This window comes from Malania oleifera, chromosome 1, assembly GCF_029873635.1.
Source record: "Malania oleifera isolate guangnan ecotype guangnan chromosome 1, ASM2987363v1, whole genome shotgun sequence".
In the NCBI taxonomy this organism is placed as follows: Eukaryota; Viridiplantae; Streptophyta; class Magnoliopsida; order Santalales; family Ximeniaceae; genus Malania; species Malania oleifera.
In genome coordinates this window covers 131534850-131679028 of record NC_080417.1, presented here as the reverse complement: position 1 = coordinate 131679028, position 144179 = coordinate 131534850, and the positions used below count along the sequence as shown (strand labels likewise).

Sequence of the window (144179 nt, the reverse complement as noted above, 5' to 3'; positions counted from 1 at the left end):
GACGGGGCCAAAATCGAAGAGAGATGGAGGTGGAGCCGTAGGAGAGAGAGAGGGAGTGAATTTCTATGAATTTTTTGTGTAAAAGTCCAACTTTCAGCTATTTATAGAGTCGAATTCGTCAACGAGACACGTCACCTCGTCGATGAGTCTTGTAAAAAGTTCTTCAACGAACCTGCACCCTCGTCAACGAATTTCAAACTTCCAAAAATCCTCTCTCGGTATCTTCTCGTCGACAAAACTTGTCTTCGTCGACGAGGCCGTCTTGTACCCTCGCTGACGAATCCCCTATGTTCATCGACGAGGACCTAATAAATTCTCTTGGCTCATTACATCCCAAAGTGCAACGTCGTCAACGAACGCGAAGGCTGCCTCTTTATGTTACTATTTCCATTTCTATCCCTCTTGATTATTTAAATACCTTTTTTCTTCGGGTCGTTACATAATGATTTTGGAAATGGAATCAAAAGCTTTTTAAAAGCTTATTTTGCATATCTATATGATAGTAAATGTGGAATGGAATATTTTCTCAGAAAATACTAACACAGGTATGCTTATATGTTATGATATAATGAATCTCATATTGCCACACACTGTAGATATTATTCTGTCTTACTGAGATGTGTCTCACCAAATCATTTAAATATTTTAGGAAACCGAGATAGACCTAGTGATAAAGCTCCGAGATTGAGGGGAGCAGATACCTTGAGTAGCTAGGGTGAGTATTTTAAGTGAGGGAGGTTTGGTTTCCTTAGAGGTTTTGTATTAGACTTGTATTTATGGATGGTTTTGTACTCTAGTATGTGTATTTGCTGTGGGATGTATATATGAATATGAAATGACTTCTACTGTTAGGATCATGTATGTGTGCAAGATGTATACCCGGTGCCCACTTGTGGGTCGGGTTATGTACTTTGATATCAGTGTTTGACGTGGCTGATGTGTGGATATATGTAATGTAAAAGAAAAAAAATGGTATGAAAATCAGGGCGTCACAGCTCTTAAGTGTTGGGAAGGCCAAAATTGAAAACAACACATATTTAGATATTAGATATTAAAATTTTAAAATAATTCAATGTTTATAATGACTGGTTCAAGTTCAACTTACAACTACTTCACAAAATCAACTTTAAATCAGTAGTGTTCAACACTTAATACATAAGTTTACCAAATGCGCCTCAGTAAATAAGAGGCTTTAGGGGATTGCGGCATTTCACCAAAGAAGAGGACGCTTGTGCAGTGTTTAATGACCTTAATCCAATCACAATCTCTCTTCTTCTAACAATGTTCACAATATCCTCTTGATGTTGTTATTGCATATTTTATCGTGCCCTAACATCTCAATGCTTCGTCAAACATGTTGCACCATGCAACCTTGTACACCTACCATTTATTTATTTAGAACTCTTAGACCTCATTTGGAACTTGAAAAGAAGCCAAAAAAGGGAATATCAGTGAATTTACTTTTTTATTAGTAGCTATCATTGTAACCGAGAAAGAAAATAAAATATGCAATAAATCAATAAAAAAAAAAAGAATAATGTCACATGTCAGTAACCTTACTTTTTTAAACAAATTAAGAATGTTAAAAATAATTTTATTTTAAATATAATTTGATATAGTGAGAAAAGGTGAGTCTCTTTCTTATTGTCCTTCCCCTTTTATATTCTTAAAAAAAAAAATTATCTAAATATAACATCAGTCTTTATAGATTTTGGTTCTAAGATGACGCAACAATGTTGACTATTGTTTGAAGAACGATACTTCAACATCTTCTGATCTTTAAACTAGGAACAAAGAAAACAACTTCTAGATTTTATCTAAAATGACAGAAGAAAATATGGGAGAATAATTGATGACAAGATCATGCAAAAAATGGTGTTAGATTTGAGTGTCATGTGATGCCCCATTTTCTACCTTTTTTTTAATAAACAAACAACGATCAATCATTTGTCATATCAAAAACTCTACTACCATATATCAAGATAACCCGACCCGAAGTGGGGTACCAGGTAATCAGTCCATTCCATTTAAATATACCTACTAGCGGAAGTCATTACATACACCATCCCAAATACAAATACCAGAGTACTAACCATCCCTTTATACACATGTCTATACACATCTCCAAAATCAACCAAAATACTCTAGGGGATTACACAAAACACATCCCCAACACAAAACACTTACCTTAACTACCAGGGTACTAGCTCTCCTCTATTTGGTGCTCTCTTTGCTTGACGGTCCTGATCCTTGAAATATTTAAATTATGGGTCAAACATCGCTCGGTAAGACGGAATAAATTATACACAGTGTGTGACAATATGAGTTCTATTATATATTTACACATTCATTCAAATAATTACATCAAGTGGGAAAATATTTACATATATAGATATGTACTCATAATCATACATATATGTAAAAACATATTTTCATAAGCTTCCATTTCTCATATTCATAATTCAATAGCTTTCATAAGCTTTTCATTTCACGTAATCATATATCAATGTCTTTTTATAAATTTCCATTTTCCATAGTGTTGACTTTTTGAATCCGATCCCTATTTTGATGCTAACAAAGCACCAGTATCTTATGTGTGCATTTAGTATGTGAACAAGTTTTCATTTCAACACGAACGTAAGATACCGAAAAATGGATGCTAGAAATAATATAAAGCTCGGTCTCCTGGCATTTTCCATGAAGATTTAAGAGTAAAGAAAAAAGAAGACATTTGTTTTTACTTGTATATGCATTTATTCTTATATTTGGTCTACAATAATGCATACATCTTGTATGATATGTTTTAAATGCTCATATAACCGTAGAATGACCATAGGGACCGAATGACCTTAGGGCACCCTTCGGTTGATCGACGCCAAATTTTTAGGGTATATGCTCAAAGGCCTTAAATCGACCATAGAGCCCACAACATTGCATGAAAATGACCCTTATAATCTTAGTGTTGATTATTATGTGAATAGGGTTAACTTTATAAGAAGAAAAAGACCGAAATGCAAAAAAAGGGCATGTTCAGTCAACCGAACTTCTATATGCAGAACTCTTCGATCGACCAAACCTCCACCGAGTCAACAGGTTGACCCTTCAGTCGACTGACTAAAAATGTTCTCCAATGCCCTAGTCGACCGAACCTCCCTAGGGTCAACAATTGACACTTCGGTCGACCGACCAGAAAATGAACTCTGATACATTGGTCGACCGAACATCCTCGGGAGAAGCCCCAACCACCCGATCAACCAAACTACCTAGTTCAAAATCACCAGGTCGACCGAACCGTGTGGATTTGGAAAATCGCCCTAAACCCTCATGTACGGTCGACCATCATTCTAGTTCAAATTTCTACCAGTTGATCAAACCCAGCCACTTGGTCAACTGAACCTTAAGTTCGGTCGATCGAGCCTCTCAGGTTTTTGAATTTTTTACCGCGGTAAACAAGGTTATTTTTAATTAAGCATCATTAATCTTTTTCTAAAATGACCTCTGTGTCCCCAACGGTTATAATTTTCACAAACTCTATAAATACCCCCTCATTACTCTAGATTAGCAACTTTGATTAACCCAAATTTTCTCTCTAATCCATTGTTAATCAAAGTTCCCTCAAAATGTTTTTTTTATTGTTTAAATCATTCTTTTGGGGCAAAATATTTTATACAAATCTCTCCAACTCTCTTTCATGCATTTATTTCAAAATCATCTTTAAGGAGAGTATTTTATTTAGGGCATATTATTCACACATATTCTCTTTAGGCACCTAATCTTTGAAAAAATATTTTTGAAAGTATTGTTTAGGTTTTCTCCTGGTTATTTCTTTGATAAATATTTTTGGGAGAAAATTGTTTATTGCACAAATATTTTTTTGAGCTTAACTCCTAGATTTTCCAAGTATTTCTCATTTGCAAATATCTTTGATTGAAGAACATAATAATCATTTCATATATTCATATGCTTTATTTGTGCATTAATTATTTAGATAAACACCATTTACTCTACTGAGCTCAAATCATATCATAAGAGAGTGTATACATCTTATAGTTTTAATGTGTACATTTATGCTTGTATTTAGAAGCATTGTATTATGTACAAAAATTGTTTTTCATGTACTGGTTGGGTTCAACCCGTTAATTGAATTGGAGAGTTTCAGCCCCGTAAATGAGATTGGTTCGGTCTAACCCGAAAATTGAACTGAGGAGTCTCTGCCTCGTAAGTGAGACTAGTTTGGCTCAGCCTGGTAATTGAGCTGGGATTTTTCTCACCCCGTAAGGAGAGGATGTAAAAGGTTTCTACTCCGCCCGGTTAAGTGAACAGGTATAGTGGAATCCTTGGGGGGTATGCCCAAGGCGGGGACGTAGGCTAGTTTGACCGAACCTCAATAACAAATTTGGTATCGCTCTCTCTATCTTATTTAAATTCTTGCACTTTAATTTCAACATGTGTATGAATGTTCATTTAATGTCAAAATTATTTTCATACACACATTTGATTTAAATAAGATACTGCACACGTGTATGTTTGCTTTCATTGTTAAACTCATTTTACATACACGCATATATGTTGAATGGGATATGAACTGTGGTGAATCGGTGAAATGTTTTAAATTAGCTGAAAAGTCTTATATGTCCAATTCACCCCCCTCTTGGGATCACACCAATTCTAGCACATAGTCATATCCTAGCTCAAGAGTATCCACCTGCATATAGCACCACGTGTCTGTAACTCATGGTCGTTCATCACATCTGAGATATACAATTATCTTTCATTTCACTTTCCATAAACAAGTTCTAACTCATGAGCATCCACCAGTATACAACACGACATGTCTGTAGCTCATGACTGTTTATCATATCTGTATTACAATTATCGTGTCTATAATGAGTAACCATCTTGAGGATATTCCAATCTCATCATCATGTATTCACCCCACATGGCTAGGTTGTGCGGCTTGAAAGTTGGACCTAACTGCAACTGGTGTAGTAACCTGAAAAAAAAAATATTAATAAATTATTTAATTAAAAATTAATTAAAATTATTAATTAATTAAACATTATTAAATTGAATTAATTAAATTAAGTAATATGATAAATATATATACACACATAAATATATAATGATATTACTTATATATATATATATATATAAGTAATATCATATTAAAATAATATAATATAGGTTATATTGGATGGATTGAAATGCAATCCATCTATAGACTGCAATATATATATATATATATATAAGTAATATCATATTAAAATAATATAGTATAGGTTATATTGGATGGATTGAAATGCAATCCATCTATAGATTGTAGGTTATATTGGATGGATTGAAATGCAATCCATCTATAGATTGCATTTCAATCTATTTTTTTCTTCTGGAAACCGCCCCCTCTCTCTCTCTCTCTCTCTCTCTCTCTCTCTCTCTCTCTCTCTCCTCGTCTCCTCTCCCACTCTCCTTAATTTTTTAGTAAATATTTGGCCTATTGAAAATCGAAAAATATCACTAGGCTCCACTCTCCGCCATCGACATTTCTACCGGAGCGGATTTGTCGTACGAGCGACATAGGTACCACTCCTGAGGTAAGGTAACATCTCCCTCTTTCTTCAAATTTTCCTTAAATCTTCAACTAAATCGACAATCGAGCACCACCACAGGATCCTAGTCTCGATCGTCGACATTTTGGTCGGAGCAAATTTTCGATTTGGGGGTCCTAGACACCACTCCAAAGCGAGAGTGGATTTAGGAAATTAAGAAAATTAGTTATTTTTGGGAGTTTAATTGTTTACTTGGAGTTTATGGACCTAATAAATTTTAAAATAGTATTTTATTTGAGATTAAATTGATTGAACTAGGGTTATTGAATTTAGGATTCAGGTGAGCATTGCGGGTATAATTTTGGGATCCCTGCAGGCGTAGTTCAAGAAACCAGGAAAGGGAATAGATTAAGTCAGCTATTTTTAGAATTTTTTTTATTGAATAAACAGTATTTAATTTCAACAAATTTATTTATGAATTAATTAGTTTGGGAAAATACTAGTATTGAATTAAGTAAAACATTGTTGACTCTACGAGTCCAATATGGTTTTGATCATGACAAATCACTTGGTATTTAATTTTTCCATTGAGTTTGTGAATAGAAACTATATTAAGCATGCACGGAAGGATAACGAGTCATGGAAGTCACAAAGTAAAACTAACATATCTTGGCAAGATCCATGGAACTCAAAGAGTACGAGAATCAAGATGCAAGCGGCAAAGTTCAAGAACATCTTGAGAATGGGTATTTAGAACTCATGTACTTACATTTTCATATGATTTAATTTGAGGCTCAATGTAACTTAGAATGATTTTAGGATTCATGCATTTCATGTACATCATTAGGGTACTTTCATGGACTTAGAAATATTCTTAAAACCTTGGAAAGTACCTTTATAAAAGAGCCAAGAAAGAAAGCAAAATAGATTTTTAAATTTAAAAAAAAAAGAAAGGAAAATTGAGAAAAAATGGATTTAAGTAGCCTAAACTCACCCTCAGTAGCCTGAAGAATTTTTTTAGGAGCCTGAAGATTAAGTTCGGTAGCCTGAAGAATTAATGGTAAAACACAGCAAGTTGGCCGAGGCACCTCGGTCGCCTGACTCTGGAACCTCAGGCGTCTGAACCACTTCAAGAGCCTGATCCTATCCTTAGGTGCCTGACCCTGCATCCTAAGTTAAATTTTCAAAGGGTTAAGGAACTTTGGTCACCTGGACGTTCACCCTCAGGCGCCTGAACCTGCGGGAAACTTAAAATTGTCATTTTTATTAAACGAACTCGCGAGCCATTTCCAACGGTTGAGATTAATCCTAAGGGTAAGACACTATATATACTGAATATCTAAACCCTAGAATGAAGTTAAGACACACAAGAAAGAGAAGAACACAACTTGTTGAAAGAATATTGGAAAACTTGCTCCTATTGCTATACGATTGCCTACACTTCAATCTCTAATCATCAAGCTCGGGCAAATCAACTCAGATGCTTAAAGGGGACTTGTTTACCCATCTGAATTCTCATTCTAGTATTGAGGTTTGATCATTCAAGTTATTATCCTCAAAAACTTCTCATCTCATTACTTGTTCTTGATTATCTTTAGAGAAGTTTGATCTTGTGTGTGTTCATACATATAAAAAATTGTTTTTGAAAAGATCATTACTTGAGAAAGTTGTTTAGCTATTAATTGATTGCTTTTGATTCAAGAGTATATATATAGTTTTCATAAAGCATATTATTGAAAAATTTATTTTTGATTAGGTATTAAAAGGTTGATCTTGAAATTGCTTATACATATACATATTTATTTTAAACAAAATCGTTACTTAATTAAGGTTATGTTATTGATTTAATGGTTTGATTCAAGTGTGCATTCAGTTATGGGGTTCATATTTTATATATATTAAAACACTTGAAAATATATCCTTGGTATTCATAAATATCTATTTTATTAAGGGATATCTTGTTTGGAAAATCTTATACTCAGGATTTTGATCTTTGAATTACATATCATATATCTATTTACAGATTACAAAGATCGGGTTGTGATTAAATATTTTGAAAGAAAGCTTTTTGATATATATTGATAAAATATTCAAGATAAGGCTTTTAACAAGTTCACAATAGACATATTTGTGCATCTTTATAAAGTGAACTAGAACCCTAATATACTCCAAAACATTTTAAATATATCATTACGTGGGAGTTTTGGTTAAAGAGGGTTTGTGTGTTGGAGCATATCATACATAAAATGATTGTATCGTTTTCATACATTCATGAGTTTCAAGTTTAATCATATGTTAATGTGTTAGGAATTTGATTTGTACTCACACGCTTTTGTTAGAAGCATTTTTTAGTGTTATTTTTTAGATTCTATTATATACATGGTTCAGTGTGTGAACCGGTGTGTGAGGAGAGAGTTGTATCTCTTGTAAGCATCAGAGTAGGAGGGAGTTGTGCCTCTTGTAAGCAGCGGATTGTAAGGGAAGCTCCGTCCCAATTTAAGGAGCATGGATTTAGTAAAATCCTTGAGTGGTTGCTAAAGGCGAGGATGTAGGTCAAGTCGGCTGAACCTCGTAAAAACCATGTTTGTCTTCTCTCTTCCCTTTACTCTTTATTTTCAGCACTGCATTTAAATTGTATATATTACATGTATAGGTTGGATAGCCTTACACATAAGTAATTGAGCAACAAGAATTCATTGGTAAATATATAAGAAGGGTTTAAGCGGTAAATAGGTGTTAAGAATTTTTTTAAATACCCAATTCACCCCCCCTCTTGGGATTACACCTGATTCAACAAACATGATTTCATATTTAATATTATTTCGTCGGTATAATATGTGATTTTCAGGACAGATAATACGATATAGTAATACTCACTTGTGTGGCGTGAGTATAAATGATTTTACAGCAGAATTGTAATATGTCAGAATGTTTTATATTTTTACAGAATATGCATAATGTGACAATAATTTTAAAGTTAATGATCAGTATAGAAATTAAGATATTTTCCAGCATATTATGATATGATAACTGCCGCAGATGCTAATATATGTTAGCTGGCGCAAATGCTGAGATATGACAACCGGCGTAGATGCCGACATTAGTTTTATTATGATGATATGATTTAGAAATTATGAAATAACGGTTTTATTAAGAGTTACATAAAAGCCAGATTTTATTTCAAGAATATGAAAGTGTTATTTATGAACAGAAATATATATTAGGTGAAATGTATTATATAGCATCAGAACCTGGATGGTTACTTACATTAAGAGCACAGTACCGTAGCTAGCTAGTTAGATCGGTGTAGTAGGTATACCCACTGAGTGCCGACCCCAGTGGTTTTGACGGTGTAGTAGGTTGGGCATATTAGATTGGGTATAGCCGACAGTGCAACCAAACTATTCAAGAAGTGTGGGTCGTTGGCCAATTAGCCTAGAAGTGTAGGCGGTGTAGTAAGATACCCACTATGTTACTGACCCGTGAAGTGTACGGTGTAGTAGGATGGGTAGGCCAAGTTGGGTGGGCAATCGTGCATAGTATGTTATGTTTGACCTAACCTCGTAGGCTAGCCAGGTTAGGTTCAGCCTTCGGGTCGTACAACCTAGATCATGGGGGGTGGAGTCATAATACACAAACATCTACAATATAATTTTAGTAATATACAGATTTAGCAGAGGATTTCAATGTTATGTAAATTCATTATGATTATGTTTATAAACACAGATTTTGCGTGTATTATCAGTTATAGCATAAGTTATACTACAATTAAATTATTTGCAGTGTATGTGTATAATATGACAAACTCATGTTGCCACATACTGGTATTAGTCTATTTCCCTTACTGAGAGGCATCTCACCCTAGCATTACAAATATTTCAGGAAATCCCGACGGACGAGTGGAGAGAGCTCCGAGACTGAGGAGTTCGTTGGTTTTACCTAGTAGTAGGGTAAGTAGATGAGTCGGGAACATGATGTATTTTGGGGTTTATATGTTTATATGTAGAAATAGTGAAACTTTGGTTATTGTATATATGTAAAGTGTATTTTGGTTCCGTTGCTTAGGTGATATGTATGTATAAACAGATAAATCCCCGGTACCTATGGGCCTGAGTTGACTTTAACTTTGACTATATACTATGGTATCAGAGTATTATCAAAGTAATAATATTTTATGTAAAAATAAAAAAAATGGTTCTAAAATTAGGGCGTTACAACTGGTTTACCCGATTAGATCAAAACAGGAAACGTGTCTATAGTACGAATGACCTACCCAATCCTAGTCCAGACCCCAGGGGGTAACACAACCCTTCACAGGCCCAATCGTTTATCTCGCCACACTCTGAACTAGACGTGTGGTTGCACTCAATATCATGCTAGCAACGGTACCATGTTCTCTATACAGATATGTCCATCAGGGTTCTCATTTTCACCTCTCTGTTTTCATATTTCATTATGTCTGTATATCTCATCATATCAGTATTATTCTCGTCATATCTATGTTCATTTCATCTCATATCTGTATGTATCTCAATTCAACATTTCTGTATAAAACATCTCTGTGCATATTACATATATCATCATTTAAATGAAACATATTTGTATTTCACATTTTATCATATCTTTGTAAAAACATATATGTGTATCATAATATATCATCATTTCTCAGTAAGACATATCTGTATAACACATTACATCATTTCTCTATAAAACATATCTTTATATCACAATTCATAATTTCTTTGTAAACATATTAAGTATTTCACATATACCATCATTTATCTATATATATATATATATATATATATATATATATATATATATCAAATTCTCATTTTCACATACTTTGATCAACTAGTAAATTTGCCAAAATATCTACTATAATTTATTCCCCTTACCTGTTTACTGAAAGGTCTGCTAAAAATCTTTACACCCTCACCCACGGCATACAGAGTTTAAAACCCTGAAATTCATATTTTCCCCAGTTCAATCAACTCAATCCCAAAAAAATAATCTCATTCACATTTCCAAGGCTCATATACTTCAAATAACCAATTAAACCAACATTTAACACCCTTACCTCAGTTTTAGAGTGGTGCCTAGAAACCCCAAACTAAGAATCTGCTCCGATTAACTTGCAAAGAATCGCCCATAGAATCTCGTGGTAACTTCTGATCGTCAAATTGGGCTATAATCTGAGAGAAATTGAAGAGAGAAAGGAGGAAGGCTGAAGCCCTAGAGAGAGAGTGTGAGAGGAGAGAAATTTGCTGGAAAAAAAATGACTCACAACATATTTATAAGATGCAAGTCCACGTGTACTTGCCGACGAGATCAGAAGACTTGTCGACGAGTCAAAGAAGGACACTCGTTGATGAGAACAATGGGTTGGTCGACGAGCCTTTAAGTATGAAATTTCCTTGACTCTCGGGATCTCCTCGTCGACGAGCACAGGGCATTCATCGACGAGTCCCTGCTGTGTTACCCTTTCAAATTCTCTTCTTTTTTCTTTTCTTTTTTTTCTCTTTTCTCTTTTTTTCCTTTTCCTTTATCATTTTCATTGTTATTAAATTTTTCAAGGTCTTTACAAGTCACATATATATATATATACATATATATATGTATGTATATATTTATATATGTGAGTGTGGCTTGGTAGAAAAAGAACTCTAAGGTGGTGTAAGTTAACTTCATCTCACTTTCTTTGATCATACATAATACTCAAATGAAAAGGTGACATAGCAATACAATTTCTATTTGAATGATTCAATTTCAACAAATCAAAGTTAGATAAATAAAATACAACTAAGACTAAGTTTAAAATTCAACAATTAAGAGTGCAATTTATATGTTGTTTACACTAAAACAGTTATGTAGAAAGCCCCAATATCTTTCTAATTACTTATTATTCATCTTTTTTTTAAAATAAATTTTTTCAAAGAAATTGCAGAAGCTTACAAAGAATGATTAGAAAAACTATTAGCATTAGGAATATTAGTTGTCATTCCACCATTTGCAACATATTAACATGTTAGTTCATGTGCAAAAAATGATATAATATGTTCAATTTAAAGAAAGGCTAATCATTCTCATTGTCTCTTCGCGTGATTGGCCCACTCCAACTATCCCCTCCCAACACCTTTGTATTGTATTTATATAGATTAAAATTATAAAGTTAATCCAAATTATTAGCCCCACTTTTTACATCCTTGTGTCTCAAAGAAGAGTCCGAAATGATGAGAAATAATAATATTATAAATTCGATGTAATCGCCACTAACCTGTTATTTTCCTACGTGTGGTTAGTTCACCCAGTTACTATTTGTTAATTGGTTTCTAAACTAATCATAAATCAATATACCAGTAGTTTCGGTCTACATTTACCAAAATTTAGATCGAAAGTTAAGTTATGTAAGGGGAAAGTACTAGCACCCCCTGCACACATATTCTGTGAACTGTATATAATTAATTATGAATTATCTATAAATTGGATATAATGGTCTTCATTGAACTCTTTAAAATAAATAAACAAATGAAATAAATAAATAAATAAAAATATAAAGGAAAAAAATGAAAAATAAAGTATGATTTATGAATGTCTAATAAGACCTCCAAATGAGAAGATTTTGTTAGATAAACCCCTATCAGGACTAATATAGGTGAAGTCTAAAATGTTTTTTTACCCTTTATTTAATCATTAGAACGTATATACACAAAAATAGAATATATACAAAGAACTATAAAATAAAATCATCAAATTAGAGTAAAAAAGAGTATTTAAAACATTACCATATATTTTTCAATTTTTTTTTAGAATTTTCGAAAACAATTTCATCATTTTTCTAAAAAAATTCTAGGATTTTTAAAGTTTTTTTCTTCATTTTTCATATTTTTATTTTATTTATCTAAGTCAAAATAACTCAAATAATTTTTATTTATTTTTTAACTTTTTAAAATATTTTTTTTTTATTTTTATTTGATTTTTTCCTATGTTTTATAAATTAAAAATCAATTAAAAATAAAATTAAAAATCCTAGAGTTCAAAATCAGTCCGGTTCAATCGGCTAGTGGCTCAAAACAAAAATGCTATTTTTTTTATTTGAATCAAATAGCAATTAAAAATAATATTAAAATAATAAAAATACAAAAGAATACAAGCATGGAATATTATAACAAAAATAGAAATTATCATAGCTATTTTAGTTAATTATTACATTTTAATATTCACATAAATAGAACAATTTTTATGGGGCATGACAATAGAAAAATAGTAGATATATTTTCTAAATGGAATTTATTATTGTTTTTATTTTTTTAGAAAACTATAAAAATTATTTTTTTTTATTTTAATTGTATTTTAAATTCATGTGGTTATGCTATCTATATTTTAATTAAAAATTATATATAAATAAATGATTTAATTTACAAAGTTAATTTTGGATATTAAAGTATTGTTAAAAATCATATTCAACTTTTCAATCTTACCCGTTCAACTAGAATCAATTATTAAAGGATTCTAATTAGCATCTCAAAATCGGATTTGACATGAATTAATATTAACTCAGCTATTCGATGAAAACTAGTGAATCGTCTGAACCGAAGTAAAAGATGGGTCAATTAAGTCCCTTAAAAAACACCTAACACGATTGATATTCTTTTATCGACTTTGATTTTGAAATGAATGTCATTTCTCTATGGTAGATTTTTACATACCTTTTCGAATTTCCTCCATCATGAATGTATTTGATGCTTTGAGGCTTTGGGAGTTGAAAGAACTAATTCTGTGGCCTTGAGAAAATGAAAAAGTATATTTTTAACTTCTAGGGAGAGGGATGTTGGGGGAAGAGAGGGCTTGTGTTTAATTTAGAAATGAGATTGATTTAATAAGAGAAGACCCAATCTGCCATTTATAGTCAATAAAACCATTCATATTTCCTAAATTTTATTTTCTCATTTCTATGTAATGTAAAATATCTTATAAAACTATTTTATATAGATTAATTTTAATTATTTGTAAAAGAGATAAATGGAAATATTTTAATTATGTTTTGGTCTAAAATATAGCATTTTAAAAATTTTAAAATATTCAAGAAAAATTTAAAAAATAGTTAAAATATTATTGGTTCTTTGTTAGTAATTGCTTTTGACTTTAATGCTAATATATGTAATTTAAAACAATATTTTTCTAATATTTATGTACAAATATGGCTAGTACTATTTTTTGTAATGGAGATGTTGAATAATATATATTATTATGCATATTAATATTATGGTTCGATCAATTCAACTCCTTGGTTGAATCTTTTCGACCAGCCCACTAGCTTTGCCAAATTTGACTTATATATACTTTCACTAGCCATAGTGTGTGCTTTTTATAAAATTTTATAATTATTATGAAAAATAATTTTTAAAAAAATAATTAGAAGTTGATCGAAATGTTTTAACACTGTGTCTAGGGGTATAGATTTCGAACCTCAGATTTGATTTTGAAAATATTTAAACAAATTTCAATACAATTTATATATTACATGTTATCCAAATCCAAAGGTTTGAATCACTATGGGTTGTCAGAGGGGTATTTTAGGTATAGAATTGTAATTTAAGTTACGCCCAATTTAAAGGTTGGGTTTTTTTCTTTTCTATGTGCATATCCCCAATTATTAATTTTTTTTTGAAAAATAAATAATATTTATATAAAAATAAATTTGATATTCGTAAAAAATGATATCAAAAGGAATTTCCTTTATCTATAATATTAAATATCAAATTATTAGAAACAAAATTAAATCCCATGGGACGACGTAACGTAAGTTACGTAACCATGATCTTGAGTAGATCTTCTGCCCCCTCTGTCTGCCAAACTCACTTCTGGGTTCTTTGCGTGTGCCTCTCTCTCTCTCTCTCTCTCTCTCTCTCTCTAGCCAGCAATCCCTTCCTTAAAACATGTCCACAAAAACTGCAAGAGAGAGAGAGAGAGAGAGTATGGGAAGAAGTTAAGTTACACGATGGGATTAAGCAAAAGTAAGAGTTGGAGAAGGAAGATACGTTGACGGTGAGCCTTTGTCATGGTGAAGCTGCCAAGCTAAGTTAACATTAGCTATAAATGATATGTAGTATATGTATATGCATGCACCAGAGTATACATCTGCACGTATTCCATTTGGCTGCTTACCTTTCTTCAATTCTCCTTTTTTGACTCCGCGGTTTTCCTTAATTATGCCGTATGCCGTAGGCTCCGACCCTGCCAACTGGGCTCCCAAGAAGAAGAAAGTATGGCGCACGCGTTAATTGCCAAGTAGCTTCCGTCGCATGTGGTCAAATTTATATATAATAATAATAATAATATATAATTTTTTGGATGCCCGATGATGATTTGTGGAATATAATGAAAAATAATAAAATAAAATAAAGTGCTCAGCCGGGTTGGCTCAAGTGGTAAGGGTAACTTGTCATTTTAGTGACACCAATGTCACAAGTTTGATTCCTCATTAAGTATTTATTTCGGTGAATTATCAGAAGTGTGTCAATGGACGGACGACTTTCATTGCTGAATTTGGTGTCGCACCATTGTATGCAAAGTGACGCAATGGTGACTGGAGTTCTCGAATTATCAGAAAAAAAATGAAATAAAGTTTTGGATAAAGAAAGTTTAAAAAAAATCAAAAATTATTTGACATCATTCGTTAGATTCCTTTTTCGTTTCAATTTTATTGCTCACCATATATATAAAATTCTATAGAATAATGGACCATCTCTTTCTTCCTCTCCTACCAATGTTTAATTTCATTTGAAAAGTTGTATTAACCCCCAAAATTCGAAACCCAAAACATTTAAGTAGAAAAGTTTTGAGTTTACTAATTGCCGACTAAACAAAATTTAAGAGCCAACTTGAATAATATTATTATTTCCATGATTCCATAAATAATCTTAGGAACTAGAGTAATTTGTTAAGTAGGGAATATGTCTTTATAGAACAAATCTTTTACAAGAAATTGAATGATAATAGGTTGAATTATATCACAATAAATGGAATTTAAATCATGCACAAGATAAACAATAAAGAGTAGGGAGAGAGAGAAGCTTAACACCAGGATTTAATGTGGTTCGGCACCCAACCTACGTCTACGCCCTAGTACCAAGTTAAGGATTCCACAATCCACTATACACGATCTCCTTCACCGGTGGAAAAGTTTTACAACTTGTGAACAAATCCCTACAACGCTCACCAAGAGTCTTCACTTCGGTTCACTAAGAACCTTCACTCAATGGTTCACAAGGAACCTATCACAACAAAAATGGTTTACAAAGAAATGCTCCTTAAATGAGCTAATATGAAATACAATCAAATTCTCACTCTTATCTCTCAAGAAATGATTCACACAAGATCAATTAGCACGAGAGGATTGAGCACTTTTCTATGAAAGACTAATATGCAAGGTGCAAAGTGTTAGGTTTTGCAAATCAAAGATATAATTGACTAATTAAGATGATAAAAAACCCTCAAAATCATGTTAATACAAGTCTAATAGCTTGTATTTATAGCTCAAGAGTCAAAGGAACCGTTAACTAGCTGTTGGGCGAAAGAAAATATATTTTATTTGGTAAACTAGCCTTTTTCCGCTCGTTGGACTCCTCGACCAGTCCCCTGCACTTGTTGACTAGTCACACACTATCACTCCATGACGAATCCCCTATGTTCGTTAATGAGTGTCTTGAATAAAAAAAAAGTCATCAACATGAAAGTTGTGAAATTTTGTCTTAACTTTTCAGGGACACCAAGATCGTCCTTTTGGACATTTCTAGCAAAAATTATGCCCTAAATACCGAAAGGTGTTCAGGAAAGGTGATCAGTGCATAACTAAGGTTTTAAACCCAACCAAAAAGTCTTTTGAACACTTAAAACATTCTTGGGCAAAAGTACTTGAAACATATTGATTCCAATGAAGTTAAAAACTTGTCCAAGTGAGTTTCCCCTTGAATATAAGATATATTGTTTATGAAAACACGTTAGAAAGCTCATTTGATATCTTATATACTATAATGACCTTTTACAAAAATATGCTTGACTTTCTTTGAACCTTATGACATTAACCATGCTTTGACAAAATAAGGACCAAGGATTTAAAAGATTGTAAAACCAAGATGATGAAAACTTGTCCCTTTGAAAACCACATTTAAGTTTAAGATTGTTTTAACAAACTCTTTGATTTTAAGTTTGAAAACTATGAATTGAGTTTGTGACTTTTAGTGTAATCCTATAAACTCATGTGTCCTAATATGCATGTGCATTGCTAAACTCTTGCTCGGAGATCATGCAGAAACAGAACGCAAAAGTTACAAAAAGTTCCTACTACACATACAACCCTTATTACAAATAATTCTACAATTAAGCTTCCGGTTGTGCATGGGTCCTTCTGAGTATGTGTCCATTTGATCTTTCCTTCTTCATGTCTACTCGGTTCGATCTTTGCTTTCGATCCAGTACTTCATGTACGAGTACCTGTGCCAAACATGATCTGCAAAGATAGGAAAACACTATGAACAATATATAGGTTAATATTATCAAAACACTTTAAATAATGATGCATGGTGAAGCCACCAAGGCTAACAATTAGAAATATAAGCACTATTAATGTTATCTTTCAAACAGATTATCTAAATATAACGACCTCCAAAAAAATGCATGGAAGTGTAAAATAATAATAATAATAAGTAAATTAAATTAAATAATTAAATAATGAATTAATTAATTAGAATTATTAATTATATATATATATATATATATATATGTAAGATACTTCAGGAAGTATCGTGAAGGAGATTTCCAATTGAAGTTTGGAAATCAAATTCCATCTCCAGAGGCGCTCCCCCAGACACTTCTCTCTCTCTCTCTCTCTCTCTCTCTCTCTCTCTCTCTCTCTCTCTCTCTCCATTTCTCTCTCATCATGCTCTCTTTCTCTCTTCAATATCTTGACTATTTTTCGGCCAAAACGAAAAACGAATATCATATCCGGGTCCTAACTTCACTCTTGAATGTTTTAAAAGGAATGGATTCGTCATTTAGATGTCGTAGGTACCACTCCAGGGCTAAGGTAAAGGGACTAAATTATGTCAAGTTTATTTTAAATCATTCCCGATTAAATTTGAGTACATGAATTTAATTAGATTTGTGTTAATTAAAATATACTTGATTTAAGTTAAACTGCAGGGATTTTATTAAATCAATTTTTTTGGGAATAATTTGGAATTAAATTAAACTGCAAGGATTTGAATATATTGGGTTTTCTCGGAATATAATGTAATTAAATTAAATAGGTGAAATTAATCATACCCTTGTTTTCAGCAAAATATATTTTTCCCTGAGCAGTTTATTATATTATGATTTATCAGTCAAGTCGTATGGCATGAGAATAGTTATTATTGTATGATTAAACATGATGGTTTCTATATAGTTATGAAATGATAGTTTAGACAACTTTATGCCAAGTTCAACCGACTTTATGCCGAATTCAGTATGAAATGACAGTTCAACTGGCTTTATGCCGAGTTCATATGACTTTATGTTAAGTTATAAAATGACAGATTTATACATAATTGTGAACATGTTATATTTTATACAGACTTACAAAAATGAGATCATGTTATAGTTTTATTATATGAATTATATTATATGGTATCAGAACCCTGATGGACTAGTTATGATTTGGAGCATGGTATCGTAACTAGTATAACATGTAGTGCAGCCACACTATTAGGAAAGTGTAGGCGGATGACAGTCGATTGACCCTTGGAGTATCAGTATTGCAAAAGTAGGTTACCCATTGGGTTCGGATCAGGTTGGGTGGACAATTGTACTACAAATATAATAGTTTTAACTTAGCCTGGTAGACCAATCATGGTTAAGTCCAGCCTTCGTGTAAGAACCCAACCCGAGATATGTGGATTGACTAAATAGCGAAAGGGTAAAAAAGGTAAATTTTGCAGGCTTCGTCGACGAAGGCCTTTGTACTCTTCGTCGCCAAAATTCAGAGTCTCGTCGATGAAGAAATACTAAACGTGTTGCAAAATATCGAAATAGGGTTTGTCGCCGAAGGAGCCGGTTTGTCGATGAAATGTATGGATGATTTGTGAACGAAAGCGCCGTGTCGTTGACGAGGTTGGTCGGGTCAAAAGGGCTATAAATATCCATTTCTCTTACTTAGTTGCTAAGAAACCTCAAACTCTCTCTCTCTCTCTCTCTCTCTAAAACTAGCGGGATCACTCTCTCTCTCTCTCTCTCCGATTCTTCGCTGTTCGTCGCCTGATTCGACGATCCAACGTTACCGCATAGATCAAGAGGAGAAGCTCTACATTTTTAGCGGATCAGAAAGTTGTTTCGAGGGCTTTTGGGTTTTGACCCAAAATCGAGGTAAGGGTCCAATTTCAGTTTCATTTTGGAATATATGTAGTAGTACGAATTGTAGTGAAGTATAGTTACTGGATGTTTAGGTTTTAGTGTCTCAATTCATAGTTTTGGAGCCGTTGAGTTTGTATCTTGGTATTCAGGAAAGGTAAGGGGATTCTGTTTATATTAGTTTATTTTTGAAATCGGGATTGGTAAACCTATAGTTTACGATCGTATATATGTTTTGATTACTTATTTGGAAAAATCTATCAAGTGAAAATGCGGGATTTTCAGGTTACAATTTTTGGGAAAATTTGGGGGTTTCAGGTATCGTCTCTATTTTGTTGGAGAAACCATATGTTGTATTAAAGCTATAGTATTGAGATGACCGTACTCATATTTGTATTAAACTGTATTCTTGAACTGAAAACGATAGGATTTGTTGTATACTAAATAAGTGTGGAATAAACTGTTGTATGTAAAATGTTCCAGGGTTTTGTAAAAATAGCAAGGGGCGGCTAATTACCGTACGATGATGAGTATAAGGACATGAGTTCCAAAATTGTTTTAGGTTTTGTAAATCAGCTAAGGACGGCTAATTACCGTACGCTGACGCCATGTCTCGGCTAATTACCGTGGGTGAGAGTGTCCGACTTTATATCTGAGGGTGTGAAATATCACCTGTTCTTTCCGGCTAGTCACCGAAGGGTGTGAGCTACACCGTATTGGCAACGGTATCATTGTGAGGCTTTGGTTATCGTAGGGTATCGGGTGCTTGAGTGTGACGACACTGACCATATGTTTGGTATCGTATGTACTGGAATGGATTTGTGGAAAATACTGGAACTGTATTGAACTATTTTGTACTATATTGTATTGTGTTATGTTTTACGCTGAAGTAACACTCGTATGCCACACACTGATATAACCTGCCTTCTTCCTTATTGAGAGGTGTCTCACCCCGAATATACAAATGTTTTTCAGGTCCTTCAGGCAGCCGAAACTAGTATCCTAGCGTTCGGAAGCGGGCTACGTTTAGTACCTGTATAAGTATGAGTTTTTTAATCGGGTTGTCAGTGTTGGGTTTTGTAGACACTCGAAGTATGTATTGTATTTTGGGATGTATATGTCCAGTTATGTATAGACTCTGGTATGATATGATGTATGTATAGAAAGAACATGTTCGCTGCGTATTTGATGAGTATGGATATGTATGTGAATGTGTATAGGGTGTATGTGTACCCCATGGGGTCGGACCCTCATTAAGTGTAGTACCATGTATGTTTTAATTGATACAAAGACAAGTTAAGTTACTATATTCACACCTGGGACCCTTCCGCGGGTTTGGAGCGTGACACTTCGGGCCGCATAACCCAATAATGGAGGATTATACATGATAATATATGATAGTCCAATAAGGAGAAATTCTTCTATGTATATATGTAGATTTATGAAAATAGAATTATTTATTTAACTAAAAGTATGTTTGAGTAGAAAATGTGTATTTTAAATTGTATAGGTGTGAGTTATGATATACATCGATGCCTTTTCAGTTAAAGTTAAATTAATGGCTATGTTTTGCTTATGTAAAAACTCATCTGCCACACACTGATAATAATTTATTACGTCTTATTGAGAAGTGTTTCACCCCATCATTATCTAATACTTTTCAGATTCCATGAGGGAGCAAGTAATCAGAGTAGCGCAGACGAAGTATGGGTGGGATAGAAGGTCTTGTTTAGATTTGTTAATATTTTATTTGTGTTGTGATAAGTTTAGAGTTTTATTGTGATATCCATTATTTGATAAGTTTAGATCTTTAATGTGATGTTGGGATAGTTTAGTACTCTGGTAATTAGCATTTGAGGACTTTTGCTGTCTTTATCAGTGATTATTATAATATGAAATATTCAGGTTATTACAGGTGGTATTAGAAAAATTGAACGAAAATTTTTGAGTCTGTTACACTAAATGTTCTTCACATATGTAAAGTTAATATTGTTGTTGCAATGTAAGTGCTTAAGGGTCAGTTTTATGATAGTCTCATTTAGATATAGTTTATGCATTGAAAAGAAAAAAAAAAGGATCATCCAATTATAGTAAATCATAAATTACTTAATTACTCATTAAGCACCGTATAAAAATAATGAAAATAAAAGAAAAATTCTAGATCCCTCTTTAGTTAAAATTTTATCTTATATTTAAAAGGAATATTCTTAATAACTATCTATTAATAGTTGCTTCTTTTATTAAGAACACAAAGAAGTCTCATTATATTTATTTAAAAGAGATGATGTCAATTTGTATATTAAACATGCAACACCATTTCCTTTTTCTTTTCTTCCTTGTAGTCTTAAGTTCATCTCATGTTTTTGCATTGTTACATGTTATAGTCTCACATCAGATGTGTACTAGAGAGATTTTGGACTTGTAAAGCAGGTTTTGGCTCTAACTAAGTGAAACGTCATTTATAGGACAAACCCATGAGACTAGTGGGTCAAAGCGGACAATACCTTACCGGAGTTGGGCCTAAGACCGCTACATTTGGTATCAAAGCCTCCTTGAAGGTACTATCATGTGAGTGGATTTGCACTCATGCCCTGTGGGCACTATCACGTGAGTGGATCCTACACACATGTGTAAACCACCTTGATGAGGACGTCAGAGATCGAATGAGAGGGTCTATCGTGGTCTCATATAAAATGTGTACTAGGGAGATCGTTAGAAATCAGATGGGAGAGTCTGCCATGGACTCACATTGGATGTGTAATAGGGAAATCATGTTGACGAGGATGTGAGAGAATGGACAGGAGAGCTTGTTACGGCCCCATATTGGATGTGTACTAGATAGATCTTATGCTTATAAAGAGGGTTTCGATTCCAACTAAGTAATACCTCTTTTATAAGACAGACCTGTGAGGCTAGTGGACCAAAACAAGCAATATCTCACCAGAGTTGGGCTTAACACCATTACATTTGGTTTCAAATTGAGCTTCCTTGGGGGTACTATCATGTGAGTGGGTTCACCTTGGGGTACTATCATGTAAGTGGATCCTACACAAAGGTGTAATCCCCTTTATCAAGAACGCTAGAGATCAGATGAGAGGGCTTGTTGCGGTCTCACATCGGATGTGTACTGGGGAGATCACGATGACAAAGATGTTAGAAATTGGATGGGAGAACTTGTCACGAATATACATTGGATGTGTAATAGGGAAATTGACGAGGATGTCAGAAATTGGACGGGAGAGTTTGTCACGGTTTTCACATTGGATGTGTACTAGGGAGATCTTAGGCTTATAAGGAGGGTTTGGGCTCCAACTAAGTGAGACGTCTTTTATAAGATAAACTTGTGAGGGTAGTAGATCAAAGTGGGTGGGCAATACCTCACCAGAATTGGATCCAAGACCATTACATTATGTCTTATAATTCATGATAAAAAGGGCGGTTTGGGGTTACAATACTCCTTACTTTGCGAAGATATGGAGAGGGTTATTAGAACATTATATGCAACATTACATCTACTTTTATGCAGAAAGACTGTTTCCTTGAGGTCGAATCCCTGATCAACCAATCATAAAGAAACTACTTTACCATTGATTCAAGGTCTGCTCTCGTAATCTTGGCCACACTATCCTATCTTAATTAATTAATTAATTAATTATTTTATTGATTTGATTGCAAGTAAGATATAAAAGTTAATTTAAACTTTTATTATTCACATGTTATTTTATACATACAATTTAACATTTTTAGAATAGACAAAATTATTATTATTATTATTATTATTTGATAGCTACTAAAATCTCTATTTTTAATCATGCAATTTGAAATATGTTTGCATTTGGGATATACAGAAAATTCAATATATGCATAAGGGCAAACTTGAGACAAACTTGAGAAGAACGAAAAACAATACACCAACCATTAAAATGAATCGATAGTAATATAAAGTATTGTTTGAAAATATAGATTTCGAGTATTAAATTTGAATTTGTATGAAATTAGATGAAATTCAATACAATTTTACACTACGTTTTATCAAAAACTATAAAAATTCAAATATAAGACCTGAAAAACTTTGAAATGTTGGGTAAGGGTTTTATTCAAGCCTTACATGTGCATTTATACGTGTTTTTTAAAATTGATTGAATATAGTTATGTATATGGATAAAAATAATGACAATTTAGTCATTATAATAATTAGTATAAAATACATTTACTTCTCTTGATATTTGATAAAAAGACATTTACTTTCTTTAATTTTAAAATATTTTATGAACCACTTTTCTGGTTTAAAAAATTCGCAAACCTCATTCGAAATTTGTCAAAAAGACATAAATCTCTGCTTATATTTATAAAAGAGAGAAGAGTATAAGTGTCCAAAAAATCAAATGATAAACGATATATATGAAATATTTGAAACTTGGGATTTTTAAAATCTCAATGTAGGTCTATCTTTCTAGTCAAACTCAAGAAAATCAATATCTTTACTCTATTAAATATAAATATAAATTTGTTTTCTTAAAAAATAAACACAACCATATATATTTCAAAATGTACTTATAATTGTTTTCTTTTTCTATTTTAGAAAATCAACCGCCGTACATAAAAACAATAGAACAATTGTGTTTTGTCGTATTCAATTTACCCCCAGGGTGTGGTTCAGGTGGTAGTGCAGGCTGTGAAAGTGTCTTTCATGAGGTTAGATGTTCAAATCCTCCCAAATTCGTTTCCGCCCATGGACTCCTGAATTTACCCTTTCTTTGGAGTTGTGGGGTCAACTTCAAGGGGCGCAGGATTAGTCACGTGGACCGTAAAACGGACACGTGGATATCCGGTGTGTAAAAAAAAAAAAAAAGAAGAACAATTGTGCTAAAAAAATGGAATATTAATTTTTTAAAATATTTTTTTGGAACTCTTATGTTTTAAGAAGAAGGAGCATGGCGCGGTGGAAAGACATCAATACGTAAGAAGGAGTATCGGAGGTTCAATTCCAGGTAGATACATTCACGGAGCCAGCGGTACTTGTGGATGGTGAGAATTACTCTTTGAGCCAGCAGAGACCGTGGATGGTGAGAGTTCGCTCTGTAAACCAGCGATGACCGTGGATGGTGAGAGTTCTCTGTGAGCCAGTGGGGACTTTGAATGGTAATGAAGATGCGTCCCGAGGGTTGAGTTGGCCGAACGTCCAACTGATGAATGAAAGTCGTGTCTGTATTCTGAACTTTACCTGATTAGCGAGATCTAGGGGGGAGGACGCTGATCCGTATATTTGGTGTTGCATCAAGAGGTTTGAAGGGTTTGTTGGTGATTGGAGTTTCCATGTAATAATAATAATAAAAAAAAATAGAGAAAAAACCAAAATTAAAAAATGGGGAGCCGTGGCGGTGCAGCGTGCGTGTCCCGGACGCCCCGGGCTCTGGTCAGTGACAATACAAAAACAAACGGTCATGAATCGGGTTAACGGTAATTTAGTTAATATAATGATGTTCAAGGGGCAAACATGACAATTCACAATTTTCGGGAACACCGCTTCTATATACGGTGCAGATTATAAGCATTCGGAAAAGGAAACTGAATTTTTTGCGAGAATTCTGAAGTCTAGGGATTCTGACAATAAATCGGGATATCGTCTTTTTATCTGTATCTCTTCAAGTGATTGCAAGAAAGTCCTCAGAAAAATTAAGATTGTCTTGTTGATGATACTCAAAAGCTCTTGATTTGTTCATGTTAGAAAGGTACCCTTTTTTTTGTCCTTTTCTTTCCTTTATGTTTGGACAATTTTGATGTTTTTATTGCATTTTGATTGTTTCCCGAGAAACCCGACGAAAAGAAAGAGATAAAATAATGCATTTCGGAACTTTGATTTACAAGAAGCACGTGAAATTTACGTTGCAGTGAGTTTATTGCGAAGATACAATATATTTGCTGCCGCTTTGTTGGGTATTTTGTTGATGGTTCTTGAATTAGTAATTTTTGATTTGTTTGGAAGGATCAGAGTGAGAAAACGATTTCCCTGCGATGTCTATTTAGTTTTCTTATGCTTTTTGGCGATATGGTTTTTGACGTTTCCTTTGGGAATATGATTTTACGTTGTCCTATTTTGTATATAGTTGTATGTATGACTTCATGATAAAATCTAAGAGCCATGATCGAGGTCTAGGTCCTGAATTTGTCATCAGGCATTTACGTCTCTTCCTAGTTTCTGTTTTTGAAGGTCATGGTAAGATCAGATTAGATTAGAGTTCGGCAAAATTTAATCTTCTTCCATTAATGAAGACGATGTTGTCAGCGTTGATATAAACATCTGTCGCATTGATCAAATAGTTCTTAGTAATGTTTTCACTACTTCAGAGTCAAATCAACCCATCTGTTAGGGTCAACTTGGGGCCTCTTTTTGAGTGCTCTTTGCAGTTCCCCAGCCTACATTTGTGGTGATACAAAGTTTTTTGTGTTGCTGTTGTGAAATCCTGCAACCTGGTTATTTGTTCTGCTCGAAGTAATTGAAAATATCTGGCAATTACTAACTGTGATTATTCAGAATAATAGGAGTGAAAAGCAGCTGTTTCTTGTTTATTTTGGACAGATTCACAAAAGGAGTATACTTGGTGTTTATGTTCACAAGGAGAATCTACTTATCATTTTGATTGAATTTTTGTTGGCATGCTTTTTGGTGGTGGGCTACTTGTCAGTTGTTGGAGATGTTGGATGAAAACCGTGTGAGCAGTTATGCCTTCATCCTCCTAGCTCTTCTTCATGGATTTGTTGCAAGTTTTTTTTTTTTAGTAGGTAGATTGCTTGTGCAATGAAAACTTTGCTATTTGCAAATATATTATCTTGCTTTGGGCATTGAATTGTGATTTGCTGAGAGTTTAGGTGGGGCACCCATGCTGCTATGTCTGCCAATTTTTTTTTTGAATTTGTCATGGACAGGTGGAATGTGCGTGCTTTTTGGTTTCGGCTACTTGAATATCAAAAATTGTAAGCATACAAAAATTAAGGAGAGCCATGGGTGGTTATTTGTAATCATGAGTTGCTTTTTAGTCATGGGAGATGATAATTTTTATGTGGAATGAAGATGAAAGGCAAATTGGGAACTCAAAATAGGCTCACTGGGTAATTTCTTCTTATTCAAATGTTGTAAGAAGGTTGCATGGGAGGAAAGGTTGCATTACAACTTTGAGGATTACTGTCCCCTTCGAAAAACAGTTGGGACGCACCTTGGTGCATGGGTGGGGATTTTATAATGAAACCTTCTATTAGTAAAAAAGATTCTCGTGGAAAGCTCTCTGTTTTGCAGCATATTTGATGGATTCATTTATTTTTGTGCTCTAATAGGCTTTCTACTTCTTGGTAGCAAGTACACTTTGTCCAGTAGAGGGGATAAACTGGTTTTTATAAAGATTGGACTGGCTCCTTATTTCTTTTGGATTGGGAGGAGCATCTATTCAAGACCATTATTAAACTATTGTTCGATGAATCTTGAGGTTAGGGGCTTGATAAAATGAAAGGATATGGTCAAAGGCTGATGGTGCTGGGCATTTGGTGAGAAATTGGTTGAATAGCTTTGGGGTTGTGTTGTACACAAGCTTTGTGATGTAGAACCAACACCCAACAACTATTGTTGGATGAATCTCGAGGTTAGGGGCTTGATAAAAGGAAAGGATACGGTCAAAGGCTGATGGTGCTGGGCATTTGGCGAGAAATTGGTTGATAGCTTTGGGGTTGTGTTGTACACAAGCTTTGTGATGTAGAACCAATACCCAACAACTTTAATATTCTCAATTCCAATCTTTGTGCAAACTATATAGAGGGGGCCTTGCTTTCAATGCTTGGACAATAATGAAACTAAATTAATAAAATTATTCCTAAATGATAAAAAAATACGATAAATAAAAAAAAAACAAAAATAAAATCCTCCTTACTGGCTGCATCAATCTCCCATAGTGGCAAAAAGAACTCGACCTTGAGTTAGACCAAACACATGCTCAAAGCTAGCACTATTGTCCTCGTCTTCATTCCCAAAATATTTTTGTGCATTTAGTGGAGTTCTCGACTTTTCGCTAGTCACAAGCTTATGTATAGGGGCCTTGCTTTCAATGCTTGGAGGATAAGGAAACTAAATTAATAAACTTAATTAAGCCAAATACCAGTTTCCTAATTGATAAAAAAAAAAAAAAAAAAAACGAATAGAAATAAAGTCCTTCTTACTGGCTGCATCAATCGCCCATGGTCACAAAAGGAGCTCGACCTCAAGTTAGACTAAACACATGCTCAAGCTAAGAGTACCGTTCTCATCTTCATTCCCAGAATATTTAAGTGCATTTAGTGGAGTTCTCGACCTTTCGCTAGTCACAAGTGCACATCCAAATACTGCAGCAACATTTTTATTTGTAGGACAATGGCAATAACAATGCCCCTTCTGCCCACAATTATAGAGATCAATTGGGAATCTTTCGAAACATTAGAATCAAGCACCTTGGTTGGGACAGGAGAAGTGGTTCATCTCAAGTGGAAACTTGTACAAGTATCTTTCTAATATTTTATTTTTTTCTAGATTTTGAGCAAAGGCAATAACTTGATCAACAGAATGAACTTTGTAGAGTTATAGCTTGAGTATTTGTAACAATGTATTACATCAATGGAATGATGTATTGGTGTTCATCTTCATCGAAAGGAAATCTAGCAACTAATTTGTGAAACTCAAGCATGTATGCATAAGTTCTTTATCATGTCGGGCAAGGTGCACAACTTGAAATACATCTCTCACTCATAATTGACTGGAATAAATTTGTATGCTATGTAATGTGGATCCTTTGTACGTTAACATGTTCCAATTGGTCATTGGGGCTTGCCTTCAAAGTCTGTTTTGATGAATGAGGCTATGCCACCAAGCGAGGCCCTTGAGACAAAGAGTGGCCATATCAGTGTTTTTTTATTGGCACACACTATTGTAAGTGCATATGTTTTTAATTTGTGAAACTCAAGCATGTGTGCATAACTTCTTTATCATGTCAGGCAAGGTGCCCAACTTGAAATGCATCTCTCACTCATAATTGACTGGAATAAATTTGTATGCTATGTAATGTGGATCCTTTGTACATTAACATGTTCCAATTGGTCATTGGGGCTTGCCTTCAAAGTCTGTGTTGATGAATAAGGCTATGCCACCAAGCGAGGCCCTTGAGACAAAGAGTGGCCATATCAGTGTTTTTTTCTTGGCACACACTATTGTAAGTGCATATGTTTTTAATTTCGAATTGACAAGAAAATAGAATCATGACTCAAGAGCAAACTTCTACACAACTTTGGAGACAATTTGATTTTTCGAAAGCAACAACTTGAGCATAGAGGGGAGCTACCTTTTTTAGATGGTCAATTCTTGGATTTTCTTTTCTGTTCATTCTTTTCACTCATGCATTTGAGTTACTTTTTGAGTGAGATTAAATTGATATGTCACAATCATTTTTTTAGGTGGTTTAGTTTGATTTGATTTGATCCCAATGAACATGTTCCATTTGGGTTTGCATGTACCATTTCTCATTGACTTGAATGAATGGATCCTTTTAGAAGTTCTTTGTTGAAAAAGACTATTCTTTAAATTTCCCTAAGTTGACGGTGAAGCTGATGATCGAGGAGAAGTGATGTAATCTCATTGTTTTAATGAATAGTGACAAAAATGGCAATAGTTCTTTGAGCAAGGCTTGTTGACAGTGATAAATCATTTTTGAGAATCTTGGTGTTGACAATTTAGGGTGGCAAGTGTATGTTATGGGATGAACTCAATGACAATGGCACCAATAGGGCTTTGATTTAGTCAAGATACTTTGGTGACAATGGTGTGGCGTGATGGTGGCATATGTGTTGTGGATGAAGCTTGATTGCTCAGCAAAGCTTCATTCTAGCAAGTGAGGCTCTATGGCAGCAAAGATAGATGTTGACTATTGGCGTGGTTCGACACTGGTGACTCAAAAATTTTTGTAAAGTTATCAAAGATGATTACAAAGCTCTTTGTGCTTGATCTAATGTCGGCAGCAGCAATTTATTGATGAAGAAGATGGAAGGTCATTGATTTGGAAAGGCTGAATAGATTCTAGTGAGCGTTCAATTTGGGGAAGGGATCCCTTGCAAATACACATATTAAAATCATGAAATCAGATCTGATTTGGACTGCAAGATTTCTCTAAGTGTGATTCTTGGTGTTGTAAAAGATGAATTGAGTGGAGATGGTGTAGCATTAAGTAACAACCCACTCACAATCCTCTTAACAGCGACAACCCTGGTGATTTGAGTTGAAATTGCGAACCCTGTCAAGGCAGTTAAATTAGAGTCTTTTTTGAATTCTAATACCATATGTATGACCAACATGCAAAAAGTTTAATATTCTCAACTACGATCTCTCAGAAACTAATAATCTTTAGGCTTAAATTTCTTGGAAGATAAGGAAACTAAATTGAGAAACTTAATATCAGTTTCCTAAATGATAATGAATTAATGACCTAGAATCTTGAATATATAATCTTAATGAAAATACTATAAATAGAAAAATGAAAATATACGGCTGCATCACTTTGTTATTGCCCTACTAAGCTACAATTCTTGTTTGTAGAATGGAGGTTAAGAAAGTGGAATGAGGAAGTGTTTGGTGAGGTCTGCTTAAAAAGCGGGAGATATCAAGCTCATGATGAGAAAAAAATGTATTTTGGAGTTGGAAATGAAAGAGGGAAAAAGCTAGTGTCAAATTCTCAAAGGTGATTGTGATGCAAGAAACTTCTTGGAGGTAGAAATAACATGCTTTGGCTCAAAGAGGCAGATAAGACTCATAACACTCTTTTGACAAATTAGTGAATGCTTATGGTTGGTACACTTAGAAGAAAGAAGTAGAGATTTGTATTGTAGTGTTGGAAGGAGCGATGGAAGATAAGGAAACTAAATTGAGAAACTTAATACCAGTTTCCTAAATGATAATGAATTAATGACCTAGAATCTTGAATATATAATCTTAAATGAAAATACTATAAATAAAAAAATGAAAATATACGGCTGCATCACTTTGTTATTGCCCTACTAAGCTACAATTCTTGTTTGTAGAATGGAGGTTAAGAAAGTGGAATAGGGAAGTGTTTGGTGAGGTCTGCTTAAAAAGCAGGAGATATCAAGCTCATGGGAAAAAAATGTATTTTGGAGTTGGAAATGAAAGAGGGAAAAAGCTAGTGTCAAAATCTCAAAGGTGATTGTGATGCAAGAAACTTCTTGGAGGTAGAAATAACATGCTTTGGCTCAAAGAGGCAGATAAGACTCTTAACTCTCTTTTCACAAATTATTGAATGCTTATGGTTGGTACACTTAGAAGAAAGAAGTAGAGATTTGTATTGTAGTGTTGGAAGGAGCGATGCTAGTATCAAGGATTGGTAGTTTTTATTGAAGCCTTCTTACGGAATTGTGCGGATGGTGGTCTTGCTTATAGGCTTGTACTTTCCTTGTAGTATTAGGGATAGGAAGTCTTTATGGATCTATGTGGATGGAAATCTTCCCTTAAAGTGTTGTACTTTCCTAGTATAGGAAAAGACTCTGCTTTTAAGAGTAGGAGACTATGAAAGGCTGTCCATGACCTTAATGGGGGACATAACTAAGGGATTGAATGGGATGGTAATTTTTTTAAACAAATTTTTTTGAGTAAATTGGGGGATGGTAAAGGAAGAGATTTCTTTAGTGTTTTTGGACTTTGTCAATAATAGGCAATTGTTTATCTCAAAAGTTGAAGTTTGTTACTTTCATTTCCAAGAAAGGTGGTGCTCGCAACATCGAAGATTTTGAGCAAACAAGCCTTATATGGTATTTTTACAAGTTGATCTTTGAAGTACTTGTCAAGTAGTTGAAAAAAATGTGTTGAGATGGCTTACTTCTCATTCCCAAAATGCTTTGGTGGAGAGGAGGCAAATTCTTGATGTGTTTGCTGATGAATATGTGGATTCTAGATGTGAAAATGGTGGCATGAGGGGTCATTGACATTGAGAAAACCTATGGCCATGTATGTGTGTTTGTGTGTTTTTGCTTGTTTGTGTTATGCATTTTTTGCGGAGGTTTGGGGAATTGAGTTTTTCATTTTATTTCTGCTCCGAGAGATGCTCCATCCTTTTAAGTGGTTGCCCAAGAAACTTTCCTTCTTCTAAAGGTCTTGTACAAGGATGCTATTGCGTGTTTTTCCTCTCCTTTTTTGTTTTCTTGGTCATGGGAGCATTTGGTAAGGTGTTGGGTAGGTTTATAGAGGAGGGTGTTATCAAGTTTCCAAAGTTGGGGATGTGGGAGGTATGGAAATGTCCAACTATTTGCTAATTATGATGGTTGATCGTGAATTTGTGATCAAATCCTTGCTTTCTCTTTTGTTATGAGGCATCTTAGGCAGGTAATTTGGGTGAGAGGGAACTTATTCCCATTGGAGCATCTTCTATCGGGAGTTTCAGGATGCAAAATGGAACAAATTGCAATCACCTACTTAAGCTTCTATTTGGGTGATGGAAATTGGGACTGATATTAGTGGTTATTTTCTTTTGAGAATTATGGGATGGAAGTTGGGATGAATTACAATAACCTATTTCAGCATTCTTTAAGTTCGAAGATATGGAAGTTCGGCACATACATAAAACTAATAGGGAAATGTCCAACTATCCACGACTCCACGTCACTTGTCCTTTTTGAAATTTACCATGGTTGATTGTGATTAAATCCTTACTTTTTTGTTTTGTTCTGAAGCATCTTAGGCAGGTAATTTGGGTAAGAGGGAACTTATTCCCTATGGAGCATCTCCTTTCTAGAGTTTTGGGATGCAAATTGGAACAAATTACAATCACCTATTCAAGCTTCCATTTTGGAGCGATGGAAATTGGGACTGATGTTAGTGGTCATTTTCTTTCTAGAATTATGAGAGGGAAGTTGGGATGACTTACAATCACCTCTTTTAGCATTCTTGAAGTTTGAAGATTCGGGTGTTTGGGGTCCCACATACATACAATTGATAGTAAGTTAGCCCAGTTGATAGCACATTGTATTTCTAGGGAGAGGCAGATTACCCTCAGTAAAGTATTATTCTCTGTAGCCTTCCCATCTGTTCTGTCCCTTTTTTCCTGACCCAAAGTTGGTTTTGGGCAAATTGGAGAGTATTCAGTAAATTATTTACAACTGCAAGTACCATCTTGTCAATTATGGAATGTGCATTGCTATTCAATGAGGTGCTTGGGCATTATAGATCATGTTTCGTTGAACCAGTGTCTTTTGGGAATTTTTTTTGAAATTTTTGATGAGGAGGGATGGTTTTGGAGGGAGGTTATTTGTAGCCAAGTAATGTGTGGACAGGAATTGTTGGGTTTCCAAAGCCACAGAGGAAGTCTACTGTCAAAGTTTTTTAGAGGTTTATCTTTTAATTAATTGTTCTATTATGGTGTTGACATCCTAATTTGCCACCATGCTTGGTGTGGGGCTCATTGGGACTGGCAAAAGTTTGATCTTTTGTTCCAAAACTATTATGAGTTTGGGGTGAAGGAAGGAGATGATGGTCAAGCCTTAACAGATTTTGGCTTCTAACCAATTCTGCTCTATTTTATTCTTCTATGACAATGATGCTATTCTCAATGGGAATATTGGTGTAGGTCATTATGAGTATCCTTTGAAAGGCTATTTGAAAATTTAAAGTCCCTCAAGTATTGTCCTTTTTGCTCGAAAAACCACTTGAGATTGTATTATTTTGGATAAAAAGAAACAAAAGAAACAAAAAACTAAATTTAACTAGGAAAACCCTCTTTAAAGCCTTAGCCTTTCCCATCATAATTTTCTTAACACTTCAAATTAGCTAATCCCCTCAGATTCTTCTTAACCTTAGATTTATCACCATCAAGCTGAACTTCATTTCCTCCACAATCAGACATTCGAAGGCCCAAATTATCCTATAAAATCTGAGCTTGAATGTCTTTCCTGAAAATCTTCTGAACTGAGTTGGGCAGTATTCCATCACTAACCTTTCACCCTTTAACTAAACCATCATCTTCAAAAATACGAATCCTCTCCAATCCTCCCATTGGAGGTGTCAGAGCATAAGTCCCCGAGACAATCGTAAGAAGAGCAAAGAATAGCCCTGTTGATCCTGAATGTCATCCAAAAGTATACCCCCATCTCATTCGAAATCACTAGTGCTTATGCAATTATCATCCAAGGCATCCGACCCGCCCCTTTTACCCATGCCAATGCTAACCCTCTCATCAATTGTCTCCTTCACTATATATTGTTATCTTTATTTTTTAATCAAATGAATGTTGTTTCTTCCATGTTTAAACAACTACTTTAGATGTTCTAAATATAATTTGGTTGAATTTACTTTCTTTATGGTAGTATAGAAATTTACTTCTAAAAATATTTGATTTGAGTTTTTCAAAAGATGAGTATATTTTTATACACAAAATGATTAACACTATTCATACTTCTACATATAATATAGAAATTTATTTTTTTAAAGAATGTTTGGTCGTACTTTTCAAAGATTAAAATAGATGTTGTCACAAATGGATTTAAACTATTACTTTTATATATAGTATAGAATTTTATCCCTTTTAGGAATTCTTGGTCTTATTTTCAAAAGATAAGGATATTTTTGTCCACAAAATGATTCACAACATTCATACTTATGTATATAATATAGATTTATAAATATAAAATACACCAATGCTTGAGTGCAACAAAGAATCAAAACAATTCCCAATGTCTCAGTCCAGAAATGATTAACTAAGTAAGAATGCAACCGTTTATCAAACAAAATATAAAGGAATACAGAATCAATCAAGTTAATTGGAAATTTGGAATTTCTCTTTCAAAAAAAGAAAGAAAAAAGAGAATCCTGTTTTGATTTAATTACTTAGGTCCCAAAATAGCACCAATTGGGTGGAGGGAAAATTTTTTTTACAAAGAATTGGTGAGAATCAACCCGAACTTGCCAACCTTTATCCTCCATTCTATCCCACATGTATTCTTCTTTGAGATGTTCCCATATTCATCAAGTGAAGCTGCAGTATCAGCGAGGCGAAGATCTCTCTCATGATAGATGCTGCTGTCTCCTCTGTGAGCCCCCCTTTCTATTAAAAAAACAAAAAAGTCCCACCTGCTACTCTGAGTTGCTGCTGCATCGTTGCTTCACTTATTGACTCTCAACTCTACCCTGAACTCTGTAGTGGTTCTATAAAGATCCCATTTCCTTTGCTCCCACTTTCCCCAACCTCTCTCTCACTCAGTTTATTCTTGCTGGCCTGTGTTACTTTCCAGTGAATACATTGAGATCTTTAGACCTTTATTCTCAGAGCCCATAGATTCACCAACCGCTCTACTTCTTTCTAAACCATGTTGTTGACATTAGAACAATTTTGAACTCTTCAAGCTTTTATGATCTTCATCTTGCACAATGAACTTTGTGAAATAATAATAAATATATACTCAATTTTTATTTTCTTTTCAGCAAACTGGAAGGACAAAATAGCTTCCATGAGCTTGGAGAACTCCATGGGAAACAGCTTTGTGGAAGGTAGATTCACCAATGCTGCTGCCACTGTTAGTGACTTGAATTGTTTGAATTTGTTACCTGTCATAGTCGCACTAAAACTTTGAGAGGTAGGTGCAAACAGAAAAAAGAAGTGATACACAAAGCTAATTGGAGGTTAGGATCACATTCGCCATTGGATTCAATTGAGTGATTTGAGTCTCTCAATCTCCGCACAGAGTATATCCCTATGACTAGTGTTGAGGCTTCGATAGACAGTGTCTGTTCTACAAATTAATTGATATGCCTGTGCATATGGGAGAGTGCGAGCAAGCTTTGAAAGATGAAGGAATTACCAGAAACTGGGTGAAGTGGTTGTAGATTTCCATTTTCCCAGCAAGAGTAACCAACAGTTCCCAGTGCATCCTGTGAACAAAGTTGTTACAAAGTACAACATTGCAGACTTAATAAAGAAAACTATGACTGTTTGGTTTGTAAAGAAAATGTAGGAAAAAAGCAGAAGAAAAAGAAACAGTGAACTTGATGTTTTTGATTTCTTGAGAAAGAAGCAATACCAAATTGAGATAACTTTTTGAGTTCCTTCTATTGATTTACCAGCACTTTGTGTCGTAAAATAATTGATCATGGCAGGGTACAGAATGAACTTGTCAAACTTTTGAATATTGTTAGCATACAAGAGTCAAAATTGAGTTGATTGTTTTATTTTGTTTTCTTTAGTTCCAAACAACACATCGAAATTCTGACTAACTTTTTTTCTTTGCTTACCCCCTTTTGTCTCACTAGCCAGACACAAGATTCAATTCTCAAAACAAAAAGAAAGAAGGGTAAATCCTTCCATAGTTACCACCCATATCTGCACTCCATGTATTATTTAAACAACAACAACAACAGCAACAACAATGATGAGCCTTAAGTGCCACTAAGTGGGTAGGGCTACGTGATTCCTGCCAGGGAAATTCACTTGTGTGAATTGTCCTTGACCATTCTTGCTAGCATTAGATTGATATGGATTGTGGCCAAGGTCTTGAATTTCGATTTCGACTAAAATTTTGAAGCTTCAAAACCAAAAATAAGGAAATTTTGATGGAAATTTTGATCTTAATGTCAATTTTGATTTCTATTTGAAAAAAAACTATGGAAAATAGTAGGAAAAGATGGAATTATTTTGTGAAACTTCAGAAATATATAATAGATAATAATATAAGTTTAGGACTAATATATTACAAGTTAAAATACTTCTACGTTGTGTATGAGGTGCAATAGTTGTAATATAATATGTGTGCTGAATATATTTATTATATAATGTGTCTGAAACCTAGGACTAATATATTAAAAGTTAAATACATCTATGTTGTCTATAAGGTGGAATAGTTGTAATATAATATGTGTATTAACATATTCTGTTAATATAAATGAAATTCATAAATCAATTAAATACCATTTATTATACAAATAAAGATAATTTTGAAATGAATGATTTTAAATAAAATTTTGTTGTAAGTTGAATTTTTTCATATAATTTCAAAAGCCTTTGTAGTAATATTTTGTTTCAATAAAAAATAAGATAAATTCAACAAGAAATTTCACTTTGCATTGAAATCTCACATTTGAATTCCAAGGAAATTTCATTATATTATTAAATTTTGACAAGTTTTGCTTAAATTTTGAGATTTTGGTAAATTCTGGTTGACTTGTTGAAGCTTAGATGGAAATTATATAAGACGTAAATCGATTGCCATTTTGATTTCACGGGTGATGGAAAATGGAAAATTTGACAATTTCATTTAAATTTAAGACCATGATTGTGGCCATTTCCAAACTTGGGTACATCCTCCAATCACCTTGAATGGCAGCATCTTTACCCTACTGATGCCTGTGATATCTATGTCCCCCTTGCCGACATGAACGTGTCTACAACGAGCTTCTCTTGGTTGGACCATATCATTGGGTCCTTCAAAATGAAGAACTTGATGTTCATCAACAGCTCCTAGTGCATCCTCTGAATCAAGTTGTTACCATGTACAAGAGCAAAGAAATAGTTTGATCATCGCCTCCATCAGCAGGAAGTATGTTAGCAAGTGTTTGTAGCAGCTCATTAGAAAATTGCTTTTAGCTCCTCTGGAACAGTGTATCTGTGGTCCATGTATTCTCCAATCGGCATCCTCAGGCTACAAGGCTTCCCACTTTGCAAGGGTAGGGAGAGGGAAGTCACAGTGTACGCACCTTATCCTTGCTTCTATGCAGAGAGATTGTTTCCATGGACTTGAACCCATGACCAACCGGCTACAAAGGAGCAACCTTACTGTTGATCGAAGGGCCACCCTCTATCACATACATTCTCCAATTGAAGAATTAAATTAATATCAACTTCTCAATTCATAATATATTTTCTCTAAACAGCGAAAGATGGAAACAAGTTCTTCACTCCCTTGAGAAAATTACAAGTAAAACTGTGACTTCCCAACCATAGAGCACCCAACCTCATAGCAAAAAAGAACCATCACCAGCCCTCATACACCCCCAAAAAATGTAATCAAAATACATCCAAAAATGAAATTAGCCAAATTATCCCATGAAAAGTTTATAGAAATTTAAAATCATGCCAGGAGAACCAATAATGTTCCATGGATTGAATGAAAATGAAATTAGATGGGGAAATTTGAGTTGAAATGGAGCAAAAGCAACAGACAAAATCAATCCCTAGAGAGATATATTGAGCTCTAGATAGAAAAAATAAAGCCCCAAGATGGTGGAATGAAGTTTTGATTGAAGGATTTCAGGCTGTCCAGAAAAAGTTGCAGGGTTGAAGATTGGAGCCCAACATGGAATTTTGGGAGGGTTTGGGGCTGCAAGGGAATGTCTTTGGAATATATTTTTGGCGCACACGTTCTGTCTTTGAGGAAAAAACAGTTAGGAATGGGATGCCCATTTGTGTGGAAATGTGGTGGAATGCCCATTCCTCAAGGGTGAGTTTGGTTGGGGAGAAGTGGAAAGAAGAGAAGGGAAAAGAGAGAAGAAATACTTTCTCTGCATTTATTGTGTTTGGTTTGCATAAAGAGGGAGAAGGGAAAAGAAGTGGAGAAAAGTGGAGACAAAAAAGGGGAGAAAACGACCCAATAATTTTCCTTCCTAAACTGTAGAGATTCAGAGAGAAAAAAAAAAAGGAAAAAAAAGAGAAGCCAACTGACAAAAAAAGATAGTTATGCCCCTTACCAAATTAAAATATTCCTAAAATGGCAAATCTTATCTATGTTATATTATTTTTATATGGTTTGATTGTTTCTAAAAAATATGGTTGTCAATATTGTGATCATGGAGTTTAATGTACATATAGGTTTCTTCAGCATTTAATAGAATCTTGTGCAATTGGATTAAATGTGAGAAAAAAACTTTTATTTTTATATTGTCATTAAAATGATTATATTCAGTTTCTTTTTCTTTCTTTCCCATTAGTTGAACCAAGCAATTATGAAAAAATAGATTTCTTCGGGTTTCCGTTAAACTAAACATTAAAGAGAGAGATAAGTTCCGCTCTAAATAAAAGGAGTGCTCAGTTTCAAAATAATCAGCATTGCTATCACTAGTAATTAAATGAACTGCAGAAAGGAATCAGGACTGGAATTACAAATCCATTCTAACCTCGATTCCTTTCAACCAAACAGGCTCTTAAAGGTGTAGATGTTCCCCAGGATATGGATTATGTCCCTTATTTATTTCGATTTCTGCTCATGTACAAGCTGGCTGATTTCTTTTCAAAGAACGCATGGAGTGAGTTTCTGCAATATCTTAGAGAAACAAGTTCTGTTCTAAATAAAGAGAGTGCTCAGTTTCAAAATAATTAGCATTGCTATCACTAGTAATTAAATGAACTGCAGAAAGGAATTGAGACTGAAATTACAAATCCATTCCAACCTCGATTCCTTTCAACTAAATAGGCCCTTAAAGGTGTAGATGTTCTCCAGGATATGGATTATGTCCCTTATTTATCTCGATTTCTGCTCATGTACGAGCTGGCTGATTTCTTTTCTGAAAGAGGGGTGGAGGCATGGGGTGAGTTCCTGCAATATCTTAGCTCTATGGTGTTCGAATTGCAGCACCCTTTTGTTTGTGGTTTTCGTTGCTTGTTTATTTTTTCTTTGTTCCTTATCCCCCACAAATAATGATTACAAAAAAAAAAAAAAAAAAGAAATAAAAGGGAGGAGGTTTACGAGACCTGCTTGATTCTGCATGCTTTGTGGGATGTTTGATTTTGGGATACTTTGCTAAGAAGATGAAATGGTAATGATATTTCAATGAGGGTAGGGTTTGTCTTATCTGTTCTTAATTTTTGAATATTTTTGTTGCATTCTCATTTTTGAGCCTTAAGTCAAATGTATTAATAAATTTCCTCATTATGTCCCATGTCTAAAGCTTCTATTGTAAAATTAGTGGAAACTAACCTTAGTTTGTCCCTTTTTTAAAAAAAAAAAACTTTTTTAGTTATTTAATTTTATTATGTTCAATCATCTGATGAATTGAATTCACTGTTCCCTTACTTTTTGCTTTCATTATGTTAGGCTTGTGCAAACAACTGGCTTATATATATATATATATATATATATATATATATACGAAAATTGAACTTTAGTTTGTTAGCATGGTTAATCATTCGCAATTGAGAACTAACTGCACATTGTTTTTTTTAAGAGTAGGGATAAGTTGCAAAAATCAAATTGGTTGACATGGGGCAAAGGAATATACTGTGCACGAGCCAGATGATTGATTTGGGAGTGGATCAGCAAGGTGAGGGTCATCTATATCCTGAGCCACATTTTTTTTTACCAAATGTGATGAACACTTCACGGCCCAGTGTCCATGCAATGCTGCCAGCTTCTGGGAATGTGAGTCTTGAAGCCCATCATTTACCGGAGCATTATGATTGTGCTGCCTTTTATGGGGTTATGCAGTATGCTGGTGCTCAGCATTATCATCCTACTGCAAATATTGATATGGGTGGGGCAACTTCATCGAATTTCTATAATCCTTACATGACACCTTCATCTGGTGCTAGAGTGGTCCCTGTTCCTTTAAATTGTGGGTCTTCTGATCAGTTGCCATCTTTAAGTAATCATGGATTTGTTGGAGTTCCTACAGATGAGTATGGAAGAAATAATCATTTCATGGATGGTGTCAGAGGCTCATGCAAACGTAAGAATGGTGATAGTGCCCGGAATTTCCCGTATTTTAGTGCCTCAGCAAGCTCTAGTTCTTCAATTGCCCCTCCCAATGCAAGGCACTTCGAATCTGGAGCTTCAATGGTGGATTCTGCATCTTTCCCCCTTCCGCAATTCAGGGGTATTGGTAATCTGTCAATTATGGAAGCAGAACCTCAAAGAAGTGTAAGGAATAGATCTGATACTATTGGATTGGATTCTGTTCTGGCACATAACCATAATCATTATGTTCAAGGAAACTATACAGGTCTGCCTTTTCAGCCAGCCAACAACCACTGGTTTGAGCAACAACCGAGCAGCAGTAGTGTTGATGGAGGCACTTCAACTTGGAATCTTACACATGCTTTGCCTTATTCTCATGGTATTCTGTTTTTTTCAAGCTTCTTTTGTGTGTTTGAAACTCATTTCATGCAAAAGATAAACGTTTTTATTTATTAGCTGTTTAAAGTAAGCTGATATGACTGATGGCATTTATTTCTTTTTCTAGGGGATTTGCTTCCTGTGTGTTTCATGTGGACACCATATATATTTTCCCCAAATAAAATAGAGATTGGTTTTATTCATTTGTGTGAATAGTTGCATATTGAATGTATGTATGTATGTATGTATGTATGTATATATATATTCCTTTTGCCATTTTTTTTTTTGATTAATAACTAGGGAAGGGTGGGGATGAGCACCCACTAGGCTTTTTTCTTTTTTTTCTTCTTCTTTTGCTTTGCATCCTCTTTGAAGACTGTCAAAGATTGCTTTAGTGACATTTTGAAACAATATGAAATCTCTCTCTCTCTCTCTCTCTCTCTCTCTGCAGGGAGCAATGTTAGTCGGGGATTGAGAGAAAGTGGGAACTTGGGCATACCGGGATATCCTGAGACAACTAGCACAACACATTTTCTGCCTCCTCCTCCTCCTCCTATTCACCACCAGCATCACAATCTTCATCACTCTCTGGGGCCCATGCAAGGAGTGAGAAGCCATCATCATATCAACATTCATCATCAGATTCCACTGCATTCATATGGACTTCCAACATATAATGCCTCACACGGTGTGGTGAATCCTTCTCAAGATGGTGCAGAGGTAGGGTCTAGGTATTCTGGACCTATGCCACCAACTGGCCTCAGGATATACCGGTCTTCCCGAAGGGGAGCTGTACCTGAGGCAACTCCAAGAAATCGCGAACCCCCTCACTTGAGATTTTTGCCAGCAGATGTAATATTTTCTTCTCTCCATATCTGCTGGTTAGCTTCATTTTTATTATAAAAAAAAATGCTTGTATATTATTTGAAATGATGTTATTGTTATATTGTGGTTCTTGTATATAAATTGGCCAAAATATTTCTGTTGATGTGTGTAGGAAGTAGCCATACTAGAGATCCCTGGCTTTTCTGAAGTAGGGAATATCATTGATCATCATAGAGATATGCGCTTGGACATAGATGACATGTCCTACGAGGTACGATGGGAAAGTTTGATTATTTAATGTTCCTCTAATAAAATGTTTGGTTGTAGTTAAAAATGTATGGACTACTTTCCTCGAAAAATTATAGCAGTATTTGGTAAGAGTGTGCGACTAATATCAACTAGAAGGGCATTTTATTTATGAATATCATTTTGAAAAAAATGGTACCTTTTGAGAAAAGATTTTGAGTTAAAATGTTTAAATTCAACTACAGGAGCTTCTTGCATTGGGAGAACAGATTGGCAATGTCAAAACTGGGTTATCTGAGGAAACTATTTTAAATAATCTGAATACAAGAACTTTTCTTCCTTTTGCAACTTGCAATAATTTGGAAGAGGCCGCATGCATGGATCATGAAACTGATTTCTGTGTTATATGCCAGGTATGTCATCAGTATGACAAAATTTATGTATTAATTGGAATGTTTGAATTATGCTCAATTGTCCCCATTATCCCTCTCAATTTAAAAATATAATAATTTTAAAAATTAATGTTTTAAAAGGCGAAGGCGTAAGGCGAGGCCTTTTACCCTCTGCGAGGCGAGGCGTAAGCCTTAAGGCGTTGAGGCGTAAGCATTTTGGGACTGTATTTTTTTCAAATAATTAATAAATAAAATTAATTTATATATAGTAAAAAAATGAGAAAATTTTTAGAATAATGGAGAAAGAAATAAAATGATAATTTGTAAATATCATATAGGCCAATTTTAGCCAACAAACACAAACAATACATGTTAAAAAATAAGCATGAGTCATAACATTACAAAAAGAAGAGAAAAAACCAAATTAAAGCATCATAATGTCTCATCATCCAAGATTCTAATTTCTAAGAATCTGAATCTAAATCAACAAAGTTTAGAGGGAACTATCAAGATCTTCATCAAAGTCCTCATCTTCATCAAACTAATCTATAGTAGGAGTTCTTCCACTTATAAATTCCCCCTCTCCCACTTCAACATCATCGTCTTCCTCATTTGTGACCAATGTTGGCCTCTTGCCTTTGTCTTGAGTGCCCAGATATTCAATAAAGCTATAGGTTAGGAGATAGGAGAAATGAAGAATTAAAAAATGACTATTGATATGTATGTATTCAAGTTCTCACAATGATCACTATAATTCCTTTTGCTAGGAAGTATAGAATGCAAGCTACCAGAAGCTTGTGTTGCTTGAGCATCATCTCCTTCAAAAGCTACCATGGGCAAAGCTCTAATAGCATCAACTTCTAGGAGATTTTCATCATCAAATGAAGAAGCATCTTTTGGGAGGATAGGTTCTTCCTTCTCAATGATCCATTCATCATCTGAAGCTACTTCCGCCACCAATATTGGATCATAATTTTGTCTTCTTCTTAGATCTCTCTCCCTCAGTTTGGTGTTGTACTACACGTAAACTAGAGCATTCAATCTCTTGTGCTCTAATCTATTTCTCTTTTTCGTATGAATCTACAATTGAGTTTAAGCCTTTTTAGATATTAGAAGATATTTTCATATTTAAGTGAAACGATAATAACATGACATTTTTAAGAACTAAGAACTTGCTCAAATGTGCTCCAATTCCTCTCACATCCACTAGCACTAAATGTCAGGCTAAGAACACGAATATCAAACTTCATCAATTCTGGGGTCTTTGTCCCAAAATGCTTCCACCAATCTGCGACAAAAGAAAAAAACATGTTTAAGTTCCAAGTTATAAGAAGAAACAAGGATAAAGTACCACTAATTAACTAATTTTACTGAAGTATTATTTTTACTTGGGCTTCTCAACATTCTAGAGTCAATAGGCACTCGAGTCCCAAAATCCCCTCTTGCATTATCAAACAAATCCAATTGGGATGTCTACAGCTAGCCTCTTCTCATATCTCAACATTCTATCCAACATTGAAATAGTCCTTTCTTCACTTCTTCACAATCAGAGAAGTTCTCTTTATAACGCAATTGAGGATTTAGATAATATTCTGCTGCATGTAAAGGGTGATGAAGTTGTGTAGTCTATTTATCATCTATTTTTCTCCAAATGGATCCATACTTCTTGGAATTTTTAGAAAAATTTGCAGCAATGGAGTCAAATAGAGCTTCTTTCTATCATTTATCATGTTCTTCATATTATCAGTTATCACCTGCAAAACATTCTCCTCACCAACTTCCTCAACCACCTCATTCATATACGTACGTAAATATCAAATCACCATTTTTTATAGAATCAGAAGCGTCAATGGATTTTAAAAATCATGTACCAGTAGGACTATTCACAAGGAAATTAACCAAGACCCTTGAACACCCATTAGTCCATCCATCCATCAACCATGATACAACATCCATATTCCTTCCAAGCTTTTTTTTGTGCTCTTTCAACTTGCCATCGATGTCTTTGAATTCATCTTTAAGGATCCATGTCCTCATTTCTTGCATAGATGGAGGCTTAAAACTTGGCCCGTAATTAGCAATACCATCTACCATAGCACGCCAATATACGCCATCCATCAAATTAAATGGTAGAGCATTGTTGAACACACAACGGCCAACTTTCCTACACACTTCATTTCTTTCTTCCTTCTTCCTTCTTCCTTCTTCTTTCTTTCATTGAGTTAGAGTGGATTGTTTGGTTGTGAAGATGAAAACTTACTCATTGGACCTCTAGCCCTAGGATTAAGGCCAGTCCCACTGGCTATGCTGCTCAATATCTCCAGCTAATGGAGACATAGCACTCTATGTCCCTCCTCCTCGACCCATTCCAATCTCTTCAAGGAGTTAATTTCTTTTACACTTCTCTTTTTGGAATTTTTCAAGAGCAATATTGCACTCATCTCTCACGTTCTGAGGAGCTTTTGGGCAAGGTTTCATTCCCTTCCTTGTACTTGCCAAATGATGTTTAAATCTTGTGACAGTCCACTGCAAGTTTGATCACAAAATTTGCATCTAAAATATTTTTTCCCAACAACTTCTTTTATGTATTTCCAAACAAAATCTTTTTTCTGCCCCTTTGACTCACCTTCAGACATGTTTTTGTTTATTGAACAGGAACAATCAGCAGCTGCAGCAGGAAATTAAAACTGAAAATTGAAAACTGAAACAAACCAAAAGCCAGTTGCAGCTACCTTCAGTTTTAGAGACAATGGCTCTGGTACGAACAACACTGGAGAGAGTGAGAGTTGAATACTTGAATTAGTTCGAGCAAAGAGACCTCAGACTGAGAAGAAATCTCGAGGCAGAGAGATTGTAGGGGGTTGCAGAGAGAGACGAGAGGCTGTAGAGGGTCGCTGCAGAGAGATGAGAGGTTCGAATGGGTCGTCGGAGAGAGATGAGGCGTTGGAAGGGGTCATCGGAGGCAAATCAGAGGTTGGAAGGGATCGTCAACTCATTGGAGAGAGACGAGAGACTGGAGTATTCGAAGCCAGACGCAATCTTTGAAAGAGACAAGAGCTCCGAAGGGGCTGTCGAAGAGAGACGATATGTCAGAAGGAGTTGTCGGAGGTAGATCAGAGGTTGGAAGGGATCGTCTACTCGTCGGAGAGAGAGGAGGAGCTGGAGGAATCATCGGAGAGATAGGAATCTTGGAGGGAAGAAGCTTCGTCGAGAGAGGGGGGCTTTGATGCTCCTATCAGGCTGCGCTTGTTTTTTTTTTTTTTTCATATATATTTTAAATCAGGTGCTCCCAAAAGGCGTATGCCTTCCCAAATGAGGCGTAAAATGCACAATTTTTTGCCTGAGGCGTACATCTTCTCCCCTGAGGTGTACGCATTTGAGGCTTTATGCCTTTCCAGTTACGCCTTAGGACGTTTTATGCTCAAAATGCCTCAAGGCACGCCTTTCAAATGCCTTTTAAAACATTGTTAAAAATTGTGAATCTCAAAAATGGCGTAGTGCTTTATTTTACTTTCTGGTAGCCTGACATATTATTACACTAACATGTACTGCTTTATGTTTAAAATTTTATCCTTTTTGAATTGTTAGCAGAATGTTTTTATTGGGTGTATTTATTGCCACACTTCCCAAATTTTATGCTTTAGGTCCTCCGTCTCTTTCTGTGTGGGTTTGGGTGGAGTAATATCTAAATCACTTAAGTTGCTTTGGATATTGTATCAGATGAACAGTGGCAACTTTCTGTCCCTTTAATGTTTATTATTATTATTAATGTATTTTGCGTAGCTGACAGATAATGGCATTTGGGATTCTGCAGGCTGATTACAGAAACCAGGAGAGGATAGGAGCCCTTGATTGTGGACATGAATACCATGCTGATTGCTTAAAGAAGTGGTTGCTTGTGAAGAATGTCTGCCCTATTTGTAAATCCATGGCATTAAACATAGAAAGGAAGAATGTATAGAAGAGGGGGAAGGACCTGAAGATGAGGGGGTCATGGTTGGAGATTAAAGGAAAAGGAAAAACTGCTCGTTGTTCTTCCATCGATCTATTTATTCTGACCGAGTTTTTAGTTGGTACTTAAAATGAATTTATATGTATGGTAAACTTGCGGTTATGTGACCAACAGACATACTGCACAAACTATTGTTCTTGGCCTTAAGAAAATGGCTTCGAACTCCAGGAAGTATGCTTTTCATTTGTTCAAAGGTGTGTCATGTTCTGTGTTAACCTGCAGATATTGCCCTAATCTTGTTGATTTATGTAAAAAATATATATAAATATACTAGTGGAATGTGAATAACTCTGTTCATAGTGCAAGTTGATTCCCCATTTTTTTAATTTTTTGTTTCTTGTGGTATAGTTTGATTTTTGTGAATTTTGACGTGTTATAGTTATTTGGAAGGTACATGGTGCTTCAATGCTGGATGTGAAACGCATAAAAAATTAAAATACAAGGAATGCTATATGTTTCTTTAGTTCAGCGGAAATGTCTCTGTAAAGGTTGGCCATGGAAAGCCTTGCCCTTGGGTTTAAGGGTTTAATTGGATGAATGGCTTGTAGCGTACCAAATCATAGGGTGTTCTAAGCATTCGTTTGGTTCTTGCATGTAGTCATTGGTTGCGAATGCCAGGACCCTACATACAAATGTGTTAGCGTAGGTTCAGAAGTTGCCACTGAAAACTGAAGAGTCAAACCTGTCAATAGACTCTATTCCAAACTAGATGAGTTCAGAACAAGCTTTAACATTGAGCTTGGACTTGATTCGACTCCTAGTGGTCATAACTGACTCTTGTGCAAGTCTGAACTTTGTTGTTTGAGCTTTAAATCAACTCGTATTTTTTGGGTAATTTGAGTTCTTGCTAGCCCAGACTCACGTGCCATATGAACCATTAGGTGTTTGACTAATGACGTTTTTAAAGTCTTTATTTTGTCTATTAAGTTTCTCCAGGTGGTCTTACCTGTCTTATATTTGTTCTTCTCTTCCACTTCATGTTTTAGAATGTGCACGACTTCTTTCACTCATGGTGGGGCGAGGACCCCAACTGCATGAGCTTTCTTCAATATGAAGGGTAAGGGGTAATCACTTACATACAGTATAGGAAATTTTTAAGAAGCTAAGCTAAAGGACATTTAGTGAGGAGTTGGAGGAAGCCATTGCTGAGCCATGTATCCTTTGAAGGATATTACTAGGGTTATTTAGAGACACCGCGTGGAGTCTTCACACTTTGTCTCTAATGCTTATGAAAGGGTTGGCAACTAATGGCCTGGAGAGATTTGTGTCAATGAGGATGTTGCATGGGCTAGTTTGAAGTTAAATATTCTAGATTTCTACATAAATTAACCTATATGAAACTAATCATTCTTAGCTTTTCCCAAACTTTTATTAGACCAGTGTTGACTTGCAATAATAATGAACAAGCATATTTTCTAGACTTGAGGTCTGAGCGATGTGAAGTATGTGGGGGGAAAAATTGGCTTCAATCCTCGATGAAGAAGTACAAACCTATCTATATGACCTTTGATAGACTAGGATCGTTACCTTTCTCTACTACTAATTGAGGAGAGGTTGGTGCAAACTAACATGCATTTGATTAAGATAGGTTATATAAGCTTGTTATGATATCATGCCTTTCTTGCTTATTCTATTTTCTAGTTGGTATTGACCTTTTGTGTCACTGCAACTCCAAAGCTTACACGTTTTGATCTCTTGAATACCAAATGTCATATGTTCCAAAGGGTGCAAGTTGAGGAGGAAGAAGAAGAGATGACCTTAGACAAGTCTAAGAAAGAAACAATCTAACGTCCTATTGTTGCCCAAAGAGCAACAGATTAAGGTAAGGAGGGGGATGGAACCCTGAAAATTGGAAGGAAAAGGGCCCTCGGAGATGAGGATGAGGTTATCTTGAAGAGAACCAAGCTTAAGGATTTGTCATATTGTTGGTTAATGAGAAACTAGGATTGCAACGGAACTCAAAGAATTGGGACTTGGGAGGAAGACATCCCTTGGAGATAAGGATGAGGTTATCTCTAAGAGAATGAGACATGGATGTGCGACCTGATGTTGATAATCAGAGATGAAGATATTTGGCCATCCAATGACTAAAGGATGCCTATCAAGGGGTGTCTACCTTGCTTACTCCTTTGGACCCCTCTTCTTTAAGGTCAAACTACCTAGAATTGGGTAGCCCTATAGGTTGTGTCTCTAGAGGTCCTATATCCACACCTATCATAGATGACTTTTCAAGTACGTGTGCCAAGATTTTCTATATTATTTTTTCCTTTCCTTAGTTTTATTTTCTTTTCTCTTTTAACGTTTCATCAATTCTGGGTGTTTTCTTTCTCAATGTTTCATCATAATTACATCCAACCCTAGGTGTTTTATGGTAGTTGACATTCATTATATAAGTGGCTTTAAAAAAGGTAGCCTCTAAGGAGCACCTCTCCTTCTTGGCCTTGATTTTTTCCGTGTGTGCGCGCGCGCGTGTAAGAGAGAGAGAGAGAGAGATTGTTTAACTATTCGTGAAAGCTACAAAGAATATCATTCTAATACATAAGTTAATTTCTTATAGTGACATGAAGGTACAACTTCTAAAAAAAGTTGAAAAGTGTTCTCCAAAAACAATTTCTCCTTATTGCATGAAATTGTGTTTTCTAGACCCAATTTATATTAGAGTTGAAGAAACAATATTTCATATTGACTACATAAAAGTAGTCATAATTTTTTTTTTTTGAATTCATCTAGCAAGTGTAGAAGTCTTTGAAACGAAAGTAAGAGTACATCTTTTCTAGTGGCATCTATCATCGATAAAAATCAAATTTGTGTTTATTAAATATGTTTCTATAAGATTATAAGAAAAAAAATTGGTCTAAAATTAACTTGAAAATCTTTTTGTTAAATGGCAAGTTCATATCTTATGGTGACAACATAACCATCACTATAAGTTGAAATCATATTTCATATTATAAACAAAATTTTGTGACAAATTATGTTAAAGCACAATTCCAACTTTTAGCGATTACTTACACTTTTGTAGAGTATATAAACTTATTTGGAAAAAAATATTTTAAACTTTTATTTGAGACTTTTTGGGAAGGTGTCAACTGTTATGGTGTTGAAAAAAATATATATTTCTTTATGTGGTGATAAATGTAATCATAAAAAGTTGTGTATGTACTATTATTTTTTGTGAAATACATTATTAACATTTGCTTGTTAATTTTTTATTTTATTTTATTACATAGGAACTCCAGCCACCAACAAATCCTTCGGACCCCCTAGTGCGACACTAAACCTACGGATCAACGTTCTCTCCCTAAGTTTCGTTGATCAGGTAAAGTTTGGAATGCAGATACGGCTTCCATGCATCAGTTGGACGTTCGGCCAACCCGACCCCCGGGATACATCTCCATTACCATTCACAGTCCCCACTGGCTCACAGAGTACTCTCACCATCTATGGTCCCCGCTGGCTCATAGAGTAAATTCTCACCATCCATAGGTATCGCTGGCTCCATGAGTGTATCTACCTGTAATTGAACTCCCGATACTTCTTCTTAGGTGCTGATGCCTTTCCACCTCGCCATGCCCGTGGGGGCACATTTGCTTGTTAATTTGGAGACAACATATCTACCTCTTTTAAAAAATGTCACTTTTTTGTATTCTAGAAGAAATTTGTCCTATTAACCAAATTCCTAAGGGGGACATATATCTTCAAAACCAAAGACAACTTATTTTTAACAAAATGACTTTCAACCATTATTTATAACTTTCTAGAAAGGCCTTGTATCTTGCCTTATATGAGGAGTAACTAATTATGCCTTGGTCAAGAGTTTCCAATCAGGTACAAGATTATCTTTCGAGGAATGGTAACAACCTCTTATAAAAATGTAAAGTTGCGTACTATTAATCCTTCATAGTCTGCTCTTTCCCCAGACTCAGCATATGTGAGAGCTTTGTATATTAAACTGTTACTTTTCTTTTTTCTAATCTTTATGACACTATCCATTTGCACATGAATCAATCTATTTATCTATTTAATTTTAAAGCTTGCAAAACTAGTTATAGTTTAATTCCAAATGATAGATATAAACAATACCCAGGGGCAACTTCCAGTAAATCTCAAATCCAAGTACCCAAGTTTAAAAATTCAGAACAAAAACTCAATCTAAGCTTTAGATGGGAATGAGATACTGATAGACATAGAATGTGTGGTGGTCTTTTTGATACCATCATGGCTTGGAAGCATGCTTCTGCTTTTTCTTGAATCATAATTTTCGGTCCTATGCTTGAATTGAATTTCACTTTTGCATTAATTTTAAATATAAAAAAATTTTGGGCCCTCATGTTCCTTCCTTATTGTTTTTTTTTTTTTTAAATTTTTGACTAAAGGAGTGAAAGTTGCCTCATCTGTGAAATTATTTGTGAAATTTTCAAAAGCAGTTCCACTGCTCCAAGTTCAGCCTATATATAATTGATGTCTCAAGCAAATATTTCAAAAGTAGTTCCAAATAATACTTCAAGCTAGAAATTCTTTTTTGGATCTTTTAAAATAGTTGATAATGCTATTTTTAACTCCCTTTACCATTAGTGGGATATATAATTACTCAAGGTTACACTTTTATAATTAATAATAATTTTATTTTTTATTAAAAAAATTCTTTCATATTAATATAATAGATAATTTAGTTAAAACACAACGATGACATAACAATTATGCACATACTAAACCATTCTCAGCAACTACAGAGATCTTAGAACTGATCACTAATCACAAATAATATTCAAAATCGTCCCAAAACAAATTTTGCACATGGTCCTCGTACTAAATATAGTTCTACTATACAAAACAAAGAAACGTTTTCGAGTATCCAATCATTTTATCATAAAAAATTGAACTAACCAGTAATCAGATACAACAAAAATGAGCAAATTGAAAGGAATTGGCATCACATGAAAAGGGAAATCTGGAAGACTGCTGCATTTGGTTAGTGCCCACACCTCTGACCAACACCAGACAAGCTCTAGCATCCCAACAAAAGATCCCGGAAAAATTAAAGCTTCAAAGGTGAAATCTCTGCATACCTTCCTCGATGCAACCAACCTTTGTCCCTCTCGCCAATTATACGGAGCAGCAACCAACCTTTTTAATGGCTGAAACATCATCCTTGGTAACGTTAATGGTTTGGCCCTTCGGCAAGGCTGCAGGGTCATCCCCAATATCAAGGGCTTTTCGACTGACTACATGATAAATTTGAGTAAGCACTTCAGTGAATGCATTCTCCACGTTCAGAGACTCGAGGGCAGATGTCTCCATAAAAAAGGTGTTCTCTCTCTCAGCAAACGCCTTGGCATCCTCAGTGGAAACAGCACGCAAATGACGCAAGTCTGCTTTGTTCCCCACAAGCATTATCACAATGTTGGAGTCGGTGTGGCCCCGGAGCTCCTTTAGCCATCTCTCAACATTTTCAAATGTCACGTGTCGGGTGACATCATAAACAAGCAATGCGCCAACAGCTCCTCGGTAATATGCACTTGTGATTGCACGATACCTATAGCAATGAAAAAATAGATGACTCATCATTCAATAAGTATCACATTTTAATTCTCTAAGAGGTTTGAGTATAAGATAAGAAATCAAACAGTAATATTTTGCAAACAAATACATCTGAAGATTGATTACAATAAACTAAAGCATACATTGCAATTGAAAAGTATCAAATTGAGAAATGAGAACCATGCTCAGCATAAACAAGAGCATAATCAACATAAGGGAAACCTGACAAAAACTAATTCAATACAAAAACTAACTAATAACAATGTCCAGATACAACTTATCTCAAGCATCAGCAAATGCCTTGAAATGGTCATACAATGAGCTTATATTAACAGATACTTAATCATATACCAAAAAAAGACATAGCAATGCATAGTTGTGCCCTAACTATTTGCTTCCAATCACAGGGCATTAGACTAAGGAAAAATATAATTTTTTTTTTAAACCGCAAAAGTGGGAGGGACTTAGATAGCTGGACCTTTTTGAAAGAACTGGACCCATTTACAGTAATTATCCTTGTTAATGTGCGAGAGAGTTGAATAAATAATTAACAAAAGGAATTTTCATTGGCGAACGGAAAGAGTATGAAAGTAACATATTTCACCCATGTTCAAAAAGCAGTTTAAAATATTTAGTATCATGATCTTATGCAACATGAAAGATTAGTTTTACTCAATATTATCATTTTAGTGCTGCTACACAACACAGCCAAACATCATGCATTTTTTTATATAGTCGTACACATCAAGGATCTACTTTAAGCCCTTGTATTTTTGCACTAGTGATAGATGAACCTACTAGGAGTATCAAAATGAGGTTCTATGTAGTTTACAGAAGATATTTTGTTGATGAAACTAGGAATAAATAGAATCTAATTAGAATTGTGGAGAGAAACTGTAGAATCTAGAGGTTTTTGGAAGTACAAACAAGAAAAAATATATGAGCTGAAAAGAATAGGAGGAATATTAGTGAAGACTAAACTTGATGGTTAAGAAATTAAAAGCAATAGCAGATTTTGATTACCTTGGATCTATTGTACAAGCTGAAGGAGAATTGAAGGAGGTGTAATACGTAGAATTAAAGCAAGTTGGGTGAAATGGAGAAGTGCTTTGGGCGTGTTGTGAGATTGTAGAATAACCCTAAAGAAGATTATAAGACCAGCTACACTAGGTGGATTAGAATGTTAGCAACCAAGAAATAACATATCTAAAAAGCAAAACTTGTCAAAAATAAGAATGCCAAGGTGGAGGAATGATCTAATATTAAAAGATAAATTACAGAATGAACAAATTTGCAGTAAGTTACACGTAACTCTTGTAGACGATAAGATAAAGAGAGGGTGGCTGATGGTTTGGAAGTTTGCGATGTCGGCCAAATAGTACACAAAAGATGAGGAGTGAACTAATTACTATTAACAATAGAAGGGGTAGGGGTAGACCTAAGATAACTTAGAATGAAATAGTAAGGATTTAATAGCCCTTAAATTGTCGGACGAAATTGCCCACAATTGTGTAAATTGGTAGAGAAGGATTCATGTAGCCAACCCTGCCTTGTGGGACTCGAGGCTTGTTTGGTTGTGGTCATACCATATACATGGTACAATACACAAGAAGCTAATAGTGACAAAGCGTGACATCTAAGCAGTAAGTATAACATTTCAGCCTTTTTGTTAGGGGTGCAGAACAAATGATACAACGACCAACTGAGCCAGAGTGTTGGAGAGAGCAATATAACCTTCTATTCTTTGCATTAAAATTGAATAAAACTTCAACTTCTTTTTAATCAAATATTGGGGCAAACTCAATAAATATGTTCATGAAGTACATCGAGACATTGAAAACAGGACAAAATAAGAAATGATTCAGCAACTAACCAGCAAATGAATGATTCAAATGGCTCAGATTTAACGGTCATGTAAAGCGAATTGTGAAAGGATAAACCAGCAGAGTTTCTTCAGCACAATTTGTAATGAAAAATTGCACAAAAAATCATTTGAATATTATAACTCTTACATTGGAAAGACCTCAATTCAACTACACAATCATATTCAACTTCATGCTGAAGAATTATGTCTTTTTGTTTCTTCATCTCAAACTTCATTGAACGTTTCCTATGATAATGACGCTATATAATATATGGGACACCTCTCTCCAATTATTGGCACACTGCACATGGACACCTCTCTTCAGATTGAATTCACACCTTTCTACTGTCATCTTCTCTTGAACCAGTGCCACAGTGACCTCTTCTCACAAAAGCATTCAACCTTTTCAGACATTGTCAGCCATCAATCTCAATGTGCTGATTCAAATGCATTTATTTTCTAATATTTATTAATAGACACATTCTGAACCATTAAGCATATTGAGCTCATATCCATGGTGTTGACAGTCATTTAATTGGAGGTCCAGATGTCACAAAACCAAAAATGATGTTAAGGGGATTTAGGAGGGCATGCTAAAGCACCTTCAAATGGTTGAAGCAACAAGGATCTGGGGGTCCTGGATGTTTAGCGACATCCTAACGTGGGAGGCGACAAGGAATCTGTAGAGGAGCCTTTTTCAGGGTGTGGTTGTAGTATGCTCGCTGCAAGTATGGTCGATTTCACAGCAGATGATGTAGTGACTCACTAAGCTCTCAGAGGTCACCCTCCCATAGCGACATCACCAACTCATTACTTTGGCATGTCCTATTGTACCACAACAATCACTAATGTAACAATTGCTATGTCTATTCCATCATTCAAGTGGGGGCTTCCAAAGCAGAATGTGCCCTCAAGGCCCTACATGGACCAAGCTGGGGGTATACCTCCTTGGCAGGCATTCAGCCTCAACTACTAGGTTAGAACAACAACAACAACAATAACAAAGCCATAAGTCCTAGTATCGGCTATATGAATCTTTTTCCTTCAACTCAGACGATCGAGGGCATTTTCCTCTGTTAGAATATCACTTTGGCCAACAATGTGTATTTAGCTTTAACACTCCCCCACACATGCAGCCAGACAGCACTTGAAGAGATAAACAACACGATAGATAACACCATCCAAGGGAATACAATATTTTTTTTTAAACACCACACAATAAATGCGGACAACAAGACTAAAACCTAGGACCTCTAGTAAACAGATCTAATATCATATTAGAAACTACTTTACCTAAAAGCTTAAGTTATTAGGTTGTAGGCCAACAATGTATATCAAACTCTAACATCCACAACTCCCTTACAGGTTATTAAATCCTTCCTCACGACATCATTCCAAGTTAATTTAGGTTTCTACCCCTGCTACTTCTAGTACTGTTAACAATAACCAGCTTGCTCCTCCTCACTAGTGTCCAACTTGGTGTGTGTTTCAAATGCCCAAACCATCTAAGTCGTCGTTCCCTTGTCTTATCTTCTATCGGCGCTAAACTTAACTTATTGTGAATATGTTCATTTCTTAATTTATTATTTAATGTTAAACTACTCATCCACCTTAGCATCCACACTTCAACAACTTTTGGGGTGGTTCAGTATACAAAAACAAACAACAACAGAACCAAACCTTAAGTCCCAATAGGTGGGGTCAGCTATATGAATCCTTTTCTACCAATTTATGCGATCATGGACCATTTCTTTTGATAAATTCAAGGCTGTTAAATCTTTACTCAATGCTAAGTTATTTTAGGTCTACTCCTACCCCTTCTACTGCCCTTCACAATAATTAACTCACTCTTCCTCACTGGCGTACTATATAGCCTACGTTGCAAGTGTCCATACCATCTGAGTCGTCCCTCCCTTATCTTATCTGCTATAGGAGCTACACCTAACTTACCACGAATATGTTCATTCCTTAATTTATCTTTTGGTGTTATACCACTCATCCATCTAAGCATTCTCATCTTGGCAACTTTTACTTTTTGGATATTCTGTTTCTTCATCACTCTACATTCTGATCCATACAACATAGCTGGTCTTATAGCCGTCCTATAAAACTTCCATTTTAATTTCAAGGGTATTCTACAATCACAAAGCACGTTTGAAGCACTTTTCCATTTTACCCAACTTGCTTCTATGCATTATATCATCTTCAATTCTTCCAGCTTACATAATAGATCCAAGGTATTGAAATCTACAAGTGCTATTTATTTCTTCATCATCAAGTTTAACTTTGTCTCCAATATTCCTCCTACCATTATTGAAATTTCATTTCATTTCATATATTTTGTCCTATTTTTACTTATCCTAAAGCCTCTAGATTCCAAAACTTCTCTCCATAATTCTAACTTAGCCTCTACTCTGCCCCTAGTTTCATCAATCAATGCAATATCATCTGCAAACAACATACACCATGGAACCTCATTTTGAATGCTCTTAGTCAGTTGGTCCATCACTAAAGCAAAAAGATAAGAGCTCAAAGCAGATCCTTGATGTACACCTATGGTGATTGGAAATTCTCTAATTTCTCCATTTATAGTGCTTACACTAGTTTCTCTAGTTTCTCCATCACTAGGGGTTGTTTGGTATCATTGTCAAAAATTAGAGAAACGGAAACCAACAACTAGAAATAGAAACAGAAACTAGAAACTAACAACCAGTTTGGTTAACATTTATAAAACTAATACAAATTAAAAACTTAATTAAAAAAATGCATATTTTCATCTTTAAATCAAAATTTTATAAAAATATGATTAAAATAATAAAATTACAAATAAAGCACATTAAAAAAATTACTATAATAAAATAAAATTTATTTTAATTATTTTACTTTCCAATACAAATTTTATTTGACATGACAATTGAGAAATAGTAAAAGTACTTTGTAATTGGATTTATAATTATTTTCTGAAATTTATGTATATATTTATTTTAATTATATTTAAATTCAGATGATCATTTAATTTTGAGTTTAATTTAAAAGTGCATAAAAAGAAAAATTTAATCCAAAAAAACTATTTTTGGATATTAAAACTTTAGGCAACAGGTTACCAAAACAACTTAAAACCATAAAATCTAGTTTTCAGTTTTTTAACAAATAGTTGAAAATCGACAACAAAAACAAATACGTTTTTATAATCTATTTTTTCATTGTGGAGAAATAGAAATAGAAAACAGAAAACAGAAAACTAGAAAACAACACCGATACCAAACAAACCCTTAATTTTTTGAATATGTTGTTTCTTAGTTGCCCAACATTCAAATCCACATAACATGGCGGGTCTTATAGCTGTCCTATAGAACTTTCCTTCTAATTTGACTATGATCACATTGCAAACCTGAAATACTCCATTTTACCCAACTTGTTTTAATTCTATATACTAAATCCTATACAATTTCTCCTTCCACTTGCATAATAGATCCAAGATATCAAAACTTCTAGGTTAGAATCAACTCAAAACCTCTTGACCATCTTAACGATTAGAGCAGAGAACATATTACTTAGCCAACCTTGAGGACACCACCTTGCTGCTATCGTCTTGGATGATACAAGCAGGCTGTCAAATTTTATGTTGAACCCTATGCTTTATCAATGTGTACCTCCACATGGAAGCAGAGAATGCTGCAAGAATTTTAAAATCAGCAGAAGCACCAATTATTTTCCCCACCTCGTCTTAAAAAAAAGAAAAAAAGAAAAAGAACTTCATTAATTAGAAAAGAAGAATATACAATGACGACGATAAGAAATTCTCGAAAGGAAAAGTAAAGAATACTATCAAAACAATAAAGCTCTTCCAGTCTTACTAGAAATCCTCAAAACATATACCCTTAAAGCAGCCTGTAAACACCCAAAGATATGCCAAATATTGGATCCTATAATCCCAAAGAAAATTTGAAGCAATTTCTTCCCATTAACAATTTGTGAATTTCGCTCCAGCTAGATCCCTAAAATAATTGCAAAGAGCACACACTTCTACAAAGTTGCATCAGTCTTTCTCTTCCGAAACCCAATAAAAGAAACAACCAAAACTCATCCACCGACTTTGGGCACATGCATTGAGGGCCACCAACAAAATAAAATCTTTGATCTAACTCCATTAAGGGCCGTCAATCTTTGATCTCTCTCTCTCTCTCTCTCCCTCTTCTGAGAGAAAAGAGCGCTCAATCTAGATCAAAAGGGGATTTGAGATTGGACAAAGTGCCGAAGAGCCCTTGTATGGTAGTTCTCAAATACAATTGATCTCAAAAGACGTGGGTGTGATTTCCTACAGTTTCTAGAAATTGGCTTTCTAATGGTTGCCAATCTTTAGTCGATTGGGATGGGACCGAAGTAAGTAGCTGAGTCAGCAAACCCATAAATTTTTAAATGGGGGAAAAATATATATAAACAATAAAAATATTTTGTTGTATTTTTCAAGAAAAAATTAATAAAAACACAATTATACCTCAAAATTTAACACAAATAAGAATATTTTTAAATAACATTCATTTATGATAAAAGAAAAATAGAACACTTTCGACATGCTACTGCAGTTAATCTTCCATGTTTCTCCAAATCTAACATAGTCATTGCTCCTAATACTTGCACAATTGCACCAAAAAAGGGGCAAAAGACATTTACCTCTCTTGAGGTTTTAAAAAAAAAAAAGGCAAGAGCCTCTAGATCTCCCCAGAGATTTTAAAATTCCCGCACTTCCCCTGACATTTGATTTTTGGGACACTTATACTCCTAAAATAATTGCTTTTTCGCCAATTATAAGGGGAGATTTGTTTCTTTTTGGAAAACCTCATGAGAGATCTATGGAATTTTAGATATCTTAGGGGAGATCCTTGAAATTTTTGAAATCTCAAGGGAAGTCCTTGTCTTTTTGCCAAACTTCAAAGGAATTCAGTGTCTTTTTATCCAAAAAATAAATAAATAACAAAAAATGAAAAAAGAAAATAAAGCAACACCTCTCCAAACATCTTCTATAATTGTTCTCAGTGAGTATTCATATTTTGGAACCTTTGAATTATTTGCTCATTATCAATACTCTCAAACACATCTTTTTAAATAAATGCAATCATACAATCATTTAACCATTAATCTCCAATGCGATTATGCTACCAAGTTCCAACACTATATAATGTTCATGGCTGAGAATGCTCTTTCTACTATTGCAGTTGCAACTGATAATAACAAAGCTAATTTCAAAAATAAAAGCACCAAAGGATACACAATATGATTCATTGTCTCAACCAATTTTCTAGAAAGATTATCAATTCTCTTTTTCCTAAAAATGCACTGTTTGAACGTGCATCGAAGATATAATTCTCTAGTTGGTTGTCAAGTGCCATTAGCTCCATGCAAGAAAAATCATATGAATAGAATTGGGCAAGTTGGAGAAATTATTTGCTTATCAAAAGCAACAAATGAATCTACTGGATTTAAGCATGTCACGCTACAAAGTAACGTAGTATTTGTTTCTATCAAACAATTATTAAGCTCTTGAAGTTGTCAATCAATTACTTAATAAAACATTTTGACTTGAAAGTGATGCAAATTTGAAAAGGTTCAATCCTTCACCAAGATTGCCCTAGAGCTACAAAAGCATCATCCATACTTGGAATGGAAATTTTGTGAGTGCTGCAAAAAAGTAGAAACATCATTTAGCAAAGATTCCCATCCTTCATATCTCATCATTTGTAACCATTGTTTCAATACTTTAATCTACACGTTTAAGGTAACTTCATCTTTTCTTTGTAACGTTTGATCTCATTAAGGGCAAGTTAAGTGCAAATTCAAAAGATTGCACCAAAGCCAACAATGCACTTACTTTAGCTCTTTGGTCTAAGCTAATACCATCTTCTTCAACAACTTTAAGCACATCAATTACAGAAGAAAACATAGTGACCAAATTGATTACAGATTCATAATGAGAATCCCCAGTGAGTATTATTGGCCTATTTGAGAATGGACTCTTCATTCAAACCATGCCCACTAAAAAGTTGACCATTTTGCAAAGCTCTCACAACTTTACTAGCTTGAGTTTTTCGAAGAATATCTCACCACTTGCATGAAGCATCAACCACCAAATATTCTTGCATGAAGCACCAACCAAATTGGTTAAATTGATATTCAAGTTAAAAAGTTAGCAATTTCAACTTACTTCTTTGCAAAGGCTACGAATGCTAATTGAAACAGATGAGAAAGACAATGAACATGAAATGCAAATTCATTTTCCTTCATGATCAAACTCTTAAGATCACTGAGTTCCCTCATGTCACTTACTTCATCATAACCTTGACCACACACTCTAAATAAAGTCAACCCATGCCTTGAAAGTAGGGATTCAATAAAAGCTTTAAGTGACATAGTGGTTATATCTAAAACATGAAGAAGGCTAATAACGCGTTCAATGATACAGCTTCCTTATCCACATAATGCAAAACAACGGCCATTTGCTACTTGATTGAAATTTCACAAGCTTCATCAATTAAAATTGCAAATAGCTAATCACCAAGATCATTAATACTTGAGAAAATAGTCTCACTAGCTACAACACTAGCAATATATTTACGGATATTAGGGGGCACAAATTTGAGACTTCCTCAAGCTTTTTTCAAAAGTTGACCAATAACCTCAATGTGATAATAGAAAGTATAGAAGCTCAACAAAGTCACCTTGATTGCTTGAATTCTCAGATTCATCATGACCTCAAAATGCTAACCCTTGACATTAAAAAAAAAAAACAAAACAAACAAAAAAAATCAATTGTTGCAGTCAGGTGAATCCTATATTCTTATTTGGCCTGATCCGTTTGCTTTGAAATAACAACTTCAATATGTTGCTTTTGGTTAATTAAAGCTTAGCATATCCTCTAGGCTTGATTATGTGCACTGCTAGGACCTTCAACATGAACTTGCAGTCTCTTTTTCCTTCTCCAATTTGAAAAAACATCGGCAGTAAGGAAGTCACCATCCCCTTGTTCTCCAAAATCAGGCATCATAAAATAATGACACAAACAAAATGCTGCATTTTTTGATTTTCTATATTCTAACCAATTTCCAAATTCATCAAACTAATCTAGATTAAAATATAGAAAATCAAAAGATGAAATTGGTTAGAATATAGAAAATCAAAAGACGCAGCATTGGTTAACAAGGACCCTTCTGAAAGTAAGCCCTTCAAATTTCATAAAATAACAACAATAGGATTACCATCCTATTGATTTCCACAATACAAACAAAATGCTGCATCTTTTGATTGTGGAAATTTATGCTCCCTTGGTTAACAAGGACCCTTCTGAAAGTAAGCCCTTCAAATTTCCTCTTATTGATTAGGATGGTAATCTGAAATTTTGGGATGTTCTCCAGGATCTGATGAGAGATTGTTCAAGTCAACATTGATATGGACTTTCTTACATATTTGGACATTTTCAAGGCTATTAGATTCTTGAATAGGAAATGAATCATTCACTAGTGGATTTTTGTTTTTTTTTTTTTTTAAATACTACTCCATAACTAAGCAAATAAATAATAACTAATTTGTTGTAAGCACTAGAATATAATAATGCATAAAACAAAACACTAAAAAATTCTAAAATCATAAAGCTTATTTTATATTTAATTGCAAAAGTCCTAAATTATAATTTTAAAAGTCCATTAAAGGTAGTACATATTAATTTTCTGTAAGCATTGGAATTTAATAATGCATAAATTAAACATTAAACTCACAAAACTTATTCTATATTTAATGGCAAAAGCCAAAGCCCCAAATTTTAATTTGTGAATTTAATGTTTTAATTTCCAAAGCATTCCAATCTTTACAAGCTATTAGCTCACTGCCCAATTCCCAAATAACAAGCATTGAAACAATATTCAGAAAAAAAAACAAAAAACAAAACACAAACAACAGAATGTAAAAAAATAAATAAACAAAGTAACAAACAAGCATGCTTTACTTTTCTAACGAACAAGCCACTGGCCCATTGCTCACTGCCCAGTAGAAGAGAAAAAAATAAAAAAAGCAACCTTTAATTACAAGCCACTGTTCCACTGCCCAATTTTCAATAAACAGGCATTGCAACATATTTAGCAAAAAGAAGTGGACTAAATGTAAAAAGACAAAACATATAATAAATTAAAATATTAAGTTATTGACCATTTAGCCTGCTGCCAGTAGCCTAGAAAAATCTAAACTCTAAAGAAACTATATTTTTTTTAAATCCGTGAGAGTGAGAGAGAGAGAGAGAGAGAGAGAGCAAAGTCAAAAGAGAGAACCTTCTTAGAGAGAGCAAACAGAGGACCTGAGATTCTGAGAAGATGAAGACAAGCCGATAAGGAGAGCAGAGTAGTACTAACCATAACTGGACATGTGTGGCTGCTCTATGACCTGAACAGCGTAGATGTGTGAACTGTGAGTTAGCGACTGTGGCTGTGCTGCCAGTGCCAGACAGCGGATGTTGTCGGATGCGGCTGTGGCTGCAGCTACTGAATTTGATCAGGATGCTTGCTATGGCTGTTGTCTAAGGAAGGTCTTGAAGTGAAATTGTTTTTGCCCTAGGAAAGGAGGAAAGATTGGAGTTTTCTTGTTTGTTCATATAGATCAGCAATTTTTTTTTCTTTTTAATTTACATAAAATTATAATTCAGCATGCGGTGTTGGCTGTTGATTAATAAAGGTAGGGAAGTTTCTGGAGTTAGGGCCGGGCTGGAAAGGGAAGAGATGATCAGTTTTCACTTCTGGTGATTCAAAAGCTGATAGGTGGCGAAGATTTGTGAATTGAGTATTGTGAGTTAGCTAGGGATTTCCGTCCTGCTGCTGGTGGAAAAGATGAAGTCAGCAAGCTCATTGATTGTTGACTCAGGTGGTGATGGCAGAGAAGAATGGCAAAGGAAAATGAAGTAAACAAGGTGATGTGCCCTAGAGAAAAGGTGTGTTGATAGGGAAAAGTCAGATTTGTGCAGTGTGTGGTGGTGAGTTGCATTTGAAGAAACTTGGGTATTCATTGGCAGAAGCCATGAGTTCTTGTTCAGAGATGACTCCCACGGAGGCGGCTAGGGTTAAGACAAGGGCTGCAAGGTGGAAGACATGGCTAGGGTTTCTCTAGGGGAGGATGAGGCAATTAAGATTGAGCTGGGTTGTTCGTTGATTATTCCGGACTTGGACCAGTTACTTGAAAGAAGAGGAGTTTCTTATTTAAGGTGGGCCAGTGACTCGAACAGCCCCATATTCAGGCTACTACTAGTTTGAACATGGGTCACTTTTTGGAAAGAGCCTCATTTTCTTCCCAGTTGGACACCTAATTGAGCAGGCCCATAATCTGAGAATTGCTGACAAAGCCCAGGAGTTAGTAGCAACAGCCCATGGATTTGATCAGCATTCAAAAATATAGGTCAGGGAGATTCTATTTGATGGATTTCAAGCAGCAGAGAGTCCCAAAAACATTCTTATTGCAAGATCCAAGGCCTGAGGAATAAGCACAAGGAGCAGCACTGCTCTATTACGGCTCGTTTGGTTTGGCGGAATAGCTATTCATTGGAATAAGATGAATATAGTTAAATTTTGGGAATCAAGGGAATAGTTATTCCTTATATATTCTTAATTATTTCCTTCAACATGTAATAAGAAAGTAATAAACATTCCCATAATGAAATATGAAAATAGTTATTCCTTATCTATTCCTTATTATGGACTCATAAAATGTTTGACATTGTTATTTACTTTATAGTAACAAAATTTCTTCTATAACTAATAGTGACTAACCTACTAAAACTAATCTATTCTTGGGAAGAGACATTCCGCAAACCAACGTAACCTTAATATCTCAAATGGTAGGAAGACATTTTCTACAAAGGAAGAGGTAATAATAGCTGAATAGAAGCAGATCGCCTTGAAGTGATGGGTTGACAAGAGAGATCTCAGTTGAAGGCATAAAGTGGGGAAGTTCACAGGTGAAACAGGAGTAGCAACCAGTTGGAGGGCATAAGGAGATGACTTTTGGCCATGGTTTATGACTAGAGGTGGAAAGTATATTTCAGGGGAAAGCAAGGATGGAAAAGAATGTAAAAGGGCCGTGGCTAAGAAGGTGCATACCCATTGATTAGTGAGGAAGGAGGGAAAGGTAATAAAAGTTCGTTTTGCTAGCAATTTTACGAAATTAAACATGCAAGGGAGAAAATTTTTAAAAATAGATGATGCTGGAATTTTAAGTAGAAGAATCTCAGAATTGCTCTAAGTCTGACTTGGATAAGAATAAAGGATCATTTCCAGAATGAAAAGAAATGGAGGTATGTCTTGGAAAAAGACAGTAGAACAGCATCATGGTATTATAGCTTGGAGAGAATTTAAGAGAAATGGAGGAAGGAGAGGGAAGAAGAAGTAGGAGGAAGAAGATACAATTTTTTCCTTTTTTTTTATATATTTTTTTATTTTACCCTATTTATAAGAAGCATAAATTACAAGAATTGCACATAAACCTTAAAAATACATGAAAGTTAAAACCCCTAAAATGCACAAATATTACAAACAAATCCTAAATATACATAACCTTACTACTAATTCAACTAAGTGCACATAATAAACAAATAAAAAAAATACAACAATCCCTTGATCCAAACAATTTGAATCACTAGAAAAGGGTCTACTCATGGTGCAGCTTCTTGTCCAACATCAAATCTCCCCCACTAGCAACAAATTCAGCCTCAAATTTTGATCTGTTGGAGGATCAATCACTTAGAAAAATAACAAAATGCAGCAAAATCTGATGCTTATTGATGACAACGACAAATTGATGCTCTAAAGTGCTGGTGGAACACTGGTAATCCAATTTCTAGCTTTTTGTATCAAAATACAGTACTTGCTTACAAAATGACATCTGAAATCATAATTCCAGCGAGCATTGCTGGCGCACGGGGCACGTGTGCAACTGACGAGGATCTTCCAGTGAAAAAATTTCAAATGTTGGTTGATCAAGGGGCAGTGAGTCCAGTGGTGGTGGCACTGTGAAGAGAAATTGCCAGGAAGTAAGGGATTTTGAAGGGGGTTGTCTGGGAAATTTTCAGGTGGTGCATGGGCCCACCCTCCTCATCAGATGGAGAAACAATTTTGGGAGGAGCCTTTCGAAGTGTCTGTTTCTGACTTTCTGGTGGTGGTAGTGGTGTTGCAAGATGATTTCTAGAAAGTGGTGCTCAAAATCAAGAGGCATGGCTGATTTTCTAGAAGTTTTTCAATGAAGTGTTCTGAGCCTGCAAATTTCCTGCGAGTAAATTTTGAGAATTCTCTGGTTTTTGAAGAATGCTGATAGAGATTGGAAGAGAATATGAAGTGGCTCTGATTTGTGACTCTTGCAACAATAGGGTTACAGCCTTACTTTTATTTTTATTTTTCAAACAAAAATTCAGAGCAGGGAGAATGACTGAGGAGCTGAAATCTGCAATTGGGATTTAAATTCCTAAGAGAGAGAGAGAGAGAGAGAGTGAAGAAGAGAAAATAAGGGTAGAGGAAGAGTGAGGGGAAAATGGGGATTTAAAATGGAAGAATGATGTGGTCGTGGTTGGGCTTTGATACCAAATGATGCAGAACATCATCATGGTATTATAGACAGGAAAGAATTTAGGAAAATGGAGGAGAGGAGAGGGAAGAAGAAGAAGATCACACTCCACTTTCAATTCAAATTCATAAAGAACTAACTCTTAGATGAGTTTCACACCCTATTTATAAGAAAACATAAATTACAAGAATTACACATAAACCCTAAAAATACATGAAATTACAAATCAGCCCCTAAAATGCACAAATAATACAACCCCAAATACACATAATTGTACTAATAATTAAAATAAACACACATAGTAAACTATTAACTAACACAACAATCCCTCGACCCTATTCTTCTGAATAGTCTCCAGCAAGGGTCTGCCCATGGTCCAGCTTCTTGTCCTACATTAATATGACAGTAATTTCGCATATGATAGTGATCTATTGTTGGATGACATTTGAGAACAACTGAATTATGCTTCCTACTTCTAATGCACTTGGAGATATTTCTTGTGTGCCTCCTCTTTTTTTTTTTGGATACGCTGGGTTTCCTGGGCTTACCCACCAGACTAATCCCACGCCTACGCCAGGTGTGCCCACAGCCAACACGTAGGAGGTAAATCCGGATGTGCGGTGCAAGCGGCAGGTTTCGAACCCCAGATCCATCGTTGTAAGCGGTCTTCTGGGACAAGTCCTTACCACTGTTGTAAGCGGCCTTCTGCTTGAAGGTTTGGAGGATGTATCGATTTTTGAGGATGGGTAATTGGATGTGGGCAAGAGAGGATGGGCGATTGGATGTAGACTTGGCTGTGAATAACCAGTATGGGAATGGGATTTTACCACTCCTGCAGAGGTCAGTGGGCAGGAAAGAGAATTACAGCCTAGGAGAGGACAAGAGATCCTGATAGCAGAAAACAGAAAGAAATAAAATAAAAAATTGCAAAAAAAAACATAAATAAGGAAATAAAAAAAAAAAACATAGAAAAAACTAACAAGACTTTAAAAAGCAACTCAAGGTCAGCGGAAACTAGCAAGACTACAGAGCTCTATCAACTCCAAAGGGAAGGGCTTAAAGAGGGGTTTTCTTAATTAAGGTTTGTTAATTTTTGTTTTTTTTTTTGTTTTTAAATTTCCTTCCTTGTGAACTTCTTCAATTTTTCTTTTGATTTCTTTCAGTTTTTCTGCTATGAGGATGTCTTGTCCTCTCCTAGGCTGTAATTCTCTATCTCTTTCTTAACATACTTCTTTTGCAATAAAAATAATAATAATATGATGGCCAAAAAAGGACATAAAAATTCACCAGAAGAATCCAGAAACCACTCCCTAGCATCCTCTTATTTGAAACCTGATCCCCCTCAAACACACACAGCAAAGAAACAAACTCCTCCCACTGTCTATCATTTAGACCTCTTCTAAAAAATACGAAGGAACTATAGAGCCACCACAAGTCCCAAAAAAAATAGAAAAAGGGAACAAGTATCATGGACTGATAAATGATAGAGACAAGGAAAAAACTTTTTTCAGTGCTTATCTCCCCACTGAAAAATCCTCCCGAAAACGTACCTGCACCACTTTATACTTAGTTGAAGGAATAAAAAGGGGGAAGACTTGTGTTTTAAACCTCCAAAGATCTTCAATGGAACATCTAAGACCTATAGTAGTATCCTAATCATTCACCTGCAGGCCAAATTTAGTTTTAAATATCTTCGTGCCAAAGAGAGTTTCCTCTAAGGGAAACTGCCATAACCATTTTCCAGAAAAGCGCGCTTTAAGACACCAAATTACCAATCCCCAAGCCCCCTTCCTCCTCAGACCTATACACAATCTCTCAAATACCCAATTGATCCCTCTTCTCTTCAGCACTGACCAAAAGAAAACTCTCATTGCTTCCTCAATCTTGTTACTTACCCAGCTAACCCCTCTTGCTCCCTGGGGGTTCAAATAAAGAAAAAAATATAAAGGAGCAGAGGCAAGCATGAATAGGAGTGAGAACCCACTCAAAAAGAAAAGAACACCCTCCCACCCATCTAAACGCGACGCTACCTTCTAAATAGGACAGCAACCAAGTTAAATAATAGCATCCAGCTAAAGCCTTAAAACGCTCTAAATCACTACTATCCAGATTAATGCCAGCCACTCTGTTTTTGGGCTTGTTGATTTTAAGATTGGAGACGAGAAATCTTGGAAATGATCGAAAAAGAATCAATTGGTAAACAATGCATTTTCTTAAGGTAAACCCCCTACTTGGCTGATACCTCATACAATCTTTGAGTCACCTATGTGCCATAGGGTGTAAACAGATGAGGGGGTCTTCAAAACTGTTGACCTTTTAGAAGATGTGATGGGTAACCAGGATGCTCAGGATCTCCTAGATGAATTGGGTCTTAGTTTGGTAAATCATAGTACAAAGGGAGTTAGGCTTAGGGAAGAGGAATCTAGAGATAAGGAAGAAGGTGAAGAAATTGAAGATAGATTAGCATCTTCAATTAACTATGAGAAAGGAAGCAGGTCATTGGGGGTTAATAGTAGTGTCGAGTGAAGATTCTCTCTTAGAATGTGCGAGGAGGTTAGGGAGTGGTTAAGAATTTGGTTAATAAAGTTTGTCCTGATGCCTAGTTTTTCAGCAGAGACTAAACTAGGAGAAGTATATACCTTCTTCATTACGAGCATTTACAAAGGATGTTATATCCAAGCATTTACCAAGCATCCAGAAAAGCTGAAAAGAACATTTACCAAGCATATTATACTCAACTTTTGCTTTTTAAAGGAGAATCCCATCCAAAAAAGTGAGGGCCAACTCACGATAGAAGTGCCAAAAATTATAGAATTGGTGAAGCATTTCCTTATTGTGATAAACTTGCTATTGTTTTTTTCTTTTCGTAGAGGCAAATGGAAATGCAGTTGAGTACGCAAGTAATGTTGACAAAGTGGATGGCATAATAAGTCTCAAACTACTATAAATTTTCTTTGTGAGCGGGTAAAACAACAGTGCGATGAATGGGTTGTTTCCATCACAGTACTCCAGCAGGACCAGCACTACCCAAAGAGGCACAAAAAAAAATAAATTGAAGTAATCTATTAGCAAGAAAATTTCTAGCTCTGATAACATGATGGATGAATCCTTGATCAACACAATACAAAATGTTGGGAAGATATTTCAGAAAGAAGTTTGAAATTGGTGGAGAATGCCTCATGGTTGAGGCAGATAGTGGTAATAGGAGGATGGAGCTTTTCCAAGAAGAAAGAAAATTTTATATTGAGTCTAGACGAAGTTAAATATCAAGAGCTACTTACATTTGATTCCCACAAGTCTGACCGCTGAGATTATGGATGTGATTATGTGATTCAACCCCCCTATATGTCTATTTAGATGCATTACTTTTCTCTTTAAACAGTTTAAAGCATGAACAGTGAACACTTTTCTGTTTTTGCTGTGTAGGTTTGGATATGATGATGCTTACATAAACTACCTTTAGGTTGTTATAGTCTTTGTGTTCAAGTATTTTGGATATGCGTACATGGAATTAAAACATTATATAGTCATTTCTAGAATAAAAAGTACTTTCACTGCAGCTTTGGATGTGGTGTTCTTGACGAGTTGATCAATATTTTAGTATTTTCCTTCAGCTATTGGATTTTGCCATAAAATATCACTTGAGAGGATTTCTTTTTGATATCTAATCCCTCATCCAGCTTCAAGATATTTAAGAAAAATAAATTTATTTTATCATTATTCCTAGGAAAAAACCAAACAAAGAAATCTCATCTTCCCACAAACCTAACTATAATCTCTTCTAAATGATTTTGTAGGAAGGCTATATTCTTGAGAACAAGATGCAATGAGGCATCTAAGATTCCTCGAACCAAATGCCACATAAGGATTCTCCAAGCTCCTAACCTCCATAAGACCCCCTCTAAATAATTTATGAAAAGTTAACTGGGTTTTTTTGGAAAACCCACTGATCTTGGCTTAATACTACAACATTGGTTCAAGGTGACTTTTTCAATGACGTGGAAAATGCTTTGCATGTGCTGGTGCTGAGGCTTCTCAAAGGATCATTAGCACCATGGATTTGCAAACAAGGTTCCAACTTCCATGGAGGATTATTAGCACCACAAATGTCTCCAAGTGATCCATTGGATCCATTCTATCATCATGCAACTCCATTTGAAGCATTATGAAAAGGAATAACAAGTGGTTCATGAACAATTCCTCTATGAATCACAATTCACCTTGAAGATGATGTTATCATATTCAGAGCAAAGACAATTCATCTTCAGCTCCCCTTCCAAAAGGGCATGCTCTCTACCTCCATCTTCGCCATGAGATCCTTCATAGATTAGTGCCTTATGAGGCCTTCCATGTAAGATGCTAAACTAGATTGCTTTTCAACTCCAAGATGACAATTTCAAGTGGGATGAGCCTAGGGACGAGCACGAGTGTCGCCTTGCTCCCTTTGTGATGATATCTCCCCTTATTTTGGCATTTGGATGCCAACGACACATCCAAGTATCCAAGAAATTTCCCCAACTTGTTCTTACATTGCAATGAATTAAGGGCAATCTCCATCGCCAAGTGTCTGTGCTCCCATTGTGGATGTTGTTACGTCATGATCAGAATTGAGAACATGAGCAGACTACTCTCTGTATCATTCAAAACCATAGATGACACCAATCTATTGATTTGATTATGCTATAGTGGTTTGTGTGGGTCAAAGGTAGAATAAGAGTGAGCCTTGGATTGAGCTGGTGATGAAAGGGGGGATGACTAAAGACATTCTCCTCATCTATGAATAATAGTTGGTTGGGTGTAGAAAGGTTATACTTTGGTGGGATGAGTGGTGTAGATTATGGGAATGGATTTGAGATTGGAACATCCCGCATCAAAAACCATTAGAGTACTTTTGTTTTGGTGGCTGAAGTTTACAGAACTGGGCTTATTCCAGGACTAGAATGACTATGGTAGTTTTCATGTCCCATGTTTGGGTCATACCCTACCGAAAATAACCAAAAAAAGAAAAAAAGCAAAAGGCAATCTAGTACATTTGGTTACTGAGATTGCCTAGGCTTTGAAAGAAGGGTTCAATTCCCTCAAAGATTTCATTTCATGAAAAGAGGAAGACCAAAAATTTCTAATGCTGCTTTTGAAAGCATGGATTTCAGACCTTAGATTTGGATTTGAGGGGATTTGGACAAATTTCAATACAATTTTATATTAAATCTTTCTAAATCCAATACAAATCCAAATCAGGTTATCCAAACATAGGGTAAGCTCTTTCCTTTCTCCATATTTTCTCAGATGTCAGACAGAAAATAGACTGCTCTTTTTTAAAAAGAAAAATTAAATTGAAGGTACTAGCACCATTGAAAAACGGCTTCGGATCTGAAATGTTTACTTTCTTCCCTTTAGCCACATTTTCCCAGCAAGCAAAGAGAAACAAAAAAGCATGAAAGACAAGATTCAAAATTGGAGAAAGTGTCCATGGAGTCTCAAGGCAGATCGAGAAGAGAAAAAGGACAGAAAATGAGAGAAAAACCTTTCTTGGCCGGCGGTGTCCCAAATCTGAGCTTTGACAATCTTATCGTCAACGCGGACACTGCGGGTGGCGAATTCGACACCAATGGTCGACTTGGACTCGAGGCTGAACTCGTTCCGAGTGAATCTGGATAACAGGTTTGATTTGCCCACTCCAGAGTCCCCTATCAACACCACTTTGAACAGATAATCGTAGTCGTCGTCCGCTCTATACGCCGCCATCTGGGTTCAATAGAGATTTATGGGTTTGTATCACAGATCAGAATGCACAACTCTGATTCAAAAGGAAGGTTGGCTCTGAAATACTGCTAAGGCAAGCAGTGTGTATCTGTGCAGAAGCAGAGATCGAGCTTCAGGGCTTTAGGGGATAACAGAGGTCTAGGATTTTAGGGAGACAGAGAGAAGGGCTCGGAGGAAAAAACAGAAAAGAGCAGATGGGGTCGGAAGGCAGAGGGCAGATTTGGGGTGACAGTGACAACAGACACGAGCGTCAGCATGTGGGGCTGAGAGAGAGAGACTGGGTTTTGGTTTTGCCCCGCAGGAACCACTTCGTTTTCGTTTCAACTCCGAGGTTTGGGTACAACAACATCTTCATCATCTTGCAGCCATTGGTGTCAGCTTATAAATTTCCTCATCAATACCCAAGACTTATCTGTCACGAACTATCAAATAGAAGGCGGACACACTAATACACATGATGCAATAATATCAGGTCAGTCTTTCAAATTTTTGAAATTTAAAGGGTGGTAATTTTTTACTATCATAAAAATAATAATAACTAATAATAACTAAAAATAGTTATAATATTTATTACTATAAAAATGATGATGGTGATAATAATAATAATAATAATAATAATAATAATAATAAAAGGAAAAAGCAATAATTATTATTTTAAGGATGATAATTATTATGAAAATAATTTTAAAAATAATAATAGCTAATAGTAATTACAATAGCAATAATAAGTAATAAAGGAAAATTAAAAATTATTATTATTTTAAAGATATTAATCATTATAAAATAACAAATAATAATAATAACACTAATAATAATCATTATTATAAATAAATAAATGATAATTATAAAATAAAATAATTATGAATAAGGGTATTTATAAAAAAAATAGTTTATTTTTCATTTTATTATAACAATCACTAAAGAGTACCAAATGTTGAAAAGAAAATAAAATTGTGATTCTTACAGTTATTCTATATTATTAATCAAATGAAGTAATTGCACTCCAAAAGTTATTCTATTTCTACCTTAATTTTACTCCGTTATTTTTTTTCCTACTTTAATTTCATTACACAAATCAATTTGTTCAATAGAAGAAATTCATTAGGAACACCATTCATGAATTTTATTTGTTTCATACCACACCACATACCAATCTATATAATTAATGTCTAAAAACAACATTTGGTAACTCATAGGTTTTACCACACAACAACAACAAAACCAACAAACCAAGCCTTACGCCCACTAGGTTAGGTCAGTTACATGAATTTTTTCTGCCAATTTATGTAATTATGTACAACTTTATTTGACAGATTTAGGACTATTAAATCCTTATTCACTATCTCATTCAAAGTTATTTTAAATCTATCCTTACTCGTTCTATTGTCCCTCATAGTAACTAAATTACTCTTCCTCACTAGCATACCATGCGACTTATGTTGCAAGTGTCCAAATCATCTAAGTCATCTTCCCCTTATCTTTTATAGGAGCTACGCTTAACTTACTGTGAATGTGTCAATTTCTTAATTTTATCTTTTAGCATTATACCACTCATTCATATAAGCATTCTCATCTCGACAACTTTTACTTTTTGGATATGTTGCTTCTTCTTTACCCAACATCTGATTGATGTAGCATAATTGGTCTTACAATCGTTCTATAAAACTTTCCTTTTAACTTTAAGGGGCATTCTATGACACAAAGTACACGGAGCACTTCTTTATTTTACCTAACATGCTTTAACTCTATATATTACATCTTCTTCAATTTATCCTTCTACTTGTATAATAGATCCAAGGTATCGAGAACTACTGGTGCTATTGATTTTTTCATCATCAAGTTTAACTTTGTCTATAATATTTCTCCTATTATTACTAAAATTACATTTCATATATTATATTTCATTTCTACTTATCCCAAAACCTATGAATTCTAAAGCTTATGTTCATAATTTTAGTTTAGATGATACTCCACCCCTTGTTTAATCAATCTAAGACAATATTATTTGCAAATAACATACACCATGAAACCTTATTTTGGATACTCCTAGTCAATTCATCCATCACTAAAATAAAAAGATGATGACTCAAAGCAGATCCTTGATGTATGCCTACTGTGATTGGAAATTCCCTAGTCTCTCCACCTATAGTCATAACACTGGTAATTACTCTATCATACATATCCTTAATGATATCAATATTGTACAAACTCGAACCCGAAAAAATAAAAGGGAATAAATAAAAAAAGAAGAAGGAAAACTTTAAAAAATGACAAGCAACAGGAATCGTTGACGAATCCCCAATTTTCGTCGATGAGTTCCCTTCTGCGACTCGTCAACGAAATTCAGGCATCATCAACGAAGAAATCCCATGAGACGGTAAAATATCAGGCCTAAGGTTCATCGACGAACCCATCTTTTGTCGACGAATGTGCTTCTACATTTCGTCGATGAATTCTCCATTTCGTCAACAAAGGTGGCTGAGTCGATGGCTTATAAAAAAAGCTAAGGAAGATTTTTTTGAAATAAAATATCCTCTCTCTCTCTAATCCACGAACTCCTTGTTGGTGTATGTGTGTGTAGTGCCCATCTCCCACGAGTTAATTGGCACACTTACCTAACGTATGATTCATATGAGGTCGAAGCGGTAAACCGAAGTGGTACTACGAAGATAGAAGATGTTCCCCTTTGAGACACGGTGGGGGTTATTGGGGGCAACGCCCACCTCGAGATGGTATGACCTATCCAGTGTGAACGGTGGGCACGGTATGTCAAAGACAGCCACTAATGTCAAAGACAGTCACTAATGTCAAAGTCGGTCACTAATGTCAAAGACAACCACTAATGTCAAAGTCAGCCGCTAGTGTCAAAGTCGGCCATGGTAGGTGAGCTACCACCGCCTACCATCTTAGGTGAGCTATCCATGTGCTTCTTCCACGGACCAGAGGCTATAAATAAGACCCCTCCCCACTAGAACACTACACACATCTCGTCTACAAGATTGTGTCCTATTTTGTTTTTTCTATTTGTTGTCCTTTCGCCATTGAAGCTCATTTAGTGAGTGCATGGTTGGATAGATTGTTGTAATCCGATTGTTATAATAAAACTTTATGTTATCTCTTCAATCGTTTCTTCAAAACAAATCTTGGTATTGTTATTCTACATGGTATCAAAGCTGAAGACCACTAAGAAGAAACAACTATAATTGTTGAGACATTGCAATGGTGGGAACTTCATCTTCAGCTACTGCATCTCCACCACCACTTCGGATACGTCCACCAACATTCACAGAAGGAAAGTTAGACAACACGAACTACACTTTGTGGAAGTTCAAGATGAGTGCTATTCTGGATTCATATGACCTACTTGATACAACTCAAGGTATGGATCCATAACCGATTGGCACACATGATCCCACCAATCCTAAGGTTATCATCCCTCTAGATGCTACCCTCGTCAAAGCATGGAAGAGGCGGAATGCAGATGCACTTTGTGCTATTGTCACAAGTGTATCCAATTCTGTACTTACGTTGATCTAGCATACACCCAAGGTTGCAGATGCTTGGAATGGTCTGAAGAATCAATATGAAACAAGGAATCAGACACACATTCAAAACTTGGAGAATCAACTTGCTGCAGAAAAGCTACATAACGGAGAATTGGCAGAAGTATTCATCACCAGAATCAAAAATATATGTGATCAGATGGCAGCAGTGGGCATAGCAAAGAGTAGTGAGGAGTTAGCTCGAAGATGTATTCAAGTGCTGCCATCAAAATATGATAGTCCGGTAACTGCTCTTAACAAGTAGATTAGAATTTCGGCACTAACCTTTGAGTAATTCTGTGCTTTACTGCTAAAGGAGGAGATGAGGATGAGAACCAGAAAAAATGAAAGTAGCAGTGCTTCCACTGTGCAGATCAAAGGCAAAGACAATAATGTTAAAAAGAAGAAGGGAAAGAACAAAAAGAGATTTTCTAGTACGTGCTACTATTGCAACAAAAGGAGGCATACAGCCAAGGATTGTAGAAAACGTATCTACGATGAAAAGAATGACACGTTGAAGCCTACGTGGAATGTCATACAGGTAGCAAATTGTGCTGAACCAGAATTAGATCTTTTCATGGTTACAAAAGAAATGTGCTCAACTGCTCAAACAGTACCAGGAGATTGCTCATAGGTACTTAACAGTGGAGCTTCCCGACACATAACCAGCAAAAAGGACTGGTATTGTAACGACCTGCTTATTTTATCATATAATAAAACATATTTAATAATAAAGTCAACCCGAACCCGTGAGTAACGGGGACACATTTGACATTCATAGCGGAAACCTAAGCAGTAGTGAATATATATCACATTCTCATAACCACAAAATACATAATACTAGAGTCAATAATCCAAAACACTGTTTTTATATACAATCTACCAAAATACAAAAATGATACAATTCTAGGAACCCATAACATATATCTCCAGTTCCTAGATCAAAACTTACCCTCTTAGCAGGGTAACACAACTGACTCAACGGCGGCCTTGATCCGCCGGTCTTTCTGGGTTTCCTGAAAATTATTTAAGTTCAGGGGTGAGACACTTCTCAATAAAGGAAAATGAACTAAAAACAGCTACGTGACAACATGAATATTTGATACAATTATACAGATACAGAACATTTCATATACCTGAAAACATTCATAATAACATACTGAATAATTATAACATTCATAATTTCTAATAATTTATAATGATCAAGAAATTTCTGATATAACTGATAATACTGAAATTTACCCAAGATGTATAGCTAATTGATATCATGTGTTACCCCCCATGACGGGTTGTGCAGCTCGAAGACAGGACACGATAATGGCTGGCCGACCACTACCTATTCAAAAATGTCTGTAAGTACGTTGGGCCTGCCACACCCTTGTCTGGACTGCCAAGTGGACGTCTACAACTTTACACTGAAAGACACATCGACTATTCATCTCCCACCCCTTTGTGGGCGATTAGCATAAGTCTGAACATAGTAATCTGATTTGTATAGCTACGGTACCGTGCTCCTGTAACTGAACTAAACTATCATCTAGGTTTTGATAAAATATAATACATGATAATATACTTGCCTAACATAAATAGATTGATAGTATTTTCTGAAATAACATACATACATATGGTCTTGCGCCAGTTTCTTTCATATCTGCGACATTGAGCCGAACATTCATAAATACGGCCTTGCGCCGAAATTATATGTAAAACACGGTCTTGTGCCGGCTATCAATCACGGCCTTGCACCGAACATTTCATATATATCATTGTGAATAAATAATTCATTTATCATGTATTTTAAAATCATAATGTACTGCATTATTGCATAATTTTTGAAAACATACTTCATTTATAAAATTTGCCATAACATAATACTTTTCACATAAAATAATATTCATGCCACACATTGTTGTATAAAACCATATATTCTATTGTAAAATCATAATTTCTAGCATTTCATACTTATATATATTTCAACATAATAGCAGTACAAATATGCATTTTCTCAATAATATACAAATATATTACATGCTTTCCTGAAAAATAATTTGCTGATAAATAATAATAATTTGTATGAAAAATAACTGTTTTAGTTTATTCCATTACCTGATTTCTGAGAAGAAACCCCCCTAAAATACACTCGTCCTGCACCCGTAGGGTTCCCCATTCAACACCCTGAAAACGACAACTCCCAAAACTAAACTTTAATATTTTTCCGTGAATAACATTCCTATAACTAGGGAAAGACCAAATTTTGCATAAAAAGTATTACCTTAACCCAGGGATGAATTCCAACTCTACACCACCAACGATTCGCTTCAACAGACTTGGAGAGAACTTCCCTAGGAGCGTTGTGGTGGCCTCAGATCGTCGATCTGACAACTAACGGAGCCGAAATTGAAGAGAGAGAAGGGAGGAACCGTAGAGGAGAGAGAGAGAGAGAGAGAGAACTTTTGCTGAATTTTCTGCGTAAAAATCTAAGTTTAGAACTATTTATACACTGGTCTTTGTTGACGAGCCACGTCACCTCATTGACAAGGTCAAGAAGGCTTCTCATTGACGAACTCTCCCCTTCGTCGATGAAATTCAGATTTTCCAAAAACATTCTCTAGGTATTTTCTTGTCGACAAAGCGTACCCTCATTGACAAGCCCAAAACACCACGACGTCGACGAACGTGAAGCGTTTGTCGACAAAGTCTGCTGCCGCCTTTTTATTATTTCCATTTTCCCCTTTCTCTATTATTTAAATATCATTATTTTCCGGGTCATTACAGGTATGGTTCCCTTAATCCTCTACATAAATCTATGAATGTGATTGTCGAAAATAATGTAAGTGTCCAGTAGAGGGCACTGGATCCATTTTCTTAAAAACCATGAATGACCAAGGTAAAACTCTTTCAGATATCCTTTATGTTCCTCAAATTAAGAAGAATCTTTTATTTGTAGCTGCTATCACTAATTGTGACTATGAAGTACGATTTATGAAAACAAAAGTTGAGATCATTATAGCAATGACATCATTGTGGGCGAAGGTATTCAAAAGAATAACCTATATAAGTTTGTGGCACTTGCCGCAACAACTAGAGATACAACAAGCAGACTTTGGCATGAAATGTTTGGACACATCTCTTATGCAGTTTTGAAGGAGATGTAGAGAAAGTAAATGGTGGTGGTTGATCTGCTTGTAGTAGTTGATACTACAGAGCCTTGTGAAGCTTGCATGCTGGGCAAGCAACATCGTATGTCATTTCCACAAGAGAGCAACAACAAATCAAAGCTTCCTCTAGAGCTGGTATGTGCAGATCTCTGTGGAAAAATGACTACTCCTGCACTAAGAGGATATTTTTATTTTCTATTGTTAGTCGACGATTATAGTAGAAAAATGTGGGAGTACTTTCTTCGTGATAAGGCTGAGGCTTTTGTAAAATTTAAAGTGTGGCATAAACTTGTTGAAAATGAGACATGTTTGTAGTTAAAGAAACTTCGAACAGATCGAGGAGGCGAGTTCACATTAGGGGAGTTCAACAATTATTGCAGTGCATTTGGCATCAAGCTCCAATTGTCAGCACCAAAAACTCCACAACAGAATGGCGTTGTGGAATGAAGAATCGCATTGTGATGGAGATGGCTAGACCAACGATGAAGGCACAAGACCTTCCAAAATCGTTTTGGCCAGAAGCTGTTAATACAGTTGTGTATATCCTAACCAATGCTTTACTAAAGCTTTGGGGAACAAAAAACCTCATAAGGCTTACTCTAGTAAGAAACCCCCCGTTTCTCATCTTAGAACATTTGGTTGTAGATGTTTTGTGCATGTTCCAGATGACAGTCAAAGGAAGTTAGATGACAAGAGTCGAAAGTGCATCTTCTTGGGATACAGCACAGAATCGAAGGCATATCGTTTGTATGATGTAAAGGCAAGGAAGATCATCACAAGCCGAGATGTGGTATTTGATGAAGGACCACAATCAGTGGGAGATAGAAATTGACCGACTTTATCATCAACCAATAAAGTAACCCACCAGGTGCCTTACTCAGAGCAGCATATTGAGGTGAATGATGAAGAAATTTCAAACCAACCTGTTGTACCAGTAGCACCTGTTCAAAAGTCGCACCCCAGGTGGGTACAACAACTCTTTGACGAAGGCAATCCAGAACCTATGAATCAAAGTTCACAACCTGATGGACCTCGAAAGTCAAAGAGAATAAAGGAACAACAACGATGAGTAGAACACTTGGTAAATATGGCCTTGATGGCTGATATAATCAGTACAGTTAAGGAACGAAGTAGCCTAGATGAAGTGCTGGCTGATCCGAAGTGAAGAACAACTATGGAATCTGAATATGAAAGTATCATGAAAAATGATACTTGGGAGATTGTGGATCGTCCCCCTTATAGGAAAGTAATCGGCACAAAGTGTATATGGAAGGTAAAATATAAAGCTGATGGTACTTTAGAGAAGTACAAAACATGCCTTGTTGCACAAGGATTTTATTAGGTGGAAGTTATTGATGTTACTGAAACCTTTGCACCAACAGCTCACATGGAAACAATCCGTTTGGTTTTGGCTACTACTGCACACAGAAGGCTGGTGCTATTTCAAATGGACATGAAGTTTGCATTCCTCAATGGTCATCTTAAATAGGAGGTTTATGTGATGCAACCACCTAGATTTGAAGGCATGGGCCTCTTCTTTGGGTTTTCTACCCTCTCACCTTCCTGAATACTGGCCTCAACTGCCATGACCTTGTCCACCAACTTAGAAAAACTCAAAACTATCGACTCCACCACCTATGTGTGTATTCCCTGCCTCAAACTCTTTTCAAACTTTCGAGCCTTCTTTGGCTCGTCTGAGATCATGTATGGAGCGAAGCAAAATAGCTCCAAAAACTTACCCGTGTACTACTATACGATCAAGTGTCCCTCTATCAGATTCAGGAACTCCTTTGCCTTAGGTTCTCAGGTGGCAGTAGGGAAGTATTTTTGACCACCTCTTTGCTTCCCTTATCAATTTATAAGTAGCATACCACACCTTCTATTCCTCCGTACACTACATCACATCCAGCAATTCCTCTATCTCCTGAACCCAATCTTCACCTGCCATCGAGTTTGCTCCTCCAGCAAATGTCGGTGGACTCACTCGAGTAAACTGTTGAAAAGTGCAGCCCCAATCAACCGATGGTTAATCCCGCTCTCTAGAGTCCCTCCGATTTTCCTTTTAGCTTGCCGCGCTATACATCGCAACACTATTGAGGCATCCACATCATCCACACTAGAACTATCCACGTGATTATCCTCTCCAATTACGATGTCCTTCCCCCTGGAATCCATCCTGAAGATAGGATAGAAATTGACTTAGAAATTCCACATTTATCATGGTTGATGCAAGTATGGAATGAAGACATAATATAACATATGAATTCGTAATTAAAAAGAATCATTTACTTAATTCTGCCACAAAACTGTCAAGATATCAGCCTTTAATCACAACTCCGGGACTAAACACCTACTCACCCGACCTAACATTCCTACTTAAGTTTCCAAGTTTCAGACTCTCAACTTAGAAACAAAACCATCGATGGATTTACCATGATTTCCTGAAACCGTCATTCAAGGAAAAACACAGAAGATCATCAACGGATTACCATCTTTAAGCTACCAAACCAAGACTCGCCTAACCTACCCACTCTTATCCTATCTAAAACTATACTCTAGTAATTATCAACTGTCAAATTCTACAGAACCTAGCAAACCTAGGCTCTGATACCACCTGTAACGCCCCGACCCGCCACGTGGGGCCTAGGGTGCTACTTTAGTGACATTTGTGTTCCTGATACCATATTCATTATATAAATACAGCAAAAATAATGATACATTCTCCAAAATACATCACCAGAGTTCTAAATTACCTTCATAAACAAAGGTCTCCAAATATCCATATTACATTCCAAATAGAAGAAAGAAAGCTAACTTAATCCATACAACCATGTTACATATCCAGGGCTCCAAACAAAACTTTAAATACATCAGAGTTCTTATAGACACTCACACAAAAGAATTAGTTATCACCCCGCCCCGGAGCTGATTAAGCTCGATCTCGATATGGTCCTGAAAAATGATAAATTGCATATTGGGGTGAGACACCTCTCAGTAAGGCGAATTAAATTAATATCAGGGTGTGGCGAGCATGAATTTTATTAAACATATATATAATACCCAAATTGTTATATCTGATAAACATAGCATTTGTATATCATACCCACACCTACCCAGTTAAAAATACACTTCCATGAAATCACCAGTAAATCAGTTTAATAAATACCACCTTTCACATAAATTAATGTATATATATACACGTAAAAATACTCCCTAGGTTCAATGACATGTTTAACCCCCATGACGGGTTGTGCGACCCGGAGGTTGGAATTAGCCTAGGTAATCAGCCCCAAAACTAACTCAACATAATCATCTGCAAGTGCATCTACAAGCATCTGCAACCCCATTGCAGGTTCGATTACCTTATATAACTCTACCCTCACATAGGTCAATTGGCTACTGAGACCACCCTACACTTCCATTACAGTGTGGGCGCACATTGCCAAATATACCCCTAGCTATGGTACCGTGCTCACAATACAACAAGTCCTCAGGGTTTTTAAAACCATATCAAAATCTAGTATAAATCCATCGTATCAATCCCGACTTTTAGCTGCCAGTAAAGAACCCGACTCTTAGCCGTCATATAAAAATTCGGCTCTTAGCCATCATATAAAAACTCAATATTTTACACAAGCAGTTCTAGTATGTTTCACAAACAGTTCCAGTATTTCACAACCATTTCCATATCTGGTTACTACAATAAACCATACATATTATTCACCTGCCACACAATTTCCATATTTGAACATAGCTCGATAAACAATTAAGAAACATAGTATTTTAAATTCATATGATAAATCAAGCTTTCCACCATTCATATTAGTCAAAATACCGTACCATATATCCTTTATTTGAAAAAATCCATTTTGAACGGTCGGTTTTCAAAATAATCCTGGAAATCAAGTGTAGAGACTCGAATTCGGAAAATAAAGAAATAAATGAGAAAAGAAAGAAAGGGAAAATAAAAAGGGGATTTCAACAGGCTTCATTGACAATTCTGTTGTGTTCGTCGATGAAGGCTCTTCATTGGTTTGTCATCGAATTTCAGAACTTCGTCGATGAAGAGATCTAGAACGTTCGAAAAATATCAGGCTTAGGGTTCCTCGACGAGGTCCTTATTTCATCGACAAACGGCCTTCAGTGGTTCATTGACGAATGCGCCATTCATCGATGAATTTGACTGGGTCAAGGGGTCTATAAATAGAAATTTGTTTGCTTCTTCATTAAGAAAAATAATTTTTCTCTCTCTAACCCGCACCCACACTCTCTCTCTCTCTACGATTTCTTGTCGCTCGTTGACAAATTCGACAATCTAAAGTTACTACGAGGGTCTAGGGGAGATTCTCTACAAGTCTAGCGGAACAAATCTTTGATATGATCTTTTCGCGCGTTACTCCAAAATCAGGGTAAGAAGGTTATTTTAAGACTTTAGGGTTGTTATAAACTATAGGAAGGCCTATGAAATGATTAATGGTTGCTGATCTAGAGTTTGTGTTGATTTATTTGGGAAAATTGTGGTTTTAGGATTTTGAACTACAAACGTCGTAGGGCATGGAGTTTGGGGTTTCCAGTGGGCTTTCTTGTAAGCCAGGTAAGGGGATTTGTCTTACATCAGTTACTTTTGAAATCTTAACCGGTTAAACTGTATTTTATGGTTTTGGGAAAATTAGGGTTTTGGGGTGTGGTCTCTATTTTTCTTTAAACTTATATATTCTTATTATATTAAAGGTTGGAGATTCTTGAACCATTGTTTTTAAATTAAATGATATTTTCCAAACCATTTATTATGTTATAGCATATATAATCAAATGAGTGGGACATGGGATGGTAAATGTGAATGAAATGAACTGGTGAAATATCTGTATAAGATATGGGAACTAGAGCTCCAAATTGTTATTAGGAATTGTGGAAAACGGGATGTCGGTTTAAGACCGAGGGCTGTGAATGCCTGGTAATGCCAATGAATGAATGAGTTTGTGAAAAATACTAGAATTGCTTAAATGCTTTACGGAATGAAAACATGTAACTTTGTTTTCGTTATAAATTGTATATATGATGTATGAACCACCTAAGGAACTGGTTACTAAGAGAGCACGGTACCGTTTCTAGTGGGTGATACAGTGCAACCACACCTTATTGGTAAGGGTGGGTATCTGAAAATTCGATTGGTCACTGGCTCTAGTGTTTGATCTAGGGTGGGATTGACCAAAGCAGACTTGTAACATTGAAGTGATCAGACTAGTGGGCCGCCAGAGCTAGATCGGGTCTACAGACCGCACAACCCGTACCATAGGGGAAGTAAATGGTGTTTATGTGGTGTTTCTAGGCAGGGATGAGTTCGATATGCATATACATGATTTAAAAATACAATGGGCGGAGTTACAACTTTGAGCACTGAACCGAGGGATTTTACAGTGTATGGGCCTATATCCTACCGCAACCTCGGGAACTCTCGCTGGTAATGAGCCACACTATCTTTTGCAGGAATTATATACATATCTTCTATATTACAGGGTTGAGAATGTTTTAACTGTGTAATTCATTTCTGTTAAACTTACTATTGTTTTTCTGTTGGAATAAACTCATGTAGTCACACACTGATGTAATATGATCCACCTTACTGAGAAGTGTCTCACCCCAATATATAAATCTTGTTTCAGGTCCTGCAGGAAACCGAACCTAGAATTCTAGTGGGTTTTGGAGCGTAGTGTTTTGGGAGTCTTTTTTAAAAGTACTCGTGTAAGTACTGGACAATGGTCAGGTTATTTTTTTGGGGTTGTAATAGAAACATTGGAATTATTTATTTAATAGTAATGACTTAGAACTCAGGTATGGTATTTTGGAGATTGAAACTTTTCTGCTGCTTTATTGTATGTTATTTATGGATAGGGCAACCGTGAACCCTTCGGGGTTGAGCCCTCTTATTTATGGTATCAAAGCGTATTTTTGTTTTATGTTATCTTTTCTATCACTCCGGGCCCACGTGGTGGGTCAGGGCGTTACATCAAGTATACACATATATAAAGCAGTTTAATCGGTTCAACTTTAATAGAAGTTCGACTTAATTTAATCCCCTTACCTTTTTACTAAGATATTTCCTAAGAAGCCCTTAAAACCAAACTCGCGGCGCTATGAAGCTCAAAAACCCTGAAACCACATTTTCCTAGTTTCATCAGCTCAAACCCAAAATTATAATTTCCTTAATATTCCTAGACTCACAAAATTCCCAATAACTATTTTAACATTTTTTAAACCTATAAACTCTAAATAAATAATTAAATTCCCAATAACAGCAAATTTTCTTAATTCCCTAATCCTTGCCCTAGTTTTGAAGTGGTGCCTAGGAAACCCAAATTGAAATTCCACTTCGATTAAAATGACGACGATCGAGACTAGGACCTCGTGGTGCTATCCGATCGCCGATTTGGCTAAAAATTTAAGGAAAAACTAAGAAAAGGAAAAATGTTTACCTTACCGTAGGAGTGGTGCCAACGTTGCCCCTATAACAAATCCACTCCAGTAGAAATGTTGATGGTGAAGACTAAAACTCGGGGGAACTTTTCGTTCTTCAATCGGCGTATGTTTGGCCGATGAAATCGAGGAGAGAGAGAGAGAGAGAGAGAGAGAATACGAGAAGAGCATGAGGAGAGAGAGTGGCAAGGATGACTCTTTGGAACCCAAATTGAAATCCTTTCAATTTCTTCATCAGGAAGCTTCTAAGCTTCATGTTTCTTTAAGTTTGTATATATGAATTTAATTAAACCAATTTAATAGTAATTAATTAATTAATTACTAATATTATTTTTTTTCCCTGGGTTACTACATCAGCCTTGTAATTGAGCTGAAGTTTACCTCGTCTCGCAAGGAGAGGTTGTAACAACTTCTACTCCACCCGTTTAAGTGAGCAGGGTTAGTGTAATCCTTGGGGGGTATGCCCAAGGCGAGGACATAGGCTGGTTTGGCCGAACCTCGATGACAAATATCGTGTGTCTCTCTTTTCCTATCTCATTTAATTTATGTACCTTAAATTCAATATAGGTATGCTTGCTTATTCCTTGTTACAATCATTTGCATGCACACATTTGAATTAAATGAGATTAGTTGCATGTGCATGTATGGACTCATGGCTTAATTACTTCACATACACACTTTAATTAAAATGGGATATGATGTGACGTTCGTATGCAAATATTTATATTATCTTATTTGTTTTAAATATTTGCATACTTGATTTATTTGGGAGAATTGTGAATGCTTAGACAGACCCTAGGTTGTATAATACTATTTGCAATTTGAATTGAACCTAGGAAGAAATTTTTAATACCCAATTCACTCCCCACTCTTGGGAATACACTAATTCCAATATTAACTTCTATGTGATTCTTTGTTAGCAACATAAAACGTCAATCATTCGAAGCACACAAGACAAGTCATGATAGGCTCTCTTTTATTACCTTGACATATAGTGTAATGACCCAAAGAATAATAGTATTTAAATAATAAAAAGGACGAGAAATGGAAACAGTAACAGAAGGAGGCAGCCAACTTCGTTGACAAACGCTTCGCCTCGTCGGCCTCTCCCTCTTCTCTCTTCGATTCCGGCCCCGTCGTTCGCCGAATTGACGATCTGAGGCCACCACGACGCTCCTGGTGGAATTCTCTTCAAGTTTGCTAGGACGAATCGTCGATGGAATCGAGTCAAATTTCTTCCCAGAATCAGGGCAATGCCTTTTAGTCAAATTGTGGCCTTTTATCAGTTGTAGGAAATGATGTAGGCAAAGAAATATTGATATTTTGTTCTGGCGAATGTTGTTTTCAGGGTGTTGAGTGGAGAACCCTGCGAGTGTAGGACCCGCTACAGTAGGGGGATTTTAGTAGAAATCAGGTAAGGGAAATATGCTATGCTAGGTTATTCGAGTATGATTTCAGTATAAAATTATATATATTCTACTAGAGTATTATTTACAGCAGAGATTTATACAGTTTATCAAGTATGATTAATATGTTTTAAAATTACTGTGTGGCTTGAGAATATAGATATAGTATAGAAACATGCTTTACAGTATTTTTCAGAGATATGTTTTACAGAATATACAGAAAGTGAATGTATTTTACAGTAATTACAGAAATACCATGATTATACAGTTTTACAGTACCAAGACATACAGATTTACAGTTAATTACAGAAACACAGTTGATATAGATACAGTTTTCTATAACATTATGGTTTATACAGTTATTACAGAATCATGGTAAAACAGATAGTTGTATATAGAGATGTATTATATAGTATCAGACCCTGTTGGACCATACAGTTATAGAGCACGGTACCGTAGCTACATACAGTATATAGAGTGCAACCACCTATTCAGATAATACATGGTATAAAGGTCGATCGCAAAAAGCCTACGAATGGATAGGCTCCCCATCATGTATGGGTAGAGGAGGGCTGATCAAACCTATGGAGTATAGTGATCTATTCCTGGTTGGCCAGCCAGGGTAGATCCCACCTACGGGCCGCACAACCCTGTCATGAAAGGTTAAATCATGACACACAGTTATCCACAGGGAAGATTTCAGTTATTGCTATGTTTATACAGATTTATAGAGACAGAAAATATATATATATTTATTTATTATAAGTATTTTGAGTAGAAGCCTAAAGTATAGAAATGTTGAGCAATGGATAAAAAATGATGATTTATATTACCGGTATTGTACTTTACATATTCAATGATACATGATTATATAGTAATAGATTTTCACAGTACTGTAACTCATTTGCCACACACTAGCAATAGCATATTTCGTCTTACTAAGCGTTGGCTCATTCTAATCACTTTAACATTTTTCAGGTGATCCAGGTGGGCGAGCAGATCAGGCTCGCAGATAGAGGGGCATCAGTATTGTCCTGATATTAGAGTGAGTATTTTTGGAAGTATTTTTGTATTGCCCTAGCCAGTTGAGGATATTTCTGGGGAACAATTATATATGTATATTTTGGGAAACAATTTAACACTCTAGTATTGTATATAATTACATATGGTTATGTTTATTTGATTTCTACTTCTCGCTGCTTAGGTTGATGATTGGGTTTAATCCAGTGTTATATCAGAGCATTTTAAATGTTTTAATATAAAATAAAATAAAAACTCAATTAAATAGCAGGTCGTTACATATAGGTTAATGTCAAATGTCTTAACATTGTCGAGTAATCAAAAGTGGAACACTCAGGGACATTGTTGGAGGTAGTTATTGGAAAACAAAAATAAATAAATAAAATGTCACGTCTTAAGATTTTTATTAATTTTTTTTACAATTTTTAAGGAGGTCAAATTATATAAAGGATTAAGGTTGTTTTGATTTTGAAGATGCAAATTGAAAATGGAAGAGGAGAATTCATAGGCTAAAGGCACAAAGTGCTCGTTGGGTAGAATTTACATATTCAACATGCAAACTCCTTATGGGGGAGACAAAACAATTAGTGTAATTCTATTCATGATAAGAAAATTATTACAAAAAACTTCATAAGTAATGTGTAATCTCATGATTTATTGGGAATGTGAGGAAGTTAACTAATTATAACAAATCATGTGATTTTACATCACTTGTGAAATTTTCTTATTCTTGTTGTAATCAGTGTATGTGTGTGCATGCGCGTGCGTGTGCGTGTGTTTTAAATTGTTGCCAAAGGCTTACATTTTGTAGTCCTAATCCTCTCTCTCTCTCTCTCTCTCTCTCTCTCTCTCTCTCTCTCTCTCTCTCTCTCTCTCTCTCTCTCTCACACACACACACACACACACACACACACACACTAATTAGAGTCTCATACGGTTGTTTTTCCTATGATCCCTCCCTTGTATTGATCAAGTCTTTCTTTTTTTTAGATGGGATAATGATTAACAAGAAGTCGAAGAGATAGACCTTAGAATCTGAGAAAAATAGCAAAATTAGGAAGAGTTGGGTTGAACTAAGAGAGTATACCAAGCATATTAAGGAAAGTGAACTATAAGAATAAAGTAGAATACCTATCCAACACATAAGATATGAAGGGGCAAGGATGGTTTATATCCTTCTTAACCAAATGAAATAGACTAGAGACCCTTCAACTCTTAGGATTGAATTCCAAAAGAAATTTAATAACCTAATGCTTACCATCACATAAATGACACAATGTCCAAGAATGACCATCTCACCAAATAAAGCACAACATAGGTTGTGTAGAGAATTTTATTTGTGAATTTGTCTCATATTGAGAAAATTGAGTAGATGATGGGTGCTTATGTATCTCAAGACCCAATAGGATTAAACTTTTGGGTCAAGTTGGTGTTCTCCCATATGTATCAAGTTCATCTATAAACTTCTCCGGTGCTAACAAGTGGTATCAGAGCCGACGGTTCATAATTATTGGTGAACGATATTATAAAAAAATTCGAGGCGTGAAACTAATTCTCTAGATGTGTTAACAATTAGAAGACCAAGTGTGTGACTAAGGTCAATAAAGATCATCTACGTTTGGAAGATGGATCCGAATAGGATCAAGATGTAACACCCCGAAAATTCTGCTATATGTATATTTTTTCCACATAATAATAATAATAATAATAATAATAACTTTGATATCATAAAATATAAACTAAATCAACCCGGACCCCAAACCAAAAATCTGCTCTGATTAAGTTGTAGAGAGCCACCCCTAAATCCTCGTGATGGTTCCTAATCGTCAAGTCGGATTTAAACAGAGTTGAAATCAAAGAGAGAAGGGAGGGGGTTATGCAGGAGAGAGAGAGAGAGAGAGAGAGAGAGAAATTAGGTTTTGATTTTAACAAAATGCCCGCAGGACTTCCTTATATTCAGCACTGCAGACGAAACTGTCGAAGATTTTCTACACCCCTCACAAAATCGTCGACGGTTTGAGTTTTTAACTCATTCTTTTACCATTTCACCTGTAACCGGCCGCAATAAATACAAAACCATCGACGATTTTCTATGCCCCTCTCCAAACTATGGGCAGTTTGGTCTTCATCAGACCGAATTTCCTCATTTTCCTTATTTTCTTATTATTTAAATTTCCTGAGTCGCTACATTAAAGGAGACATTTGACATGTGTATAGCAAATATTTTGTAACAATATAATCATTTAAGTTTTTTCTTTTTTTCTAAACTTATTAGTATTATTTTCTTTTTCATAATTTTAATTTTTTAAAAATAATAATTTAATTACTTTGTCATTCAATTTATTTATAAGTTTAATTTTCAAAATGTATCATAATTAATTGACTTATTTTGCCAACTTAATTTCATAAATTGATATTATTTTTTAAATTCATTTCATCACTAAATTGAATGATTAACAAATAAAAATAATAAATTTATTAATAAAATTAAATCTCACGAGAATTTGTAATAATTCTTAATCATATTTTGAAAAGTGAGAGAATGTCGTAATCTTACCTCATTGAAAAACCCATGAATCCCCGCTCACGATGTCGTCAAAGGTAAGCAACACATGTTAGTATGCTTGGAACTGAAAAAATATAAAGGAAAATATATAGGAATCTATTTTTCCAAGTTTTTAAAAATTCATCCTTCAGTCGAAACACTATCATCTTTGGCCTACTTCATCATAGCATTGGAAAGAGGATTAGACTCCTAACCTCGCCTTGATTTGATCCATCATGATCAAGGTGCCTCAGGGTGTACCACTAATAGTTGCAAGATCAGCTTTCTGCGACTAAGTTGGGCTTCCTCGACTTGTACTCCAAGATGTTTTAAGATTCTACTAATGCTAAATTAAAATATAAGTTTAGTTATAATGATTTATGCACAGAAGTATTTTAATAAATTTATACATGTGATTCTACAAGAACACGAATACCAATGGCATTGTGGATGTGCTTCTGTAAGAAGAGGAGCAAGTCCCCGTCCGCTTTGCCCAAGCAAGCGCCAGCCTCTACCACATACCCAAACTCAGGTCCATAGATATGGGAAGCACACGCTGCCTTGTAAGCCAAGAGCTCCAAGTTACCTGTTACAATTAACAGCAAACACAAAAAATTAACATTCATTTTTTCTAAAATGATGCATAAGATACAAACTGAAGACGCATGTTTAGCACACAGCCATAACATAAGTTTTCGATTAGGATTTATGTGAATTTGCACAAACTCAATAAAATTTTGTATTACCTTCTACTCAAAACCTACACACATCAAAATCCAATGAACTCCAAACTCTCAAACATCGGGTCTAACAAATTTAAAGATAAATATTTCTTTTGTGTTCATTATCTTAGGGCTGTGGATGCATTATCTTTAGATCCGATTCGTTAAAGCAAAATTCTATAAGTTACCTTTAAATTTTATTAAGCTTCTGAACCTCAACAAAGCTGTTTATACTAAAATTTCCTTTGCATAATACCTATCACTACTACAAAATTCCTCTTCCATTTTTGTAAACATTTCAAGTAAAGGTATATAAGCATTTTCAAAGATGCAGAATTAACTAGCAGGAACTCCATAGATGGATGAATTGCTTCACACACACACACACACATTACAAGGCTGGCAGAGATGAGTTTGCAGCATAGTTTTAAATAGCAGTATTGGGTAGAATAGCAGAATGTTAACAGGTGTAAAAGGATGCAGGAGTAACAGATGTTACATAATTCATCCATATATTTTTTTCAAATATATACAATCTTACGTATATAAATTTATTTGCATGCTTTAAGCTTTTAACCCTCTTGAAGATTTTGTCATTTTAGATCCTTTAATGCAACTTACTAACCTTGTTTAGCAAGGGCGATAAATTTTCGAATTTTTTAAACCACTATTGATAGAACAAATATATATATATATATATATATATATATATATATATCTCTTTTTGTGTGATAAATTAATTAATAAAACAAAAAAATTGACTCCATTAATCTATTAGACACATAAAACATACAAATAATGCAATAAATCAAACTATGTCCATTATTTATTCGTTGAAGTAATAAAAGTCTAATAAATTCAGACCAACAAATTATGTTCGACTATAAACTAAGCTGTAAATTTATAATAAAATCACAAAGTCATCATTTAATAAATAAGGCACTCACAACTCAAACACAACAAAGAGTAGAAAAGGAAAGAAGGTTTAAATCGAAAAATATAGAAAAGAAATATCAAATTACCAATATTATATAAATCAACATTTTCTTTTAACAAAATAACCTTCATATCAAAATGTTAGTTAACGCAAATCTTGTGAATATAAATAGAAATGAATAAAATTTATATCTTCCTCATTATAATCTTCTGCCTCCCCTCACATAGCTTGTTGAGAATGAATTATGAAAGGGAAAAAAATAAATATATGAAGAAAAATCTTTAAAATAAATTTTGTTGCTGTAACAATCCTACCTGATTGCAGTAGCAACTTTATATAACAGTGGCAGTCCATAACACCCACTACAGCTAATGAATTTTCTTCCCACTAGTTCAGTAGTTGTAACAGTATCAAAACCCAAAAAATGCTAACATAACAGCATTACATAACGGTCGCAATCGCAATTTAAAACCATGGTTTTTAGAAGATTTTCGAATTTTGTTGACTTAATATTTGCACTTGAATTGACATCCCTTGTTGCTAAGGTTTTATTTTTAATTAAAAAAAAAAAGATATATTAGATAGATAAAGAAGAAATTTCAACCTAGATGAGGACAGGCAGACCTTTAAAAAAAAAGGGAAATAACAAAGAAAACCCTTCTTTAAACCCTTTCCGTTGTAGTTCACCTAGCACTTTTAGTTAGCCAGCTCTCTGGCGCTTCTTCATGTTACTTTTACCACCAAAGAGAACTTTGTTACCTCCAGGATTAGACAGCCGCAAACTCATCTAATCCATCAATTGTTGAACATTTAAATCCTTCTTGGAAATCTCCTCCACAAAGGAAAGCAGAATTCCATCCGTAACACTGTAGCTTATTATTACCACCATCATCAAAAATACGAATCCCCTCCAAACCTTTCATCAAAGATGGAGGCACATATGACAAATCCCCAAGTAAATCACAAGAGTTGGAAATATATCTATATTGTTCCCGAAATTCATCCAACAGCAACCCCCCATGACAGTCAAACTAACCAGACTTCACTACAATTATCCAAGGGATCCCCCCCATTTCTTATTCTTGTTTTTCCTGTCGCTAGTTGCAGGCTTGCAGCCCTCTCTGGCATTTGGATCTTCCATAATTCACAACTTTCCTTCTAAATCTCCCCTTAAAAACATTTCGCATCGTTCTAACAAAATACTCTCCCATCTCCTCTTTCTTACCCTCATTTCCACACCCACCTGAACCGCCTTCCAAGCATACACCTTTTTTGTCCCCCTAAATTCAAGCATACACCTTTTTTGTCATTACATATGATAAATCCCCAGTTAAATTAGATGATTTAGAAACATAACCACACTAAGCTTGAATCTCATCTGAAAGCAAACCACCCTTGTCTGTAAATTCACTCATATCATCACTAAAGCCAAGCATAGTTTCGTGTTCTTAGCAGATTTCTCTCCAATCTTGCTAGAGAGCACTGGAATACTGTGGTACCAATTGGTTACACAAGTACAAACACAATTGGAGATGTTGACGCTAAAAAGTCTGCATCAAAGCATTTAATTACTTTGAAAAGGAAATATATGGCTTGGAAATCAAAGTTACCAAAATGTTAAGGTTCCTATCGGAGACTGGGTTCAAGCGAGAGAGGGATACGTCACGTTGTACTAGCCAAAATGCTATTTGTATCAGACTATTAAAAAGAATCATACTTTTCATTCTCGATCAGAACACATTCAAGTGAAATACCATTAGAATAGAGATGCATTGGATTCTAATTTGTTACAAATTGCAAAAAATCATACTAATGGCAATGGTTCAAACATCATGACAAAATCCCTATCAAGGGAGAAGCATGCAACTTCTTGTGAAATAGCCAATAGGTGAATACCACATAGCTATGAGGGGAAGATTTTTTAGGCTTTCAACTTATGTAGAGGATGACCCATGTATATTTAGAGTTGCAACTTGGATGTCCTAGTCTCTTCCCAAGTCGAAATGATATTTATTTTTGGTGGTAGCCCACTTGGTTGGAAGGTCATACAATAAAACTTAATGTTAGCAAGGTCGTAATTGGCTTAGGAGGACAAGTAGTCAAGCACAGTCAATTCTTTGAGAAACAAAAACTTGCTTAAAACTTTGGTTTGTGCTTGCTTTTATGGGCAGCCAAGAAGAGTGGGAGAATGAAGCTAAAAGTTCACTGGAAATTATAGGTTGAGGGGCCTACACAGCCAGCTTGTTTTTTATGACTGGATGGTGATTTCTTGTCTTGAAATTTTTACATGTTCATTAAATGTCCTCCTTTCATTTTGGATATGATATGATTTGGAGCTCTCTAAAACTGGTTTTGTTGATAGGACATTACCTTATGCTTTGAGTGAGATCTTTTCATATTTCATCCTTTTTTTATTCAATTTTATTGGCGATGAATTATATTGCATTTGATTCCAAAAATTTGTTGTTTTTGATGATTATTATTAGCGTGTGCCTCCAATTTCAACTAGGTAAGACTTGTTGTAATATATGCTTTGGCATAAGGAAAGATCGGAGGTAGACTTCAGTCTTTTACTGTCAATTGCTATCACTTGTTACATTTAGTCATTGATTATTCTACTTTAAGTTAATTTGAACAAGGGGAAGGGTTATCCAGGGCTAATGTATTTCAGCCATCACCTCCTTACCCCTTCCCCAGTAGTGGACCCATGGCAACTGCATTACACACATAAAGTCATGAAAGAGAATGCTGTACCTGCTGCAATTTCTGATGCAAGCATCACCTTACTGAAGTGACGTTTCATCCACCATATGCAGCGAAGCCTCCATGTCTTTCCTGATTGGCCCTCTACAAACACTTTCTTGAAAAAATCAATGCAACTTTGCCCAAGTCCACATCCATTTCCATTTAAACAGGTTGACATTCGATCTTCTTCACATTGAGAAAGCTTAAGGAAGCATGAAGCAAACTCTCTCCATGTGTTGTATTCGGCAAAGGTGGCTTCCAAATGCAAAGATATCATTTCCAACAGTGAATCAGGACTGTAAACCCCTGTAACCATAAGGAAAGGTAATTCAAAGGATGTTAGGAAGCAAGATATTTTTTATTACTTGGGAAAATATTTTACAGTTCCAATATATATATTAAACTAAGAGTAAAAATGATGATAAAAATTAACATATTTAAAAGGTAGAAGCATAATAAAGAAACTAAAAATTTTGTAGGACCAAAACAATAAGTTGTTAGAGAAACTTACGAGAAAGCAAACCAATGATATTTATTTTAAATTTTTTATCAATCTACTACTTTGAAAAAAGAAACCATGAGTGAAGTTGGCATATTCAAGATATTTATCAGTATCATAATGGATATCTGGGGCCAATGGAGTAGAAAAGTATCCAAAGAATCAAAGTTAGGCACTTTTTTGGTCCATTGGGAGGTTTGCAGGCCTAGACTACACAACAAGAGTTATCCCATCCTAAATCCCTCCCCAACCACTTCAGAGGGTTTGACCCCAGGGCCTCCAAGATGGATGTCCCATGCCCAAACCACTAGGAGATCCCACAAAGGGCATCCATATTTAGTTAACCTAAGAAAAATGAACACGAGGGAATTGTAAGCATGTAACATTTTTCCATGAGCTATATATTGCCTTTTTTTTTTTTGTAAAAATTAAAAGAAAATTCTAATGGATAATAAGCATAATTAATTGCAATTTGTTTGTATGCACTCGTGTATATCAGATTACGTGAAAACATTCATGTGTACTAAGAAGCCATACATAAGATATTGTAGAATACAACTACTATAATTTTGAAATAAATCAAATATTCAACAAAGAAAATACAGCACTTGGGATTAGAGAAGAAGAGAGACAAAGTGGTGATAGCCAGCAATTGACAGTCCTGGAGATACACACAGCTCAAGGTCTGGCCCCCTCTCTACATATGAATTATAAATAGATATGAAGGACAAGAAAGCGCCCCCCCCCCCCCCCCCCCGGCCCAAAAAAAAAAAAAAAAAACTCACACCACCCAAACACAAAAATAATATATCCCTTCTAATGACGATGTTGTTAACATCAAAAACTGAATCCCAATCTCAGTGCCCACATATCATGATGATCACCTGCAAACCAAGGTAAAGAGAAATAGCTTGGGAGACCACAGTGGCCTCTAAGAGCCCTATCCAATTCCCAAGTCAATATCAAGATAGACTAGAGATTATTGAATATCTTTGAGCATGTTCTTGCAGTATGGCCCTTTGGCATATTCTATATATGCTTTCCTGCGGATCCCCGAATTGATAAGGAGTGATGCTCAACATTATGGGGGTTACACCTTCATAGTGTCCAACATCGATGGGTAGGTTACACCCCCCACCTTCCCATAATGGCGCTGCTATATAATGTTCATGGGCTTTAGGATGACTGAATCCCTCTCCAACGTATAGGGTAAGTGTTACTTTGCCCCCTTCATATGCCCCCAACTCCTAAGCTTTGAAAGGCACTTTAAGGTTTGAGAGTATGTTATCCAAAGGTCGCATTTTTTTTCCACGGTATCTTTTCCCTTTGTTCCTCAGATGCTTGGACCAGGGTGGCCTTTGGGCCATTTTTCTGTGCCTTGAATCCTTGGACCAAGGTGGCACTTTTTTTTTGGTTCTTTTTTTTAAAGGTATTTTAGATGCTTGGACCAAGGGCCTATTTTAAGGATATTTCTCAAGGTTATCCCCTTTTAGATTAAGTGACAACAGAGACCTGCTCATCAAGGCCATTTCCCGCAGTTATCATCTTGAGACTTTAGACTGAAGTGATCTTTCTTTATGGGCATTTCCTATGGTTGTCACCTCTTATCTTAATTATAGTGGTGACATGCTCATCAAGACCTTTTGCAAGGTTACCACCTCAGGTTCTCTGACAAATGTAGCCTTCTTTTTAAGGGGTGTATCTCAGGGTTACAACCTCAAAAAGTAACATTCTCTTGAAAGCTATTTGCCAAGATTAATTTTGGATTTTGGTACTTGACTATTTCACCAAATGGGTCAAGTTGACTTTTTGTACTAGGTATTTTGCCAAGTTGGCCTATTTGGCCTCAACTGGCACTGTTTGGCCTTTCTTTGACTTCGTAAATTTGATCATTTTTCTAAGTGGGCCTATTTGACCTGTTAGACATGGGCCTTTTGTTAAGTTTCTTCAAGTAGGACTATTTGACCTTTTGCACCTATTTTGCCAAAATTCTTGTAGGCCTATTGGGCTTTTTGGGCTCTTCTTTTTTCCTTAGGATATTCTCTGGAAATTATTTTATTGCAGATAGATAACTAAAGAAAGAATACTTTCCCACATTATTAACATTTTTTTTTGTGTTTTTATCAACAATTTATCCATTTATCTGTGCTAATTTGCAATACGTAACTTCTATGACCATTTGCCCTTGCCTATTCATATAAGGGTGTTGGTACTATTAACTCATTGGTACACTAATGCATTTTTCAATATTATTAGGGGTTATGAGTCGAAGCATTTTTCGCATACATGAAATTTTCATGCAAGCTCAAGCTATGACATATGAATTATGCGCACACACACATACATACCTGTGTATACATGTACATATATGTATTATGTATATATAGTATTAGGGTTGTGATTTGTTTCTCCCAACTAACTTAAGTGAGCCCAAATGTTTGTTTTCGAAGGATTTCTATCACAAATAAAAAGGCACATGCAGTCATGCATGGGTACTATAGACCCATTGTGGTCTGCCCCTTCCCCAGACCCCGCATACGTGGGAGCTTTGTGCACCGGGCTGCCCTTTTTTTTTTTTTTTTAATCCATGGCTTTGACACTAAAATTAAAAAAAAAATTATGAAAAGCATATATACACATCATGCATGGACAATGGCACATACTTAGACATTTAATTTTTGCCATGTAGAGGATGCAAACTCATACCACTTCATGGTTCTCCTTGAACTCTCAACAAACATTAAATAGGTTACTATGTGGGGGTGTTTTTCTTGGCTGCAACAAGGCTTTTACCTCCATATATGGGGGCTTTGTGCTTAAAGGTAGTGCAATTAAACTAACCTGGGTCAAAGAAATGACTTTACTTTAGGCTAGAAAATTGTAGAGAATAGATATGCCACTAACATTTAGTTTGACCATTTGTAGAGCATAGGGTGTTCTTACTGCTAAAACAAGGCTTTAAAAGCCCTCACCCTTGCTTTTCTTTTTCCTTATTTTTATTTTTAGGCTCTTGGCCTCCCTGCAAATTAGAGCCAAGATACTCCTGACTCCCTTTTTGTTTCATGTCGCCTTGAGCCTTGGGGTCAAGGCATTCCTTAGTTTGGGGGCCAATTGAAGCATCCCACACTTGCTCTCTTCTTTTTTCTTTTTCTTTCCCCACTAGATACAAGGATCATCACAGGGAAAGCAAACTTCAAATCATGCCAAAAATTGAATCCAGAGCTCCTAGTCCATCATGACAATCACATGTAATCAAAGGAAAAAGGAACAACTTGGGAGACCCAATTGGCCTAGTATCAAGACTAGAATATAGGTAATGTAATTATAGTCCCCTCATAGAATATCTTTAGCATGTATTTACCAAACGACCCTTCCATATTGTTTATAGGCTTCCTCCTCCAAGGAGTTAAATGCCCCAAATTGACGTGGAGTGACCTTGACATTATTGGGAGTTGCACCTTTGCTTTTCCCAACATGGATGGGTAGGTTACTACCTGCATAATGACCACTACAAAGTAATGTTTATGGGCTTCAGAATGCCCTTTGGGATCCCTCGCCAATTTATAGTGCAAGGATTAATATTCCCCCCATCAAATATTAATATAAAAGGTGGATATGTGACACTTTGCCATGAGCTATGGTAAGCACAATATATTGCTTTTTTTGTAAAACGAAATTATAATGGATAATGAGTGTTAATGGTTATTCTAGTCTTCTAGCATTATTAGTGTGTTAGTATTATTAGTAAGGGTATTATGGTTATTGGTATGTACTAAACATATATTATAAATAAAGGGGGAGACCTATCATTGTTATTAGGTTTTTCAATTCACCCTAATACTTCAACATTGGTATCAGAGCAAGATCTAACCTAAACTCCAAGCCTTATAGCCACCCCACCAAAACCAAACTCTAAACCTCAAAAATGTTGCTGTAAAACATCATATGCACCACCAAAAGACCAGAAGGCATTCCAAGAGTTGCCGAAAAAACACAGCCATCCTCGAAAATAAAACTGAACACTGCTGGTCTTTCAAGAAACCCAACGAAACACTCCATATTTTGCAAAAATAACAACATAGCTCTTCCCAGAACATGCTACTAGAGGGGCCCCCACGCGCCAATCAGAAGTCAACAGCTCCAACTCCTCATGCCGGCACATGAAAGTGCTCTAAGCAAGTTTTTTGCTTTGATTTCTTCTATAATGTCCTAAATACTTCCATACATCTTAATATGAAGGTATTGATCATGTTTTTTGGCCAAAAATTAAAGATTTTCTAATTGATCGCTCATAGCACCTTGGTATAAGTTGTTTGATACCATTAGGGCTGTCTGTTGGTTTCTTGGGGATGTGTGTTGGCTTCTTGTTGTTGTGGTAGTCTTGTACTAGTTGATCATGACTTATTCGTGGTGTTTGCCTTGTTCATGGTAGTTCCAGTTGTTTCTGCTTAACCTTGTTATCATGGTTTAAAAGTTTGTGGGTGTTGGGATGGATTCCCTGAACCCCAAAAGTATCATTATTGCTGCAAATAACTAAGAAGCTAGATGGGAAGAATATGACTTTTCAAGATCTATTTGATGGGCATAGGTAAATTGGAACACTTGTTTTAATCCAAGCCTAGCGATGAAAAAAAGAAAAGAATCGTAAGTTCAAGAAGATGCATTGATAGTCTCCTTATTATGGAACTCACTGGAACCCAAATTGCACGGATGTGCATGCATGTGATGTAAGGAGATTTGGGATTGTATTAGGCTCCTGCATTCCAATAACATTATGCGTACGACCTATCCCTCAAGTATTTACAATTATAACAGGGAGATAGGAGTGTGACAAAGTACTTTGTACAGCTTAACATCGTGCAACTTATAACCACTAATGTTCGTGATATGCATAAGCAGAGGGAGCAGATGACAACTCTTCTAGTTCTAGCATTTTGAAACCCGAGTTTGAGGCAGTCCATTACCAGATTCTTGGTAATGTAGAGTTTCCAACCTTTGCCGATGTTTATTCTCACATACTTCATGCTTCTTCCTACACACAGTCCCCAACCCGGTCCCTCATGCTATAAAATGTGTCTTTATAGGCTATTCATGTACTTAAAAAAGGATATCATTGTTATAGTCCTACTTTGCATCATTTTTTTCCTTTGCTGATGTTAACTTCTTTGATTCTACATCATACTATTCTCATTCGTTTAGTGCTTCTGATCTCAATGAGTCTCTTCCTCTACCTAATCTTCCAAATTATAGTTTGTTGTCTTTACCTAGTCATCCACATATGTCTCCATGTGATTTGAGTCCTTCTCATCATCTCAATCATTCTAATTTGTAGGTGTATTCACAACAATGGGTCTAGAGAAGAGAACCCCCTCTACCTTCTAATAATATGCCTTTACCTTCCCCGTCTGATAATCATATTTGCTATGATGTTAATCCTCCCATTAATGTCCAAAAAGGTAAATGCACATGTATACAGCATCCCATCTCCAACTTTGTTTGCCATGAATTTTTGTCACCCTCCTATTATTTTTTTGTTACTACCCTATCCTTTGTTGCTTTCCTAAATTTGTTTCTAAGCCTTAGCTCAATATGAGTGGAGGAATGCAATGGTTGAAGAGATGAATGCATTATAGGAAAATAAACTTGAGAATTGATCTCTTCCTCTTGATAAATCTATGGTTGGTTGTCGCTAGGTATATACAGTGAAAGTCAACCCCAATAGTATTGTGGCCCGTCTTATGGAATGTCTTCTCGCTAAGGGATATACTCAAGTGAATAAGTTCGGATTATTCCTAACATTCTCCCCGATCACCAGACCTATCCCGATAAATTTGTCATTTCCTTGGCCACTAGTTGTCACTAGCCTCTACATCAATTAGATGTGCAGAATGCCTTCTTCCATGGTGTTCTTGAGGAGGAGGTCTACGTGGAGCAATCACCTAGGTTTGTTGCTTAGGGAAGTCAGGTTCAGTGTGTCAGCTAAAAAAATCATTATATGGCTTTAAATAGTCTCCTAAACTATGGTTTGGTCAATTTAGCGCCATAGTACTTGAGTTTGTCCTTTGACCATGTGTAGTACATTACTCTGTGTTTTATTGCCATGCTCCACGCAATAGAATTTGCTTATACGTATGTGATGACACTTTGAATAATGGTGATGATGATCAAGGTATTTAGGGCCTAAAACACTTACTATAGACTAAGTTCCAGGCCAAAGATCTAGGAACAATTGAGGTACTTCTTAGGTATAGAAGTATTCAAATCTCTTACATGGACCATTTTGTCACAAAGAAGTATGTTCGTGATCTTTTAGATGAGACTGGGCTGCTAGCTCCAAACTTATTAATACATCCATGGATCCTAGTAGCAAGTTGGTCCCAGATATGGGTAATTTGTTGCCTGACCTAGGACAGAACTAGAGAATAGTGGGAAAGTTGAATTATCTCACATCCACTCGACTAGATATATTTTTTGCAATAAATGTTGTGAGTCTATTCTTGGATTCTCTGAGGACAAGTCATTGGAATGCAGTAATTTGCATGTTGAGATATCTCAAAGGTGCACTTGGGAGAGGGCTCTTATATCGAAATAATGGTCACACGCATATTCAGGGATATACAGATGTAGATTGGGTCAGGTCACCTTTCTAAAGAAGATCTGAAACAGAGTATCATACCTTCATTGGTGGTAATTTGGTTCCTAGAAGAGTAAGAAACATATTGTGGTGACTAGGTCAACTGCTGAGTCAGAGTATAAGGCCATGGCTCACATTACACGTGAACTTGTTTGGTCGAAAAACGTGTTGGAAGAACTAAGTTTTCCACATTCTTGGTCTATGAAATTGATGAGTGATAATCAAGTTGCTTTTCAAATTGCCCCCAAGATGGTCTTCCATGAGCGGACAAAAGACATTGAAGTTGATTGCCATTTTGTTTGAGAGAAACTGGTGCAAAAGCTCATTACAACCACTCATGTGAAGTTTGATATGCAGCATGTTAACTTGTTTACCAAGCTTTCAAGGATGCTCATATTAAATTCATTTGTAACAAGCTTGAGGGGGAGTGCTAATGGTTATTTTTGTCTTTTAGTATTATTAGTGTGTTAGCGTGAGTTAGTAAGGGCTCCACACAATCTAAAACATTCAATATAAGTTGTCTGATTATAAAATATGTTCTGAAAATCTAGCAGTTTCAGAATTGTAATGCCACAATTTCTCAGTTTTTCTCCAGACCTACATAGGATTAAGCAACTTTACCATTTCGATGCATGCTTACAAGTCTGCCCAAAGAGTCGCTACAAGTTGGGTCTTTCTTTAAGATATCTTCATAGCAAGTTGAAAGCATTGTGCAGTTGTTATGATCAGAATGCTCCAAAATACCAGCCCTTAATCTGCAAACATGCATATATTACCGTTATTTCATGTGAAACAACATGCTTATAGCACCAAAAGTCTGTAAACAAGAGAACTTAGCAAAAAAATGACTCTTTCTTGTTTTTGGTAGAGAAAAAAGGATAGGAGGGGTGAGTACTTCACAATGACCTTCACTGGGAATGATCATAGAGGCTCCCAACCAGTACGGAAACCAACACTGAGGGGTCTAAAATCAAACACCTGGACCATTGGCCTACCTTAAAGCCTGTTGCAGGCCTGCGGCGACCCCAAACTGAATGATTATTTCCCTAACAGAGTGAAGAAAATTGCTTTGCTGGATGGAAAAAATGCAACTATTATGTGACTTGGTGAACTAGGGAAGTCTAAGAGTCAAATTAAGTAAGCTATACCCCCAAATCTAAAGGAAACAGAAATCAATTGTCGAGGGATCCAGATATACTTTGCCAAGAACAATAATCAAAACTCAACCACCAAAAAGACAATCAATGAAATATGCTTCTGTCATTTATCCACTTCGATTTTCTAATTACATTTTGTCAGTCACCTTTTTGCAACAAGACAATCAACAAAATAGCGGGAAAAAAAAACCTAGTACCTAAGGGGAAGTGCGATGCTTGAATTGCAACAGAACCTCTCAAGCTCATTTAAGGCCTCCTTAACTTGACCTGCAACCAGCAACAACTGCCAAATAACCAAAAAGAGAAAATATATATATTTAAGTATAAAAATATTAACTTCAAATACAGTAAGAGGTTAAATACATAAAATAAATGAAGACAACACCCATTATATACAATTGAATATTGCTGCTATGGAAAAGATGTGCGCGATCAACAGCCATCCAGAAAAGCTCCAAAGGTAATGGAAATCTGAATTTGTAAGGTCTTTTCAGCTTGTTACAAGGATAATTAAAATAGGAAAAGAAAAGAGATCTCAAATTTTATGCTAAGGAACAAGCTGCCTGGATAATCAATGGCAGTGATATCATTTTTTACCAAAAAGAAGAGCTATATTAATAGAGAAAGAATATAAAGGAGAATAAGGACTCCTAATAAGAACCGGAAAAACTAAAAAAGAAAAATAAAACAGTTAATACAAAACAGCTAACCAATAACATCCTCAAAACACATTCCCTTGAAACAAATTGTGCAGCAACAGCCCATAATGAAGACAAATATTGAAACTTATACCAAAGCAAAGACCAAGAAGTTGTCTTCCCCTTAAAAATAAGTGTTATTTTCCATACAAATACCTCACAACACAGCATGCAACCAAAATCTCCATAGTGCTGACCTATGTTTTCAAAAAAGAATTCACCAACATATCCTCCACTGACTCCGGAAAAGCCCACCTTTCTCCAAAAAACCAAAAGGCTTGTTCCATATCCTTGAAGAGAATGAACCATACATAAACAAACGAGAGGCGGATTCAGAACTATCAAAGCAAAGGATACGCACATCAAAGATAGGGCCTTTGAAGACTTACTCTGCAAAAGATTGTTAGCATTAACTCTATCAAGGACAACCAACAAAATAAAAGACTTGGGAACACGGAATCACAAATACTAAGTAGAATGAGAAGGGCATGTTCTCTTGGATCAAAAAATTCAAAGAAAGATTTACAAGAGAAGTCCACCAAATAATCCAGCACCCACTTCCTCAATCCTCCGTATTGGAATGACAGCAACCCTCTTAACAAACTCAACTAAGATGGTAGCTCTTCCACCTCTTCATCATTCAAAAATCTATGGAAATGGGAAAAATCCCACAAAACGTTCTCAACATTAGAAAGCAAAATGAAGAAACAGTCCCATTATGTAATGAAGAAAAAGAAATGTAACAAAGAGAGATGATAAAAACGAGTCCCCCACAATGGCAATGACATCATTCAAAAATAAGGCTTCATATTTCTTGAGAAAAAAAGGTAAAAAGAATTGCAAATGAAGTAGATGAATACAGGATAAATCAAGGCCAAGTAGTCTCAAATGTTAAATTGTCATTGCAACTGGCTAGTGCATCATCGGTAATCTTCTTCACATTAATTTCCAAATGATGATCTGACACTATGCATTGAAGGACAGGGATCCAAGTTTCAAAAGGGTTCTTCTAGTTTGTGGAGCATCAACAGGATCGCAATACGGCACATGGTCTAAAACATGGAACATTAGGTGTATACTTACATAGATAATAAGTGAAAAACATGCAATGAGTCGATGAAACTTGCATATTTCTCAAGAAGGAAGGTGGATCTCTAGGGTTGGACAAAGTGAAAGCGCCACCAATGAGCGGGAGATCAATAAGGGCATTCACATTGGTGAAGCCTAGGAACTCTCTCATGCAACTATTATCCGTTCCGCCCCCGCTTCTTTCATGGGGGTGCAACACCATGTTGAAGTCTCCTGCAATAACCCAAGGCACATCCCATCGGTTTTTAATTTCCAAGAGCTTAGTCCAGAACAAACATCTATGAGGTCCTTCACCTAGGCCATAGACCCTAGTGAGAACCAATAGAAAATTATCATCCAGATTTTTAAACAAGCACATGACAGAGAAGGAGTTCATGGATTGATTGATCATCACTTCAACATTAAGATTCCACAAAACAAGGATGCCTCCTGCATTGCCCACCGCACCAAGGGAGATCCAACCACAATTCTCCCGTCCCAAAGATCTCTGACTAAGAATTGATTCATATTTTCCACTGTAGTTTCCTGTAAGCAGACAATGTCTCTCTCCATACTTTAAGAAGGATTTGATTAGACTCCTTTTTTTCGTTGTCATTTAGTCCCCTCACATTCCATGAAATTAGCTTCCTTAACATGATTTAGTCGCGCAAACCCGACTAATGCTTGCCCCCACCAATTCTGTGCGTCCACCCAATCCATCATAATTTACTGAACATTCCAGGCGTTTCAGCTCCCTGTCTGTGTCCAGTTTCTTGTTACCGTCCATAGTTCTTTTGGAGCTAAGTTGTGCCTCCTCTCTTCTCTTCTTTTCTATCTCTTAAAACAACTTTAAAGCGCTGTCTTCAAAGCCATCAAAAGACATGATGATGGCTTTACTGATCATTTTCATTTTCCTAACACCCACTCCAGAGACCTGCACCTTAAAATGTGTGCTTTCCAGGTCTATTCCGTCCAACATTTCAAAGTTGGGGGTGTCCTGGGCATCAGCTGGACTGGGACTGGTTTGTAAAGCCTCCAGGTGGTTTGAAGGAGCTGGAATTAAGGATAAACCAGTGGTATTACCCTGAGCAATTGGGGGCCCAGACTCTGGCTCCTTCTCAGCATCACTAGAGGCAAAGACCTGAGAGTGGGGCTCATTTCCCAGCTGTCAAGGAAGGGCCTTTGTGGAAAATAAAAGGACTACAAGCATTTGGTTTGATTGCCAGGGAAGTGTTAGAAGCAGGGAGGCGAAAGAGAAGAGCCCCCTTGAACAGAGTGCATCAGCTTCAGTTCTACCCCAAGCTTGACGAAGGAGGAGAAACAGTAAAGTGTTAAAAAATTCAATCTCAGCACTCCAAATCAACAAAGAGTACTGGTTTACTACGGTCAATGGCTGGCATAGTGGGACTGTTGTTAATGACTATTATGTAATTTTTTTATTATTGTGACACCCTTCAGGGTGCTTGACTTGCTGTACCATGGGCTGGCATCCCCTTGATGCCTTCTCATAAATTTTGCTTTGCTTATCCAAAAAAAAAAAGAAAAAAAATTGGTTTCATGGTTGTAAAAATTAAATCAGAGGAAAATAGGTTACTTTTTTGTGTAGGGTTAGGATTCAAATAACTATCAAGGCAAATTTCCTGAAACAAGGTTAAGCTTAAGTGGTTGAGGGCTTTTAATTTTCAGTGTTTTAAGAAAGGCACTTTAACCCCAACGAGGCGTGGGATAAGCCTCAAGGCACTACGGTATAAAATTTTTGGGAATTTAATATTTACTTTTAAAAATATATAAATAAATAACTCATATGCATACCAAAAGTAGTGTGCATATTAATAATAAAACTTGCCAGGTAAAATTTTACCCCTTAAGAACAGCTTAGATTCCAAACTCAGAAACTCAAGCTGCCTGTGGAGATACTTCCACCTTGCCTATCCAGTAAGCATAAATATGTACTCCTACCATTGCCTCTCTTGGTTAAAAAGTTTCTCTCTCTATCTCTCTCTCTCTCTCTCTCTCTCTCTAGTTGCTGATGAAACGAGAGGCTTCCATGTGAAGATCAGGAGAAGATCAAAAGCAGCTGAGTGACAAAGATCTGAATTAGATCCTCAACATGGGAAATAGTTTGCCTGAGAAAAAGGCCAAAGGAGTACAAAGATCCAGAGAAGACCTTAGGATGGTCCTCGCGGCTAACCCTCCTTTCCATCTGCCTAAAGAAGTGCAGAAAGAGCAGGTTGATATGAAGTTTGGTAATGGCAAGCTGAGGTGGCACAGAGAAGCAGTGAGAGATGGGTTTTGCAAGAAAGGTAGTCTCCAATGGGCATTCGGCCAAGTTTCATCCTGGTTGAAGGCACGTGAGGTCTTAAATTGATTGCATTGCTATTTTGTGGGGAAGAAGCAGACAAAAGATCCAATAAACAGGGAAGTAGGATTTTTCTATAATGGAAGCTCAATATACAAGTTGTTCCCATGGGGGAAAATGGATGATGAATGTGTTGAAGGTAAGAGATATGCAGATGCTTCAGATGAGAATGATTTTTTTTAAAATGTTTCTGGATTTAATGAAAGTTCATTGTTAGATGAATTAAGAGAACCAAATGGAGAATGCAAGCCCTAGCAAAAAAGGCCAAAGTTTTGGAATCATGAGGACTATCTAGGTTGAAATTTTTGTGGGAAGACATTTTAAATATATTTTTAAGAGGGGTTTTTTTAATCACAAAATTTTTAAGGTCATATTTATAGGCTACTATTTTTAGAATATTTTGCGTCATTATCAATCAGAAAACTAGCATTAAAGTCATATTAGGGCAAGGCTACTGATATGTGCTTTCAACTTTTCCAAGCAAACATAGTATATTAAAGGCCCTGAATCTAGATTGCAAGACCAAATTGAGTTTGCATCGAGTCATTTTATAGTTTACACCCTTCTATTGCCTCTTCAATTCTTGTATTATTAATGCACTTCCTAGTGATAATTAAATAGGGTATTTCGGGTCCTTTTGTAGAGAAGGCCTTTTTTGGTTCTTTATAGAGAAGATAGATCATAGATTTTTTTTTTTTTCAATAACAAGATAGAACATAGATAATTTGCCCACAAGATCTCATATTTGTAAAGAAAAATAGATGCAATCCTACAAATATGGAAAATATGCTAAGCTAGTCAATCTGAATTGGAATTGTCGAGTCATCCATAACCATGCCATGTATTATCGTCCCTCTCCCTCTTCTCTATCTCCCATCCAACATCATAATTAGTATCAAAGTCCAGACTATGATTCCAAGCATGTCCACCACCACCATCCACAATTTATCTCACTTTTGTCAATGGTTCATGAGAGAAATCAAAAATTAGTGCATCCAGCTTTAGTTGGTTGATTGTGGGAAAAATCAATCATTGGCCAATCACAGCCGTTGCCACTACGCCATTATCTATGACCATCTTCCCCATCAACGTTAATTCAAAAACCAAAAATAAATAAATAAAGGAAGATTGTTATTCTGTGATTAAGTAGACCTTCATTGTCATTTGATTAAGCCTTTCTTTGAACAAACAAAAAGTCTACCTCCAGATCATGAGCTATGTGCCAAGTCCTCAAATTGTAAATTTGCAACACAACTAGTTTCCACCAATTCCAGACCACTGTCATTCATCAACACAAGGCCATCTCTTACTTGTCATACACTCACAAGCACTCGAGCCACTCCATGGACAGCATCTCAGATTCATTTGATTTTGCATACTAGAGAAATTCCCATCACAGAGGTCTACTTCATGGAACAATGCAAGAAAAATTCCTCCCAGGCCTTCAACGCCATAACAGTGCAGATGGGAGCTTCATAAATTCATTTTTAATGGCCTTACTGGAGTTCCTTCCATCACCAAAAAAAAAATGCTCCCCACCCACCAAAAGAGTCTAATTCTTTCCTGGTATAAAGGGAGAATTCAACCACTCTTTTGTTCCATTCGCTTTTGCCCCAACTTCCTTCAACAGTTCAACTAGCCAGAGTTTAATCACCTCCAGGCCTAAGCAATTTTAACCCATCATATATCCATTTAACCCACCCAATTATTAAGCTAAGCCCAACAACTAAAGGCTAAAACAAACAACCCAATCACACTCCACTTGAAAGAAAAAGGCCCAGCACATTGCACCCCGCTCGCTCCATTACCCCTTAAATTTGGCCTGTGCTTTGAACACAGTTAATTTGCCTTACCCAATAGCTTAACCCATATCTTGCCCTTCACTAAAGCAATGACTAAAATCAGCTTGCTTTTGCACGTTACTTCATTATCTAATGGGATGTTAAATATTGATAACATTTTGGATGGCATTAGATCTTGATCAAATTAACAAGTTGCAGCTTTGAACCAGAAACATATTGAATCATCCTTCATTTAGGCAGATGACACTACTGGCGCAGTTCTCCATTCTTTGAGCTGAAGGACAGTCAAGTAGACACAAAAAATGATAAAATCATTATGGCCAAGCATGAAGAGTGAGGAGACTATTGAAATTGTATAGGAGGAAGAAAACATTAACACTATGTTGCTCCCCAAACTCAGCAGAGAAAAGGACCCAGCAAAAAATGAGCAAATTTCCAATAACATCCAAGAATATCCCAAGAATGTCAAGATCCAATTATAGAGTTCATCATTCCTCATACATCTGTCATTTAAATGGATGAATATAGTTTGATATTTTTCTTATGCAATTACAAGAATATGAACAGCATTCCCTCTGGTTCAAATGCTAAGGTTCTGATCCTTGCACAATTCAAAATTCAAGGTTGAATTTTTCCCAGCTGTTGGGTTTCGGCTGCAAGGGAACCAGTTATTTAAATTATGAGAACTATCAGAAATTTAAGTTCTTCTAGGGAATCAATGTTTAATTTTATTCAGTTTTTGCTCCAAATTTTTATGAGTATTTTAGGGTCATACATGTAGGATAATATTTCTCTGGTATTTATCTTAGTTGTCTTATTTAAAAAATAGAACCGAGTCACATTAGGATAGTAGCATGTGAGCTTCTTTTCCAAACAAAATTAGTCCATTGAAGACCCAAAATTTTATTTGTTTCACAGGAACTCGTTTTGTTTTCGGAATCGAATTAGGTTTATGCTGTCCTGGGAGCATGTCTTACTTCTCCCATGTCCCCATTTTATTCCTATCTCTTCCCTTGAATCCCCCTCAGTCTCTCTCTTGTATCTTTACTCTCTCCCTCCTCTCCCCAACATACATATAGACAGTGACAATTCAATGGTAAAAAGGGTGTTCCTTGTTTCTAAAACACCATCACTCGATTCAGGAGGAGCCCAAGATTTTGTGATAATGTTTCCAAGGAAGGAAAATTGAGAATGGGCTTATATTTAAGCAAAATTTAGAGACTACTGAGTGTGAAGGAAATCAAGGAGTAGGATCATGTCCATATATGTGACGGGGCGTCACCCAATAGCCACTCCTAATATAGACATCAAACCTCTGTCTTCTGATGATCATATTAAAATGGAGGATGGTATAGATTTTAAAGTATAACAGAATTTTCAGATAAGACGGGCTTGCAATCAGTTACTGCTAGAGGCCAGATAACTAGGGAGCATGTGAAAACTCAATCAAAGAAAAAGAACTGGCAAATGGAAGCTGAATAGCTAAAAGAGTTCTGTTAATAATGATGTAAAGGCCTTAAATTGGAAGCTTCTCTCTCAATAATGACGTAAAGGCCTTAAATAGGAAGCTTCATAATCAATAAACTTCCTTTTTATTTATTTATTTTTTTATTGTTGTTGTTGTTGCTGTTGAACCCACATTTTCTTTGAATTTCTTCCTTCATTTACTCTCTAACAAAGAAGAAAATTATTGCAGCTGCTTGATGCAAATAGTTGCTTGTACCACACCAGCTTTGGCCTCTAGGAAGGTATGCATGGTCTATCTAGCTAAGTCAAAAGGGTAGACATTTTATACAGTATTCCAGAAAAATTGTTCTTAGATGTAAAAAGTCTAATGGCTTACTGGCAGCTAATCCCTTTTTTTCGATTGGTAAAAGGAAACTTTTATTAGCTGGGCATCAAGGGGATGCCACCCCATGGCACAAAAAGTCATCCACTCTGTAGTGTCTCACAAACATCAAGAATTACATTATGATCATTCACAATTTACCCACCATACCAGCTGGAAACAACAGTAATCCAGTGCTCTTGCAAATCTGAAGTGGAGTAACTGAATCTTTGAATACCTTTCTTTCTTTCCAAGCACACCAAGAGATGGCAATTTGCAGTAACCCACTCATATCCAGTCAAGGACAGAGCCAAGTCCAACAAATTTTTTGTCCAAGGGCAGTGTAGAAGAATGTGGTTGACTGATTCTGCATCAGAGATACAAAGAAAACATCTATTTGTTACTGTTAGCCCCACTTTCTGTAGATTTTTTTTTATAAGGAAACTTTATTGAAAAGGCATCAAGGGGATACCAGCCCGTGGTACAGTAATCATTAACAACGGTCCCTCCATGGCAGCTTTAAAAAAAAAAAAAACAGCAAACTTTGGAGGGGATGCTGTCTTCCAAATACGAATCCAAGGTGAGTTGTTGCAATTTATTCCCATTGGAGAGAACCTCTTGTGGAAAGTTCCGACAGTGAATACACTGTTTCTTAGTAAAAGGAATATTCCAAAAAAAAACCCTCGAAGAGATTTGGATATGATTACTAACAAGGGCATCTTTGCCACAAGACAAACTGTTAGTCACACCAAAAGTAAACGTTGGCCCCATTTCCTACCTAAAATCCCACATATTGGGAAAAATCATCCCACCCTTTCCTGATAAATTTCCATCTGTATGGTCCTCTACTAGTATGTCTATCCATCCATTATGCTCGAACCCATATTTAGAAGCTAAGATTTCCCACCAAAAACGGTCTTCCTCCTTAATGAACCTCCACAACCATTTCCCAAGGAGGGCTTTATTGAAAGTGAGGAGGGATCTACACCCTAAACCTCCCAAACATATCGGTTGTTTAACCACTCTCCATCTAACAAAGTGATAATTAAACTCCCCCACTAAGCTTTCCCAAAGAAATCTTCTCTGTATTCCCTCCAAGCTCCAAGCTCCAATCTCCTAGCAATTGAAGCCGGTACGGCCAAAAGAGCACGAGGGACATGAAATAGACTAGGTGATTTGTCAAAGTGCTCTTGATAAGGGTGAGTTCCATCTTTTGATAGAAAATTTCTTTTCCAACCTACTAGCCTCCTTTCAAACTTTTGGATAATGGGTTCCCAAACTCCTTTGCCTTTTGAATTTGATTCCAAGAGAAAGATCAAGGTAACTAATAGGAAAGGAACCCATCTCACAACCCAAAAGACCAACAAGGAAGGTCCCCCACCCCCTGGTGTTCTCTTCAATTGGAATGGGCTCATTTTTACAAAGGTTCACTTCCAAACTTGAAACGGCCTTAAACCCTAACAAAAATGCATCAGAGGTTACGAATGTGACAGCAATCATCTTCGTAAAAAATGATTGTATTATCTGCGAGAAGGAGATGAGAAACTTCTATAAGCCTTCCATTTTTGCCCACCTTGAGACCTCTAACGATCCCTCCTTGAGTAGCTTTCAATAGCATGAAGCTTAGCATCTTCATCGCCAAAATAAACTGAAATGGGGACAAGTGATCCCCTTGTCTCAAGCCTGTCAAGGAGCAAAAGAAATCAAATGGACAGTCATTTGTCTCAAGCTTGGAGTTTTGATGCATCATGTGATCCAACTACACCAAAGTCCCTTAAAGCCCATGTTCTATGAAGATAAAGAAGAAACTTGCATTTGACATGCTCAAATGCTTCCTCCATATTCAATTTGCACACTACTCCCCTTTTTCCTTCCTTCAAATAGGCATCCACCACCTCATTACCCATAAGGGAAGCATCCATAAATTTTCTTCCATCCACGAAAACAAACTTAAATCAACTAGTCTCTTTAGCCACCTGCAGTGGAGGGGCTAAGAGATCTAAAATTGATTCCATCCATGGTTGGTCTCCAAATGTCAGGTTCAAGGTAAAGTTCTATATAAAAATCACAAAATCTCTTTTTATAATCCCCTTCCCTAGTCAAGATGGTTCCTTCAATTTCAATGTTTGATAAGGTATTACATCTAAGATGAGCATTTGCCGTCCTATAAAAGAGTTTAGTATTCTAATCCCCCTCCTTGAGCCATAAAGCTCTGGATTTCTGCCTCCAAGATATTTCTTCAAAGTTAATGACCTTGTTCAATTCCTTCGTGAGCAGTACTCTTTTGGCCCTCTTTTAGTCATCAAGACCCTAGATCATCTCCTGCTTATCAAGTTCTTTAATCCCATTGAGGATAACAATATTCTTCACTTGGACATTTCCAAATCTGCATCTATTCCTTATTTTCAGCTTTTCTTTCAGCCCTTTCAATTTTGAGGTGAGCTCAAACCTAGCCTCCCTTGTGCCATGAATAGAGGACCACCAAATTTTAACTAACTCCCTGAACTCATCATGCTCTAACCACATATTCTCGAAGCAAAAAAGGGTTGGCCCCTAGTTAACTCTCCCAGTGTCAAGGAGAACAGAGAAATGATCTGAGGTGAACCTCAAAGGAAAGCTTTAAATCACGTCAGGGAAGTGAAATTCCAAGTCAATCAATATTAGGAACTTGTTGATCCTGTAAAAGAAAGGCGGCTCCCTAGAGTTAGACCAAGAGAAATAGCCACCAATGAGAGGAAGATCGATAAGGGCATTTACACTAATAAAGTACATAAATTCTCTTGTGCAACTGGTCTCATGGCTGCCCCCACTTCTTTTGCATGTATAAAAACTATCATGTTGAAATCACCTCTAATGATCCGAGGAACATCCCACCTACTCCTAATTTCAAAGAGCTGATTTCAAAAAAGATATCCAGGGGATCCTTCACTTGGGCCGTAAAACCTTGTGAAAATCTACTAAAAGACATCATTCAGACTCTTGAACAAACGAGAGACTGAGAAGGAATTAATTGAGTGGTCCAACAACAACAGTCAACAACAACACCAAGCTTTCACATGAGAAAATACCCCTTACATTGCCCTCTGCTCCAAGAGTATCTAATCACATGCGTTTTGGCCCCAAAGGTCTTTGATCAAGAGCTGCTCCACACTTTCCACCTTAGTTTCCTACAAGCACACAACATCACCCCTCCAGTCCTTAAGGACTTGATTACACTCCTCTTGGATTTGATGTTGAGTCCCCTCACATTCCAGATATGGTTTTCCTCAACATGGTTTAACACAAAGGCTTAGGCTAATGCATGCCTCGACATTTCTGAGCATCTACCAATTTTTTCCATAGTTAACTGAGCATTCCAAGCATTTTAATTCTCCATTGGCATCCAACTTTATGTTATTGCCTGAGCATTTTTTTAGATTACTACCCACCTCCTCTCTTTTCTCTCTTTCAATGTCCTCAAACAATTTCAAGGCTCTATCTTCAAACCCTTCGAATGAACACCTATGATTTTGCTTATTGATTTAAACTTACGAAGAACTCAAACAGATACCTGGTTCTTGAAGTGGGTTTTGTATGGGTCTAAGCCATTCAGAGTTTCCAAATTGGGCCCATCGATCAAATCCTCTAAGTTGGGACTCACACACAAATTGTCGTAGCAGGTTCTAGGGGCTGGAATAAAGGCCAACCCTTCAGCATCAACTTGAGATTTGGAGGTTTCCTGCTCCAATAAAGCCTCCTCTTGAGTTGCTGCTGCCTGTGTGGGATGATCCTCCAAGGGAACAACCTTCCCAAAGTGGACCATCTTATTTACAACTTCAGATGGACCATCATGGAGCTTAATTTGAAAAAGAGCCGGGTTGGGGCTTCCAAGTGTCCAGTGAAATTGCTAGGCTGAAAAAAAAATCCCCATATTCGTAGCTTCAAGGCCAAAGTTAAGACCCACTCCAACATCCACAAACTAGTCAAAAGCTTCAGGCATGCCTATATCCTGCTTGGGAAATTTCAAAAAAAAAAAAAAAAACATCTACAGCGCTGCAATTCTTAACAACACTTGCAAAGGAGCGCATGAGTCCACCTGTCTTCTCCACCCCCTATGAGTTGAACATCAAGCCACCACTAAGAGTTAGGCTCAAAGGCTTACCACAATGAGGGCAAGGGCACAAAGAAGTTAATTGGGTGAGGATTGGGGTCATTTCGATCAGAAAGTCCGTGGTCTTCTTCACCAACTACTCAATGATCGGAGATGTTTCAACCTTTACAAAGACCTTGGACAACCTCCCAGTGCGAGAAATAGTTGGCAACCCAGCTCACCTGCCAAGGAGGAGATCCTCATCCAGCCCTTGAAGTTGTGCCCCTCAGGAAATGCAAGGGTTCTCCAACCACCACTGTTGGTCTCCATATTTAAGTTCAGCTGCAAAGTAAGGGTTCTTTCCTTGTTCCTTGAGTGCGAGAAATAGTTGGCAACCCAGCTCACCTGCCAAGGAGGAGATCCTCATCCAGCCCTTGAAGTTGTGCCCCTCAGGAAATGCAAGGGTTCTCCAACCACCACTGTTGGTCTCCATATTTAAGTTCAGCTGCAAAGTAAGGGTTCTTTCCTTGTTCCTTGTTCCTTGTTCGACAAAACTGTGATATCTGCCTAAGGCCTAACTATTCTCAATACCCAAAAATCCTCCATGCTTCAAGGAACCATCTCAAGTCCTCCAACTCCAATAAAATGGAGATCCTTCTTCCCCTACAGTATTCAGTGACTCTACAGAAGTCAAAGTTCCCCCTTCAATGACCAGGTTGAAGGACTTTCTTTCAACCACAACAGTACGCTTCGCATCCCTCAACATATTGCCAAAGGCAGTCATCAGCTGGTGGAGAGTCCACAAAAAAAATTTCCAAAAGCCTAGCCATCGAGATAGAGGAGGCCGCAAGACCTAGGCCCTTCAGCAAATGGCTTTGACCAGGGTGAAGTCTAAGTACACAAAAAATCAGAGGGAAATGACAAGTGAAAGTCGAAGAAGACAACCCAGAGGAGTTAGACAACAAAGGAGAAGACATTCGGTGAGAAGAAGGGTAAGAGGCCTGACAGAGAAGACGTTCGGAAATGAAGGACTAGAGAGCTGAGGTAGGGGAGGAGGAGGAGAAAGCAGAGTGAAATAGCGCTTACAGCAAGAAGAGGAGAGAATGAGGGGAAAAAGGAGAGAGCAAGTGTAATCTCCTGTTTCGGTGGACCCATGAGAGGAGTTCCACAGGCGGCGAGAGGAGTTAGCAAAGGAAGACATCCAGCAGCATCGTCAAAGAAGTTAAGTTTGAGAACATAATAATCCCATAATATTATTTTAGGTAAACTACTCCACAAGTCCCTGAAGTTTCATTGAATTGAACTTCTTGAAGTTTTTTGTGACAATCAAATCCTTGAAGTTTCTTACTAATTCAAATGCAAGTTTAGGGATGTCACAAAAGCAAAACTTGAAACTTCAACAACTATCACAACTAAAACTTCAACGAGTTGACTGTAATTCAGCAAAATTTCAGGGGATTATGGTATAATTTACCCTGTTCTTTTCAGCTCTAAAAAATAAAACAAAAACAAAAAACAAAACAAAACAAAGGCAGTTCCAAGAACTATTTTATTTTTCATCACATGATGAAAGACCATAGCTGCATTTTGCTGAGCAGACGTCACAATTATGGATACAAATCTTAGATTTAGAAGTTTGAAGCCCTACTAGGAAACAGATCATAGATTTGGAAGTTTAAAGTTGTAGTGAAATATCTTAATTTTAAAATTTTTCCCGCACAATTCCTAAGAAACAAATGAAAATGAGCGTTCAGACTACCTGTACCAAAGGAAGCAATGCTGCCAATACTGGATTTGTTGAGTAGAGAGCAAGTCGAAAATACTTCACTGCACTCCTATAATTGTCAGTAAGCATTCCCCTGTGCAAATTGATGAAATCCTCAAAATTCTCAATTGAGTGCGGAAATCGCAAAGGCACCAACCATGGATCCCATTTTCCTTCGCAAGACAAATAAACAAGTTCAGTTTGTAAAACCTACCTCATAAATCGAGTATAACAAATCTAACAAGTATACTATAACAAATCTAACAGTTATACACAAAAGACACATTAAAAAGGAGATTGCCATATCACTTGACGGAAAGCAAAGCCTCCAATAGTTCCAGGGAGGTCCTCAGCCATTTCACAAAAAGAATGTTCAGCATTCAGAAAGATCTATTGACTTAGATGACATGATCACCCTACTCGTGAATTCTGATTTCTGCCTAAAAGTGCAGCACATTCAGCGACACTGATCTTGATATTCTACTCAAGATGATGATGATGTCATCTATTATCGCTTACTTCCTTTTCAGTATCTTATAAACCAAATGCAGCATTAATAATAGTTTGGCATACATATCTACAATCAGCCAGAAGTGATGAAAGTAGTTGTAAAAACATCTAACATTGCTGACAACCATTCGCACCATTTTTTATAAGCATAGGCAAAGGACATTAAGATTTCCTTAAAGCAATTCTAACAAATGGAATTTTTTCCTTGTACTAGAATTTTGAGTCCAGAATATATCAAAGAAAATTAAGAATTACCCACATACAAGGTTCAATTACAAATATCAGAAAACCATTCACACCCAATTGCTTTTGTAGTGGTCAGTGGTCTCTATTAAATGCTAACTGGTAGAAGGGCTTGCCAATGAGTTTATGATATGAAGATTTAAAAGTAATCTACACAAACATAAGATGTCATGCTGAAAATCTAAAGCCTTGATTCTTTGACATACACAAAAAGCTGAGTATCAATTGCTGCACAAATTTTAAGGGAAAGCAAAAGTAATGTAAACCTAGGATATGTCAGTTATGACCAGCACATTAGAAAAAAAAAAAATAACACATTTCAACAAGCAAACTAATCAAAAGACCTCATCAACTAAGACAACATTGGCAGCGTATGGAGGAAGTTAGAAAGTTTTCCATTATATTAAGCAAGATCATGACAGCAGGAAGGGATCAATTTTGTGGTCGCTATGGGAATGCAAGATCGTGATGCCTGGGCATCCATCTACAATCAATAGGAAGGGGCTGGATCATGCAGATGGTGGCTTTGGTGGGTTAAACAGATATAGTGTGAAAATGAGGTTGGGATTATAAACATTACTCTGCATATGGGCCAAGTTTTTGAGTGTTTAAAATGGCACTGATACAAATAATGTTTTAATGAGCTTTCTTCAGCTAGCCAAGAGCAAGGCCCAAAGTTCTTGCAGCCTATTACATCTCAAAATAGTCAAGCCTGTCCGTGAGATCAAATATTCTAATGGGTGGAAGACACGAAGCCTCGCCATACATGGCGACTCAAGCTTCTTAGATGAAGGGAATCTCAAATCTTCCTAAAAGGGTTAAATAGCAGTAGAGAAGGGGGTGGCTTCATCTTCATTGCAAATTAATGGAGCCGTGGGTAACATAAGGCAAGTTTGAGTTAAGGGCGATTAGGAAGTTTGGCAGTTTGCTGAATTCAGATGATGTTTTTTATTCTACAGACGGTGTTAGAGGTGGCCCACAATTATCTTCCACCTAATATTGATATGGATAAGGGAATGAAGGATAAGACAGTCAGGATGATGCTCAGATTAATCTAGATGTTGGGGGATCAAAGGAGAGATGAGGGAACTAATAATGATATGGATAGGGATGGTAAGATTTAATGTTGAAGGGCAGCAGCGCAAGTAGACGTTAATGATCAAAAGAGGGATCCAGAAGAAGATGATTTTAATGGTTTGGAGAAAATGCAATGGGGAGATATGTTGGAGGATGAAAGTGTGCAGTGAGTTTGCATGTGATGAAGATCTGTTATTGGATGAAATTCAGGAACAGCATGGAGATTTGTCTGAATCATCTGATTTACTATGGGATCAATCATATGTCCCTCCATCTCCATGGAAGGGTTGGAGGGAATTCATCCTTTTGAGGAAGTTGAACTGGGAGAGGAGCAGCAGGATTGGATATTGCCTACCCAAGAGGAGAAAACGGATTGGAAAGATGTAGCAGTTCGACATCTTTCGGGTAAAAATGGGGTTATGGTTATCTTGTCTGGGAGGAAATGAAGTTCGGTTGCATGCTGATGCCGGGAAGGTAAAGGAAGGCCAGCAGGAATTAGCTAATCTGCAGAGTTCTGTCAGTTATGAAGGCAGGGAATAGAGAGAGATTTTCTTATTTAGGTTATATTAGTTTTATCTTTTTTCCCATTTCCTTTGTTTTATTTTTTCTTTTGTTGTTTTTTTCTTTCTTTTTCACTGAAGATTTCTTGACCTCCATTAGTTTGAAACTCTTTTCTTCTTCCTTAATAAATTTCTTTCTTTCTACCCAAAAAAAAAATGATCTACTGCTAGTCATGTAGCATGAGTTAAAGTAAAAACAATGTTTCATATAAGGGATCCAAAGAAATTCAAGAAGAAAGATCCAATATTTACCACAGCCAGAAAACATGGAAGCATACACCATATTATCACCATGATCAGAGGAGGCCATTTCATGTTCAGAATTTTCAGCAGAGTTTGCATAGAAATCTTGCATATGAGCAGTTTGGTGGGGTTCTTCTCTATTTAGGTTAACATCAACGTTTACTGAAACAACTCTAGGCCAGTTGACATCAGGACCCATAGAAATTTCTTTATTATTCATAACAGAGCTGTCGGAATCACATTGACGTGGAGGATCAGCCTCATGAAAACCCACTGCATCACACCCCTCTGAAATTTCGGCCGGATCACTGTATCCTGTCCCCGACATGTTCAAGTGCATGGGGGTACAAGATTCTTCAGAATTTCTCAGCTGCATCTCTTCTGGGATATTGGAATACCAGAGCTGATAAAATGTTAAGCCCAAAACCATATTTCCTATTGGATCATTCCCAAAGTCGCATTCTTGCATGAGGCTGAAAGCATATCACCAAAACGAATCAGATGAACCAATTATGTCCTTCACCATCAACAAACATAATAAAAAAAAAAATTCAAGGAACTTAATGACATACTGAAGTCCACAAGTGTCTGAACCAAATGTTCTAAATAGGGTGAAGTAACATTACTGCCTCACTAGATATTTCAATTCATGTAACATAAAACTGATTATCAGCAATTCAGCAGCTAGTTTACCCTTAAAAAAGCATAAACATAGTGATTGCTCCATAATTAGCCCTAGAAAAACATTGAAACAAAGATGAGCCTAAGCAATTCCCCAACTGGTTTCATAGGCAACCATCGAAATGCCTAGGCAGTTACCACATATCACTCAAACGCATTTGTTACAAAAGAACTAAAGGTTTATTATAATTTTCTCCCGCTTTCCTCTACCCTTTTTGTACAAAATGTTGAGTTTGGGTAAATAAGCATTTGAATTAACAAAACCAGGCATTCAACACATTAAAATATGGGATTAGTTCAGTGAGTATCCACTGCATAGCATTTTTTGCATGTCACTAGACATGTCATCAGTGTCACCATGGCAAGCTCATTGCACGTTAAAAAAAAATGTCACATGAAAGATAGCTCCTAATTGCAGATAAATTGTCATTCTATAAATGCAGTTCTGAAAGCAATTTAAAAATTAAAAAACTAAAAGTTTCAAGCAAGAATATATAATTAAAGCACTTGCTGATTCCAAGAGTTGCCCGCAAGCAAGTGACCTTCAATCTTTAACCACCATCTCCTCTTTAAAATTAAACACCTTTTTTTGTGAATGAACCACATCAAATTTAAAATTATCAAATAAACAAATACATAACACACTAAAGAGGAACCTAACCTAACACATCCTCAACATCTACCCTCTGAAAACAAAATCTATGAGCTGAAACTGCACAGTTAGGGTTGGGTGTAGTCCCAATCCAAGCATGAGTGTGCTATGAAATGAACTGAAACCAACTAGGCAACCACCAAACATTATGCACACACACATGCCCACATGCATGAAAAGTACTGATGAGTCTAGCATTATAATATGACATATTTCAGCATTCAAGGATTTTCTGATGCGCAAACAATAAAAGAACCAACCATAGGGCGGCCTGATGTGCTTCCCCAACATTCCCTTCAGTAAGGCAGAAAATTATGAACTCCAATTGAACAGCAAATCTATCCTGCTCAACAAAAAGAGGTCTATTAAAAACCTTGTGATGCCATTGCTACTACCAACATAAAACAGCCAAACAGTAATAAGCATGCACAATATATCAGCACATTTGGCATTGCATTCCTCGGCTAAGAATAAGGAAAATAAATTTTCTTGGTGCCAATGGTGTCTTCCATCTAAGAAATTTTCACTTCATTTTATGTTTATGCGCGCATAGTGTATTGGTTTTCCTTTTCTGTGCCCTTCAAATGGGCATGCCATTTTCTTTCTTCAATTTGGATAAGGCAACATAATAAAGAAAACTACTTTTCATGGTCGAACACAAAGAATATGATCAGTGATGTACAAGTTAACTCAAACAAATGGGTTTCTAATGCAGATATCAATTATGACAAATGGGAAGTAATGTGGAAGTGTTGCATATTGGCTAGCTGTACCCCACACACAAAGCTATGACATGATCTATCCTAAAGTCTGTCAACAGAGAATTCACCAAGAAAATTTTCAAGAGCAATGCAGAAAGTTGGTCTTATGGAAGCCAAATGTTTAAGCATGTATAGTCACTATGTGTGGGATAACTTGCTGCAAACAAAAGCTTCAGTGGTACATTGAGTACAATAAAAAGATATCATGTTTTATTCCAATATCTAATTATCAAATAAAGATAAGCACTATCCAGGCAAGAAAGAAGCATCGTCATTAAATTTTATAGTAACCCTGCAACTATTCTTACATATATTTTAGACCAGACATACATGACAATAAAATAACACTCTAGGTACAATTAAATAAATGTAAATTGAAGGAATTATCCATGAACATGTTAGAAACTATTCATGATTGTACAAGAATGTAAGAAAAAAATATTTCATGTCATACCTTAACTGGCCAATTTTTCATTGACCCAATCTTTCTCATCCAAATCTCATAGATGTGCTTGATTTTTGTTGGCTTAATTTCACTGCCTTCTATGTGCTTCAGAAGCTCCATTGTGACCTAAGCACATAAACAGGATGAGGTTTCAGTAGATTTTCGTGCTAATATTCCAACAAAGTTCAAAAGTTGTATATAAAGAGTCGGACGCAAAACAATATTTAAGAACCCAAGAAAAAGTTCACAAAGTCAGTACAAATTTTATGAATGAAACTAACCTAACATTTTAAGAGATCTTTCATATAGTTAGCGGACAAAAGAATGTAAGGGGCAATCTAATTTTTTAAATTTCAATATTTGCTTCATTGTGGTTTGTTTAGAAACAAAATAGAAAACAAGAAGGATCTTCAATAAGATTCTCCTTGTTCACCAAGGTAGCAAAAGAATCAAGCATGGCCTCATCAAAAGCCAAGCTTGTTCAGGGCATTATGCTTTTTAGAAACAAAATAGAAAACAAGAAGGATCTTCAATAAGATTCTCCTTGTTCACCAAGGTAGCAAAAGAATCAAGCATGGCCTCATCAAAAGCCAAGCTTGTTCAGGGCATTATGCTTGCCTGTGACCACTTATCTCATATGCATGGATGGGTTACCATCATATATAACTAGTGTAGGTTTATTTTTCAAAGAAAGTTTCGCCCTACACTAAAAATGGGACTATGACTCCTCCGACAAGTTGATGTTTCCCAGTGCCAACAGTCTTTAGAGAAGGGTGAGTGTTCATCGATCTGTAAAACTCACTAACCATTGTAAACGTGTTTAGCCTACTTGCCTCCCTCGCTAGACACACATTGTTAACAGAGGTTTTGCTTTAGTGAATTTCGTTACTTCAACGTATACCACTTGCTCGCCATTGCTTTCATAAATTGTGTAATGTTTCCGCTTATATTTCTTCCAATGACAATAAATTGTTTTGTTGGTAAACCATGTAAACTTTTGGCTGGCTAATTAAACAAAAGTGCTTTAACTAGTGCCCGCGACACCTTTGACGATATATAGTGCCACATTCACATTAACACATTTAGGAATGTTAGATATGATTAAGATGGCACTATTTTGCTTTAGATCTTTCTATCTCCACTTTTACCTCTAATCTTTCGTATTTTTTTTTTTTTTTCTCTTTGATGGGAGCCCCTGCTCTCCTTTTGAAATATAGTCACATATAAAAAAGAAAACAATTTCCAAAAAGTCAAAATCTCTTACTAATTCATGATCAAAATTCCAAATCGTGTACAAAAGGCAAAGTATGACAAAAAAAAACTTGAAACTAGCAACATTTTCTCCAATCTTAAATCAAAATATACACAATAAGTGTGCATAACATAGTTCCCCTAAAAAATTAGAATTTCAAATGGCTCAAGAACCACATCAATCATCTAGATTTTTCAAAAACCTCCACAAAATAATGTTAGCACTTCGCTCATGCAAGCATGATAGATGTAGACCTACTCCAAAGTTAATGAACAAAAATTAAACAACAAATGAATGAAATATACACCATTACATACATACCCGGTATTTCATCCTATTTTGCATAGGAGAGTTGTCTTTGCAGGTTCCTTTCAACAGCAAGCTCAGGACACCGCTCGCTTCAGTCCAATTATGTTGTCCCACAAGTCTGGATAGAAGATAGCATAATCTTCCACGATTTTCAGGTCGTACTTTCTTCAAACCTAGTCCTAGGGTATATGATGGCTTGATTAATGATAATACGACTCTCTTAACATTTCCCCTTTGTCCAAGAGCATCATTATCACAAACAGTTCCCATTGAGCAATTGTCTAACATCTTTTCGCACATGGAAAAAGAAAAGCAAGAAAAAAAAATTATATGATTAACCAATTAAACAATTGCAGAAATTGCTTAAGAGTTGAGACATTCATTAAGCATAGAGATCAAACAAAGTCAAAAAATTGCAACTATATTGGGAAGATATTGATTAGCAGACCCCATCTAACGTCCAAGTAAATGCCAATGTTGTTAGCGTGGTTGAATCTCCCATCAAAGACTTCATGTCAAGTGCATGCTAAATGATTTGGCCAAACAACAGTGGGTTTTGAACACTTCATTGGATTTGAACCAAGAACTTTGGTACAATATTATACTAGCTTCATTTGTAAATTTTAACTGAATGTAAAATAAATTACAATTATTGATTTTAATGTAATTAACAAAACATCTGAATAAAATCATAAATCTCTACTGATAGAAAGGGGATTCCCCCTTTTTGTCTGCTCTTTTAATATCTAAAATACTCATCAAGTTACAAGTAAATTTACATAAAATTACCCTTCAACTACCCTGTCCTTTCAAAATATATAAAAACAACCGTTCAATCTTCTCCCTGCAACTTCCTCCATAATTTCCCCTCCCTCCTACATTATTTTCCTTCTTCCTGTAATCAATTTTTAAATTAGTGATTTTAGAATCATCTTATAATTCTAATCAAATTACAAAATTCTAGTTTTCCTACTTCAGGTTTAATTTGAAATCAAGAGTGCAGAATGGTTGTACCTTCGCCGACACCCCGCCTGCGGAGTCTCCAGCCGCCATGTCTCCTCTCAGGTCAGTGCCCGCTCTCCCTCTCTCCCCCTCTCTCTCTCTCTCTCTTACCTACTGTTTTTATTTTATTTTTTTTAAATCCTGCAGTCGTGTTATTTGCTCCATATTATCGCCTCATCTTGTTTTTTTTAAACTTGGAATTATGTGAGCCTGTTCTCCTCGCACTGACTGGATTTAGGGCAAATCTGCCGAGGGTGGGATCGGTTTAGTAGAAGAAGAAGAAAAATAAGATATGGGGGTTGTACCTGTTCGGCTATGGCGGACAGAGAGCCGTGGACTCGTGGCTGTCAGGTGCTGGTGGCTTCGGGGCAGGCAACAGCAGGGTAGCACCGGTGGTCGCTGCGACAGGCAATGGCACCCAGCAGCCACAGACGATGGTGCACGAAAGAGGATACCTGCGGTTCTGGTAGACAGCGGCAGAGACAGAAACACACACAGTCATGCGCGTGAGAGAGAGATCCAAACAGTGGCGCGGTAGTGACAGCAGAGCGACGGCGGCAGTGGCCGGCCGGCCGTGCTCTGCGCAGAGAAAGAGCCCCTAGGGCTTCCCTTGCCTGCTTTGCGTGAAGACGAGAGGGGGGTTGGAGGCACGCGCGATGCGTGCGTTCTACAATTTTGAGTGATAATGATGACAAAATAATTTTTGAAAAAATAATTAGTTATATTTTTCAAATATACATGAAATAGCATAGAGAGTTTTTTTAATATTTTTATGGATAATTATAAGACATTTTGAGATATTAAAAATTATTTTTTAAAAAAAAAACCTCCTTTCTTACATTGTAAAAAATATTATTTTAGAAAATTTATGAATAATGAGGGGTATTTTTTAAAATATTTTTGAATCATTATATGAAAATTTTTAAAATGTATACGCATGTTAGCTTTTTGAGACCGATTTCTGTTTTGATACTGACAAACCACTAGTATTTTATGTTTACATTTAGTGTTTGAACAGGTTATCATTTCAGTACGAACATAAAATACCGCAAAATGAAAGCCAGTAGGGACATAAAGCTCACATACTACTCGTGAATTCCATTGAAAATGAAGAGTAATAGAAGAAAACATTTTGATTTTAATTTGTATTGCATTTATTTTTATTATTTGGTTTATAATAATATATAAATATTTCATGATATGTTTTGAATGTTCAGATAACTGTAGATTGACCATAGGGATCCAAATGACCTTAAGAACCCTTAGATAGACTTTAAGTTCCCACACTTAAGTGTACAAAGCCTTAACATAGTTCACATATTATTAGAGAAATTTTAGTGTAAAGAAAATGACCTTAGGTAAAATTCAGTTGGCTTTCGGGCGGCCGAACCTGACAGTTCAAACTGCCTCAGGCAACCGAATTGCTATCCATTCAAAAGTTTGACTTGGTTCGGACGACAGAACCAAATTGAACTGAGCGTCCCCAGATGACCGAACTCATGTCATGTACCTTTTCACCAACCCGAGCCCCCGAACCCCACGAACAAATATGCCTCGGGCGACCAAACTTGCTGGTTCGGTTAACCGAATTTAGTTTCAAGCCCTGAACCGCGGACAGAAAGTTTCTGTCTTTTGTTCAGCCAACCGACCCTGTCTTCGAGCACCCAAACCTTTAAAAATTGAATTTCTGACTGAGCCTATTTGGGCACCCGAATCTCAGATCGAGCACTTGAATCTCGCGGGTTAAAATTATTTTTACTGAAGTAAATTAGGGTTAAAACCAGGTTAATTTCCTAAACTCATTTAAAATCTTTTTAATAATTCTTAGCGTATCCCCAACTGTCAAAAATTTTCCTAAGTCTATATATACCGCCTTATTACTCCAGATTAACAACTTGGATTAGTCCATTTTCTCTCTAATTTTTATTATAATAAAAGTTCCCCCAAAATTTGTTTTTATTACAAAATCTTTTATAGGGTTATATTTTATGCTCTCCATTCTCTTCCACTCATTATTTTGAAAAACTTTTTAAAGAGAGCATTTTAATTTGGGCATTCATTTTAATTTGCACATATAGTTTTTAAATGTTTGTATTTTGTTTTGTTGTGCAAAATCATTTGAAACTAAAACCCTAGGTTCTCCGGTTCGTCCTTGAAAAATATTATTTAGAGAAAATCTTTTGTAGGGTTTAAATCTTTGAAACTCTTTATTATATACATTCTTTTCAAATATTGCAAAATATTATTTAGATAAACACTCTTACTTTACTGAGCATTATTGCATATCATATTAAAGTGCATTTATTTGAGTTAAAACATGTACATCTTAGCTTGTATTTTCAAAAGCATTTTCATGTACAAAAATAATTTTATTGTAATGGTTGGGTTCATCTTAATAATTAAACTAGGGAGTCTCAATCCCGTAAGTGAGACTAGTTCGGTTCAGCCCATAATTGAACTGGGGAGTCTCAGTCCTGTAAGTGAGACTAGTTTGGTTCAGCCTAATAATTAAGCTGGGGTTTTTCTCGCCCCATAAGGAGAGGATATAAAAGGTTTTTGCTTCGTCCAGTTAAGTGAGTAGGTTTAGTGAAATCTTTGGGAAGCATGCCCAAGGCAAGGACGTAGACAGTATTGGCCGAACCTTTATAACAAAACTTGTGTCTCTTTCTCCCTATCTTATTTAAATTAGTGCACTTTAAATTTAGTATGTATATACATATTTATTTACTGTTATATTTAGTTGCATGCACACAATTACATTAAATGAAATACACGTGTATGCATGAACCAATAACTTAATCATTTTACATACACGTATTTTATATTTAATGAGATATGATATGTGGTGAATCGGCGTAATTGTTTAAATTTAAAAAAATGTTTTAAAAATCAATTCACTCCCCCTCTTGGGATCACATTAATTCTAACAATGCGTATTATAAAAATATTTTTAAAATTTTTATGGATAGTTATAAGATTATTTTGGGAATGTTAAAAGTTATATCAAGAAAGGGGAATCCCCTTTTTAATTGTAGAGGGTATATCTTTTTAAAACAATATTATTTTAAGAAAATTATGAAAAATTCAAAAATATATGTCGAATGGTTTCAAAGGAACCGTACATCTTCGCCGCTAACTTTGAGTCATGAACCGGCAACCAGAAAGCCCTATTCCCCTTACTGTACTAACATTTAATGGTTTTCAATTCAAAATAAAATGTAATTTTTTATATGCTTATTCAACGTCGTGTTATTTTCTTATTAGGCACTTCAATAATGATTGAGTGTATATAAGTATAAAAAATTATTGCCTTAGACAGTCAATAATGATGTTATTTTCCAACACAAACACATTTAATTGTAAGGTATGAATAATTGTCATTTACTCCATATTTTCCAAAATTTTGAAAAAAAAAATATCGTACAATTTATTAAAAAAATCATTTTATCACATTTATTTCACATCATTTACATTTACCTATAGTCTTACTTATAAATTGTATTTAACATTAAAAGCTGATGGGTGGAAAGGACTTACTCAATCACTGGTTGTGATTGAAATTCAGTGAGTAATTCACTCAATTAATTTCAATCTAAAAAAAAATTACAGAGGAATTCAAAATACACGAAACACTTCTTCTCACTGGTTAATGTCTCTCTTTACACCACACATTACATTACACACACACACACACATCTATTTATAGCAATTGTTAGAACAGTATAATCAACAATGGTGGCCTGATTGGCGAGGTTGGTGGCCGACTCCTGCCCAAATTCAACAGAGGTGGGCTGTCGGCCATCCCCCTATTCAAGTTTAATCTTTAACATCCCCCCTTAAAGTTGACTCTCCTGACTTTGTCATTCCGAGCATTGTTTTTAGTCTTACAAAAATATCATGTCTAAGTGGGTTCATGAAAATGTCAGCAATCTGATCATACGTTTTACAAGATATCATTTCCACTTCTTTATTCTTGACATGCTTCTTGATAAAATGATATTTAGTATCAATATGCTTGCTTCTTTCATGGAATACTGGATTCTTCGCAAGTGCAATCGCTAATCAATTGTCAATGTAGACTTCTGTGGGATTATCTTGGAGAAATCTCAGATACTTCAGTACATTCCTAATCCATACACTATGACAAATAGTTGAGCTAACAGCTACATACTCAAGTTACTTCTTTGATGACCATGTAAACGTTGTATCTCACATGAAGAATGTGAATCCAGTCGTGCTTTCTCTTTCATCAAGATCTCTTTTCCAATCACTATCTGAATAACCAATAAGTTTGTAATCACCTCTTGATGAATAAAACATACCATCAATGATGGTACCCTTGACATAGCGGAGTATCATCTTTGCTGCATTTAGATGGGATTAGTCAAGAGTCTCTATGTACCTACTGACTAGTCTAACTCCATAGAGTATGTCTAACCTAGTGCATGTCAAATACCTCAAACTTCCAACCAGACTCTTGAAATATGTGGGGTCAACATCTCCTTACTCATTCTTTCTCAATTATAATCCCGTTTCAACTGGAGTTATCATAGAATTGCATTTTTCCATCCCAAACTTCTTCAGTACTTCTTTTGCATAGTGGCTTTGGGAGATGAAGATTCCCTTCTCGTTTTGCACGACTTCTATGCCAAGAAAATAAGTCATCTGGCCAATATCCGTCATTTCGAATTCTTTGACCATGCTCCTTTTGAAAGCAGCAAATATCTTTAGATTGTTGCCGGTGAAAATTAGATCATCAACATATAGGCAGGCAATCAACATGCTTTCGTTTGTCTCCATCTTCATGTACAGCGCATGCTCGTAGGGACACTTCTCAAATCTATTATTTTGAAAATAATCATCAATCCTCATGTTTCACGCACGAGGTGCCTACTTTAAACCATGAAGTGCTTTCTTCAGTTTGTACACTCTATCTTCTTTTCCCTTCTTCACATATCTAGTGGTTGATTGATATAGATCTCTTCTTCTAGAAAACCGTTCAAAAATGTTGATTTCACGTCCAACTGGTAAATCTTCCATCCATTTTGTGCTAATAGTGAAATTAGTAATCTAATGGTTTCAAGACTAAAAATCAGGGCAAAGATTTATCCATAATCAATCCCTTCATTCTGCTTGTAGCCTTTGGCAACAAGTCTTGTTTTGTATCTATGAACTTCTCCTTGAGTGTTCTTTTTAGTCTTTTAGACCCATTTCACACCAATAATTTTGCGGTCCTTTGGGAGATTCGTCAACTCTCAAGTTTTGTTCTTCTCGATGGATTGAATCTCCTCATCTATCATTTTTCTCCATTTGTCTTCTTCGTTAGCTTCCTCAAAGCTAACTGGGTCACTGGTCAATAACAGACAGTATAAAGAAACATATTCTTCTATAGGTTCTGTAGTTTCATACAGATCAGCTAGATTACGGGCTCCTCTAGGCCTCATGTCTGAGATTTCATGCTCAATTGGAAGTGGAGATTCATTCCTTCGTGGTGAATTGTGTGGAGGTGTTTGCAGCTCGGGAACTTGTGACTCGATAGCCACTTCTCTTGTCCATGTGGGTTCTTCTCCTTCAAGCGTCAATTTCGCATCTTTGGAAGATTCAGTCTGGTCCCACTTATAGGATTCATTTTCTTTAAAAATGACATCTCGACTGTGAATGACTTTCTTGTTGATGGGATTATAGAGTTGATATCCCATGGTGCTGTCATTGTATCCAACAAGGATATATTTCTTTCATTTATCTTCCAACTTTGTCCTTCTCGCCTCTGGGATCTTGGCGTAGGCTATGGAGCCAAACACTCTAAGATGACTCACACTAGGCTTGTGAGTATTCTAGGATTCATGTGGTGTCTTTGTATCAAGACTCTTCGTAGGATATCGGTTGAGCAGATAGACTACATATAACACTGCTTCTGCCCAAAAACTCTTAGACACATTTTATCCTTTAACATGCTTCTGGCCATGTTAAGGATCGTGCAGTTCTTCCTCTCAGCTACACCGTTCAACTAGGGTGTGTAGGTCGGTGTGAACTATTTTTGAATCCCTTGTTGCCTAAGGAATTCAAACTTCATCCTTGTACTCTCCTCCTTGGTCTGATAGGAGTGACTTGATGTAATAACCAATCTGTTTCTCCACAAGAGCTTTGAACTCTTTGAACTTGTCGAACACCTCTAACTTCCTTTTCAGGAAGTAGACCCAAGTCTTCCTACTGTAATCATCAATAAAGGAAAGGAAGTATCAGTTTTGTCCATTTGAAAACGACCTCAATGGACCACATACGTCTGTGTGTACTAACTAGAGCAGCATGGTAAATCTCCAGTTGGCTTGCTTTCCAAAGTTGTTTCTATGTTGCTTGCTCATAACACAACTTTCACATATCACATTTCGGTGGTGGATGTTGGGTAAGCCTTTCACCATCTTCTTGCTCGCAAACTGTTTCAAATTTTCAAAATTTAGATGTCCGTACCTAAGATGTCATAGCCAGTCTTTGCATTTGATGATAGCGCTCAAACACCTTGGCGTATCATGTTCAATAGCAAGCTGAAACATTCGATTCTTTGTCATTTGTACTCGAGTAACGAGCTTACCTCAAGCATCTATTATCACCATCTGTTTATCATTAAGGCTAATTTGATAGCCTTTCTCCATAAGTTGTCTGAGACTAAGTATATTAGTCTTCATGGCTAGCACATAGTACACGTTGGAGATAAAAGCATGGTCTCCACCCTCCCTTTTGATTAGAACATTTCCCCTTCCTCGAATTGGAACTTTAGAGAGATCACCAAATGATATCTCTCCCTGAACTTTCTCATCAAGTTCAGTAAACATGTTCTTTCTTCCAGTTATGTGATTGTTAGCTTCAGAGTCAAGGTACCAAACATTTTTGTCTTGGTGGGTTGAATTATGTGCCATCAGCATAGACAATTCTCCTTTGGCTTTCTCCATTTATGAAAAGTTAGCATTTTTATTTACTTCGTGATTTTGGGGATTACCTCTGCACTAATTACTGTAGTGTTCGTACTTGTGGCAGTTGTAGCACTGAACGTTTCTCTTGTCTACGTTCGAACGATTATTGTATCCTCCTCTTCTTCCTTGTCCTCTACCTTATGAGACATAGTTATGTTGATTGTATCCTTCTCTAGTGAGACCTCTTCCGCCTCTGCCACCTTCTCTAAAGTCAAAATTTCCATAATTTCTTCCATGAGATCCTCGGCCTCATCCTCTTTCTTGTTGTGATGTATCCCCTTTGTTGTATCTATTTGTAGTGAGGGACAACTTTGTTTGGAGGGCTTGCTTCGGTGCTTTATCATCACTCATTTTGTTGAATTTTTGCTCATGGGCTTGGAGTGAGCCCACAAGTTATTCTACCTACATGGCTTCCAAATATTTTATTTCTTCCCTAGTCACAACTATATAATCATATTTTGGATCCAAAGATCGCAAATTTTTTTCACAAATTCTCTCGTCGTTGAGAGTCTCTTCATTTCTTCTCAATTTGTTTGATACTATCATAACTCGTGTATAGTAATCAGCAATAGATTCAGTAGATTTCATTATTAAGGATTTGAAATTACCTCGCAATGTTTGAAGATGAATCTTCTTCACTTTGTCTGCACCCTTGTGTGTTCGATAGAGAGAGTACCAAACTTCTTTGGATGTTTTGGCAAAGGCGATGAATTCGAACGTGGCCTCATGAAGGCCTTAGTAAATTATGGGCTTTGCCTTACAATCCTTCTTTCGATCAACTTACAAGATCGTTTTTTAAGCGTCAAACATAGTTGCTTCGGCTTCTTTTGATGGGCTTTCTCTGTACCCATCTTCAACGATGTCCATGACATCCTGAGTACCTAGAAAGGCTCTCATTTGAATAGACCAATTGTCATAATTCTTTTGTGTCGACTTTGGAATGACCGCTTAGGTAGTACCATTAGCCATCGAGTTTAATATATCGAAAACAGGGTGAGAGAGATTGATTTTGGAAAATCTAATGCCACCAATGCGTTCAAAAGATCGAAAAACTTTAGGAACTGATTTTGGGTTGCAAAGAATCGGTTTAAAAATCACTAAACTGGCCAAAAATTTTTGAACTAGTTTTTGTTTTTTTAAAAAACAGTTTGACTTAATGGAGATAACGACGTCAGTAATTATTGTTAGGGCCACTTGGCGGCTTCTGCGCGTGCCGCGTGTTGGCGGCTGGATGTGGGTTCGTCAGCCGAGTCGGGTTCTAGGTTGCTGAGCCGAGTCGCAGATCAGGTGTCCGGGTCTGATCTCACTAGCCAGGCGAGGAAGACGTGTGAGGGCACGTGGAGCGTGTGACGTCGGCAGTCAGTGTCCTTGCCAGCGCATGCGACGCATGTGGAGGACACTATTTTGTCAGTCGATGCGTGAGGGCCCGTGTGGGGGCTCCCAAACTTCGTTTGAAGCATGATTGTCACCTTTGGAATCGTTTTGACGCAAATTTCACAATGGTATGCTCAATTTTATATTTTGAGCAACTTCAAATTTGGGGAAAAAATCAAATTTCCCTCTATACGCCTCTGTTTGACGAATTTCAGCGAACTTGGACGCTCTGATACCACTAATGGGTGAAGAGGACTTAATCACTGGTTGTGATTGAAACTCGATGAGGAATTGCACTTGATTTCAATCTGAAAAAAAATTACAGAGGAATTCAAAATACACGAAACACTTCATCTCATTGTTTAATGTCTCTCTCTACACCACACATTATATTACACACACATACATCTATTTATAGCAATTGCTAGAACAGTATAATCAACAATGGTGGGCTAGTTTGTGGCCGACTGCCCAAATTCAACAGAGATGGGTTGTCGGCCATCCCCCTATTCAAGTTTAATATTCGACAAAAACTTATTTCATTTTCATTAAAATTTACTAAAAAAATGTACAAATCTATAAAATTTATTAACAACAAAAAAATTTAATTTTACCACATTTTTTTTTTTTGCATCAGTTACATCTACTAATAATCTTGCGTATAAATTGTATTCAGCATTATAAACTTATTTCATTTTCGCTAAAATTGAATAAAACTTCTATCAATTTAAATAAGGTATTTAAAAAATTTATAAATAAGACTTCAAAAGCAAATAATTATGTAATAATTACCTCCATGTTAAATCTTGTCCGATGTTTGAACTATTAATTTATAAACAATGTCATACTATTTTACAATTGTCATTCTACTTTACAATTTCAAGTATTCGGTTCTTCATAGTGACTTCTCTTTTGATGTATACTTTGAGATTACACATAATGTTTTATTACTTTATTGCAATCTATTTTAATTTTATAATGTGCTTTAGTAATATATTTCTTCTTCATTTTATAGAGATGAATTTAGATAAACAAATCATCAACAACTACAACAAACTAAACAAAAATGAGAATATCATCTCAATAATGAGAGAGTAAGAATTTTTTTCATGACTATTGAACAAAAAGCAGAATATTTAGTTAAGCGCCGCTACAATTATGTAAGAAATAAACAACATAATCGTATATCACAAAATGAATTACCAATGTCTCATAGACAAAATCGTCTTACCACCATTAAACAATTGACAAGAAGATTGAGATATCAAAAACTATATGAAGATTCACATTCAAATGTGAATCCAATATATCCCGACACAAACATTCATACCCATAATGAAAGTATATTCATCCTCTATTTTTTTTATAAATATTTATTTATATTATCTATATCTATTTCTCTATAACCTCGATATTCATTAGTTCATATTTTTTCTATTTAACTATAATTCACACAGACTAAACTGTAACATATATTTTTAATTTCCTACTAGTACCTACTTCGTTTTATTATTATTATCAAATATTTCAAACTCTTATTATTTCTATGATCAAATTATGTCAAATGATTTTAAAGCAAGTCCAAAAATGCAAACATTAAAAATCATAACGATTAGTACTTTTAAAACTTATATAAACAAATAATAATATATTTAACTATTACTTAAACTATAGAGGATCATGATATGCTAATTATACATGCTTTATATTAATCATAATTAATCATTAAAAATAAAAAATAAAGTTAATCACTAAACCTTTTTGTAAAAAAAAAGCTTTCCAAAAAATAACATATAACTTATTATATAACATTAGTCTTATGTGTTATACCTATTTTTCTTTTTTATTTTTTAAAAAATTTTAAAATAGAAAAATATATATTAAAGACCAATCCTTAGTGGATTTAGGAGATCTATAAAGACCAGCTAAGATTTGATCGAGATGCATTAAGGATGAGTCATTTAGTTATCCAAGCACAGCTCATAAATAGATTTAAAATAACAACTAAATTATAGGTCTTCTTTTAAAAAAATTGTGAAATTCTAACTTCATTTTGAATTACAAAATTTAAATAACTGAATGATCTATTGTTAATGTGTCTTAACCAAGTCTCAACTTGTCTTTTATAAATTTTCTAAGTCCACAAATACTCATTCTTTGACAAGTGATAGTTTTACCACTTTTGATACTCTTCCCCTGTGTGTGTGTGTGTGAGTGTGAGAGAGAGAGAGAGTGAAATGGGAGAATAACTAAAAGAATTTGTAAAACAAGAATTTATAAAGAAAGTTTTAAAAATTCAATTCACCCTCCTCTTGAGAGTACACTTTACTTCTCAACTTCCTTAAGGTTTGTAAAAAAAAAATAAAAAAGTACTAACTTCTTTTGAAGCTTGAAAAATCACAAAAAAAAATCCTTTAGGTTCGGTTTGGATCAAGAATTTTACTTAGGGAATTAAAAGAAAAATGAAAGGAGGAAACTCATTTTTCATTATATTTCATTTTTATTAAATAATATTGAAAATTGGACTTATTTTAATATGATTAAAAATATGAAAAAAATCAAATTTAATGATGAGTAGAATCAAAATTTTGTTCTTAGATTTGGTGTATTTTTTGTTTTCTTTATCACTTTTCTTAATAATCAAACATAAAAATAAGAATGTCTTGATATCTACCTTTTCTTTCCTTTATGTTTGAAGAGGTCTTGAATTTGGAGTTGAATTATATCTGAATAAGATATAGTATAAAACTGTATTGAAATTTGTTCAAATCTATCTAAATTCAATTTTAAGACTTAAAATTCATGCTCCCAAAGGCATCATTAATATTTTCCTAATTCCAAACAAAGCCTTAAGATTTTAAAAATTACATAGACCTCTCCTAAGATTTGTTAAAACGACACTAAGCTCTTTTTGTATTTTATAAAAAGATAAAAATTTTGAGGGATGTAGTTTTCTCAAAATTAAATGTGAGAAGATTTGTAAGTTTTGAAATATCAAAGAGAGGTTTATAGAATTTTTAAAAAATTAGTATTTATTTATCAAACTTGAGGAGATTAGTGCCTTTTATTTTATTTTATTTTTTGTAAAAAAAAAATAGAAATGCTGAGTTATGCATCTAAATGGGGACAATAAGAATTGGGAAATAGCGAGAGGAAACAAAAAATTTGGGTAAAATCCAGCAACCCTCTCACTTTTCAAAAAGTGACACTCCACTCCTGTGTTTTCTAAAATTATCACAAAACCTCCTAAAATTTAATTTTTCAAAAAATGACACTTCGTTACTTGACCATTAGCCAACTATTAAGTTTAGTGAAAAAAATTAAATTTTATCCTTAACAAAATGACAAATTTATCCTTCCATTCAATTTTGATAAGATAAATTAAGAAAATGACATTAATTCATTAAATTAAGTTGGAATAGTTGATTAGTTATACAATATATTTTAAAAATTAAAATTATAAGTGAATTAAATACCTAACTACTAAGTCAAGTCAATTAGTTGCATAAGCATGACAACATAATTAAATTATTATTTTTAAAAATTAAATTATTAAAAAATAAATAAATAATACATAAAAAATACTTAAATAATTATATTATTACAAAATATTTGCTATATACATGTCATGAAAATTAAATGGCTACATATATCGCTAATAAATAAAATATAAATTTTAAAAATTGATTTGGATTAGACGTTGGTCTAAGTGTAACTTATTTTTTGGATTTAATTGAATATCAAATTTAATAACATAAAAACTTAAATAATATCAAGAAAAGTTAGGTAAATTGTCACAAACAATTATCAACCAATTAATATAAATTTGAATTTTATTTATTTATTTAGCATTCATATTTTTCATAGAGAAGAACTAACATTCATTTTATAATTTGAATTCATAAGAATGAATTTTTGAAATTTTAATTTATCTTTTTCTAACACTATGTTTGATTAGTTACTTAAATTTTAAAAATATTAAACTATGTTTTATGGTGTGTCTAGTCATTAAACTTTTATGAAAATTACATCTAATAAATATTTTGTAGAATTATAAATACTAGATATACCAAATACATCAGCTAATTTAAAAATTAATTAGATTTTCGAGTGAGTTAATTAGTTTTCAAGACTTTAGGTTGATTAATTTTTTAAATTTAATTCATTAAATATGTGTTTTTTTAAAATATTATTTTATTATAATTAAAATTAATTACTTTTTTTCACATGTACACGATTAATTAATGAAAGATTTAATTTTTTAGTAGTTTTTAAAAATACAATGGAGTGTCGTGGATTTTATTGAAAAATATTTTATATGAAAAGACAAGTAATAAATAAGGCCACGTCAGCACCTAGTTGTGGTTGCTTGTTTTAGAATTAAATTAAAATACTGGGAAGTTCCGCATAGCAGACGTCTCTTCCGCCTGAGATGCCTAACCCAAGCCATCCGCCACGCTGACACACTGGCAAGTGGCAACCAATCTCTCTCTCTCTCTCTCTCTCTCTGCGCGCTTTCCTTACTCTTTTCTGTTAGTTCGGAGCTCATATGGAGGGCAAACAGGCTGTTAAGATGGACGGGTATGATTTTCCGGCGGATGTGCAGTACCAGTCGGGCTTCGGGAACGACTTCTCGTCGGAGGCGATTGCCGGTGCTCTTCCTCGGGGCCAGAACAATCCTCTCGTCTGTCCTTACGGCCTCTATGCCGAGCAGATCTCTGGTACTTCCTTCACTTCCCCTCGCAAGCTCAACCTCCGAAGGTCCCTCTCTCTCTCTCTCGCGCGCGCGTATATTCTTGTATTAGTTTCTTCAATTTGGACTCTCTTTGTTTGATCACGAGTGTTCGGTTGACTGGTTCGACTATTGTTTGTCCATGATTGATGTGGAGTTCAGACGGAGGCTGCGTTCTCTCTAAAGTTAGACTTATATTGGCAGGGCTAGTGTTTTTAGACAACTTCGCGTGCGAAGTACCTCTAAAAGTTCCGATTGACCATTTGCTTAGTTCTGTGGATGTCATTTATTGATTCCATTAATTTTTTTTTTTTCTGCTTTAAATTGGGTCATTTGCATGTTCTACATGTCCAGCTTAGGCTATGCTTTCGTTTTATTTATATTTTATTTTATTTATTTATTTTGCTTTGTTTGCTATTGAGATAAATTGCGACTTCAATTTTTGTGATTGATTCAGTCCTTCTAATATTATATGATTTCGATTGAAGTATTGCGGAGATGGCAATTTCTCTATATTGCGAGCTCTCCCCACCGCGTTCGAACTGTGATCAGCTTGATTCTGTCTAGGAAAATTTCAGTTAATTATCTTTATGTTTCTTACTCTGTGACGGCCCTCTCCTCGTTTGTTCTGATCATCACCATGAGGTGTTAATTTAGTTTACAGATCCAAAAAATTATTATTTTAATTCTCGTCAACGTTTTTGCTTTCTGTGGAAAGCCGAAATATATGGTGGTATGTGATAATCGCCTGAATGTACAATGGGAATTTTGAACTGAGTTTATGCAATCTGCAAGTGTGATTTTAAACACATTTTCTTTGATTCTGATCACACGTCCTGAATATTTTGACAAGTTTGATTGAGGTTTGAATGTTCAATTGAACTCAAATTGCAAATTTAGTCCTTATGCAAAAATTGTTCTGGTTTCACTTCCACCTGTCTTAATGTGTATATACATGTGTGGATATTTGTTTTGTCTTTTTGGTTTATAAGATATTCATATAAATGTTTTCTTAACCTTTTTCTAATGGATTATTGTTTTAGCATACTCAATTAAATTCATTTAAAAATTTAACCCCTTATTTAAGCTTTCTGTTCAAATTAATTTCATATTTTATATATTTATTAAAAGCTGAAGTTCTGCATTTGATATATTTTTTATTGGGCAGTTGGTTATATCGGATCAAACCATCAGTTACCCATGAACCATTTAAACCTCGTGTCCCAAGTCATGGAAAACTTGTGACTGAATTCAACCAGTCCAATAGTACTGCTACCCCAACTCAATTGCGGTGGAAACCAGTGGAGATTCCTGATTCACCAACTGATTTTATTGATGGGTTATACACAATATGTGGGGCTGGCAGCTCATATCTTCGGCATGGATACGCTATTCACATGTAATTAGTTTTTTTCAGTTAGCTCAGTAATTTCACTTGATCTGATTATTATCACATATTTGTGTGCAGGTTATTCTGTGTTTAATCATCAACATCTGCCTCAATTCTTTTTAAATTTTTTTGATGGTTGATTTACTTTATCAATAAAGTTTCAGAAATAAAAAAGCATGAGGTTCTGCTGCATTTACATTTTACAGTTAAATTTATTAGTGTTGAATGAGAAGAATTCTTTTTTGGGCATACTAGTTCAGTGAATTTTTGCAATTATCTTGGTTGGATTGTGTGGACATTTTTTTTCTGTTGTTTTTTTTAAGATCATGTGTGTTTTCATGCATGCACTTGCATCTGTGGTCTGCAGGCTCTTGTCTTCATGCATGCACAAATGCTTGTTTGTGAAAATAGAGAAGGGAATGATATCATTTTACAATATACACTGTTTGATTGGTGGAAAGTGGTGCAGGGCAATCTAACAAATTTTGGTAGGTACTTCTTAGTTCTTATATAAATTAGAAAGTTTAATTGACGATTTGGATTCTTTTAAGGTTTTGTAATTATTGTCATTATGGTAAGATAAAGAATTTTATTTTATTTTTTTCTTTTGTTTGATGGACTTGATTTTAAAAGAAATTTATTTGAATTATTATTTTATTTCTATTATTATTCAATGGATGAACTTTAAGACTGCTAATGAAAATATGCCCTCAATTCTAGACATTTTTTTCACCACAGAAGCAACTGTCTTATTATATCAGAAAATTACAAGATGTTTGTGTATTTATGTAGACATTTTAAAAAATGGAACTTTAATGATTTAGAAGATTAATGATTAGAAACAGAGCAGTCAAGTTTTAGCTGTTAGTCAGATTATATCAAGCCATAATTCGCCTATATATTTATGGCATGATTCTTGTATTACAGCTGTAAATATTTTGTGATTAGCTGTATACTTTAGCTTCCTATTTAGTTAGACAGGATTAATAATTGCTGAGATTCAGCCATGTAATTAGCTCAAAAATGGGAAGAACCCTCACAAAGAAGGTATTCAATACAATTGATATAAGCATGCAACCATTGTCACCAATTTGACCATTTTTGAACTTTGAGATTTAGTGGAAATGGTAGGTATTTAAGTGTGGTGAAGGTCAGACTTCAGTGGTCTTGTTTTTGTTCTATGTTGCATTCCTCAGTACTTTCTTTATACGCAAGGAATATCAACTAGTTAATTATATTTTTGTGAAAAAAACTTTTATTTTGTTTTGGTTGTGTTTTTTGTTTTGGGACAAGGAGGGAGAGGGGCACTTGCTGGCAATCTGTAATTCACCAGGAGGGCCATAGGAGAAATTCATGAGTATTGTAGAAAAGGGGGAATTTTCAACGTAGCAGTTGATGGTTGGTGCATACAAGCAAGGGGCCACTTCCATTGCCATTAATTTAATCCTAGATCACTTATTGCTCAAGGTGCTCGGTGACTCCATAGGCTCGCTTGAGTGAATCAAGCTGCTAATATAAAAGTAGTTTTTTTTTTGGACCAAAAGCTATCTAATGCTTAAATCACTAACAATCATCATCCAAAAGTTTATCATTCTAAAAGATACCTATTTCTTCAAACTGCAATAAGGGAAGGAAAAAAGAAAACGATGTTGACTGGGCTTTGTGTGTCAGATTGAGAGAGAGAGAGAGAGAGAGTTGAAGGCTTTCTACAACTATATTTAGACTATTATCCTCTTATTTTCTCCTTCTTCTTTAGAGGATAATCAGAATATAAAGAAGCTGCGCCCCCCCCCCCCCCCAAAAAAACCCAAATGTAAATAAATATAAAATGAAATAGAAGAAAAGAGGCTTCTGTTTGAATTTATATATATTTGAAGATGAGAGAACTGCTCCTCTAATAATTCCTTTTTTTTTTTCCTCAAATACTTGTAAATAAGGGACAGAATATAAATAGCTGACATAAAAGGAAAGTAAATGAGCTGGGGGCCTCTTCCCTCACTTACACATTGCCTGGGCTAGGCACTCACCAAGGCAATGCATTGTTTATATTTCTTTGCCTGGACCTAGCTGAGGTGTGTTCCCTGTGCCTTGCCTAGCCTTAGTGCCTTAGTACCCTTGGTGATCGTCTTTAATAACGCTAATTTAATAGTTAATTGAGAAATCAAAATAGTTATGGTCAATTGTGGAAATACTGCAAGACAGATGGTTATTCTGGTGTTCAAAGGTGCATTGTTTGTAATATTCATTTGTCAATTACATGTACACATAAATGTATAATAGCTTTATGAATTTGTTACATGACCTCATATCACTGACACAGTGTCACTTTACCTTGTAATACTAAAATTGGAATGAAGAGCTGTTGCAAATTTGAAGGATACATGCATTTTAATAAGTAGGAGAGTTTTGTTGACTTGTAGGTATTCTGCCAACAAGTCAATGGAAAACTGTGCTTTCTGCAACGCTGACGGTGACTTCTTGATAGTCCCTCAAAAGGGAAGTAAGTGAATATCGTGAATCCTTTCCAAAGATGTACCTATTTTTTCCTTCTCTTTAATCAGTTTTTCTCAGAACACTGTTTTCTCCTTTGCGTGTGCCCCATGTGATTGTTATTTGATGGTAGCCTATTAAAGCAGCATGTTTGACAGAATGAATTTGGACTGTTTGTGTGTGGTCTGCATTGTTTCATGATTCACTTGACCGGAGGCAATAATTGCAAGGAGACTTTTGAAATCAAGAAGAGGATGAGTATATATGGTCATTGATGGTAACTTTTGATGTGTTGTAACTTTTGATGTGAAACATGTATTCAACACGCCCTCCCCTAGGCTATACTCATGCAATTTTCTTTATCTGTGCAAATTTTTCTTATTATTGAATGTCAATTAGAACCGTACATGTAATTACTAAAGTTCACCCACCAATTCATAGTTGACTCTCATTGAATGGTGAACTGTTTAAAAATTGGGCAAAAGACATTGATTTTCTCTTTTGAAAAAAGATGCGGACCTCTTACCTCTCCTGAGATTTAAAAAATCCCATAGACTTCCCTAAGGTTTGGTAAAAAGACATAGGTCTCCTTTGTGATTTCAAAAATTTTATAAACCTGATATATGATATTTGGGACATTTACTTCATTAGTTTATCATCAAGTCTAGGGAGGGGTATAAGTGCCCTGAAAATCAAATGTCCTGGGAGATTTATAGGATTTTTGAAACCTGAGGGAGGTCTATGTCTTTTTGTGAAATTTGAGGAGAAGTCAGTGTCTCCTTTAAAAATTTATGTTGAGTCTTAGCCATGAAATGGTGATTCTCTTATTGTATCTCTGGTCATATCTTTGTGAATGTGTTCTGTGCTGAAACTTTATTTTGAGAACTGTTGTCATTTGAAATCTTTGTTCACTCTATGCCTGTTTAACAGGGCTATGGATCACTACTGAATGTGGAAGATTGCAGGTATCTCCTGGGGAGATTGCTGTTTTACCCCAGGGATTCCGTTTCATCATTAACCTGCCAGATGGTCCTTCTCGTGGTTATGTTGCAGAGATTTTTGGTACTCATTTCCAACTTCCTGATCTTGGTCCGATAGGTACTTAATCTCTTGCTTGTTGAGTAATAATAAATGCAAAAAATTTCTTTTCAGATCATGTGGCATCAGTTCATTTTATATGTGGATTTTGGAGTTCCATCATGATGAAAATGTTGGTTTGGTTGTATGTAGGTGCTAATGGTCTTGCTGCTTCAAGGGATTTCCTCATTCCCACAGCCTGGTTTGCAAATAATTCCTGTCCAGGTTACACTATTGTACAAAAGTTCGGTGGCGAGCTTTTTACTGCAAGACAAGACTTTTCGCCCTTCAATGTTGTTGCTTGGCATGGTAATTATGCTCCATACAAGGTGGGTAATGCTGCTTTAGACTTTTAGTATTAATCCTCCTTGTTGTTCATATGGATGAAGAGATGCTTGCGGGCTGCCCTTTTCTCTTTTGTTTAAGTTGTTAGGTAATAGTTTTTTCTTGGTTAGGTAATAGTGTTGGCTGATATTTTAAAATTAACTAGATTTATTACAATAAATAATGTGTCTCATGCCCGATTTTGGAGAGGGGCGTTTTGTTCTTGCAGTATGAACTAAGTAAGTTCTGCCCATATAATACGGTTCTAGTTGATCATGGTGATCCTTCAATAAATACAGGTTGGTAGAGTCTGCAACTTCAATTTCTTTATCAAAAATTTGAGACAGAATATTTTATCCATTCATTTCTTAGTCATCGTTTGGTTTGTGCAACTATGGTGCAGTGCTGACAGCCCCAACAGAGAAGCCTGGGGTGGCATTGCTTGATTTTGTCATTTTCCCTCCTAGGTGGTTGGTTGCTGAGCATACATTTCGACCTCCATATTACCATCGCAATTGCATGAGTGAATTCATGGGCCTGATTTATGGTGGATATGAGGTAAATCCATATTAAACTGTGACTTTTCTGACTGAATGGGTGTGAAAAGAAAAGGAAAAAAAGGAATGGGGGGAAATGGCCAATTAAGATTGCTACCACAAATGAAAAGAGGTGAAGACAGCTTTATCCCATTTGATGCCCAAGGTAGTATTCTATACCAATGGATGTTAATTTGGGAATACGGCTTGACAAAAAATTGAGTATGACTTTGAAACCAGTGTTTATCTTTGTTTGATGATTACATTGTTAATAATTTTGTTTTCAGGCAAAAGCGGAGTTTCTTCCCGGTGGTGCAAGCCTTCATAGCTGCATGACTCCTCATGGCCCTGATACGAAGACATATGAGGTATGTCTGCTCACAACCCGAAGGAAATTCAATTTTCAGTCATTTAAGACATACTTGGTTAAATATAAAATATTGCAATATATTGTTCTTAGGAACCATCATTCTTGCTTTGTCATTACCAGTCCTTGTAACAATCCTTATTTTTTTACCACAGGCTACTATTGCGCGTGGAAATGATGTAGGACCATATAAAATAACTAACACAATGGCTTTCATGTTTGAATCTTGTTTAATCCCTCGAATCTGTCCATGGGCTCTCGAGTCTCCTTTCATGGATCATGATTATTACCAGTGTTGGATTGGGCTGAAGTCCCATTTCAAATGTGAAGATGCAAATGGTAATAGCAGGGAGATGTAAGACCGACAAAAAAATGGTTGCTTCATTTAGCTTTTTCCCTTCACAACTCTTGAGCCTGTGCTCCATGGTGAAGCTGTCCAGCTTGTAGTTAAACAATGACAGGAATAATTTCCCAATAGTAACATGAATTCATAAACCATGTACAATTCAACACATACGGGGAAACAAGGGGACCAAGGCTCTGTTTATGCAATTAAGAACATTGTATTGTAGATAAGTTTTCATTATTAATAGAATGCTCAACAGTCTTGGTTTGCCACTTGATGTGTCGTATTTAGTGTAAACAATTGGATCATCACAAATTGCTTTTGATAACTCTTTAGATATGTCTCAATGTTTCTTTGTGTGTATGTATCTGAATGTAGTTGTTTTTTGCGGAGTGAACATCATGAATTTGGATTTTTTGTTCTGCATTTGGGCTCTGGCTGAGAGTAGTTAGTATGAAAAGTGATTCTATTAGTAACATTTTAGGGGAGTTGGAGTGATCTCATTGAGGTTGTTGTGTTGTATGTGGCTTGAATTCAAGTTGTAGTTTAGGCCAGATGACGCTTGAAATAGATGGACCTATACAAAAGGACCAATTTAGGCAGAAATTAGTATTAAAGCTATGATTTGAGATGTCAAAGATGGAAAGCACAAAAATGGAGATTGGCTTGAATGTTTGGGGTATGTTTGGATGATTAAGGGGATGAGAAACTAGATGAGATGATGGAGTAAAATTGGGGGTGTAGATGCAGAAATGAGCGAGGAAGATTGGGAGGGAGAAGCAATTGCGGCTTGTGACGGTAAGTACCATCCGTAGAGTACTTTTGATGTTAAGTACCAACATATTCATCACCATAGGTCATGCAACTTTAGAAAAGGTTCTTATTTCAAAATCACTCAAAAATACATTATTTTGAAGAAAGGGATTTATGGGGAGTTCAAGATGGAAGAAGAATGTGACTTGACAAAGCATCATCATGATTACAAAGTCTTAGAAGACTATGACAATTGAATATGATAATGAATTTGATGGTGGGTACAAAAAGTTTTGACTTGATGATAGTATCATGCTAGAAAATGATAAGGTGAAATAAAAAAATCCACCTCCTCTTTGGTTGGGGGTGGAGTTTTAGTGGCTAATTTGAGTTCTTGATGGATAAGTAAGGAAATGGAGGAAGGTACAAGTCTAGATCAAACTCTTGAACAAGGATAAGTCATACTAATAAGGAGTGATACTATTGTCAAAATATTGCACGTCTAATACTTTTGTGAGGAAATTGAACGATATATGTATAGTGGAGGATTATGATTATATGTTAATGGTACACGAAAGTGGAGGAAAATTGAGAGAAACATGGTTTCTTGGCTTTAGCTTGATCCCATCATGTGTTTTTTGAGAGGGAGCATTTAGATACTTAGAAGAAGCATAGAGGGTCTATGAACATGACCATGATGAATGATGAAGAAAAAAATCATAGGAATTAGTAGTGTGAAGCTTAGGAATCATGACAAAAGTACAAAGATCTTAAGCAAGGCAAGTCATGTCCCAAAATTTGGGAGGAACTTAATTTCTTTGGAAATGTTTGATGGGGGTATTGCACTTGAGGAGGAGTTATGTGGGCTAGTAGAGAGCTGCTTGCCCTAATAAAGAGAGTAAAAATTTAAAAAATGTGTATGAGTTTGAAGGAAGCATCGTGAGTGCAACAGGAGAGGTGATGACTACACCCAAGACAAGAAGTATGGACATTGAATATGACAACCGAGAGAAGTGGTTTATGGATTTGGTTAAGGGGTGGAGCTATTAAGCTTCACAATAAAATAAATTTGAGCAAATGTGATTTGTTGTGTGGTTGGGATTAAGAAGTGTCTAATTATATTGCCAAGATACACATAGTAATTGGTTGGCTGATTTTGAATGCATAGGCTAACTGGTGTAGACACCCCATTTTGTCCGGGCCTTAAGTAGCCCATTTGGGTGTTTTCTTAATCCATTTTTTTTTAAAAAATTTGATAGACAATTGTGTATATTCATTAATTCAATAAAATGAGAAAATACAGGAAAAAAAATTGAATGCATTAAAAATTTAAAAAAAAGAAAGAAAAACAAGCAAGGAGAAAATTCAGTGTGTCGGCATCTTTAAACCT

General features: G+C 35.6%; 4 protein-coding genes across 12 annotated transcripts; 2 read left to right on the top strand and 2 right to left on the bottom strand.

The window, feature by feature from the left end:
• The first annotated feature begins 24399 nt into the window (after positions 1-24399).
• Positions 24400-45820, top strand: LOC131154903 (probable E3 ubiquitin-protein ligase ZFP1). Of its 5 annotated transcripts, none has more exons than XM_058107735.1 (7): positions 24439-24667; positions 39159-39249; positions 39337-40041; positions 40492-40892; positions 41038-41136; positions 41357-41524; positions 45318-45820. In XM_058107735.1, exons 2-7 carry the CDS (start codon positions 39189-39191, stop codon positions 45462-45464), a joined length of 1581 nt encoding a protein of 526 aa, XP_057963718.1. In that variant the 5' UTR covers positions 24439-24667; positions 39159-39188; the 3' UTR covers positions 45465-45820. The 5 variants fall into 5 exon arrangements, with proteins under 5 accessions (XP_057963706.1, XP_057963727.1, XP_057963718.1 ...); XM_058107753.1 differs by having other exon boundaries at positions 24493-24667; positions 44159-45820; XM_058107723.1 differs by having other exon boundaries at positions 24400-24667; positions 39159-40041.
• Positions 45821-50253: 4433 nt separating this feature from the next.
• LOC131154896 (ras-related protein RABA1f) lies at positions 50254-70723 on the bottom strand. Its single transcript, XM_058107711.1, has 2 exons — positions 70031-70723; positions 50254-51051 (listed from the first exon to the last, which is right to left on the bottom strand). Exons 1-2 carry the CDS (start codon positions 70249-70251, stop codon positions 50622-50624), a joined length of 651 nt encoding a protein of 216 aa, XP_057963694.1. The 5' UTR covers positions 70252-70723; the 3' UTR covers positions 50254-50621.
• A 17736-nt stretch (positions 70724-88459) lies between these two features.
• Positions 88460-123125, bottom strand: LOC131154876 (uncharacterized). 4 transcript variants are annotated; one of them, XR_009136684.1, is made up of 12 exons: positions 122738-123106; positions 121443-121718; positions 119879-119995; positions 118924-119006; positions 117340-117803; positions 114692-114870; positions 101306-101391; positions 100573-100706; positions 92828-93124; positions 88851-89000; positions 88630-88760; positions 88460-88499 (listed from the first exon to the last, which is right to left on the bottom strand). XR_009136684.1 is itself a non-coding variant. In XM_058107693.1 (11 exons), the coding sequence occupies exons 2-11, from the start codon at positions 121716-121718 to the stop codon at positions 88744-88746; spliced, it is 1803 nt and encodes a 600-aa protein (XP_057963676.1). In that variant the 5' UTR covers positions 122738-123106; the 3' UTR covers positions 88504-88743. The 4 variants fall into 4 exon arrangements, 3 of the variants coding, with proteins under 3 accessions (XP_057963676.1, XP_057963664.1, XP_057963682.1); XM_058107693.1 differs by lacking the exon at positions 88460-88499 and having other exon boundaries at positions 88504-88760; XM_058107681.1 differs by lacking the exon at positions 88460-88499 and having other exon boundaries at positions 88504-89000; positions 122738-123125.
• A 12034-nt stretch (positions 123126-135159) lies between these two features.
• LOC131154863 (homogentisate 1,2-dioxygenase) lies at positions 135160-142375 on the top strand. 2 transcript variants are annotated; one of them, XM_058107669.1, is made up of 10 exons: positions 135160-135243; positions 135339-135535; positions 136675-136905; positions 139317-139396; positions 140317-140484; positions 140617-140792; positions 141017-141086; positions 141191-141345; positions 141611-141691; positions 141846-142375. In XM_058107669.1, exons 2-10 carry the CDS (start codon positions 135348-135350, stop codon positions 142047-142049), a joined length of 1353 nt encoding a protein of 450 aa, XP_057963652.1. In that variant the 5' UTR covers positions 135160-135243; positions 135339-135347; the 3' UTR covers positions 142050-142375. The 2 variants fall into 2 exon arrangements, with proteins under 2 accessions (XP_057963652.1, XP_057963643.1); XM_058107660.1 differs by having other exon boundaries at positions 135180-135535.
• Positions 142376-144179: the final 1804 nt, after the last annotated feature.

Bases quoted from the DNA above. Each gene is read 5' to 3' on its own strand.
- LOC131154903 (XM_058107723.1), top strand. From the start codon at position 39,189: ATGGGGCAAAGGAATATACTGTGCACGAGCCAGATGATTGATTTGGGA. The intron at 40,042-40,491 runs GTATTCTGTTTT...CTCTCTCTGCAG, and splicing joins TGCTTTGCCTTATTCTCATG to GGAGCAATGTTAGTCGGGGA. The intron at 40,893-41,037 runs GTAATATTTTCT...TGATGTGTGTAG, and splicing joins TGAGATTTTTGCCAGCAGAT to GAAGTAGCCATACTAGAGAT.
- LOC131154896 (XM_058107711.1), bottom strand. From the start codon at position 70,251: ATGGCGGCGTATAGAGCGGACGACGACTACGATTATCTGTTCAAAGTG. The intron at 51,052-70,030 runs GTTTTTCTCTCA...TCATTGCTATAG, and splicing joins GACACCGCCGGCCAAGAAAG to GTATCGTGCAATCACAAGTG.
- LOC131154876 (XM_058107681.1), bottom strand. From the start codon at position 121,718: ATGTTAGACAATTGCTCAATGGGAACTGTTTGTGATAATGATGCTCTT. The intron at 119,996-121,442 runs GTATGTATGTAA...TTATGTGCTTAG, and splicing joins AAAATAGGATGAAATACCGG to GTCACAATGGAGCTTCTGAA. The intron at 89,001-92,827 runs GTACAGCATTCT...TAATTGTAACAG, and splicing joins TGCATCAGAAATTGCAGCAG to GTAACTTGGAGCTCTTGGCT.
- LOC131154863 (XM_058107660.1), top strand. From the start codon at position 135,324: ATGGAGGGCAAACAGGCTGTTAAGATGGACGGGTATGATTTTCCGGCG. The intron at 140,793-141,016 runs GTGGGTAATGCT...TTGTTCTTGCAG, and splicing joins GTAATTATGCTCCATACAAG to TATGAACTAAGTAAGTTCTG. The intron at 141,087-141,190 runs GTTGGTAGAGTC...ACTATGGTGCAG, and splicing joins TGATCCTTCAATAAATACAG to TGCTGACAGCCCCAACAGAG.